At 43.6% G+C, this 123,789-nt stretch overlaps 3 protein-coding genes and 1 long non-coding RNA gene across 5 annotated transcripts; 2 read left to right on the plus strand and 2 right to left on the minus strand.

The window, feature by feature from the left end:
* Positions 1-38,846: 38,846 nt before the first annotated feature.
* Positions 38,847-57,436, minus strand: KIAA1143. The gene is made up of 3 exons (XM_083578369.1): positions 57,296-57,436; positions 51,253-51,400; positions 38,847-41,725 (listed from the first exon to the last, which is right to left on the minus strand). Exons 1-3 carry the CDS (start codon positions 57,401-57,403, stop codon positions 41,520-41,522), a joined length of 462 nt encoding a protein of 153 aa, XP_083434495.1. The 5' UTR covers positions 57,404-57,436; the 3' UTR covers positions 38,847-41,519.
* A 155-nt stretch (positions 57,437-57,591) lies between these two features.
* KIF15 (kinesin family member 15) lies at positions 57,592-97,374 on the plus strand. Its single transcript, XM_083577624.1, has 35 exons — positions 57,592-57,694; positions 60,607-60,631; positions 60,989-61,166; positions 62,419-62,495; positions 62,903-62,940; positions 64,016-64,113; positions 64,891-65,070; positions 65,798-66,007; positions 66,172-66,297; positions 67,522-67,644; positions 68,762-68,885; positions 70,677-70,768; positions 71,079-71,288; positions 72,743-72,920; positions 74,306-74,438; positions 75,144-75,285; positions 75,877-76,071; positions 77,172-77,279; positions 77,578-77,683; positions 78,792-78,957; positions 80,336-80,486; positions 81,547-81,632; positions 83,227-83,302; positions 83,421-83,507; positions 84,067-84,171; positions 84,880-85,002; positions 86,714-86,860; positions 87,841-87,945; positions 88,305-88,460; positions 88,745-88,854; positions 90,554-90,626; positions 92,520-92,557; positions 95,469-95,634; positions 96,175-96,306; positions 96,585-97,374. Exons 1-35 carry the CDS (start codon positions 57,676-57,678, stop codon positions 96,654-96,656), a joined length of 4,155 nt encoding a protein of 1,384 aa, XP_083433750.1. The 5' UTR covers positions 57,592-57,675; the 3' UTR covers positions 96,657-97,374.
* Positions 97,375-99,314: 1,940 nt separating this feature from the next.
* TMEM42 (transmembrane protein 42) lies at positions 99,315-113,582 on the plus strand. Of its 2 annotated transcripts, XM_083578370.1 has the most exons (5): positions 99,315-99,512; positions 105,662-105,808; positions 107,591-107,864; positions 110,360-110,853; positions 113,459-113,582. In XM_083578370.1, the coding sequence occupies exons 1-3, from the start codon at positions 99,354-99,356 to the stop codon at positions 107,726-107,728; spliced, it is 444 nt and encodes a 147-aa protein (XP_083434496.1). In that variant the 5' UTR covers positions 99,315-99,353; the 3' UTR covers positions 107,729-107,864; positions 110,360-110,853; positions 113,459-113,582. The 2 variants fall into 2 exon arrangements, with proteins under 2 accessions (XP_083434496.1, XP_083434497.1); XM_083578371.1 differs by lacking the exon at positions 113,459-113,582 and having other exon boundaries at positions 110,585-110,838.
* On the minus strand, positions 108,034-110,368 carry LOC310745592. The gene is made up of 2 exons (XR_014540198.1): positions 108,736-110,368; positions 108,034-108,491 (listed from the first exon to the last, which is right to left on the minus strand). It is a non-coding gene; the product is annotated as an uncharacterized lncRNA (long non-coding RNA).
* Positions 113,583-123,789: the final 10,207 nt, after the last annotated feature.

Consider the following 123,789-nt stretch of genomic DNA (forward strand, 5'->3'; position numbering starts at 1 on the left):
CTGCACTAAGAAATGCAAACTGACAGAAAGTTTGAAAACTGTGAGTCTTGATGCCTGGGATCTCAGGTGGAGGCTTTCTCCCCATTCTGCTACTTCACAACTTTGAAATAGTAATCATTCCCTAATCCTTGATAGGTCATAATGACTGAGGATTTCCAACTTCCGCATCTACTTTGGTGTCAGTAGTTTTGTTTATTCAGAACAGTACATCACACCCCTGTTCATGAGGTGTTGGGGGGTAGTTCCTCTAGGGGGGGACACATCATGGGGGTAGTTTGTCCACCTTTGGTCCCCATCCTGCACGCAGCTCTCACCTGTGGCTCCTAGAAGCTGTCAGTGTGTGACAGCAGCCACATCCCAGGAAATGGCTTTGACTGGCCAGCTAAACCAGGCGAGGGCAGCTGATGGGTCTCAAACCCTCAGTGAATTAGGGACTTCCCCTGAATGAAAAGACAGGCTCTGGCACATTGAACAGAGGAGACCAATTGCCAGTCCAACAAGAAGTCAACTTCTTCACGTTCTGTAGAGGGAAATGAGGGGCAGATGGGGCTTGTCAACCTGGAAAGGTAGCCCATCTGAGAGAAAGAGAACTCTCATCCTAAACCTCCACTGCCTTGCAGGACATCTTGCAGGAGAAGGAACGGCTAGGGAGGAAACCCTACACAAATCCAGAGTGGAACCCCAAAAATGGTTGGATGGTGTCAGGAGTGCGTGCAGGAGCCGGGCCCTGTGACCAGTAGGGCTTCGCAGGACTGGGGCCTTCCTAAGTTTGTTCTGGAGAGGCAAGGCGCGGCCGCACAGGTGAGGCTGCTTGGTAACTCACTGCACCTGGTGGCTAGAGCCGGAAGGGATATAGGTCATTATTTCCCTTCGGCCCTTTGCCACAGCAACTCGTTTCCTCCCTTGCTGCGTTTGGCTTCTTGCTTCCTGATCCTTGGACCTCGGCTTCTTGACTCCTGGCTTCTTGACCCTCGGACCCTTGACTTCGTGACTCCTTGCTTCTCGACCCTTGGACCCTTGACTTCATGACTCCCTGCTTCCTGACCCTCGGACCCCTGGCTTCTGGACTCTTGTTCCTGCTCCAACCCTGCCATCTTGCCCCCAGTCCCGACATCCTCAGCCAGGACTTTGATTGCCCGTAGACCGGACCGTGACAGATGGTGTTTTGTAAGGGCAACTCCTGCAGCCAAGTTGGCTTGGCTCTGCTTTCTTTTGGACCACATCAGCAAGGCCAGGAAGGGGGTGTCTTGTCATCTGTCAATCTCCATACAAATTGTCTAGGCTGTGCCCCATGGAGGTGCTGCAACTGCCGTGGTTGGACTTCACCCCTGGAGGCGCACTCCATTGTCTCTCGGGGCATACGGATGCCAACAACATTCTGATCTGTTTGCAGAGAGATTATATGACCTAGCCTCAAGTGCTGTACTGTACTTTTCTGGCACGTTCCTTATTATGAAAAGTCCAGGTCTCTTGTGGGAGTGGGAGAAGCAGGTTGCTTGTGCTCTAAATCAATTTCAGTGGTGCAGCCCGAATGCGCTGGTGTGTGATTGAATCCCACCTGAATATAGACACTATCTGGAAATGCCTTGTGGTTGCAGTTGGGGAGGGAAGCATCAATGCAGCAGAGTCATTTTGTTGTTCATCTCTAAATCTGTTATTTGGTGTGTATTTTTATGGGCTTCGACACATTTTATCAAGTGCGTTGCAGGTGGTATAGGTCCACATAAATTAAAGAATGCAGGAGCACAAGTCATGCTATTGAGGTGAGTTTTTAAAAACAAAAATAGGAAGCAATATTTTCACTACTGGAGTACAATTACAATATATATAAATGGAGCCTTCAGCACAACTGCTTTATTACAGTGGTTGTTGTTTAGTCGTTTAGTCGTGTCCGACTCTTCGTGACCCCATGGACCAAAGTACGCCAGGCACTCCTGTCTTCCACTGCCTCCTGTAGTTTGGTCAGACTAAGGGAGGCAGTGGAATTACAGTGGTACCTCGGGTTAAGTACTTAATTCGTTCCGGAGGTCCATTCTTAACCTGAAACTGTTCTTAACCTGAAGCACCACTTTAGCTAATGGGGCCTTCTCACTGCTGCCGCGCCACCAGAGCACAATTTCTGTTCTTATCCTGAAGCAAAGTTCTTAACCTGAAGCACTATTTCTGGGTTAGTGGAGTCTGTAACCTGAAGCGTATGTAACCTGAGGTACCACTGTACACACTACACTAGAATGCAACGCATAACCAAATGAACAACTGCAGCTTTTTCTACCAAATGAACCATTCAAAATCCACATTGAGTTATTGAGAAATGCAATCAACAGGAATTCTGATTCTTCAGAGAAATCTGCATTTTATACAAGCATTCAATATAGCCTTGAATCCTAGGAGGATTAGCTAGAGTCACAGCATTTCCCCTGTTGTACACCTTGGAAACTCTTTCACCAAAAGAAATGGATTCAATAAAAGGTTTCCTCTTACCAATTTTGTATCTTTCCTTCGGCTCTTAAAGGCCAGCAAAGCAATGGGGCTATCTTGACACAACAATGACATGCTAGTTCCTTAACAAAAGGAACATGTAGGAATGGACACTGAGAAATCTCATGTAGCCAGAGGCACATAAAATTGCTTCCGACTGAGTGTAAAGAGCTTAGGAACCAAACCAGAATAATGGGTCCAGTTTGATTTCAACAGGGCACAATTTGAGTTGCAATCCCAGTCCATTAAAGTCAATGGGAGTTTTTGATATTAGTGATTGAGTACCCATTTCCTTGGGAGAATGTTGTGAAAATCCTCTGCTAAAACATGGTGGAGGAACTCAAGGTGTTTGGTTAAAGCTATCGTATCCATCTATATGTCCTATTTCATTTGCACCCAGGCTCTTTAGAAACTGGTCATCTAGAATCATAGAATAGAATCATAGAATCATAGAATCATAGAGTTGGAAGATACCACAAGGGCCATCGAGTCCAACCCCCTGCCAAGCAGGAAACACCATCAGAGCACTCCTGACATATGGTTGTCAAGCCTCTGCTTAAAGACCTCCAAAGAAGGAGACTCCACCACACTCCTTGGCAGCAAATTCCACTGTCGAACAGCTCTTACTGTCAGGAAGTTCTTCCTAATGTTTAGGTGGAATCTTCTTTCTTGTAGTTTGGATCCATTGCTCCGTGTCCGCTTCTCTGGAGCATTGTATAAAAAATTTCGTTTGCCTGGGAGACATCATTCAATAGCAAGGGTCATGCTTTAACATACATTCCTTGTGATCTGCAATGATCTGTGCAGCGTCACAAATTATGCTTGTTTACAACTTCCCTTCAATGCATCCACACCTCCCCCCCCCCAGCACATATCCAGAAAAAGATGATGGGGTGCTTGAGATGAGCAAAAATGCCCCACATCGTCCAGATCCTATATTGCCTTATGACATGTCAACAAATTACGCTGCATTCTGATGAGTAAAAGTGTCATTGAACCTTCACTGGTTTCATGTGTGCAATCAGACAGGAGTGCCAACTTGGCCATGGGTGCCCGGGGCCATGGGTGCCATGCAGTGTGCCTGGCCCTGAAATTTGTGGGTGCCCGGCCCCTTCATGGGTAATTTTGTGGGTGCTCAGGCACCTAGGATCCCAGCGAGTTATCACCTCTGCAATCAGATAAGGCAAAGAGTTGAGGAGGAAGCCCCTCAGTTTGTTTGTTAAGGACACATTCCATCAAGGAATGGATTGGCAATGGGAAAACAGTACAGTGGTACCTCGGGTTAAGTACTTAATTCGTTCCGGAGGTCCGTACTTAACCTGAAACTGTTCTTAACCTGAAGCACCACTTTAGCTAATGGGGCCTCCTGCTGCTGCCGCGCCACCAGAGAACGATTTCTGTTCTCATCCTAAAGCAAAGTTCTTAACCTGAAGCAATATTTCTGGGTTAGCGGAGTCTGTAACCTGAAGCGTATGTAACCCAAGATACCACTGTAGCTAGACGGGGGTGAGATCACTCTCTTTATAATCTATACCCTGCCCATCTGACTAGGTTCCACCAGCCACTCTGGGCAACTTCCAACATATATAAAAGCATAATAACACATTGAACATTTTAAAATTTCCCTTTACAGGGTTGCCTTCAGATGTCATCTAAAGATTGTAGAGTTACTTATCTCCTTGCAGGGGCCGCATAACTCCATACCCCCCAATATTTCTCCAATGAAAATAGGGACGCCCTAAGGAAAAGCGGGACATTCTGGGATCAAATCAGAAACTGGGATGACTTCTGTAAATCTGGGACTGTCCTTGGAAAATAGGGACATTTGGAGGGTCTGATAGCCACCTCAATAGTTTCTATCAAAGTAGGGTACTCAAGAGGCAGTATTCAACTAAGCAGATCTCCTAGCTCAAGGATTTATGTTTGTGCAATGGGAGTTCCCTTCCATCTCCTCTTTCTGTGCATCCCCTACATTTTCCAAAATTGCAGTGGAGGGTCGAATGAACCCCCATAACAGATTTAGAGGGCCATGTGGGAAACATGGAGAGGGAGGAAGGGTAAGTTCTGTCGCTCAACTCAAGGTCTTTTTGTTGGTGGGTTTATTTAGTTCGGTACCACCCAAGGCATCATAAATTGTATCAAATAAACAAAGCAGTTCAGATTATCATTGTATGCTAAAGCTGCAAGCAAAATTTATCATAAAAGTGACCATATCCATCATCCAGAAAGAAAATAATAAATTCCTCCTTCTCTGAATTGTCCTGTACAGCTGTCAACTGCTGAACAGGAGAAGACTCCAATTAGTTAAATTAGCTAAAAAAGCCAATGCAATTCTGGGCTGCATCAGTAGGAGTATAGCATCTAGATCAAGGGAAGTAATAGTGCCACTGTATTCTGCTCTGGTCAGACCTCACCTGGAGTACTGTGTCCAGTTCTGGGCACCACAGTTCAAGAAGGACACTGACAAACTGGAACGTGTCCAGAGGAGGGCAACCAAAATGGTCAAAGGCCTGGAAACGATGCCTTATGAGGAACGGCTAAGGGAGCTGGGCATGTTTAGCCTGGAGAAGAGGAGAAGAGGGGTGATATGATAGCCATGTTCAAATATATAAAAGGATGTCACATAGAGGAGGGAGAAAGGTTGTTTTCTGCTGCTCCAGAGAAGCGGACACGGAGCAATGGTTCCAAACTACAAGAAAGAAGATTCCACCTAAACATTAGGAAGAACTTCCTGACAGTAAGAGCTGTTCGACAGTGGAATTTGCTGCCAAGGAGTGTGGTGGAGTCTCCTTCTTTGGAGGTCTTTAAGCAGAGGCTTGACAACCATATGTCAGGAGTGCTCTGATGGTGTTTCCTGCTTGGCAGGGGGTTGGACACGATGGCCCTTGTGGTCTCTTCCAACTCTATGATTCTATGATTCTAGTTTTTTTCAATGATAGGAAGAAAATCACGTACACATACCTGGTTTCTTCTCCTCCCGCCCCCCGTACACACCAGCAGCATTTAATTTACTAGTAACAGCTGCGATTGTCTGAAGCTACAGCGGGAAAAGCTTAAGAAAATCATTCTGTGCCTTGTACAGACACTGTGAATTCCAGGAATATTAGGGGATTATTTTTTAAGACGTCTCCTTGTTGTAGGTGAGGCTCAAAATGAAAATAAGAAAGCAAACTTAAGAGGATTTTCATGCAGCATATTTGTTATTCGTTTTGTTGTTGCCACAGCATGTGGGATTTGCGTACATTTAAGACATCAACTTAACGGTGTACCCATCACTTTTCCCCCGCCGTCGCCTGTTGATGGTATGCCAAAGTGAAGCTGCGGAATCAAAGATGGTTTAGAGGAAAGTCTGTTTGGAATATAGGCCAGACATCCACAAGCCGAAATGAAGAGGAGAGACTGTCACATGCTGCTTTTAATGGAGGGGGTACCTTCTAACAGGAGAAATCCGCACAGAACTTGAAAATTCACCACATATAACTACAACTCTCTGAATTGTCACTGCATACTTCTGTTAGAGATGGCCCACAGCACTGCTATTGTATGGAATGGATGCACTTTGGGGGCTGGCCATCCCAGAAGCCATCCCAGCTTCTGATTAGATCCTGGGATGTCCTGTTTTGGCTCCCGCTTCATAAAACAGCATATTTGGGGAGGTAATCTATGCTGTGAGGGATGTGGGTGGCGCTGTGGGTTAAACCACAGAGCCTAGGACTTGCCAATCAGAAGGTCGGTGGTTCAAATCCCCGCAACGGGGGACTTCCGGGGTGGCGCCATCGGCAATGGCGGACTCCCACTGAACTGGAGGGACCAGCTCCGCGCGAAACGGGTCGTTTCCGCTACGGCGAAGCGGGGACCCTTTAAAAAATCACAGGCGGATGAAGCCTGTGACCATGGGACTCGGCGGGCACCTTTAGCGCCCCCCCAACCCACAAAGGAACCCATTAACGGGCTCCGAAGCGAAGAGGGGGAAGTGGCGCGGTGCTGTGAGTCTACTGCTTTTTCCATGGAGCGAAGCCGCATAGCCATTGCCAGAGAGCGCTGCCTTTTTCCTGGGACAATTTGGCATCTAAAGAATCACCCGTGAGTACTTAAAACTTGAACAATTGGACTTTAAATAAGGACTGGCCAGTAGAGAGGAATTGGACTTAAAATTTACTTCAATTTGGTACTGAAATGGGAAGGTCTAAACAGGAAGTCAGCCTTCCGTTTCTTTGTAGTCAGAATAAAGCAAAGACAACGTAAACTAGAGCTTAGAAAATTACTTTTAAAGGATTGGCTTTCATCATTTAAAATCGTGGAACCCCCCTTCGGTAGCAGGAGAAGAAGGGGGATCTCTTTTTGGACTGTTTAAACCTGCAGAAGTGAGTTTAAAGTAAAGTAACTTTCCACCGTCCTGATCCTGGAGCGGAGTGTCAGGACTGACGTTTGAAGCTCATTGACCAGAGACAAATGTTTTTGACAGACAGCTAAAAGAAAAGTAACATAGTGACTCCATTGTTTCCTTTCGCATTTCCAAGGAACAAATATTGACTGAATATCTTAAAAAAGAAACTTTGTTGCTATTGTTCTTAAAAGAAAGAATAAACAGAAGTTTTCCCCCTAGAGGGAGACTGTGAAATTGTAACCAACTTCAGGAGCTTGCAGCTGTTACAGATTACAATCGTGGGAAAGGACTTGTGACCTTGTAGGACAATGTTTTCAGAAGCTCTGTTGGGTGCTTTCTGTAAAATAAATGCCCTATTGGATCAGTTAAGCCAGAAGACGGATTTGATGACTAATGCGGCCAGAAATTTTGAACAGGCAGCAGGAAACTACATGGAGCCTACCCAGGAACTAAAGCAGGAGTGTGCTATGACAGCACAGATAAGAGAAGAGGATACTGCTGAATCCTGGGTGCCAGAAATGGAGGGAGTTGCGGCCCTGCAGGATCATGAGCCTTTGGATTTGATAAATGAATTTGGAAAAAACCAGATTTGGAAAGATAAAGTTTGGTTTGGTTTGGAAATGGGGGGTTGGACTGACCCTCCCATGCAGGGATGTTTGGACTTTCTGAGTCTGGTAATGGGCCGTCAGATGTTTGGAGCTGTGGGGGCTCTTAATTTTGGAGGGAATCTGAAACAGGTGTTTAAATATCACATGGAGTTTAGTCTGGACTATGGAAATGGGGCTGATCTGCTGAAAAGGGTTAAAAACATTACTAAGCTGGAGTTCCCACGAGTGAAAGGAAAATATGAAGAAGAGTCGCGGAAGGGACATGGAAGAGACTTGACGGCCTCGGACATAAGGATACCAGGTTAATGCGCTAGATTAATGGGACAAAAAGGACTGACAAAATCCGGGACCAGGAGGAAGGGACGCTGGATGAAGATTGGATTTTTTTACTTTTTTTTCTCTCATCATTAGGACTGTTTTAAAATAATTGATGAATGTTAGGAAAATGTTGAAATGGAACTACTTGGTTCTAGTAAAAATGTTTAAAGAATTAGGTTAATGATATGGATATGAGAAGTTGGTAAAAACAAGATTTAAGTTTTAAGTTTTAAGGTTTGCTATAAGACAAGATGAAAATAGATTAAGATAATGTAAGGACAAAATATTATGAACTATGGAAAGGATTTGCTGTGATAATTATTAACCAGGATACAAGAAAGGGGAGGAGGAGGAGGTCAAAGAAAGAAGGTAATGAAAGTTAAAAATTTGAGAATGATGGATGTATTTTTTCTTTCTATTTTTCTGTTTTGTCTTTTTTTCTGTTTTTTCTATTTTATAATTTTAAAAAATCTTTAATAAATATTATTTTTTTAAAAAACAACAAATCCCCGCAATGGGGTGAACTCCCGTTGCTCGGTCCCTGCTCCTGCCAACCTAGCAGTTCGAAAGCACGTCAAAGTACAAGTAGATAACTAGGCGGGAAGGTAAACAGCGTTTCCATGCGCTGCTCTGGTTCGCCAGAAGCAGCTTAGTCATGCTGGCCACATGACCTGGAAGCTGTACGCCGGCTCCCTTGGCCAATAAAGCAAGATGAGCGCCGCAATCCCAGAGTCGGCCACGACTGGACCTAATGGTCAGGGGTCCCTTTACCTAATCTATGCTGTATGCAGTGGTCTGTGGTCACCTGATTTTGAGTCTGGACTAGGATTTTGAGGCCCGTGTTTTGATTCAATACATGATATCCAATCACATAGCATTTTCAGGGTTAAGGCTACTGGCATTGGCTCTGGGTTACGATTCGCAGCTTGGGGGTTTAGTCAGCTAATCACGATGAGAGTGGGAGTGGCCCAGGCCTTCAGAAATATATATAAGTAGAAACTCACATACACTTCATAATCCCTTGCCACACGACAACTTGGCAGAGTGAGACTCTTGGGCTTGCTGATTGGAAGGTTGGCGGTTCGAATCCGCACAACGGAGTGAGCTCCTGTTGCTCTGCCCCAGCTCCTGCCAACCTAGCTGTTCGAAAGCACCCCAGCGCAAGTAGATAAATAGGTACTGCTGTGGTGGGAAGGTAAACGGTGTTTCTGTGTGCTCTGGTTTCCGTCACAGTGTCCCGTTGTGCCAGAAGCGGTTTGGTCCTGCTGGCCACATGACCCGGAAAGCTGTCTTGGGACAAATGCCGGCTCCCTCGGCCTGAAAGTGAGATGAGTGCCTCAACCCCATAGTTGCCTTAACCGTCCAGGGGTCCTTTACCTTTACCTTTACCTTTTACTTCTCCACAGCAATGCACATGAGCAAAATTCGGAGGGCTTAATGCCTGAAGCCATTCCATATTTGCCATATAATTACTGCCACAAATAAAAGGCTGCCTCGATTTTCTGGCCCTGTTTCAGCCATTACAATTGGCTGAGTGCCTCCTCTTGATGTATGTTCAGGCTGCAAGGTTGTGTCAAGGAATTCTTTTCGGATTCTTCACAGTTATTGACCTTTCCCTGGGGGAGTGACCGAACCCTGAGCGTTTTCTGGAAACATTGACAAATTATCTTCTTTGAGCTGACATATAATTGGCACGATTTGGTGGGTATTATGCGGTGACCTCAATATGTTTTGGTCTACTGTAATCCTTGACCAGGGATGGCCAGGGATGGTGAAAACTATATTTCAAAATATCTGGAGGGCACCGTGTTGAGGAAGGCTGGTATATTTTGTGTGGTTTATTGGGGTGTGAGCATTTTCACTGAACACTTTCATGCCTCATTCAAGGTGTGGCTTTTTGTTTCCGTCTGAATATCACACTGAAAGCAAACATCTTTACAGCATAGGCATTCTTACTCTTTTTACGTGCCAAAATGACTTGTAATCAAGCAGTGTACGAGTTCCTACCCAGCGGGCTTTTGATCAAATGGCAAATAAATATTTCCATTCACCTTTCATTCACAAAATGAAAGCGGGATCAGCAACAAAATATTGCAGTGTGCAGAGTACTACTGTTTAAGATTCCAGCTACATTCCGTTTCCTCTTCCATTTTTTTCTATCCCCCACCCCAGCTGTCAGTCAGCCTTCCATAGCCACTAAGTGTTCTGGAGTTACCCAGGTGGAGCATGTGTGCTTTTGTTGTGTTTGGGTCCCTCCAAGCTTGCTGAAAACTCCCTCTGGTCCATGGGTAGTGCCTATTGAGTGGCGAGCCCCCCCCCCATGCTTTTCAACATCTACATGCAGCCGCTGGGGGAGATCATCAGGGGGTTTGGGCTAGGTGTTCATCAATATGCGGATGATACCCAGCTCTACCTCTCTTTCAAATTGGAACCAGTGAAGGTGGTGAAGGTCCTGTGTGAGTGTCTGGAGGCGGCTGGAGGATGGAAGGCGGTTAACATATTGAGGCTGAATCCTGACAAGACAGAAGTACTGTTTTTGGGGGACAGAAGGCAGGCAGGTGTGGAGGACTCCCTGGTCCTGAATTGGGTAACTGTGCCCCTGAAGGACCAGGTGCGGAGCCTGGGAGTCATTCAAGACTCACAGCTGTTCATGGAGGCACAGGTCAATTCTGTGTCCAGGGCAGCTGTTTATCAGCTCCGTCTGGTACACAGGCTGAGACCCTACCTGCCTGCGGACTGTCTCACCAGAGTGGTACATGCTCTGGTTATCTCTCGCTTGGACTACTGCAATGCGCTCTATGTGGGGCTACCTTTGAAGGTGACCCGGAAACTACAACTAATCCAGAATGCGGCAGCTAGACTGGTGACTGGGAGCGGCCACCGAGAACACCGGTCTTGAAAGACCTACACTGGCTCCCAGTATGTTTCCAAGCACAATTCAAAGTGTTGGTGCTGACCTTTAAAGCCCTAAACAGCCTCGGTCCAGTATACCTGAAGGAGCGTCTCCACCTCCATCATTCTGCCTGGACACTGAGGTCCAGCGCCGAGGGCCTTCTGGCGGTTCCCTCGCTGCGAGAAGCCAAGTTACAGGGAACCAGGCAGAGGGCCTTCTCGGTGGTGACGCCCTCCCTGTGGAACGCCCTCCCACCAGATGTCAAAGAGAACAACAACTACCAGACGCCCTGCTGATATTCTTTTTAAGCAAGTACACCTTGAATCACCAGTGAAATATGCCAGTCTGGGATAGGATCCCCTGAATCCTTTGCTGCTTGGAAAGGTATGACTGGGGAAGGGGAATAAAACTATCTTTAGGGCTTTTTTTTCCAGTCGGAGCTCACCGGACCCCAGTTCTGGCACCCCTCAGGTGAGTGCCATTGCCATTCTAAGAGAACAAAGGAGGTGTTTGTGGTGAGTTCCAGCCCCTCTTTTTCTGGAAAAATAGTACCAACCATCCTTACTTTAAAAAGTCCAGAGTATTTAGGCAGCAGAATGACCCAAGTTTTATTTTTATTTCGCTCAGGAGCGGCGTCAGCAACTGTTAATCCTGGGCAGCTGTCAATGTCTGAGAGCCTCAGCAGAGCCTGGCACTTCAGAAAGTCCTGAGTGGATAGGTCTGGCTGCCATTTAAATTTCCAAAGCCGAGCTCCATCACGGGCACTGTGAGTAATTCAATGAGACGTCACCGGTATGCCTGGTTATGCTTGGAGCTGCTATCATGGCTGGTCACCTCTAAACGGCCTCGGTCCAGTATACCTGAAGGAGCATCTCCACCTCCATCATTCTGCCTGGACACTGAGGTCCAGCGCCAAGGGCCTTCTGGCGGTTCCCTCGCTGCGAGAAGCCAAGTTACAGGGAACCAGGCAGAGGGCCTTCTCGGTAGTGGCACCCGCCCTGTGGAACGCCCTCCCACCAGATGTCAAAGAGAACAACAACTACCAGACTTTTAGAAGACATCTAGGCTTCCAGGTAGGAAAATCAAAATTGGAAACAGAACTGTTAGATCCCAGAACTAAGATACTTTCAAGAATGTATAACTTGCTGTTAAAATGGAATACGCAGGATGAAACGGTTAAATCTGCAATGATTAAATGGGCACAGGATATCGGCCATAACATCATGTTTGCTGACTGGGAACAGTTGTGGACCACAGGTATGAAATTTATGGCATGTAATGCTTAAGAGAGAATATTATGAAAATGATATACAGGTGGTACATGACCCCAGTCAAGCTTGCAAAAATATATCATTTGCCCGATAATAAATGTTGGAAATGTAAAGAAAATGAAGGTACATTCTTTCACCTTTGGTGGACGTGCCCAAGGATTAAGGCTTTCTGGGAAATGATCTATAATGAAATGAAAAAGGTATTTAAATATACCTTCCTGAAGAAACCAGAGGCCTTCCTTCTGGGCATTGTCGGCCAGTTGGTGCCAAAGAAGGACAGAATTTTCTTTATGTATGCAACAACAGCAGCAAGAATACTTATTGCGAAGTATTGGAAGACACAAGATCTACCCACCCTGGAAGAGTGGCAGATGAAGGTGATGGACTATATGGAATTGGCAGAAATGACTGGCAGAATCCGAGACCTGGGAGAAGAGTTGGTGGAGGAAGACTGGAAGAAATTTAAAGACTATCTTCAGAAATATTGTAAAATTAATGAATGTTAAAATTATGTTCGGATTGGCAATAAGTGGTATTTAGCAACAAAAGTTAATAAGAATATGCAAAAATGAATTGATAAATGGATGAAAAGATAGAGTCATAATATGTTAGGATATAGAGCTAAGATAAATGATAGAGGGTAAGGATTTGCTGAATTGATTATGTAAATGGGAATGCAAAAAGGGGAGGTGTGAGGAGGTCAAGGAAACAAGCAAATGAGCTTAAAAACTTTAAAAAAGGGATTTGTTTTTTGTATTTTTCTATTTTTTCTTTTTTATGTATTTTTAAATTTTTCTTTTTCTTGGTTTTTCTTTTATTCTGTAAACCTTTGTTTTTTGTAAAACTCTAATAAATACCTTTTTAAAACTAGAAGACATCTAAAGGCAGCCCAGTTTAGGGAAGCTTTTAATGTTTAATAGATTATTGTATTTTAGTGTTTTGTTGGAAGCCGCCCAGAGTGGCTGGGGAAACCCAGTCAGATGGGTGGGGTATAAATAATAAATTATTATTATTATTATTATTATTATTATTATTATTATTATTCCCTTAGATAATAAACAAATGGACACAAATGTTTAGGTTAATGGGATAAAATAGGCCACATCTTTATTGGTTACAGATGTGAGTGGTTCAGCTTAGGCATTGGGTGAAACTAGACTATATCCTGACTCCTGCCCATCTGCAGGGAGTCCCATAAGGGTAAACCACCGGTAGGGGGAGCCCTATGATATACATCAAATTGTGGCACCCCCAGGGTCCCTGGCGGGGTCTTGGCATGGCCCTAACCCCCAGATCCCTTTAACAGGATACCGTTATCGAGGAGGGGCAGGCAGAGGCTACAACCTCCCCTTCCATAAACAAGGCTTACCCAAGGCTTACAAAGTTGCTACAAGGTAGACGAAAACCAAATGGCTGGTGCCAATTTGCCAAGTGGAAAAATTCCTACCTGGCCCCAACAATATGGCGGCCAACATAGTCCATAGCAAGGCCGCTGCCAAGCAATGCCTAAAAAAGAGGGCAGGTGGGCTGGGAGATCTGGCGAGGAGGCGAAAGGATGTCACCTCCCCCCTGGCCGCGCCGCAGTTTAAATGGCAAACAGCCACGCCCCCGGCTATCCCGATTGGTCAGCTGGGGGTGTGACGCTGCCAGGAGTCCCTATGACGTGGGTGACATCTCTCCACCCACAGTCGGGTCACTGGGAGGTCCCGGGTGCCCTCCCACAATGCCGTGCCCCCCCCCCAGGGAAGGGGGAGTAGCCTTATTATTAGTAGCAGCAGCAGCAGTAGTATTAGCAAAAATTGAGTTCCTCATCTTGACGTGATTTACAGAAGCACAAAGCCCCCTTTGGATGAAACCAATTGTTATCACCATCCATGGAAGTTTACATTGCGATGCAGGCAGGAACAGAAGATCTCGTCTTCATTCTCCTTTCTGATACTGTTGTTGTTGTTTAGTCGTGTCCGACTCTTCGTGTCCCCATGGACCAGAGCACACCAGGCACTTCTGTCTTCCACTGCCTCCCACAGGTTGGTCAGACTCATTCTGGTAGCTTCGAGAACACTGTCCAACCATCTCGTCCTCTGTCATCCCCTTCTCCTTGTGCCCTCTATCTTTCCCAACATCAGGGTCTTTTCCAGGGAGTCTTCTCATCTCATGAGGTGGCCAAAGTATTGGAGCCTCAGATTCAGGATCTGTCCTTCCAGTGAGCACTCAGGGCTGATTTCCTTCAGAATGGATAGCTTTGATCTTCTTGCAGTCCATGGGACTCTCAGGAGTCTCCTCCAGCATCATAATTCAAAAGCATCAACTCTTCGGTCATCAGCCTTCTTTATGGTCCAGCTCTCACTTCCATACATCACTACTGGGAAAACCATGGCTTTACCTATATGGACTTTTGTTGGCAAGGTGATGTCTCTACTTTTTAAGATGCTGTCTAGGTTTCTGATACTAGGATTCCCCAAAGAGATTCAAGAGAAGGGAGAGGCAAAAGTACCAAACAGAACATTTCCAGCCTTTGAAAGTGATAGATTGCTAAATATTTTACTTCTGCCATAGCTCCTCATCATCGAGTCGGCCCAAAAGACACGGGACGATGACTGGGGATGTTTATGGCAGCCTTAGTGTCGGAGTGGGCAATATAATAGATGGCCTCCAACCGCAGCTGAAGGGCATGTCGTGAAGTAAAGTAAAAGTGATGTGCATGCAGGATGTAATTACAGCAGTAATATAATAACATTCCGTGAAACGTTATTAAAGGGGCTGCTTTGCTCTGGACATGCACGCATAGCCCCTATTAACGTTAATCGAAGTTTTGCAAGGGAATCAGCAACAGAACAGACCCCCTGAATTAATTACAACCAAACGACTCTGTCGGGTCACATGGAACGATTTGTTTCTGCGAGACACTGTTGCCTTGAGAAGGAAGCAGCCATGGGGGAAACAGCAGAGAAAGAAAGAAGGTACCAAGTTAAAATCTCGCTCTGAGTAATTAGCTTGTGACAACTGGTTCTGCATGGGAAAATGAGGTGTGTTGGCTCACTCAAGATGGGAGTTCAGCGAGAAATGAGCTAGAAAAGAATTTTGGCTTTCCGTAAAAGCAAATGACACTTTTCATGGGCAAATTCTTCATTAAGCCATTATTTAGGCTGCATGGGATCAGCAGTTGTTCATATAGCCAGCTGGTATTATTTCCGGAAAGAGAGATGGTGAGATCTGTACCTCGTATCTTCTCTTTTCGCATCCCGTTAGCTGAAGACTCGTGAAAAATGATGCAGTTGACAAATGTCTGTGTGTGTTTGTGCATTGTGTGTAACTGGTGTGTATTTGGTGCAAACAAAATCATATCCTGCCTCTCTCCCTGTTGTTGCTGCTGTACTTGTGCATATAGCCACTTCACGTTGCTTACTTTATTGTGCTAGCAAAAGCTCAAAATCTGGCTACCACTCACAGTTCCAGAAGTTGGATACTCCACAGTTCCAGAAACTGGGTGCTTTATTATCCATTTCAATATCTTCCCAACACACACAAATTATTATTATTATTATTATTATTATTATTATTATTATTATTATTACACCACCCACCTGACTGGGTTGCCACTCTGGGCAGGTTCCAACATATATAAAAAGATAATTAAAAAAATAAACATTAAAAAACTTCCCTATACAGAGCTGCCTTCAAATGTCTTCTAAAGGTTGCATAATTATTCTCCTTGGCTCAGGGGTCACATAACTCCATACCCTCTAATATTCCTCTGATGAAAATAGGGACAGCCTAAGGAAAAGTGAATGGGACGCAGGTGGCGCTGTGGGTAAAACCTCAGTGCCTAGGACTTGCTGATCGTATGGTCGGGCGGTTCGAATCCCCGCGGTGGGATGAGCTCCCGTCGTTCGATCCCAGCTCCTGCCCAGCTAGCAGTTCGAAAGCACCCTTAAGTGCAAGTAGATAAATAGGTACCGCTTTATAGCGGGAAGGTAAACGGCATTTCCGTGTGCGGCACTGGTGCTGGCTCACCAGTGCAGCCTCGTTACGCTGGCCACGTGACCCAGAAGTGTCTTCGGACAGCGCCGGCTCCCGGCCTCTTGAGTGAGATGAGCGCACAACCCTAGAGTCGGTCACGACTGGCCCGTATGGGCAGGGGTACCTTTACCTTTACTTTAAGGAAAAGTGAGAGGGACGCGGGTGGCGCTGTGGGTTAAACCACAGAGCCTAGGACTTGCCGATCAGAAGGTCGGCGCTTCGAATCCCTGCAACGGGGTGAGCTCCCGTTGTTCGGTCCTGCCAACCTAGCAGTTCGAAAGCACGTCAAAGTCCAAGTAGATAAATAAGTACCGCTCCGGTGGGAAGGTAAATGGCGTTTCCGTGCGCTGCTCTGGTTCGCCAGAAGCGGCTTAGTCATGCTGGCCACATGATCCGGAAGCTGTACGCCAGCTCCCTCGGCCAATAAAGCGAGATGAGCGCCACAACCCCAGAGTCGGTCATGACTGCACCTAATGGTCAGGGGTCCATTTACCTTTTTAAGTAAAAGTGGGACATTCTGGGATCAAATCAGGAACTTCTGTAAATCTGGGACCGTCCCTGGAAAATCGGGACATTAGGAAGGTCTGCAGCTCTCGCAGTATTATAAAAAAAGAATTAAATTTTGGGAAATGTATCTTTCCCAGTCAATCTTAGGGAACAACATCTCTGGTTACCATTTTGTTACTCCAGCTACAACTCACACTCTACCACACATCCCATATTTAATGTGCAGCCAGCGAATCAAAATTCTGGAGCATGCCTGCACCCCACATTATAATCTCCATCTCACCAGTCCAAAATGGTAAAAATTTTGTCTATCTGATGTGTCTTGCAGGTTTTTCTGTAAGCATGCTAAAGTATGAAAATCAAATATCCTTTTATCAAATGCCTGGTGGTTAGCTATTTAGCTTGGTAATTTTTCAAATATTGATTAATTGATCTGAACTCCGCGGTTCTTTTTGATATATACTATACATCACATTTTATTAGACCTTTGCCTTTTGCAATACTAAGAGCACTCCTGCCAAGGCTTTAAACTCATGTTGATGTTGCTTAATGCTGATCTGTGGTGGGCTCTGTGGTGCTCAGTCATGATAATTAAGGATAGGTCTATACCAGAAACATAACCTGCAAGGTGTGACCAGAAAGTAGGGTGAATCACCCCAGCATGGGATAATGGGAACTGCCGGATTCGCGGAGACACATGGGAGGCGTTCGTCCGTATCTCAGCTCACTTATGCGCATGTGCCTCAGCATTTGTTGACAGGCCTACGTTCATGTGGTAGCGTTGTGATTGAAAATGGAGCAGAGAGTCAATACGAAATTCTGTTTCAAATTGGCTAAATCGGCATTGGAAACCCACAAAATGCCCATAATTGTGTACAGAGACGCAGCTGTAACTCAAAATACAGTGTGTGAGTGGTTTAGGTTTTGCGTGAAGGGCGGCAAACCATCAAAGATGACCCTCAGTCTGGAAGACCGTTGACACAAAATGGTGGCAAACGTCGACAGAGTTCATGAATTACTGATGCGGGATCAGCGTTTATCCGTCCGAATGATGGCAGAAGAATTGCATATTCCACATGAAATCGTTACTGAGGTTACTGAGTTGTCCCACCCTCCATATTCTCCCAATCTGGCCCCACCTGATTTCTTTCTTATTCCAAAACTGAAATCTGCACTGAAAGGGCACAGATTTCCCAACATTTCACACATCTAAGCTGCTGTGATGAGGGAAATGAAAGCAGTACAAAAAGAGGACTTCTCTAGACGTTTCCACCAGTTCTACGGACGTTGTCAACGCTGCATTGTATCAGAGGGGGCCTAATTTGAAGTCCTGTAAGGACGCGGGTGGCGCTGTGGGTTAAACCACAGAGCCTAGGACTTGCCAATCAAAAGGTTGACGGTTCGAATCCCCGCAATGGGGTGAGCTCCCGTTGCTCGGTCCCTGCTCCTGCCAACCTAGCAGTTCGAAAGCACATCAAAGTGCAAGTAGATAAATAGGTACCGCTCCGGAGGGAAGGTAAACGGCGTTTCCGTGCGCTGCTCTGGTTCGCATGGTTAGTCATGCTGGCCACATGACCCGGCTCCCTCGGCCAATAAAGTGAGATGAGCGCTGCAACCCCAGAGTTGGCCACGACTGGACCTAATGGTCAGGGGTCCCTTTACCTTTACCTTTAAGGTATGTAAGTTCGAATATTTCTTGCTGTCCAATTTCTGTGACCATTCACCAAGCTTTCCGGTCATCCCTTGTATATAATAATCAATGGGGTTTACTTTGGATATTTATACTGTTAAGACCTAGACAGGTGCTTTCTAAAGAAGTTCTCCTATGTTTTGGACTTGTACAAAGGCATCATCACTCCCAACAGTGGACTCAGGAAGTGATTGCCAACACTGGACCCAAAGCAGGGTCACTGAGAAACAATGAAGTATCAGTATGCTTGGAGGAAACATACACACGGCAGGAGAGGGGGGGGATTTAAGCAAAACTTCTTTTGAGGTAGTGAGTCTACTCTAGACCCGATGGAGAGTAATAACTATGGAAGAGTCACCAACACCCCTTTCTTGACAAAGATGGTGGAGCGGGTGGTTGAGGTGCAATTGCAAGTATTCCTGGATAAAATTCGTTATCATATAATATCATATAATCATATAATTGTAGAGTTGGAGGGTCCCCAAGAGTTATCTTGTCCAACCCCCTGCAATGCAGGAATCACAGCTAAAGTATCTATCCAACCTCTGTTTAAAAACCTCCAAGGAAGGAGATTTCACCACCACCTTCTAGGGGAGACCGTTCCACTATCAAACAGCTCTTACTGTCAGAAAGTTTTTTCTGATGTTTAGTCGGAATTCTATACAGTGGTATCTTGGTTCTCAAGCTTAATCCGTTCCAGAAGTCTGTTCCAAAACAAAAGCGTTCTAAAAACGAAGTGTGCTTTCCCATAGAAAGTAATGCAAAACGAATTACAGTGGTACCTCGGGTTAAGAACTTAATTCATTCTGGAGGTCCGTTCTTAATCTGAAACTGTTCTTAACCTGAGGTACCACTTTAGCTAATGGGGCCTCCCGCTGCCACACAATTTCTGTTCTCAACCTGAAGCAAAGTTCTTAACCCGAGGTACTATTTCTGGGTTAGTGGAGTCTGTAACCTGAAGCGTCTGTAACCAAAGGTACCACTGTAATCTGTTCAACCCCTAAAACAGCAATTTAACATGAATTTTACTATCTAACAAGACCATTGATCCATAAAATGAAAGCAATAATCAATGTACTGTACTATAAAATAAATAAGACAGTATTGTAGATGATAAAAATTAAAATTATTATTTTTTCTTCCCTGCACTGATGATAGCCATTGTTTGCATGGGGGGCTTTTATCCATTTCCGCAGTCACACAATCAATCAATCAGTAGCTGAACTGGGTTCCACACAGTCACAAAAACAAATTAACCAAAAAGCCTCAAAAACAGAAAAGCAAAAGCACCAAACTTAATCCTTTCTGTAAGTCCATTTGACTTCCGAAATGTTCGAAAACCAAGGCGCAGCTTCTGATTGGTGCAGGTGCCCTGGAAACAATAGCCAACAACTGCATCAGACGTTTGGCTTCCAAAAACTGTTCGAAAACAGTTTGAAAACCAAAGCATTTGAGAACCAAGGCATTTGAGAACCAAGGTAGCATTGTACACTACAATCTGGGTTCAGACACAGTTTGGGCACCAAATCAGCCCTGGGCACCCCAATCTTTATTGTGAGAGAGGGGAGTGCGACCCTTTTTGCTTGACCTCTCAGCGGCTTCTGAGACCATTGACCATGGCATCCTCACCCATGGGATGCGTGTCAGAGGTCCTGTGTTATGGCGGTTCTGTGATTACCTTCAGGGCCATGTTTAGAGAGTGACACTGGGAGAGTGTTCCTCAGCTCCCCAGCAGTTGTCATTTTGAGAAACCATTGCCAAATAATGAAACTTTGTGACATTCTCTTTAAAAGTGATATAAAACGTGTTAACGATATAAGAAAGTGAAAATGGGTCTGTAGGTTGACATTTTCATGGAATTACTCAATTCAGTCTGGAGGTATTTTGAGCAAGCCTGGCATAATTAGGTTTGGTTCCTCACGATGTCTGCGAAGCTGGCACAAAAGCTTCACTCACTCAAGAGCCAACAGAACAAGACATGTACTATTCAGTATGGCTTAATTTTATTCCATATACATTGGGACCAGGAAAGTTCTGGAAAGTCCCAGTGCAATAGACACTCTTGAGGAATTGCTAGCAGAGCCAGTTCCTTACTCCAGATCAGGGTGCCAATTTGAATAAAATATTGGGAGGACCCAGGTAACCCCTGTCCTGCATCACATGACGCAGTGCATTCACACCATTTGAATGGCAATGCCCATCAACTTTGGGGGGCCCAGCTGCCTCAAATATTTTATTGAGGGGACTGAAGACCCCTCGGTGCCTAGGAGTTCAATCCTATGCTCCAGATGTTGTGCTGGAAGATGGGTCCTAGAAGTCAGAAGGGACGCGGGTGGGACTGTGGTCTAAACCACTGAGCCTCTTGGGCTTGCCGATTGGAAGGTTGGTGGTTCGAATCCGCACGACGGAGTGAGCTCCCATTGTTCTGGTCCAGCTCCTGCCAATCTAGCACTTCGAAAGCACGGCAGTACAAGTAGATAAGTAGGTACTACTGTGGCGGGAAAGTAAACAGCATTTCTGTGCGCTCTGGTTTCTGTCCCGGTGTTCCGTTGTGCCAGAAGCAGTTTAGTCATGCTGACCACATATCCCGGAAAGCTGTCTGTTGAAAAACGCTGGCTCATTCGGCCTGAAAGCGAGTTGAGCCCTATAGTCGCCTTTGACTGGACTTAACAGTCCAGGGGTCCTTTATCATTTGTTTACCTTTACCTAGAAATCAGATGTGGTAAATACGACCCTGTGAAACAGAGAAGCTACATTTTGTTCCATAACCTTTGGCTTTCTCATTTCAGAGAGCTTCCATTTTATCTATATATATATTCAACTGAAATTATTTTAAAACATAACATACAGTGGTACCTCGGGTTACATATGCTTCAGGTTACATACGCTTCAGGTTACACACTTCGCTAACCCAGAAATAGTGCTTCAAGTTAAGAACTTTGCTTCCGGATAAGAACAGAAATCGTGCTCTGGCAGCGCGGCAGCAGCAGGAGGTCCCATTAGCTATAGTGGTGCTTCAGGTTAAGAACAGTTTCAGGTTAAGAACAGACCTCCGGAACGAATTAAGTACTTAACCTGAGGTACTATTGTAAAGGCTTTTGGCCCAGCCATTGCTGGCATCCTTACTCTCTGTGTTTAACCTACCACAGGCCCTCAATTATCTGAGGAGCATCAAGCTGTCGAGCTCAGGTCCAGTTATAATATTACGTTCTAATATTACGTGGTGCCTATTCTATGACAGAAAAGCAGAAAGCAGCAGCGTCCAGCTTTTTGGGAAGCTGCCCAATTGTTGGGAGATGACAAAGCACAACACACTTGGTTTCCTTCTCTCACATTCATCTTTGTCTCCTTACAGAGGGAGAACAGATACCTTTAACCCCTCTACACAAGCCACCCATATGGTCCGAAACTTGCTGTAACATATGTCGGCACTGAGAACAATCTGACACGAAGCAAAGGCAGCAGCCATCCTTGGAATGCCTTTTTTTTTTTTGTCGCAACCGAAAAGAGGGAAATAATAATGATATTAATATTAATAATAGTAATCTGCATTAAAAGTGACTTTTTTTATCTCGCCCTCCCCAGCGCTTTGTGCCTTGCGCCTCTCAAATTTAATAAAAACCCAGACGGCAGGTGCAACAATAGATATGTGCCTGGGAGGGCGGAGAGTGGAATTAGGTAGCCTGCAACTCTGAGGCTGGAAAAGCAAATGAAAAACACACTGCGCTTCTAGAAGCTGCTTTCTTGTCAGACCCCCTGCTAAGATGAAAGGTCAGGAAACGAAAGCGAGGGAAGGGGGAGGGAAGGTATTTGACTGGGAAGACAAGCGAAAATTTAATACAAGCCAATACCGGTGCTGATGGTCCGGAGTGATTATATTCTTTGAATGCCAGATGTTAGGCGCTTTCATAAAAGAAGCCCAGATATAATCCATTTAAAAACAAATAGAGCCCAGATAGATTTCCCTCGCTGCAGAGGAGAAGTTTGGGAAGCTCTGCAGTGTGTTCTTTGAGTGGAAATGTGGGGGGGGGGTGCAAGAGGACCCCACGCTCTGATGACGTATTACTGCCCCCTGCAGTTTCTCAGTTTCATAGCAAGAAGGAAGGAGAAAAGGATCTCTGGACAAAGCAGCCGGGGCTCTTAGAATCGTATTGCAAGGGACCGCGAGGGTCATCTAGTCCAACCCCCTGCAAAGCAGGAATCGATGTGGGGCTCGAAACGAAACGACCTTGAGATTAAGAGTCTCGTGCTCTATCATCTTGCCGTGATAGTTTGTTGTTGTCGTTTAGTCGTTTAGTCGTGTCCGACTCTTCGTGACCCCATGGACCAGAGCACGCCAGGCACTCCTGTCTTCCACTGCCTCCCACAGTTTGGTCAAACTCATGTTCGTAGCTTCAAGAACACTGTCCAGCCATCTCGTCCTCTGTCGTCCCCTTCTCCTTGTGCCCTCCATCTTTCCCAACATCAGGGTCTTTTCCAGGGAGTCTTCTCTTCTCATGAGGTGCCCAAAGTATTGGAGCCTCAGCTTCAGGATCTGTCCTTCCAGTGAGCACTCAGGGCTGATTTCCTTCAGAATGGAGAGGTTTGATCTTCTTGCAGTCCACGGGACTCTCAAGAGTCTCCTCCAGCACCACAGTTCAAAAGCATCAATTCTTCAGCGATCAGCCTTCTTTATGGTCCAGCTCTCACTTGTGCTGGAAGATGGGTTCTAGAAGTCAGAAGGGACACAGGTGGCGCTGTGGTCTAAACCACTGAGCCTTTTGGGCTTGCCAGTTGGAAGGTCGATGGTGTTATAAGAAAAAACCTGCTGCTTTTCCCTTATGGGGTACCCAAGAGCCCATATAGAGTCCTCTTTTTAGGTTCTCTATCAGTAGGAGAAAATAACAGAGGCCAAGCAGAGAATAGTGAGAAGCAAGGCAGCTAGTAAGCCTGATCTTTATTACAGCTGTTGGGACAAGGTGCTCCCCACACACATGGGGGGGGGAGAGAGAGAGACCTCAAGCACAGGTGCGCAAGCCCTTATATAGACATTTGAAATTGCCCGTCCTAAAGAACAAGACCACCCCCAGAAGCATCATAAATACAGTACATCACCAAAGGGGTGTAGCCCAGACCATCCCCTTAATACATCAGAGAAGGAGCAGAAATCTGGGTGTGTTGTTTCTTCCTGTCTGGCAGGTTAGCTGATTGGATTAAATGGCATCCTGGCCACACTTTTGTTATGATAACTAATTCTTGAATCTAGGTCACAGGCCACAGGCTCACACCCTGTTCATATCTTGAATGTGCCCTTAAGACAGGATTTGTGAGGACAGGATTTGTGAGGAAAGAGACAATGGGGAGGTTTCCCACTTTGAATTTGCAGAGAAATATTTGAGGTCAATTTGTTCAGGACCTTCTCTGTGGGGTTTCAGACATGTGGTTTATACATACAGTTATGAACATTATTTTTTTTATATATGACCTTAAAATTCTTATAACAGTGGTTTGAATCCCCACGATGGAGTGAGCTTCTGTTACTCTGTCCCAACTCCTGCCAACCTAGCAGTTCGAAAGCACCCTAGTGCAAGTGGATAAATAGGTACTGCTGCAACAGGAAGATAAACGGCGTTTCCATGCGCTCTGGTTTCCGTCATGGTGTTCCATTGCACCAGAAGTGGTTTGGTCATGCTGGCCACATGACCCAGAAAACTGTCTGTGGACAAACACGGGCTCCCTCGGCCTGAAAGCAAGATGAGCACCGCAACCCCCTAGTCGCCTTTGACTGGACTTAACCGTCCAGGGGCAGTGGCGTAGCGAGGGGGTGCGGGGGGCCCGGCCGCACCGGGTGCAACATCTGGGGGGCGCATGCTCGCACTCGCAGCTCTCTGCCCCTACCTGGCTCACTCAGGGTTAGGGGGCGCAAATTACTTGCCTTGCCCCGGGTGCTGACAACCCACGCTACGCCACTGTCCAGGGGTCCTTTACCTTTACCTTTTTTATCAGGTCAAAGCAGCGATCTCCAAATATTTTATTCCAAAGTGCATTTTTAGGGCAATACCTTGGTTTGGCCAACCAAAGCATCACAAAATAGTGCACGAGATTTCGGGAGCAACTACGGGGAGGGTGTGGGGAACAGGACTGGTTCAGGACTGTTAAATACAATTGATGTAATTTGCACAGACCTGAAAAATGTATGTGTTTGAATGAAGGTTTAAAATGGAAAATGGCTAAATGTGCATTACTAATGTTGGGGTTTTCCCCCAGTTGTTTTCTAAAGCACTCTAAGCTCTTTAATGGGTTGATGAATAACTGTTGATATGACAAGCTATGAGGAGAGAAAGCAAATCTAAGATTGGGCTAAAGGAAGGAAGCAGTCAGGTAGGTCTACGCGTCCATTCTGCTTATATTTAAAGGAGAAATAGGAGAATTAGAAGAGTGGGATCAAAATACAATCCTCTCTTTCCAACTCAATTGCACCTCATGCTGGTAATTAGAGTGGAACTGCGATACATTCAGATGCCTAAGTCCTAGCCAAGGCACAAAACAAACCAAATATGGATTTTAGGCTTAAAATCACGCAGAACCCTGATCCTTGTGCGGCAAGCAAAGTGTGAAAATGTGCCTGGCAAAATTACCTTCACTCTGAATGCATTGTGTGTGCGCGCGCTCTCTCTCGCACCATTTTGTTTTTAGGTGATGACATCTGCTAGGCTCTTTTGCATAAAGGCAAACAAGCAATCCAGCCTCTAGTCTAAGCATCTCAGCAGGGGAGCAGGGGAATCCTAGCAGACAGGATGGGAGGATTCCTTTCCTCGCACAGCAGGAGAGTTGCTAAAACACTTTGTGCGATTGCAGCTGTGTGGGGGTCCCTGGCAAACACTCAGGGATGCAGATTGCACAGTGCTGGATGCCTCATCCCCAACTGTGCGTATTTTCCTGCCAATCATGACTGCTGTGCTCCAGACACTCTTCCCTGTGTCTCCCGCTGACTTTAAGGATGATCCGGCAGAATCTGCGACTGGAAAAAACAAGCAGGTATGTTCCTGCGCTCATTTGCAGATACATCTGTGCGACTGGCGCTTACATAATGAGCATGGCTTTAATTATGGAAAGGTGGCATACAATAAAATGATGGTGATGACGGCATGTGAGTTATCACATGCGCAGAAAGAAAAAACATGCAATTCTTATCCCATATGGTGCAAATGTCCTTTTCCCCACTCTGGGTAAGAGCCGAAAAACCAAATCTTGTCAAGTCTTCCAGTGGCTACACAAGTTTATAATGTACTGGGGACGCGGTTGGCGCTGTGGGTTAAACCAGAAGGTCGGCAGTTCGAATCCCCGCGACGGGATGAGCTCCCATGGTTCGGTCCCTGCTCCTGCCAACCTAGCAGTTCGATAGCACGTCAAAGTGCAAGTAGATAAATAGGTACTGCTCCGGTGCGAAGGTAAATGGTGTTTCCGTGTGCTGCTCTGGTTCGCCAGAAGCGGCTTAGTCATGCTGGCCACTTGACCCGGAAGCTGTATGCCGGCTCCCTCGGCCAATAAAGTGAGATGAGCTCTGCAACCCCAGAGTCAGCCACGACTGGACCTAATGGTCAGGGGTCCCTTTACCTTTATAGTGTACTGGGACATCCCTGCACCTTGCTCAGAAGGAAGAAAAAAATTTATAACCACAGAACCAAAGAGACAGATCAAGGGAAGTAATGGTACCTGGATTTCTGTGTCCAATTTTGAGTGACCACAATTTAAGAAGGATGTTGACAACTTGGAATGTGTGTAGAGGAGGGCAACCAAAATGATTAAGGGGCTGGGAACTAAACCTTATGAGGAACGGTCGAAGGAGCTGGGTATGTTTAGCCTGGAAAGGAGAAGACTGAGAGGAGATATGATTGCCATCTTAAAATATCAATCTTTATTACGGTCCAGAGACCCAACAAATTGTTACAAAGCAATGCACAATTCAGACAGCCTACCTCCAGGTTAAACAAGCATTTTGTTCAGACTTAAAAATAGGGACCATTGATTCTTGCAACCACCAATAAAAACTTCGCCACTGCTAATGTTCTAGCGTTTGTCCGGTCTTCCAGTAGGAAGCTGAAATAGTGAGCCTCTGATTTTCCCAGGAAAGGTACCAGCAAGGGTAATATCAGTTCAGCCCTGGCTTGCTCATATTTCGCACAGTGCAGCAAAATATGTTTTATAGAATCGATGTCTTGAGCACACGAGCAAAGTCTGTCCAACGGCTGCCACACGGAAGAGGGAAGAAGCGTGTTTCCTCCTGCTCTGGAGGGTACGACTTGAACCAATGGCTTCAAGTTACAAGGAGGAAGATTCCAGCTAAACATCAGTAAGAATTTTCTGACAGTAAGAGCTGTTTGACAACGGAACAGTCTCCCTCGGGGGATTGTGGACTCTCCTTCCTTGGAAATCTTTAAACAGAGGTTGGGTGGCCATCTGCCATGGATGCTTTAGCTGAGATTCCTGCATTGCAGGGGGTTGGACTAAATAATAATAATAATAATAATAATAATAATAATAATAATAATAATAATAGATGACCCTTGGGATCCCTTCTACAATTCTATGATTCTATGAAATTCCAAAAGCAGATCAGAAAGAACGGGAGCTCTTCTCAGTTTTTGTAAAATAAACCTCTGCCATTGCTTGGCACGATACGCTTTCCTCCTGTGCCCTCATCTCAAAACTTATTCCCCTTCTGTGCCCTTCACATATAAATTACTCTTAATTTACACCTCCTTATGGCGGGATTAAAAAGGTAAAGGACCCCTGACAGTTAAGTCCAGTTGCAAACGACTCTGGGGTTGCGGTGCTCATCGTGCTTTACTGGCCGAGGGAGTTTGTCCGCAGAGTTTTTCTGGGTCATGTGGCCAGCATGACTAAGTCGCTTCTGGCGAACCAGAGCAGCGCACGGAAACGCCGTTTACCTTCCCGCCGGAGCGGTGCCTATTTACCTACTTGCGCTTTGGGGTGTGCTTTCGAACTGCTAGGTTGGCAGGATTAGTGCGGCTTTAATAGGTGTCCTTCATTTGTAGCCGCATACGCACAACCTCTTCTTCGCGGTCGCCCAATCTGTGGCCTTCTCTGTGGCCATTTTAGGCTGATCGTGCCTTGGTGACCACGAGAAATCTTCTTTTATTTTCCCCAGCCGTTCCCTTTGATACGGGCTTCCCGCTGTGCTCCTCTGCTGTTTGCAGCTTACGCAGAAAGCAGCCACACAGTTGCTCGCTGGTCTGGGTGTCTCCCGATCGCATTACCGCCCATCCTGTTGTCCTTTAGTACACTAGCTGCTTTCAGAGCAAGAGGCTCGGATGTAAGAGATCACTGTTTGGGTATTTGGGACCCTCAACAGGGCGGCCTGTATTCAAGGCCTCCTCCTGGAATGGCACAGACGCACTCAGACACCACCTGTTCTCTGGGAATCCGACTGTCCCGCCTGCAGCCAGCAGGTGATCTTTGCTGCAGCGTTCTCCCCCCATCCCACCCCACCCACAAGTGTGCAACTTATTCCCTTCAGATCTCCATCTCGCTTCCGACTTCTTCACCTTTCAACAGCAGCCCTTCCTCTCTGGATGCTTTTACAAGGCTCGCCATCGGGGTGGATTTGATTTGAATCAAATCGAATTAAATCACGATTTAAATCGCCAGTCAGTAAGACTTGATTTCAATCATTTATTTATTTATTTTACAGAAAGACCAGGCGAAGGTTTCATTTTTGGAATAATAAATTTTCAGAGTAGTTTAAAATACATATATATTAAAGTTTTCTTGGTTTACAAAGGTATGCGCAATGTCTCTTTTTTCAAGTTACATTTTTCATAGGTCAGTTTCATTTGTTGAGACACTAGGGTTACGTTAGGTTCAGAGTAGTTTTTGCAGTTATATCCAGTGCTTTCTTTTCTTTTCTTAAAAAGTGCTTAAGGGTACTCTCATTTTGACTCAAGAAAACCACCATTTTATAGTTCAGATTGGGGAAAATAAATACAGCAAATAGACAAAAGTACAAAGGTTCGCAAAATGTTCCCAGAAAAAAGCACTGGTTATATCAAAAATTACTGCTTTGGTTATACCATTAGAAATACATAGACCAATAATTATGAAATTATTGTGAGGTTTAATAAGTTAACTGTTTATATTTGGATAACTTTTCTGCTGTACTTTATTGGAAGAAGAAAAAAGAATCATTTTCTTAATAACAATTTAAACAATTTATTTAACTAAAACAATAACATTATAGCATATGTCTCCATGTTTGTTAACTGATGTAGTTAAACAATAAAAAAAAAACTTAGACTGAGTTTTAGCACACATGAAAAACTTAAAACAAATCCTTATTTCCTGATGAATAGCTTTTGGACTATAATGTAACTTAAATAGAAAACTATCTTTAGTAATATTTTTCCTCCAAAAGAATTTTATTTTAAAAATCCAATTTAAATGAAAAAAATCATATATATATCTATATCTATCTATCTATATAGATATATATAGATATATATATCCGGTTTAAATTTTAAAAATCTGATTTTATTGATTTTTTTAAAAAATTGATTTTTATCCACCTTGGTCGCAATATAGTTTTCTTTCCCCGTGTACATCCCATTGATTTCCTTGGTAACTACCGGTAAGTGCCAGAGAAGGCCCTGCTAAACAGCACTTAAGATTTCCTGACTTCAAAAATAGCTTCAGACCACCTCCCTCTCCATCAGAGGGCGTTAAACACAGGTTTCCCTGGGGGAAAGCAGCAGGGCAAACTGCAGTGTGGATGACCCCTTAGAATAATAATCATAATAATTTTATTATTTATACCCCGCCCATCTGCGCAGAGCAAACTGGAACAACTGTTGAAAATTCTCATGGAGTTGAGACCGAAAAGATGAACCACATGCTATGCATTTCGCAGAATCACAAAATTGTAGATTTGGAAGGGACCGTGTGTCAGGGACTGAACTATGGAGGAATGGTGGGGGAGACAGTATAGATTGACATCAGCGGTTTGCAGAAAGGCACAGTTCAGAGGCTGCAGAGGGGAGAAGCTGGGGAAAATTGGGAGAGGAGCAGGAAGAAGAAGAAGCACCAGGGGAAAGACAGCAGACAGACTCAGTGTCTTTAGAAAGCATTCCAGAACCCCATACATATTTCCACACAGCTGTTGGCAAGGGGAAGACGATGGAGATATGTTAGCAGTTTATAAGAAGTGAGCATTTGTGAAATTAGACTGACGGCTTTATAAGAATGAGCGAGTCATACGTAAAATGAGAAGTCTGCTCTCCCATCTACTGTTTCCTTGGGCTTGGTTGTTTACCACAATAAATCAACCTGATATGTGTAATTGTGCCAGTTGCTGTTGTGTATAACTGATCAATTTTCAATGAGTTAGCTGCAAGCAAACATTCATTCCCGAAATCCAGAAGCTCTTGGCATGCGTGTGACGGAAACACAGAGAAAGCAGTGCTGCCTTTTTGGCTTTGCATTGTCCTGGAAGCTGTAAGGTAAAGGTAAAGGGACCCCTGACCATTAGGTCCAGTCGTGACTGACTCTGGGGTTGCAGCGCTGATCTCGCTTTACTGGCCGAGGGAGCCGGCGTACAGCTTCCGGGTCATGTGGCCAGCATGACTAAGCCGCTTCTGGCAAACCAGAGCAGCGCACAGAAACGCCGTTTACCTTCCTGCCGGAGTGGTACCTATTTATCTACTTGCACTTTGACGTGCTTTCGAACTGCGAGGTTGGCAGGAGCAGGGGCCGAGCAACGGGAGCTCACCCCGTCGCGGGGATTCGAACTGCTGACCTTCTGATTGGCAAGTCCTAGGCTCTGTGGTTTAACCCACAGCGCCACCCGCGTCCCTTGTCCTGGAAGCTGACCAGTGTACAAACAGGAGATGTGCCTCCACACCTAGACGTGAGCTGCACAAATGAGGAAAAACATCATAGCAGAAACAGAGTCAGCCTGACCTCAGCCGTTGGACAAAGAAGAAGTGGCTGAAGAGAGTTTGTTTTCCACGGCATTTTGCATTTAGACTGCAAAAAGGAAACGGAAGCATGTTCTGGAATGTGTGTGTGTGTGTGTTTACCTGTGGTTTGTAAGTGACCTTGGGAATCATTTGACTGAAAGCCAAGATACTGATCTTCTAAATAAATAAATGCATCCACTGAAAGAGTGGAGGCAGCTGTGCGAGATGTTGCTTTTCCCAGCTCACCGTCCCTATCAGCAGGCATTCAGAGAGTATCAGGAAGTGGCTAATAGCTTTCTCCGTGCCAGGACCATTGCAGCTGAGCAGGCTGCCGTCAGATGTCTTCTAAAGCTTGTAGAGTCACTTGCCTCCTTGGCTCAGGGGTGGGGGTCGCATAACTCCATACCCTCCAACATTTCTCCCATGAGAACAAGGATGTCCTAAGGAAAAGCAGGACATTCCAGGATCAAATCAGAAATCAAAACGGCTTCTGTAAATCCAGGACACTTAGAGGGCCTCCTAGTCCATGCAGGATCAAGCTCCTAACCACAGGCCTAGGGATCCGGTATTGTGCTCAGGTTCACCCTTTTCCCCCAGTAAGACAGGATTTTACACAAGAATGGCACAATTCAATCTATACGCATCAATGTATGCTTCCTTTTAGGGACACGGGTGGCGCTGTGGGTTAAACCACAGAGCCTAGGACTTGCCAGTCAGAAAGCCGGCAGTTCGAATCCCCATGACGGGGTGAGCTCCCGTTGCTGGGTCCCTGCTCCTGCCCACCTAGCAGTTCAAAAGCACATCAAAGTGCAAGTAGATAAATAGGTACCACTCCAGCGGGAAGGTCAACGACGTTTCCATGCGCTGCTCTGGTTCGCCAGAAGCAGCTTAGTCATGCTGGCCACATGACCCGGAAGCTGTACGCTGGCTCCCTCGGCCAATAAAGTGTGATGAGCGCCGCAACCCCAGAGTCGGTCACGACTGGACCTAATGGTCAGGGGTCCCTTTACCTTTACCTTTATCCTTCCTTTTAGAGTCATGGGGTTCTCAGTTATGAGCTTTTAGACTATGTTCCTTCACATATCCCACCACTTCCCATTTACCGGTAACTCTCACAAAGCCCGTGTGAGGTAGGTTGAGAAAGAGTGACAGGCTCATGGCCTTTTTGCTTGGTATTATTATTATTATATTGCTTGCTTGCTTGAATTTATATACCGCCCTATACCCAGGAGTTCTCCCCTCAGCCATACACCATTTGTGCCCTCCATGTAGTCATAGGAGACAACTCCTAGGGGCTGAGGTCCCTTCGCCCCCCCCCAATAAAAAAAATGAGCGATCTAGCTCCCCTCCAAGTTGATGGGCACTGTCATTCAAATGGTGTGCCTTGTGATCAATTATGTGGGGTGGGGCTTACCTGACCCCCCCCCAATATTTTATTCAAGTTGGCACCCCGCATGTAATATTTGTAAACAGCCGTCAGGCAGGATCTGTGGGTCTTCTGTTGTTTTTCTTGGCAGCCTACTGATAACCAACCACTTCTCCATTTTTTATAGTCACTAATGCAGTGTCAAAATGAAAAATATGCACCGATTCTTTGTTTTCTATGGAGTTTTGCCAATATAAACTGATGCGCTACTCATTTTAGCATGTTGTTGACAATATGCGGGTTTCTAATTTCACATATCCAAATCTGAATATTGCTTTCCCTTTGGGAAGGGAAGAAGGAAGACTTTGGCAGGAGCTGGGTCATGTGAGTGTTGTCTGACAAGGACATTGGTGTACCTGCTCTAGAATGGAAACCAGGTATGAGATCACAATGCTGTAAATTAGGGTGTGTGGTGGTAGCTTAGAAATGCCCTCACTAAATAATCATATAGAGGGCTGAAAAGCTTTCCTGTGACTTTCCACTCTAGAGAGCGTTATGGTTTAGTGATATATTATAATCTGCTAGCAAATTGTGCTTTTGTCAGTCCAAAATCTCCTGGGTGGAAATGTGGGATAATACGGCATTTTTCTAATGTGGGTGGGTAGGGGACAGCCCAGAACAAAATGTTCTGCTTATGAGCTGTGCGTTGCACATCTCAGCATTTAATGCTTCTTCTCATCCTGACTGGTACCTCCTGAGAGCTATATTTCCAATTTAGATTAGTTTAACTTGCCATAATTAAATTCGTTTAATTCAGACTCATGTAATTCTCCTTGATTTTGTTTGCTCTGACTCTATGGAAATGCAATAAATCAGATTAGGGGAAATAGGTGCCCATATTGCATTCTGCTACATGGGATACAGCAGCTGTGTTCACACAAAACACTAGACCATAGTTTAGTGCACCTTAGTTGCCACTACTTCCTCTGTCCTGGGATAACCTATCGATGGTTGTATTGTATTGTAATTGAAACTTGCCTTCTTGGTTAAATCCCAAAGTCTCAGCTCCATTTTCCCTTCCAGGATTCTTACGAGGAAGTTCCACTATTCAGGCCAAATAACTTATGTTACCTGTGTTGTGCTCCCATTAATTCAGATGATGTGCTAGTTTTGAGAACAGCTCTACTGGGATTATACCAGACTGCCTCTGGCTGAAAGGGCTGTGGGCCGCAAAGGAAGAGGTCCACCTTATACCAGACTAAATTCCCCCTTCTGCTATCATTCACTGATCTTGAAGGGTTTAATCCCTGGACATGGAAACAGGTTGTGTTTAGAGTGGTGGGGTGGTAAAAGCTTTCTGGGAAATGATATATAATGAGTTGAAAAAAATGTTTAAGATAACTTTTGTTAAAAAAAAACCAGAGGCTTTTTTGTTAGGCATTATAGGCGTGGAACTACCAAAAGAAAATAACAGTCTGTTTGCGTATGCAAGGACAGCAGCAAGGATGCTTCTTGCTCAGAGATGGAAAGAAGAAATACTGACCAGAGAAGCAGCAGACCAAGCTGAGGGAATATGTAGAGGTGGCAAGACTGACGGGGAAGATCAGAAATCAGAAACAGTTGCCCCAGCCGCTCTTGGCGGCTTCCAACATATATGAAACATTAAACATTAAAAAAACTTCCCTATACAGGGCTGCCTTCAGATGGCTTCTCAGGGTTGTATAGTTTCTTATCTCCTTAGCTCGGGGGTCGTATAACTCAATACCCTCCAACATTTATTTGATGAAAATAGGGATGTCCTAAGGAAAAGCAGGACATTCCAGAAACTGGGACAGCATCTGTAAATCCAGGGCTGTCCCTGGAAAATAGGGATACAGTGGTACCTCGGGTTAAGTACTTAATTCGTTCCAGAGGTCCGTTCTTAACCTGAAACTGTTCTTAACCTGAAGCACCACTTTAGCTAATGGAGCCTCCTGCTGCTGCCGCTCCGCCGGAGCACGATTTCTATTCTTATCCTGAAGCAAAGTTCTTAACCTGAAGCACTATTTCTGGGTTAGCGGAGTCTGTAACCTGAAGTGTATGTAACCTGAAGCGTATGTAACCCGAGGTAGCACTGTACTTGGAGAATCTTGAGTTGCACTGTTCTGCCATACGCTATAACTGGAAGGAGAGAAGACCTCAACTTGGAAGTGATCAAACTGTTCTTGGGGCCTGGTCTGCAAGAGCAGTGAAAGGGGCTCTCATATTATAATTATTTTGACGACTACTTTATATAACTAAAATGTTTTTTGTCACCAAGCTGGTGCCCTTGGCTACCACACTGTTCACTGCTCAGCTTTGCTTTCGGAGACACAGAATGGATGGTGGGTGTTAAGCCCAAACGCCGTACGCTGTGTGTACCAATAGTGCCTTGAACAGAGAACACCGGTCCCGAGCTGCGATTTTGAACGCTTAAACAGAATGTTTAATGAAAAACATGCTATACCGACGGGGTCTCTTTTAATGGATAATCCTGTTATGATTTGCAGTGAACCAGCGTTGGCAGTTGTTTCGGCTGATTATTTTCCTTGTGTCACAGTGTATTAACAAAGTAATGCTTCACTCAGCTACGTGGGGACAATTTCGCTCTCAAGGACGCGAGGCATGCCTTTGGCACAGCGCAAGAGAGATGATAATGCAGCCTCACTGAGTATTTTGAAATGGAGCCAGTTAATAACTTCAGCGCAGATCGTATTACCTGCTTCTCCCTCCCTTCTCGCAGAAATGTGTAGGCTTCATTGATTCCACACATAGGCCCCAGACACACGTATAATGAAAATGCAGAGCAGTTTTCCTCATGTCATTGGCCTATTCCCAACCCTACAGCAATGGGATATATTTCTGAAGAGTCACTTCGTGGTATAGAATTACCTGCTGTTTCTTGAACCTCTCATACATGCTGTTTCTCAAACCTCATGTAGGCAATCGCAAGAGGGCTCTATTTACTACCAGGACAGATTCTAGTAGCCTTTCTGGTGCACTCTGATGGTTTTGGACTGTATCCCCAACTAGCACAGCCAATGTCAGGGACAATGGGACTCGTAGTCCCAAACATCTGGACGGTGGCAGGGTGAGGAAGGCTGGTCTGTAGCAACAGAGTTATTAACATCTCTAGCATCAGAGGGAACTTCCCTCCCCAGTGGAGATTGAGGACTTTAGATACTGATCTAGGTCAGTGTTTCCCAAACTTGGGTCACCAGCTTTTTTGGACTACAGTTCCCATCATCCCTGACCACTGGTCCTGCTAGCTAGGAATGATGGGAGTTGTGGTTCAAAAACAACTGGAGATCCACGTTGGGGGGAAACTGGTCCAGATGGAATTGCTGTGGAGACTCAACCATGCCAAATAAATTACAGCTGGCTCAGGGTGTCCAGAAAGATAGGTGCCACTTCCTTATTCCGATTTACATGGTGTTATCTCCCACTTGGACTACTGCATGGGGCTACCTTTGAAGGTGACCCAGAAACTACAACTAATCCAGAATGCTGCAGCTGGACTGGTGACAGAGGATGGTTGCCGAGACCATATAACACCAGTCCTGAAAGACCTACACTGGCTCCCAGTACGTTTCCGAGCACATTTCAAAGTGTTGGTGCTGACCTTTCAAGCCCTAAACAGCCTTGACCCAGTATATCTGAAGGAGCATCTCCACCCCCATCGTTCTGCCTGGACATTGAGGTCCTGCTCTGAGGGCCTTCTGGCGGTTCCCTCACTGCAAGAAGCGAAGTTGTAGGGAACCAGGCAGGGGGCCTTCTCAGTAGTGGCGCCCACCTTGTGGAATGCCCTCCCATCATCTGTGAAGAAAATAAACAACTATCTGATTCCTAGAAGACATCTGAAGGCAGCCCTGTTTAGGGAAGTTTTTAATGTCTGATATTTTATTGTGCTTTTAATTCTGCTGGGAGCTGCTCAGAGTGGCTGGGGAAACCTGGCCAGATGGGCGGTGTGTGTGTGTGTGTGTTGTTGTTGTTACTCCTCTCTTGAGACGCAAATCTCTACACCAGTGTTTTTCACCATTGAGTCCATGCCCTCCAACATTTCTCCGATAAAAATAGGGATGTCTTAATCAACAACAGCAACAACAATTTTATTATTTATAACCCGCCCATTTGACTGGGTTGCCCCAACCACTCTGGGCGGCTTCCAACATATATATAAAAATTACAGAACTTCCCTATACCTGGCTGTCTTCTAAAGGCAGTTACAGTGGTACCTCGGGTTACATACACTTCAGGTTACATACCCTTCAGGTTACAGACTCTGCTAACCCAGAAATAGTGCTTCAGGTTAATAACTTTGCTTCAGGATAAGAATAGAAATCGTGCTCCGACAGCGCGGTAGCAGCATGAGGCCCCATTAGCTAAAGTGGTGCTTCAGGTTAAGAACAGTTTCAGGTTAAGAACGGACCTCTGGAACGAATTAAGTACTTAACCCGAGGTACCACTGTATCCCTATTTTCCATGGATAGCCCCGGATTTACAGATGCCACCCCAGTTTCTGGAATGTCCTGCTTTTCCTTAGGACATCCCTATTTTAATCAAATAAATGTTGGAGGGTATGGAGTTATGCGGCCCCCGAACTAAGGAGATAAGAAACTATACAACCTTTAGAAGCCATCTGAAGGGGAGTTTTTTAAATGTTTAATGTTTCATATATGTTGGAAGCCGCCCAGAGTGGCTGGGGCAACTCAGTCAGATAGGCAGGGTATAAATAATAAAATCATCATCATTGAATAGGACAGGGGTCAGTAACCTAAGGCCCATGGGCCAGAAGCAGCCCGCAGAGGTTGTTTGACCGGCCTATGAGCCACCCCTGAACTGAGGCGCTCGCTCACGCGCTGCACTAAAGCGGTGCAGCGCGGTGCAGGGACTCGCTTCTGCGGCACGGAAAACCACATCTGCGCATGCACAGACACCCCAAACTGCGTCTGCACAGACGCCGATGCCAAAATAGTGTCTGCACATGCTCAGACGCCAAAATTTGCGGGTGGGCGCACTCATGTGCACACATGATCTAGCCCACGGAGGGATCTCTGCTGGACCAATCCAGCCCAGGCAAGATAAACCTTGCTGACCCCTGGAATAGGACGTCCCTATTTTCATCGGAGAAATGTTGGAGGGTATGCAGCTCATGCAGGATTTATGGGAGCCAATGGCCTCGGCAGCCACTCCCAGTCACCAATCTAGCTGCTGCATTCTGGATTAATTGTAGTTTCCAGGTAACCTTCAAAGGTAACCCCACGTAGAGGCCATGGCAGTAGTCCAAGCGGGAGATAACCAGAGCATGCACCACTCTGGCGAGACAGTCCACGGGCAGGTAAGGTCTCAGCCTGTGTACCAGATGGAGTTGGTAGACAGCTGCCCTGGACGCAGAATTAACCTGCGCCTCCATGGACAGCTGTGAGTCCAAAATGACTCCCAGGCTGCACACCTGGTCCTTCGGGGGCACAGTTACCCCATTCAGGACCAGGGAGTCCCCCACACCTGCCAGCCCCATCCCCCCAATACAGTACTGAACCAAACCACTGTCACAGCCACTTTTGATCTAACTTCTCCAAGTTGAATAGAATTTCTCTGATGATAGGGCAGTAAGGAGCGAAGGAGGCAAGTGATGAGGTTCTGTGATCAATTCTTTGTTGACAAGGAAGCAGGAGCCATGGGTCTTAATTCTTGGAGACCCTGAAAGGTCTCTGACAGCTTCTTCACTTACAGCCCTTGAGCCTGTTGTCACTCTTTTTAGCATGGAGAGGCATGTTTGCATATGATTTCTGAACCAGGGTTTGCCAGATACACCTGTTTAAGAATCCCGGAAGCTTAGCCCTTTGAGATCCATCACCCTTCTTCCAACAACTGTTATTTCTCCCTGCACCCTGGCCCTTTCCCCCCACTTCCCCATGGTTGATAGCTATGATATTTGTAGATCCAGCCCAACTCACTCACAGGGCTCTAGGTAGGGCTGGGCCATATTTGGTTTTCAATATCACGATATATCACAGCTAAACACTGCCATACAATCATACCTTGGAAGATGAACAGCTTAGTTCCCAAACATTTTGGCTCCCGAATGTCGCAAACCCGGAAGTGACTGTTCCGGTTTGCAAACTATTTTTGGAAGCCGAACGTCCGACGGGGCTTCTGATTGGCTGCAGGAGCTTCCAATCAGAAGCTGTGCTTTGGTTTTCGAACGTTTTGGAAGTTGTTTTGGAACGGACTTCCAGAACAGATTCCATTTGACTTCCAAGGTACGACTGTATATTGATATATCACAATGTCTGAAACAAGGATGGAGCTTTATGTAGAGGCATTGGCTGACTTCATGGTTTTTCCTGAATCGTGATTTTTGCATAGCACATAAACACACAAACGATTCACAATATATTGCCAGGTCAAAAATTATGAAACCGATTATCATGACATGGACTTCAAACCAGTTTGGGACGATATATAGATATATTGCCCAACCCTAGCTCTAGTCAGGTTTTGCTGAAAACTATGCCTGTGGACTGCGACGCGGGTGGCACTGTGGGTTAAACCACAGAGCCTAGGACTTGCCAATCAGAAAGTCGGTGGTTCGAATCCCCGCGACGGGGTGAGCTCCTGTTGCTCGGTCCCTGCTCCTGCCAACCTAGCAGTTCGAAAGCATGTAAAAGTGCAAGTAAATAAATAGGTACCTCTCCGGAAGGAAGGTAAACGGCGTTTCCGTGCGCTCCTCTGGTTTGCCAGAAGCGGCTCAGTCATGCTGGCCACATGACCCGGAAGCTGTACGCCGGCTCCCTCGGCCAATAAAGCGAGATGAGCACTGCAATCCCAGAGTCGGCCACGACTGGACCTAATATTCAGGGGTCCCTTTACCTTTTATGCCTGTGGAGGACAGGTTAGGATTCAGAGTGCTTTTTTTGTCCCTGCTGAACTGTGTGCAGACAGAGGAAAAGCCACCAAGCCAATAATGAACCTGTTGAAGGCAGATTGTACATGGGGCAGCACAGCGAAGAAAACAGTAGGCAAGTGGCCTGCATGCTCTGTTCACTGAACCCTAGTAGCACTCTCAAAAAGGACGGGTCTTAAATACAATTGCTTACTATGCTCCTAACAACTGTTTCTGCCTATGCAGAATCAGCTCGATGGTTTCTCTCTGTCGCCAGCCCCCTTCCTGCTTTCAAGGTCAATTTAATTCTCTTTGATCTTTTGGGCATCATTCACCACCTTGATAAACACAGCGCTGGAATTACCTTTCAGCTAATGTGAGTTGCTTTGCCGACTGTGTGGGAAAAAACGCACAGGGAGCATTTCTGTGTAGAAAACAGAGTCCAGAGGATTTCTGGCACACTTCCAGTTCCTTGGAGAGTACATTTATTCATTGGTTAAGCAGGCAAACAGCTATACACTATGGTGATCAGCATAAACAATATTTAATACAGTCACATCCCAGAAACACAGAATTCTCATTGCCCTTTTTCTTTTTCTGGAAGTGCACATTAGTTTTCCTTTTAGTTTAGCAACAGAAGTCTACAATTATGCATATAACCCACCTGCACAATGTGCATACCTGTTTAGGCTTACTATAGCGGTATGGAATCTATGCATCTTCTTGGAACCCAATTACCATCAGCCCCAGTCAGTATAGCCAATGGTCTGGGATGATGGGAGTTGTAGTTCAGCAACTTCAGTGTGTGCTTTTGTGTTACGGGTGAGTTTCATCCCATTCCAAATAACCCCACCCACTTCTTCAGCCTGAATCTAAACTGTTTTCTCTCTAATAGAACTCCTCCATCCTTAAAGTTCTTCCCTCCTTTCACCATGCCATCTCCCATCTCTCTCAAATCCAGGCCCGGTCTCTTACCACAACCTGCAGGCCAAACCTTCTTTTAGACCAAAGCTTCTGCCCCATCGACTGTCCCTTATTAATGTATCCTTATTACTTTCAACCCTGCTGAAAAGGGGAAATGGCAGTGGAACCAACCAGGAAGTGTGTTTATATGTAAGCTCCATTTTAGCCAAATCCAAGGGCAGTTCATATAAACTATTTATTTATTTGTTTGTTTATTATTTGTCTGCATTAGCAGTTTCTGCAATTGTGGTACAGTGGTACCTCAGGTTCTTGAATGTAATCCTTTCCAGAAGACCGTTCAACTTCTGAAACGTTCGAAAAACCAAGGAGCAAAGGGCTGGCTGCAAGTTCAATTGGGAAAATTGAAAAACATGTGCAACTTCCGAGACGCATTCAAAAATGGAAGCAATTACTTCCAGGTTTCCGGCGTTCAAAAACTGAAACATTCAGCTCCCAAGATGCTCAAAAACCGAGGTACCACTGTATCTTGGGAAAGCTGCATTTCAGAGATATGCATTCCAATACACAAACTGATCTGCAGAAAGATGGAGCTACTCTTTGGTTCATAAACTATCCAAGAAATCAGTCACTCTTTCTGTCCAGAGGACACCCGGGCACAGAAGGTCATCTCTTCACCATACTCTATTGTACCAAGTGTGTGAGAATGTGTCACATTGTCAGGAGGAGGGTTTGCACATGGCGATGTTATGTGTTGCTGTAGCCCTGGGATATCTGGAAGGGAAGTAAAGGCAGTTGCTACCATCAGCCATTCAGCTGCTGCAGTGATGTATCACCACAGTGGCCATGGCTAGATAGGCACCAATGATGATAATTCTGCACCTCCTCTCTTATGAATCTAGGAACCTCCAGCGGTATGTGGTGCTGACTACATGCAGATATATGCACCCACAAATCCCATATGGGAAGATGCCTGCCATAGATATTTTTCTGAATACCATAGTCGACATAAGCCTGCTGAATGTCCTTAACTCTGTAACTGGGTGATGTCCCCTTCTCTGGATTACTGAAATAAATTAAGGAAGACGTTGTGTTGCCTCTCCACATGGGACATTTGCACATGCTGAGTAGCTTCACAGTCTGCTCCAAGGGGAAAGGATGCTATGCTTAACTGCTGTCACTAAGACACATGGGGAAGGAGGAAGTGAAACTCAATGGCATAACCATAGTTTGTATTCTTAGTTATCAGAGATGATGTGAGGTCATAGAAGAAAGAAGTGGGCTGTACCTAAGCATCTGTCCCGAATGCTTTAGAAACAGGATATCCTTTCTTAAGACTCAGAGTGAGACTGGATAATCCATTCATTGGGGTCTTTTTAGTCTCCATATGTTTGGAGCCTCTGTTACCTTCTAGATTAAAGGATAATCATTTATAATTTGGGGGGAAATACTGCTAAGAAAGTTTAAGTTATAGCCTGGGGAGAAACAGTTTTATTCTCTCAAGAACAGTGGGTAAAAACGGAATCACAGAAAATAATTTCACGCAGCCATTTAATCATGGCATTAAAATATCAGCTATACTAAAAACAGCTGTTGCACCCAGCAACATCGGACCAGCTCCTTGATGAAGCTTTACATTGTTAATCCTGCTACATGTTTTGTAGCAACACACAATCCATTCCTGGTTACAGAACACACTGAACTTCCAAATATTTTTCCACTAAAGGACACTCTGCGGCAGGGTTTCTTCTTTTGAAATCAATATGCCCAGTGTGATCAGAATCCCAGCAATTCTTTCGGTCCTTTGAGATACAACAGACAGCTTTGCCAAAGCAACATTATACATTTTTAGTCCACAGTAAACAGACCTTACATTCCTCCGTTTGGGTAATCAGGTGTAATTGAGTAAATATGCACATACAGATGTCATCTTTTGACACTAAATTCTTGTGGAAACAAAATAAGGGGACTGGCTGGCAGATAAATCTCTCTGAAAATTTATATGTGCACCAATAAAGATTATGTGGAATATTATACTTGTACGGATTTCATTTTTTTCCATAGTTTTGTACAAAGATCTTTCATGACTATAGATGAGCATTCAAATAAAATTAAAAGTCCCATTCCGTTTCTGTTTCCATGGTGCGCTCAGCTCAACTTTCTGCCTGTGAGGAAAAACTGTATGTCTATCCGAATCTGCTCCTAATCATCACTCTCGTCTTCATCAAACGAAAGCAAGCTGCTATTTTTTACTTGTTTGGTTGTATTTTGGGAGGTTGGAGAAATCCTCTTTGTCTCTTTTCTCTTCTTACTTGATGTGGCCGTCAAACCGGAGTATTTCTCTTCTGATGAACGCTTGGGAGGTTTCCTAAACATAATCTTTCCATCTCCAGCGTCAGCTTCTTCATCTAGGGTAAGAATGCAAATAGTCCTTTATGTGCACACTCTCACATCTCTACTTTCCCACCTTCTGAGTTTCAAAAAAGTATGATAATCCTAACGGATAGCTCAAGTATCCTGGGAAAAGGCTGCAGTAGTGCATAAGCTTATTCTGCAGTATCTCCAGGCAAAGGCTGAGAGACACCACAATCTGAAACTCTGAGAGCCACTGCAGAAAATATTAAAATGAAGCAATGGTCTAAGACAGCGGTTCTCAAGCTGTGGGTCCCCAGATGTTGTTGGACTACAACTCCCATCATCCCTGAGCTCTGGCCTTGCTAGCTAGGGGTGATGGGAGTTGTAGTCCAACAAGATCTGGGGACCCACAGGTTGAGAAAGGCTGTCTAAGCCATTATAAGGTAGCCTTCCATCTTTCTCAATATTAATTTGTCTAAATATGCCCCCCCCCACTCTGTCTTAGTTACACTATATGTGGTGGAAGTCATAACAAGGTCAGGTTGGCCCAGTGATGTGCTGCCGCTGTAATATGTTGATCTGGTCCACTGCAATGAAATTTCTCAAAATTTCATATATGAAAGCCCAGGATCGCCTGACTTCAAAATGAGCAAGAGTGGAAGAAATCTGATGCAACTATTTGAAGGAAATTGGCAAACGTTACAAAGAATCTTCGTAACTAATGTAGTAGGTAAGCATATAGTTAACTTAAATGGTATTCATAAATGAAAATTAAAAAAATAAAATGACCCTAAACTTGAAAGTTTCCTTATTTTTTCCAGGTACTATCAGTATGGATGGTATCCAACCAAGCTTAACTACTGTAAGAGCAGACCCACTGAAATTAAGGTCTGCCTCTTGCCCGATTTAATAGACTCTGACCCGGAAGGCTAGAGTTCAAATCCCCAAATTAGCCATGAATTTCACCGGGTGACCTTGGGCCAGTCACTGCTTCTCAGCCTAGCCTACCCCACAGGGTGGTTGTGGGGTTAAAAGTGGAGGGGGAGAACAATGTACGCCACCTTGAGCTTGCTGAAGAAAAGGGTGGGGTATAAATGCAATTAATAAATAAAATAATATAGTTACCACAGACCAGGAAGGGAATCTTGAGTATGTAAAGCCACCTCTATTGGTCTGTCTCCCTCCCAACTGTATTACCTGGGTTATGAAGGCACCCTAAAGACGTTAAAGCAAAGATTATGGGATAATGCACACAGTGACTTGCGATCTCGATCACACGCAGTCTGTAGTCCGCTGGCAGTAGGAGTTCAATATGGGTATGTCTTTAAGTTAACATCTTACATTAAAAACCTGACAGTACCAAACTACCGAAGGCTTTTCACCAAAGCCAGACTAAATGTCTTTCCCTCTGCAGTGTTGGATGGCAGGTTGAGAGGAGTTCCCTACCAGGACAGACTTTGCTCGTGTGCTCAAGACATCGATTCCATAAAACATATTTTGTTGCATTGTGCAAAATATGAGCAGGCCAGGGCTGAACTGATACTACCCTTGCTGGTACCTTTCCTGGGAAAATCAGAGGCTCACTATGTCAGGTTCCTATTGGAAGACCGGACAAATGCTAGAACGTTAGCAGTGGCAAAGTTTTTATCAGTGGTTGCAAGAACAAATGAGCCCTATATTCTAAACAAAATGCTTGATTAACCTGGAGGTAGGCTGTATGAATTGTGTATTGATTTGTAATGATTTGTTGGGTCTCTGGACCGTAATAAAGATTGAGTGATTGAGTATGTAAAGGGAGGGAGGCTCGTATAATTTCATTGTACACAGGTTGTACAATGACAATAAAGATATTATTATTATTATTGTTATTATTATTATTGGAAGGACAGAATATAGCCCATTCACAACAGCTAAATCATGGTCTGGTCAACACATTTAAACTATGTCATTGTGCGCATACAAGGTGTATAACCTACCAAACCCCGCAGCACAGCTTAGGTGAAACCCGCAATGAAATAAATGGTGGTTGCATAAGAGGCATTGACTGATGGATTGCAACCACGATGCATAAAGGGCATCATAATGCAGTATGTGAAGGCTAGTAAATGTTGCTTGAGGAAATCGATGAAGACAAACTCTTGAGACTGGTAATGTGCGAGATGAAGATCATCGGCAAGATTGAAGCATCTCAAAACTGTTTTGCTAGGTTATGAAAGCTAGCGCCATGAATCACAAGCAAAGCCTTATGCTGAGATGACTTGCAATTTTGATAATTTATAGGTGGCGGAGCATTGAAAGAAAAATCTAAGCTTCTCCTCGGCAACACATTTTTCTTAACTAAGTAACAGAATGTTTTAAAAATCAATTTTCTAATAGAAACTTGCCAGAAACACTGTGGTTGATTGATCTTCATTTAATAACTTACTCTGTGCCCTTGCAACACCATTATCTTGAGATTTATAATAAGCCACAGCTGTGACGGTACATGGTACCTTTTCCATCAAGGCCGTCATGGAAAGCAGTGCAAAGGTGGATTCAATATGAACAAAGTGGAATATAGAATGCACTCCTGTCGTAACAATTACACTATTTTAAACCAGTTCTGGGATCCAAGCAAACTCAGCTATGTATTCTAAGAGTTTCGCATTCAGACCTCAGCAAAGACAAGAGCTGGTTCTCCATTACTGCTCGACGCAGCTGCCTTTTTGAATAAAATAAGGCAGAACAGGTAGGGCAGGATTGAGCTGGACCGATGTTCTCTCTTTCTCTCTACTATCCCGTACAAGGTCTCGTTTTATGGCTTACTACCCATGGACTGACCGAGACTCCCACTTCGCTACCTGTCTCCATTGAAAGCTGCCAGAACTTCGAACAAAATTAAATGGTACAGCACAGCTACTATGGCCTATCCCAGCAATGGGAGAAAGTGGATGACTCCAAGGGCTGGCAGGAAGAGCAGGTGATGAACAGAAAGTTGACTCAAAAGAAAGCTCATGATCAGGGTGGATTTGATTTAAATCAAATCGATTTAAATCACTAATCAGTAAGACTTGATTTAAATCTTTTTTTCTTTTCTTTTTTACAGAAAGACTCATTCTTGCTGGTATAATCTTAATATTTACAACTAGATGACGGTTTCATTTTTGGAATAATAAATTTTCAGAGTAGTTTTTACAGTTATATCAAAAATTATTGAGTTGGTTATACTATTAGAAATACATAGACAGATAATTATGAAATGATTGTGAGATTTAATAAGTTAACTGTTTATATTTGGACAACTTTTCTGCTGTGCTTTACTGGAAGGAGAAAAAGAATCATTTCCTTAATAACAATTTAAACAATTTGTATAACTAAAACAAGAACATTATAGCATATGTATCCATGTATGTTAACTGATGTGGTTAAACAATTTTTTAAAAAAACTTTGAGTTTTAGCACACATGAAAAACTTAAAACAAATCCTTATTTCCTGATGAATAGCTTTTGGACTATAATGTAACTTAAATAGAAAACTACCTTTAGAAATATTTTTCCTCCAAAAGCATTTTATTTTAAAAATCCATTTTAAATTTTAAAAAATCCATTTTAAATTTTAAAAAAATCCATTTTTAAAATTTTTTTTAAAAAATAACATTGATTTTTATCCACCCTGCTCATGATTGTAGACGATGCAGAGCAGACAGACGTCAATGCCTGAGGGGGCATGCACCATTTTGAGATGGTGGATTTTCTAGATCATATGGTGGTGTGTTAATTAAAGTGGCACTGAGAGAGGGTTGATCTTTCTGATGATGTAGAAATCAGAGGGACTAGTATAAATATGCTGTAACAATGTTTTTAATGAAACACACACACACCTAAAAATCAGACCTTGACTCATAGTTTATCTACAGAAGAAAAGAAAACCTGCCAGCAGAGAGAGATGAGAGAACTAGGATAGGATACGTTGGCTCACAGAGATCAAAGCCTTTCAATCAACAACACCAACCAATTTTGGGAGCCCTTGACTCCGCTCCACATTGTCAGCAGTGGTGAACTGGGGAATAAATCAGCGAGGAATGACTACAGGTAAAGTCTTATGCAAGCAGTTTGCAGGAAGAATGAGAAAGAGGAGATGAAGTCCTAAATCAGCTTGCCTAACATGTTGAAGGAAAGCAACTTTGATTTGTGAGGGCCTGCAAAAAAAGCAAGAAAGAAAGGATACTTTTCCTTTAGCTAGGAACAAAATACATCTCACCCATTCTGAGATACAAGAGTGATGGATTTCTACCGCATCCTACAGTTGGGCCAATGACCTCCAGAAACTGATGAGCTATCTATCTTTGAAAAGTTCAGAGAGGGATTTGTAAAAGAAACAAATGCTGTTAGAAGCCTGACAACAGCCAAACCCAGGAATTTGAGAGGAATTGCTTTTTATCGAAAGTGAGCTGACAGTTGTAGGCCGGTGAATGGTTAGGTTTTACAGAAATGAAGCAGAAGTTAATTTTGACAGAAAGAGAAATAAAACATTAATAACAACATTAAAGCTTTAACAGATCAGCACAGCTAAGACTGCCCAGGAAGAACATATTTGGCACAAACAAGGAAACCAATGTTTTAAAAATAGCTGGCAATGTTACTGGGGACAATGCTAAACAAATGACGTTTAAAATCCTTTAAACAAATATTGTTTGTGTCATTGCTGTGGTCCCGGACCAAGAACCTTCAGAGGCTGAGCTCTCCAGCAGCGCCTCTAAGGAAGGATCTTACTAGTTTCCTGGTCCTTCCCAAATAAAGTCCTCTGCCTCGGATTTTGAACCCTGGCCACGAAAACCTGGAGAAGTTCCAGATGATGGGGAACTAACTTCATATTCCTCCAGTGATTAAGAAAGCCTTGGAGAAAGCTTACTGAGAAATGATATACAATGAAATGAAAAAGATGGTCAAAATAACTTTTGTAAAAAAAAAAACCAGAAGCTTTTCTTTTGGGAATTATAGGGACAGAACTACCTAAATTGTATAGAAACATATTTATGTATGCTACTACAGAAGCAAGAATGCTACTCGCCCAAAAGTAGAAAGAAGCAGAAGTCCCAGCAAAGGAAGAATGGATACAAAAACTTATGAAATATGCAGAAATTGTGGAACTTGCTGGAAAATAAGAAATCAAGATAACAAACTTTTTATAAAAGAATGGAAATGGTTTGTTGAATATTTACAGATAAATTGCAAACAGATAAGAACATTAGCAGGATTGTTGTAATAACCTGCAGTCTGATAAGAGTATATATTTAAAGTAGATAATTAAATGAGCAAATTAAATGAATTTGGATATGCGGAAGAGATTAAAAAATAAATTTAAGGAACTGCAGAAAGAGGGGGAAGGAAGTCAAACGCTGAATGTTAAATTGATTGTAAAACTAATGAAATGTATAAATTTGAAATAAATATAAATAAAAACTTTTTAAAAAAGAAAGCCTTGGAGAAAGTGGTTTGGGGGGGCGGGGTTCCTGTTGGAGCACTTTGAAGGTATGTCATTCAAGGTTGACTCATTAAAGTTCATGGACATGACCAACTGAGGTCCATTGATTTCTATGTGTCTACTCTGAGTACGACTTAGCTAAATAAAACACAGCCATTCCAAAGATATCTTTATTCTCCACTTTGAATCTTATTAAGACAATTTCAAAAGGGAAAAAGAAAAACCTTGTTTTAAAAGAGGTAAATCACAGTTCTATATGCATGCACACACAAATTCAGTTCCCAGAATTGTCATTTCTTTATCTCTGTGGGTTCTTCGCAGAAAGTTGATGGGTTGTTGTTTTATATTATAATATCAAAAAATTACAGTGGTGCCTTGGAAGTCGAACGGAATCTGTTCCGAAAGTCCGTTTGACTTCTAGAACATTCAGAAAGCAAGGCGCAGCTTCCAACTGGCTGCAGGAAGTCACGTTGGACGTTCGGCTTCCAAAGAACATTTGAAAACCGGAACAATCACTTCTGGTTTTCAATCGTTCGGGAGCCAAAACATTCGACTCCCAAGGTGATTGAAAACCAGGGTATGACTGTACTAGGGATCAGATGCAATTATTTCATGTGTCAGGCCACCTTTACATTATATAGCAAGAAATCCTGATGTGACTGAAAATATGCATCTGTTTCACACACACATTGTGCTTTAAAAACTTATATTGTGAAGCCACCCTCTTAACAGTCTATTTCAATAGGGGTACTGTGAGACTGCAAAGGCATCTATACAATCCTCAGTTTCCACAATGCTGTGCAGAACTTAAGAGACACAGCACAGAGCTCAGTTTCTTTCTCCATAATAGAGTCCCATATTAAATGGAGCTTTCTTCCAGGCTTCCTTTGCCTGCCAGCAATTCAAGACAGAAGCGGGAAAGCCATGTAGATCTGTCACCACAGCAGGGCTGAGGGCTCATCAACATGATCTTTACTCACTAAAGGCAGAAGACTGAATAGCTTAACTGCAAACCTTTTGGCTTTCTCCAGCACCAACTGTACATGTTCCTCTAGCCACTTATTCAGAAAGGCTTCGCTCTAATGTTCCCACTGGTATGGTACCTCACAATTCTCAGGCCACCGGCATCATTAAACTAAATATGTCTCTCTTTCTCGCCTGAAAAAAGTGTTGAAATAAAGAGTGATGGAAACCAATCTATTGTCCCGGTGTTGAAAGTCAAGTGGTACACAAGGTTATAGAAATAACAGCAAGTCAGTAAGGCTGCCGATCAGCTACACGTCAGCACAAACTCACAAAGTGCTAAAGCAGCACTTTGGGATGTAGAAAGTGTACTTTGATGCCGAAGCAGATAATGTGTGGCATATGGCTTTAAAAAAAAAAAACCAAACAAGAGAGAGAGAGAGAGAGAGAGAAACCAAGCAAATTGAACAAGACTAGAATAATATTACAGTTTAAATGAGTAAGGACACTCGCTGCCAAGTTTTTGGACTTGTGCATACATTACGATGTCCCAGAGGCCAGATGTACTAGAAAAGGAGCAGAAAAAATCAATTCTAGAGATTATAATGAATACATGAAAAAGGCATTATACACCAATTACCATTTTCTGCTTCTATGAAATTTTATCTCAGAAAAAATTACCTTTGACAGGACAGTAATTCTCTCTAGGATTCAAGTGGAAGGTTTACAGAAAAATGTTGCGCAGAGACAGACTTAAGCTCTTTTCATTTTTAGAAACTAATTTAGCTTCTACCAATAAATTAAGGTTAAGTGAAAATGTTTAGATTGTGGCTAAAAACAATTCTGTTAGGAGAGATCTGCTTTATCCTCTGAAAGAAATGTGGTTGATGGAATCACTGCCAAACTGATGTTTGTGTGTTTCTGTCTATCTCCTTTGTGTGCATTGTGAGATATATATATATATATATATATATATATATATATATATATATATAAAAAAAAAATAAGCAGCTGGGGTGTAAGGGGAGAGGTAGTGCCTCTGGTGGGGGGGGGCACATCATGCTCGTTCTGGGGTAGTTTGTCCACCTTTGGTCCTCACCCTGCACGCAGCTCTCACCTGTGGCTCCTAGAAGCTGTCAGCACGTGACAACAGCCACATCCCAGGAAATGGCTTTAACTGGCCAGCTAAACCAGGTGAGAGTAGCTGAGGAGTCTCAAACCCTCAGTGAGTTAAGGAGTTTCCCTGCATGAAAAGACAGGCTCTGGCGGATTGAGTGGATGAGACCAAGTGCCGGTCCAAATGGTCAAGAAGGCAGTTTCTGTGCATGCTGTAGAGGGAAGTGAGGGGCAGATGGGGTTTGTCAATAGGGCAGGTACACCATCTGAGAGAAGGAAAACTCTGATCGTAAACCTCCACTGCCTTGTGGCTGTACTCAATTGTGAGAAAAGCTTCAGAAGTAAAACCTGAGGGTGGTGTCTTGTACACCTCTTTCCACCAACTCCTGCAGCCAAGCTGGTGCCAAATGTATTGGTCTGCTTTCCTTTGGACCACATCAGTGAAGTGTCTTGTTATCTAGGCCAGTGTTTCCCAATGGGGGAGCATATGGCCCCCTGGGGGCTCCAGGATGTTCCAAGGGGGGGCATAGGTGAAAATTGCATAAATGGGGGGCCACAGCATGAGGCTAGGGGGCCACAGAGGGAAGTGAGAAGGGAGAAATCAATTTTGTTTTTTTTAAAAAATCCTGATAGGCTGGCTATCCGCTTGGCCAATCACAAGTGAGTAAGGGGGCGGCCCACCAGGGCCTAGCGCTCCTTTTTGCCATGTGTGTTTTCTTGGAGCAGTCCTGGTTTGTTTCCGGCAGGAGAGGGCGATCACCGAGACTCCCGTTTTGACAAGTAGAGCCCACGATCCAGAACCCCCAGGTCAGGTAAGTGCGGTGGTGGGACAACAATGGGTAGGGCTGGGCAAGCCCGAGCTGCTTGATAAGATCTTTTTGCACCAGGTCAGTGAAGACCACTTGTTTTTAAAATTTCTCCCATATACAGTGGTACCTCGTGTTACGTACTTAATCCGTTCTGGAGGTAAACCGCTCGTAACATGAGGCACACTTTTGCTAATGGTGCCTTCCCACTGCTGCCGTGCCGCCGGAGCACGACTTCCGCTCGCATCCCAGGGCAAAGGTCGCAACCGGGAGCATCTACTTCCGGGTTAGCGGAGCGCATAACCCAAAGCATTTGTTAGAGGGACGGTACGTAACACGAGGTTCCACTTTATACAGAACTCCCTGTGCACCTTTTGGACTGTATATGTAGGTTTCCCCCTGTGTGTCAAATAACTGTTTACAAACAAAACATTTAAATAGCTACCTTTCTACCAGTAGGACAAGGGGGGGCATGGGCGTAGCCAGGATTTTTGTTGGGGGGCAGGCTTTTGTTAATGGGGCAGAACCTTAGATTTGTATTGTGCCCATGGGGGGCACAGGAAGGAAACAAGTTCAGAAGGGGGCCATGGTTGGAAAAAGGTTGGGAAACACTCATCTAAGCAGCCCATGACCTCCATACACGGTGCCCAGGTTTGCACCTTGGAGAGGCCACTTTGGTGCTGCTAATGCAGCAAAAACAATGCAGGAGGCAGCAGTTACAAGTTATGGGTCTCTGCAGCCAAAGCGAGTGCTGTGACTCTCCAGCTGTTTGACTTCACCCCGGGAGGCGCACTCCATTGTCGCTCGAAACAGATGAACAATAAGCAGTTGCCTTAAACGCGGTTATGTCTTTCTGTCCCTTTGCCGTGGCTGTCACACTTGTGCTGTTAAGTTCCACCCTGCATCTCTAACCATTATCTCTAACTAAAGCTAGGAGGAGAGAGAGAAAGCACACCCAAAGGAGCCCCTAGAGAGATGAAGCAGCTGTAATGCAGAAAGGAGAAAGGCAGCAACTTGCAATGGCAAACCAGGGAAATGGGAATTGGTGGCAGTACTGGAAGATCAACACAGAGAGAGTGCTAGGGAGAGGGGCAATAAGGAATCAAAGTGAGCCGAGCAGGGGGTTGGATAGGCATCGTATCCAAAGTAACTGACAAATTAGAAGGCTGCTTGATAGAAACGCTCCTTCTGCTTAGTAAAGAATGCTGAACTTAGTATTTACAAAACGTACCTGTGGCTTTGGGAGTCTCTTTAACCTCCTTTTTAATCTTCATCACTTCTTCGGCACTCAGGTCCCCTTTTTTCAAAACAATCACCTGTGGCTGTTCATCCTCTTTGTCGCTTCCATCGTCATCGTCATCAGCTGGGAGCTGTTCTCTCTGGAAGAAAGGAAGAAAGCTAAGCTACTCAGACGGTCATTCCCAAAATAATGTTAAGGTAAGAGAAGGAAGATTTGCAGTCATCTACTACCATCTGACCAGTTCTTTTGGGTTAAGGAAAAGACAAAACAATAATCGGAATTGGCAGAACATGAAATTATAAAATGTCAGGAAGAAGGTTGGCTGGAACAGCTTCTCCCTGTTATCTTCTATGTCGGGACTGGAGAACCTCTGGCCCTACAGACATCGTTGGACTGCAACTACCATCACCCCCAACCATCATGGCCAACAATCAGGGTTAAACGGACTTGTGGTTCTGCAACACTTGGAGGGTCAAAGGTTCCTCAGTCTTGTTCTTTCTGAAGGGTCTTCTTTTATATAGTAAAATAATTCTAATAACAACTACATCACCTGAATCCCACACATCATTTAGTTTTATTGTAAGAATGCCACTTTGAGGTAAACCATGCATTTAATTATGTACTATGTCCAGCAAGTAAGAAGCCAATACTTTTCTAATAAAAAGAAAAGGAAAGAAAACAAAACTTTCAGACAGTTAACAGTCAGTGCAGTCTGGTGTTGGTTAAACATGAAGCGGCATTCAGGTCCTACCTCTGCCGTGAAGTTAGCCCGTGGACAAACTACACCTTCACTGCCTCAGTTCATTTTTCAGTTGTCAATTGGGATAAATAGTGACCTGCCGTTCTAGGTTTTGCTGAGATAAAACATAAAGGCCGAATCCTAAACAGGAGTAATTCCAATTGAGCGGGTATTGAGGACTGCTGTTTAAAGGACTTTTGAACACACCATGTCACTCTTGTGCCTAATCCTAGCCATTTTCACTGGAAGGTCTTACAGGAATCAGTGTTTTTTCCCCAGGTCAGTATGCTTAGGATTGCAGCATTAATTGAAAAGTAGTAGGCAAAAGATGTGTGTGGGAAGCGGGTGGCACTGTGGGTTAAACCGCAGAGCCTAGGACTTGCCGATCAGAAGGTCAGCGGTTCGAATCCCCGCGATGGGGTGAGCTCCTGTTGCTCAGTCCCTGCTCCTGCCAACCTAGCAGTTCGAAAGCACGTCAAAGTGCAAGTAGATAAATAGGTACCGCTCCGGCGGGAAGGTAAATGGCGTTTCCGTGTGCTGTTCTGGTTCGCCAGAAGCGGCTTAGTCATGCTGGCCATGTGACCCAGAAGATGTACGCTGGCTTCCTCGGCCAATAAAACGAGATGAGCGCCGCAACCCCTGAGTCGGTCATGACTGGACCTAATGGTCAGGAGTCCCTTTACCTTTTAGGCAAAAGATGTAATGTTCTTGAGCTGGTTTACAGCTACAGATTCCAAAAATCTTACACAAAACTTGCTTCCAGTTATCAGCTAGAATCAACAGGTAGAATCCAACTGGTGCCCTTGCACTTGTACAAGACCTTTGGATCTAGACGGCTCCACTAACACAACAGGACAGGTGATTTTTGTTGATTTTTACCCTCTACACCTACAACCACGAGAGAGGGAGAAAAGCCTTTTCTATCCACTTTCTCCTTGCTATGTATAATTTTATAAAATTCTACCACGTTCACCTCTTAGTCACCCAAAATGCTGCAACCTTTACTCATAGGGGAGTTGCTCCATTCTCTTGATCATTTTGGCGCCCTTTTCTGAATCTTTTCCAGCTCTACAATATCTTTTTTGAAGTGTGGTGACCAGAACTGTACCCTGTGTATCTGAAATGCGGTCACACCACATGTTTATATAGTGGCATTAGGATATCAACAGCTTTCTTTTCCATTTCTTTCTTAGCAATTCATAACATGGAATTTGCCTTTTTCACAGTTGCCACACACGGGGTTGACATTTTCATGGAGCTCTCCACTACAACCCCAAGGTCTCATATTCCTGTCAGCACCAGCTCAGACCCCATGAGTGTATATATGGCCTTCCGGGAGCCCAATGGGAATCCACCAATCTTTCTGGAATCCAGTCTAGATTTGCGAATCTGTGATTTTCAAAGACAGCTTATACCGAAAGCAACTCAAATGCTTTCAGATTTCTGTGAAGTGCAACTAGTCAGTCAGCTTGCATCTAAAATACAAAATGTGACAGCTTTTTATCTACGCAAAGCAACCCAGCTTGAAGGTTTGTACTGCTTCTCATTTCTGCAGCCCCAGAACACTCACCAGCGCAGGCAGAATAGGAAAACAATCAAACCTACGAGACATCAAATGCAGAGCTACAAATTGGTTTCCATCACACTGCATGAAACTGTCAGAGAAGCGTTGTTACTAAGGACAAATGGAAATATTACTTTTCCTCCTCTTTATCATACTCTGCTGCCTTTTCCCCCTTTGACAATTTGTTCATTAAGAAAGGATCTTGCCTGGTTTGTCCAAACTAAACTTTCTGTCTGTCTGTCTGTCTGTCTGTCTATCTATCTATCTATCTATCTATCTATCTATCTATCTATCTATCTATCTATCTTGTATACGGCCCTTCACTTGTAGATTTCAAGGCAGTTCACAACATAATATTACATTATAAAAAACACAAAATACATAATTAAAAATAAGAACAAAACTCTCACACAACACATTCAAAAGGGCATCAAATGTCAATCAGTCACAGGCCTGGTTGAAGAGGAATGTTTTTGCCTGGTATAATGAAGGCGCCAGCATTCCACAAATGGGGAGCCACTGCAGAAAAGGTCCGTCTTGCAAAAGGGCATGGCTGGAAGGCAGGCTGGAACCCTGAACAACCCTGAGCATTCCATACTCCAAAGTCTTGCTGCAAGTTCCATGTGCAAAAAAATACTACCGTATTTGTTAGATTTTTGCCCTGCCAAGGCAGCGTATATAAGGTTCCCAGAAGGTCTGCTCTGCAACTAGACCCAGACCTGATTAACATCAGCAAGACTGCTGCATGGCTTGAGTCTTTTGGACTTTGCTTTTGGATAGAGAGCATAATTGTATGCAAATTCACATAGACATAGAATCATGAAATTGGAAGAGACCCTAATGATCAGACCTACCCCTGGCAAGGCAGAAATATGCAGCTTTCCCTTATGGGGATCGAACCTGCAACCTTGGAATTATCAGCACCACACTCTAACCAAGTGAGTGATCCATGCTCTGTCCACACAGTGTGGGGTGGTGGTGGTGGTATGTAACTATACTTTAAAAGGCCCACAGGGGAGGCAAACCCACCCACCCAATCTTTACTTCCCTGTTCTTTGCTGCTTAAAGCTGCCCCTCCCTGCCTGGCTCCAATACTGGCAAGGGGAAAAAATAAGTAAAGCAGAGAAGCATGGCAGGGTAAGTGTGAGTGGGGGGTGGCCAAGTTTCACTCCCCTCCACCAATATGCTCCTTTTAAGGGTAAAAAGTTAACTCCTACCCCTGCTTTATAGCCAAAGGGGCAGTCAAGTGTTTAATAAACATGCACAAGTCTGGGGTGGCTCCAATATTTATTTATTTGGCTTTAATTTATTTATCAACTGCTTCACAACCAAACCAGCACTGTAGACAATTGTACAATTATTAATTTCTAGAATGACTTCAGTGGAAGCCTTATTCAACAGCCTTATGGAATGCTTCGTGAATTTGTGTGTCACCCTCGTACGGAGCAAGAGAGGCCTACAGAGATTCAATCCAACAAGCTTATTTGCATGCACTCGAGGGCTGGGCACGAGCAGTGGGGCTTTTCATATCTGTTTTGGGACTCGTCCTTCTCACACGAACCACTTTCAAAGCTCAGTCTTCACCCACTTCTTTCGCAAACAGCTGGTGGCGCAAAGCCCAAGGGCTGCTATGTCAAGAGAGACAAAGAGCCTGGCTATGCATGCAAATCTGACATAGGCACTTCTCTGGGTTTAGGACCAATTGTTTGAAGCAGTGATGCTTCTGAATGCCAGTTGCTGGAAAATCCCAAGTGGGGAGAGGGCTGTTGTGCTCAAGTCATGCTTTGGGGGTTCCCACAGGCATCTGGTTGGCTACTGTGGATGATGGATGAGATGCAGTGTTAGAAACTGGGACAGAAAAGGTAGGTGCCAAACGGCTTTGGGGGGTCTGGGTTCTGGGTGCCAAAACAGAACATCTAGTCGCCATGGGGGGGGGGGTCAGCAACACTTTATATTTATTATTTTGATAAGCATGAATTAAGATGCAATTCACATAAGTGACACATTGTTAATATCACATTTTTAGCAGAAATTGTTAATACATGTTTAATTTGGTGTTTACAGTAAAAATATTGGTACCACACTTGTTTTCAAAACTGCTCTTTATTGTTAAACTCCTATATACTTTGAGGCTTCAAAGCACATAAAGGTAAGGGTAAAGGGACCCCTGACCATTAGGTCCAGTTGTGGCCAACTCTGGGGTTGCGGCGCTCATCTCGCTTTATTGGCTGAGGGAGCCGGCGTACAGCTTCCAGGTCATGTAGCCAGCATGACTAAGCCGCTTCTGGAGAACCAGAGCAGCGCACAGAAACGCCGTTTACCTTCCTGCCAGAGCGGTACCTATTTATCTACTTGCACTGGCGTGCTTTCGAACTGCTAGGTTGGCAGGAGCAGGGACCGAGCAACGGGAGCTCACCCCGTCGCCGGGATTTGAACCGCCGACCTTCTGATCGGCAAGTCCTAGGCTCTGTGGTTTAACCCACAGCGCCACCCATGTCCCTTTTCAAAGCACATACATTCCAGTAATCCTTGAGTGTCAGTCAGGTTCAAAAAACGGCACCTAGACTTTTTGAGGTGCTCGCAAATGGAAAATCTTTAGATGCAAAATGCTCCTGGCGCCCTGCTAATTTCGGACCCTGGTGAGATGGCCCATTGGTACGATCCTGCAAGCTCTTCTTATGTTCCTATTTAAATCGTAGGCATTTAGAGTGTGCTTTTTTGTAGGGGAGGGGATCTACCTATAACTTCTGTTATCAAATGAAGCACAGGTTAAGGGTTTGACACCAGATCAAAAGCCAGCAATGCCATTCCATGCATGCTGGTTTGGGATTGTTGGTCAAAGTGGCCATTTATGCTGCAAAGTGCGAGGAGTAAGATTAATTCCGTTTAGCTTGCACTCCCTCTGCTGTTTGTTTCTGCAAAAATAGCACACCAGTCATTGTGATCGGATCCTTCCTTTCTCAAGAAAGCAGGTCTTTTCCTATCCCCATCTCTTTCTTGCACACACTGATGGGATTCACTCTGGCTAAAGAATAAAAATGCACTTGGGAGTGAAAGATTTGGGATCTCATTAGTTAGGATGTTCCCTAAGAGAAGAGAACAGAATGCAGGGGGAGAAAGATACTCCAGGGAAAGAAAGTTATTCAAGGGGGGATTTTTATTCAAATAAAAATATTTATTAATAATAAATAAATAAATAAAAACACTACACCCCGTATTGATAGTTTTGTCCTGTTATTTCAAATCATCTCTCTATCTTTGCCAAGTTAGGAATCCCTAACTTGTTAGGGAGAGGATCCCTAAGCAAGGATCCAAGTTAGGGACCCTCTCCAAACGCATGTGTTTGAAACGGTGTGCAAAAGGCCATGTACTCAAGCTTTGGGTCTGTCCAAATTGTGGCATTTCCAGAGGGGCTATGATGTTAGGCAAAGCTTTGAAGTCACTTCAGCACCAGATCTGGGGGGAAATCGACCCCCCAACCGCCCCGCCTTTTGCCAGAACAGAGGCGGCAACCCTAATTCGAAACCGGGTAGCGCACGAGACCCTTTGTGCTCAAGGTCGTGGGTTCGAATCCCACTCTGGGCAAAAGATCCCTGCGCTGACTACAGACGACCTCCGTGGGCCCTTCCGCTTCTATGAAGCGCGGAAGCCGGGACACCAGGGCGACCCTCTCGCCGCCTTTCCCCGCCTGGCCAGGGAAGGGCCCCGGGGCGGGCGCTCGTCGCCGTTACCTTGGTGTCCACCGTGGGCCCCTCCCGGTAGCCGACTCGCGCCTTGAAGCGGCTCAGGAAGGCGGGCTCGGCCGGCCGCACGTACGAAACCTGGTTCTTTTTGCTCATGGTGCCGCTGAGGTAAACCTAGGCCTGTGTGAACGCCGAGCGACGGCGCCTCACGTCGCGTCACGCCGACGCCCCGCCCACCCCGCTCCCCGCCATCTTCCTTTCCCTTCCCGCCTTCTCTCACGTGACGGAGGCCTTCCCTTTCCCCCGCCCCCCAAAATGGCTGCCCCCGCGGTAGCTTCGTTCGCGCCAAATTTAAACAGGGCGCCATTTTCAGGCTTTTAAGCCCTCAGAGGAGTCGAAGTTGCTGAGGGGGGTTATCGGGGCGGAGAATGGCCCCCGGGTCGAAAGGTAAGGAAAGACGGCGGTGAGGGAGAAATGGGGCTTCGAGGGAGGGAGGTTGGACGGGAGCTGTGAGGAAAAAGCTCTTTCGCCCTGTGCATTTATTTAGCGGCCGCGGGGTTTCCCCCACATTAGCTGCTGTCGGGAGTCGGCGCTGAGGAAGGCAGAGCTGGCTGGGGCTCGAGAACTCTGCGTGCGAGCAGGAGAACTCTTGGCGGGAGGCGGGCGGGGTCCGCGGAACTCCCTGCGACGGGATGGGGTCGGACCCGCACACGCAGCTCAAGCCCTGAAGCCGCGGGGAGGTTCCGAGGCTCCCTCACAAACACCCCCCCCCACGGTTATGTGGGGCGCCTTGTAACTGAAGGAGGCTATTCGCCCCCTTTTTAGAAATATTTAAAAAAAGGAATACTATATGCAGAATTCGTCATGCGAAACGCGGGGCTGGATGAATCCCTAGCCGGAATTAAGATTGCCGGAAGAAATATCAACAACCTCAGATAGGCAGATGACACAGCCTTGATGGCAGAAAGTGAGGAGGAATTTAAGAACCTTTTAATGAGGGTGAAAGAGGAGAGCGCAAAATATGGTTTGAAGCTCAACATGAAAAAAACCGAAGATCTTGGCCACTGGTCCCATCACCTCCTGGCAAATAGAAGGGGAAGAAATGGAGGCAGTCAGAGATATTACTTTCTTGGGCTCCATGATCACTGCAGGTGGTGACAGCAGCCACGAAATTAAAAGACGCCTGCTTCTTGGGAGAAAAGCAATGACAAACCTAGACAGCATCTTCAAAAGCAGAGACATCACCTTGGACGAAGGTCCGTATAATTAAAGCTATGGTTTTCCCAGTAGTGCTGTATGGCAGTGAGAGCTGGACCATAAAGAAGGCTGATCGCCGAAGAATTGATGCCTTTGAATTATGGTGCTGGAGGAGACTCTTGAGAGTCTCATGGACTGCAAGAAGATCAAACCTCTCCATTCTTAAGGAAATCAGCCCTGAGTGCTCACTGGAAGGACAGATCGTGAAGCTGAGACTCCAATACTTTGGCCACCTCATGAGAAGAGAAGACTCCCTGGAAAAGACCCTGATGTTGGGAAAGATGGAGGGCACAAGGAGAAGGGGATGACAGAGGACGAGATGGTTGGACAGTGTTTTTGAAGCTACCAGCATGAGTTTGACCAAACTGCGGGAAGCAGTGGAAGACAGGAGTGTCTGGCATGCTCTGGTCCATGGGGTCACAAAGAGACAGACACGACTAAACAACAACAACAATGCCCTTTCCTAAGTTGTTTATTGGGATCTTCACAGTTGGTAGAGCATGAGGCTTTTCATCTCGGGGTTGTGGGGTTTGAGCCCCATTTTTGGGGGGGGAAGGATCCTGCATGACGGGGGGTTGGTCTAGATGACCCTCATGGTCCCTTTCCAGCTTTTAAGTTATCTAAAGATAAGCCCCACTGAACTCGGTGGGATCTGTTTCTGCTTAAGACGGAGGCGGGGGGGTCAGCAAACTTTTTCTTTATATATATATATATATATATATATATATATATATATATATATATATATTCATTTTTTAACATATCATTTTCAACAATAATTAAACATACTTTTACATCTTATACAGTTTTTTTGACTTGCATCAATCACATCTGAAAATTTTCCAATCTATTCACTGAATATACATTTCTTACTTTCACTTTACATTTAGATCTCATAACTAATATCTCTATTCTTTCTCTACTTCGCAGTGTTTCATATATTTCTCCTTACAAAACGTATTGTACTCCTACTAGCGTAATTTTTGATTACAGTTGCCCTTCAAATAATTTGTATATTTCTTCCAATCTTCTGTGAATCTCTGGCCCCGCAGGTTTCGAATCCTTCCTGTCATTTTATCTAATTCTGCATAGTCCATTAATTTTGTCTGCCATTCTTTCGTCGGAATTTCTTCTTGCTTCCATTTCTGGGCTAACAATACTCTGGCCGCTGTTGTTGCATATAAAAACAATTTAACATCTTGTCTATTAATATCCTCGCCTATAATACCAAGTAAAAATGCTTCTGGCTTTTTTAAAAAAAATGTATATTTCAACATCTTTTTCATCTCATTATATATCATTTCCTAGAAGTTTTTTACTTTCTTACATTCCCACCACATATGAAAAAATGTTCCTTCTTTTTCTTTGGGTCAGCAAACTTTTTCAGCAGGGGGCCGGTCCCTCAGACCTTGTGGGGGGCTGGACTATATTTTGGGGGAAAATAATGAACAAATTCCTATGCCCCACAAATAACGCAGAGATGCATTTTAAATAAAAGCACACATTCCCGGACTGTCCGCAGGCCGGATTTAGAAGGCATTTGGGCCGGATCCAGCCCCCGGGCCTTAGTTTGCCTACCCATGGCTTGAGACATGAATCGGATGGTGCAGTTGGCAAAGAGCATTTTCATGAAAAAGCGATAAGTTAAAAAAATAAATAAATCGTGGTTTCAGAGATTGGATGGACATCTGGTTGCGATTCCCGCATACTCTTTCCAGTTCTATGGTTAGGGAATGGATACAGGGGTTCACATGCAAACACCTCAAGTAAATTGATCAATATGAATGTGCATGCAATAAGTAATGCGTGTCCACTTCGGACAAAAAACTTTCTGGGGAGTTTACACCCCTGGGGTGTTCACACTACACACCTTCCAGGTGTACCAGAGTATGGGTACCAGACCTTTGGCAATACAAGGTGTTTGCATTATGTGTGACATCATAGCTAGCAGCTGTCTGTCATTGCTTCAGTTTTTTTGTTTTGTCGTCCCATTTTCTGTAGCTTGCTTTTGTAGACACTCCATAGAAATGTGAATAATTAGCAGTAGATAGATGTCTTACATACAGTTTTTAAATTATCATGTTCTCACTTTTGTTTTTTAGGTGACACAGCGTTAGCAGCCTCCAGGTAAGAATCCATTAATTATTGTGTGCAAGAATTAAACATCAGATTGGGCAACTTTGTTGTGTGATCAAGAGATTTACAATTTGATCCTAATTTACAATCCTGGCTGTTCCAAAATAAATATTTTTTTAAAAAGGCATGGACGACTGTCAACCTGCAACAAAATCAGATGAATTGATGGTGCAGGTTAAAACAATAACATTTCCACAGCAGTTGCATGCATGGCGTAACGTAAGATAAATATGTTTATCTAGTTGGGTCTGCATATTGTGTCATAAGAACGAGACAAAAATTAAATGACTTTACAAACATGTTACAGCTTGTTACTAGGATACTAATGTAGCTGTTGCTTTGTTTTAGTGCTGAAGGTGATGCTATCAAGGTTTTCGTGAGGGTGCGCCCTCTAGAAGAAGGAACTGTGCTTTCTGACAATGGCTTGTGCTTATCTGTTCTTTCATCAAACACTATTCGCCTGAATTCAAAGCCTGAACCTAAGATTTTTACCTTTGATCATGTGGCAGATGTGGACACAACCCAGGTAATTCAACAGATAAGTTAGTTCCTAAAAGGTTAACTAATTTTTTAAAAAAGAAAGAAAAGAGACTTCTTTGGCCGTGTTCTCATTTGTAGTAGAAAATAGTTTGCATTGAGCCATCTACATTAACATTAAATTTTTAAACTAAAATTGCAGATAGCTGCTTTTATTTAAGGGGCTGGTATAACACAGGTTCTTAAAATTGTTACCCACCTACCTTAGGCTGCAATCCTATACACACTTAATGAGGGGTAAGTTCTGCCTCCCCACTTCTAGCTACTCTCTGGAGAAGAGACCCTTTTAAGAATATTAGGGGGGGTGGGCTGGGGAAGGACTAGATCAGGGGTCAGCAAACCTTTTCATCAGGAAGCCAGTCCACTGTTCCTCAGACCTTGTGGGAGGCCGGACTATATTTTGAAAAATATAATTACCCTGCAAGCTGGTCCCGCAGCTGCCTCCGGACCTGGAGTAGGAATGCACCCTGCACATGCTCAGGAGCACGTTCGGCGCTGCCCGCTCACCGGCGTTGTTGACGAGCAGCAGCTGCTCCATTGGCCCATCCCCACGGAGCTCCCATACAGCGTGCACCACTCTCTGTGGCCCATCGTCCGAGGCCACATTTGCCGACCCCTGAACTAGACCATGAGAAAAATGAACATAATAGTTTGGCTCCCGTTCATTCATTTTCAGCTTTCCATTCTTGTTATAAAAAAGTGTGCCTAGACATTCTGTTGTTGCACCCATAACCTATGGTTTAAGGTGCCATTTAGCTCCTAGCTTTCATTTTCTAACACTGCTCTAAAGTGCCTAAAATAGCTAAGAATTATACATAGATAATATATAGCCCCTTTATGTGAGCTTGCAATCTAAGAATGTTGAGAAGAAAAGGGGAAAGGGAAGAAGATGAAAGTAAGGAAACAATTGCTAGCTGACTGCTGTGTGCTAAGATTTATGATACATTAACAATTTCTCTTTTAGTAATAGCCATATTCATTAGATATATTCTCATAATGGCTCCAACCTATTACTTGGAAGCGAGTCTCATTGATTTCATTATTTCGTGCATAATAATGGTTCTTTAGTATCAGTGGAATTGCTTGTGTTTAATGAAAAGTATTCCTTAATGTCAGGGTATGTGTATTGTTTAATGAATAGTGCACAGTGTGTGGTTATATGTTTGTGAATACTATGAAGTCAAGCTGTTTTTATCATTCTAACATATTAAAACTATTTTTTTTTAATATTTTCTGCCTAGGAATCAGTGTTCTCAAGTGTGGCCAAAAAGATAGTAGAATCATGCATGAATGGCTACAATGGAACCATTTTTGCATAGTAAGCTTTTAACCTTTTTATTTCATGCAAACATTAAAATATCTGATTTGAATTGTATGAACTGCTCTGTTTGAGAAATACATTACCGGGTCAGACCATTCTAAGGACTGTAAATTTTAAAGCATGAATTCATCTAGTCCATTCATCCATGTGTGGCGTTAGCTTTCCAGTGTCTGGGGCCCAGCATCTTCCACATCGCCTGCTACTCAATCCTGTTTAACTTGAGATGCCAGGAGTTGAACCTAGAAATCTCTGCATGCAACACATGTGCTCTGCCACAGTCTGGTCTCTCTACATTTAACCCTCTTAATGGTACAGAATTAACCCTAGCAAATATATGAATAAATGAGTACGTTCTGATTACTGAGATATAAATAAATGTGCGTGCTGCTTCTTTTTCTCTTTAGTGGCCAAACTGGTTCAGGGAAAACTTTTACGATGATGGGTAAGTACAACACATACTGATTTGTGCTTACAGTTGTTCATCTCACTTTCGATTGCAGTGTGGGATCCTCTTTCCCCACCCCTTCGCATTGTGTAATATTAACTTCTAACACAGTATTTCCCAAATCTAGGGCTAGTTTCATATTAGGATATCATTAATTTTGCCATAGTCTATGATCTAACAACATAGACCAAGGAACTGCAGTGTTCCTGACTCTGTTAGAGACAGCCAAAGCCTTCATCAAAGGGACAGGTGAAAAAGATACTTGGAAGAGTCTTGGAAGGGATTAGTTAAACTAATCAGCCATCAGCATCTTGAGGGGGGGAATATTGTACAGTGGTACCTTGGTTCTCAGACGCCTTGGAACCCAAACATTGCAAACCTGGCAGTAAGTGTTGCGGCTTGTGAACTTTTTTCAGAAGCCAAACGTGCTCCGTTTTGAGTGTTACGCTTCTGATTTGAGTTTTACACTGAGGTCTGTCTGTTTTTGCTATTTATTTTGCATTTTTGCGGCTCTTTTTTGTGTGACTGTGGAACCCAGTTCAGCTACTTACTGATTGATTGTGTGACTGCAGAACATTGTTTATTGCTTTCATTTTATGGATCAATGGTCTCATTAGATAATAAAATTTATGTTAAATTGCTGTTTTAAGGGTTGTTTTTAAAAGTCTGGAATGAATTAATCCATTTTGCATTAGTTTTTATGGGAAAGCGTACCTTGGTTTTGGAACGGAGTTCTGGAACTGATTAAGTTTGAGAACCAAGGTACCACTGTATCACTTAACCAGGCTTCCTCAAACTTGGCCCTCCAGATGTTTTTGAGGCTACAGATCCCATCATCCCTGATCACTGGTCTTGCTGGCTAGGGATCATGGGAGTTGTAGGCCAAAAACATCTGGAGGGCCAAGTTTGACGAAGCCTGCTCTTAACCATGGCCTTTATCTATTCAATAAGGCTTCCTTCCTATTTCAGAAACATTGTATGCTACTAATACTAATAATGTAAACCACCTTATTTCTGCTAGATATTTTTAGATTTCTATCCAAGCAATTCTTTCTTTCTTTCTTTTTTCAAGGTCCTCCCGACTCTGATAACTTTACTCATAATCTGAGAGGAGTAATACCACGGAGTTTTGAATATCTCTTTTTTCTAATTGAACGTGAAAAAGAAAAGGTAAATCCTTTTCTTAATGAAGATTGTGGTAAAAGTCCTTGAGGGTTCGTTTTAATTAGTACCAATGGCATCCAGCTCTTGCCCTTCATTCATTTGGAAGAAATAACCTGCATGGTTGGAATGATTGTATAGCTTGGGCTCACACTATTTCATACAGGCAAGCAGCTATGCTAGCTTGCTACTTACGCATGGTGAGTAGCAATTGGCTTCCAAATGGTAAACTTCATTTCTACCCTAGTTGACCCTCCCAGCCATCTGTCCAATTTCAAGAGTAAATTTATCTGCGTATTTCAGAATACTGTGTTGTGCCTTATTGCCTGTGCTGTTTTCTTCCAACCAGAGTTAATTGCTAGGGCTGAGCTGCTACAATATTGCACTGATTAAGCTCTGTTGGCCCTTAAAGGCAAAAAGGATACAGAGCTGTGTCAAAGAGCTGGACAATCCATTCCGTTTGCCCCAGCTTTTAATAGCCAAAATGGGTTCAGTGGGTAAACAGCAGAAGGACAGCTGGTTATGAACAGGACCAAAGGTGGTGTGATGGGGCAGGGAAGTAGGTGGGTAAACTGTTTCTTGAAGGGCTTGAAGTTCGTACAATAAAGGCTCCAAATATGTAAAGTGAAAGTAGGAGTTGGGTGGTAAAATGTGTCTTTTTGTAAACTGTAAGAGATCAATAAAGGCATGCCTTCATAGTTGCTGTGAAAACCTTGTAATGGCGTTAGAGGCCAGATAAAATTAAAACAGCATTTTCTGTAACACAAATGTTAATGTTTCTTATAGGCTGGTACAGAAAAGAGTTTTCTCTGCAAGTGTTCGTTTATTGAAATCTACAATGAGCAGCTATTTGACTTGCTGGATTCTGCCTCAGCTGGACTCTTCCTCAGGGAGCACATCACAAAAGGAGTATTTGTTGTTGGTGCAGTGGAGCAAGTGTTGACTTCAGCTGCTGAAGCGTATAAAGTATGATGTTTTGATAAGTAGAGGTAGACATCCTTGCATGTTGTAATAGAGGCAGCACTCATTGAAGTAGCAATATTATTATTTGAAGAGCTTAACTAAAAGAAATAACTTGAGCTTCTTATGCTTGTTTTGTACCTTTTGCCCTTCAGCTCCCTTATGTTGGGCTATTTATGTTCTGCAATAAATACTCATTCCTGCAGCTCAGCTTCCAGTGCCCGGGATGCAGAAGGCATGTGCAATGTATTATGTGTGCATGAGAACTTTTCACTCTTGCCTTTCTTGCACCAAAATCCACTCCACAATTTGGGATTATCTGGAACAGTATTTCACAAGGTGTGAAAGACTGTCTCTGGAAGGGGAAATCATCAACCTGGCTCATGTGTACATCAATATACACATAGGAACATTATCAAATGACATCTTTTCATTTTAATTTACATTCAAAAGGACAAGTATAAGATTTTTTAAAAATATGATGGGAGACTTGGGAAGCCATGTTATAAATTCCTTTTGAACAGGGATGTGTAAAACATGCATCATTGCCTTCAAGTAAGATGTTAATTTAATACTTCTTGCAGATTAGGATTAGAAATAGAGGGGATCTTTCATTAACACATATAAGATTAGCACTATAATCCCAGTTGCGACTCCAAAATAGCTTAAGATAAAGTTGTTGAGTCTGTTCCATAATATATTGTAAATGCTACTCATATCTTATTCTGACTAGGTGTTAACAACGGGCTGGAGAAATCGTCGCGTAGCGTCTACCTCAATGAACAGAGAGTCCTCAAGGTCTCATGCTGTTTTTACTATCACAGTCGAATCAATGGAGAAAACCAATGACGTTATGAATATTCGATCATCTCTGCTGAATTTGGTAGATTTGGCTGGATCAGAGAGACAAAAAGATACTCACACAGAGGGAGTTAGGTTAAAGGTTAGTGGCGAAACAGTGCATTCTTGGTCAGTGGGAATTGGAGCATGCAGAAAAGGGTTAACTCCTCCTGGAGACAGAGTCCATGCACTTGTATAATGCATGCTCAAGCACACTTCACAGTAACACCAACTTGGCATTCACTTTTATTTTCTTTTTTGTTCTAGGAAGCAGGGAACATAAACCGTTCATTAAGTTGTCTGGGCCAAGTGATTACTGCACTTGTTGATGTGGGCAATGGAAAACAGAGGCACATCTGTTACAGGGACTCCAGGCTCACTTTTCTGCTACGGGTAATGTGTACCATTAATTTTTAGGACATTGGTTTTCAAAAGACAAAATGCTTTTGACTTTTATATTATTCAGATGTCTTACTTGCGGTATGTTGTCCTGGAAAATCAATGATTACTACAATCTGTTGCCGTTGGCCACATGATGCTAAGCCACAAAGTTTTGCTTATTAAGCTATTCTGTACACAAGCTGCATGTAGATTTACACAGCCGAAGAGTGTTTCCCTCACTCCTCCCTCATACAAGCCAGTAAACAAATCACAAACGGGCTACTTTAGTGTTGTGTCTGAATCCAGAGTCATGGATTGTTTCATCATAATAAATCACGTGATAATCCAACAAGCTTTTGTCAAAAGCGGGCTAGCAATTGTGGTTTGTTATGGCGAAACAAGCCATGATTCCAGGTTTGGATATACTGCTTACATAAGTATTCAGGCTGCTTGCACTAGCATGCAGTATGCGTAATAGAGCATCATAAACCAAACGTAGTGGCAATACATATGTATGTGGTCCTCATAATGGGTATTAATCTTGCTTTAGAGCATCCTGTCACAATGTTCTATTGAAAGTGCCCCATCAAAATGTTAAGTCCTGAAGCAACACAGTTGCCTAAAACAATGGTCTTATGAGGAGGGTGGTATCCTCCCCCAAACAAGGATTAGTAGAAGAGGAGGAAATAGTTAGTGTTTCTATAAACACTAGAATTAGTTGAAACTATGTGCTTTTTTTGTCTCCTCCAAATTACTGAAAATCCTATCATTTGCTGTATTAGGAAATGGGTTGCATTCCTTTCTAGAATACGTGAGGTATGTTTCACATTTTTTAGCTATGCAACATACAATTCAGTGATAATTACATGAGATAAAAGTAGTTTCTATTCCCTTTGGACTCTTAAAACAGTATCAGACATTGTGGAACTTGTGTAAAAATGAAGAGAGCCAGTGTGGTGTAGTGGTTAAGAGCAGTAGACTCGTAATCTGGTGAACCGGGTTCGCGTCCCCGCTCCTCCACATGCAGCTGCTGGGTGACCTTGGGCTAGTCACACTTCTTTGAAGTCTCTCAGCCCCGCTCACCTCAGAGTGTTTGTTGTGGGGGAGGAAGAGAAAGGAGAATGTTAGCCGCTTCGAGACTCCTTCGGGTAGTGATAAAGTGGGATATCAAATCCAAACTGCTTTTCTTCTTTTAAAAGTGCTGTATCTCAAAGTAATTTTCATGTCTTCAAACAGGATTCTCTTGGAGGTAATGCCAAAACTTGCATCATAGCAAACATTAATCCAAGTTCCAGATGTTTTGGTGAAACCTTGTCCACCCTTAATTTTGCTCAGAGAGCCAAACTGATAAAAAACAAGGTATTTAATTGGGACAGAATATTACATTAGCTACTCAGTCACCTTTTTTTTCTTCACAAATGTACATAGTTGTAAGCAATTTCTTTGTCTGAAAGGGTTCTTTGGCAGAAAACAAAGTTTGCTAAATCAAAATAAATATTGTATTTCTCATCTGTTTCAACTCTTATAATACTATATTCTTGCTAAGTCTTAATATTCCAGTCATGAAGCTGAATAGACCAACAGAGAGAGGGAGAGACTGCAGTTGCAGACATTTTAACAAATACCTTGTCTACTTCAAATTACTGAAAATTCTATCATTTGCTGTATTAGCAAATGGGTTGCATTCCTTTCTAGAATACGTGAGGTATGTTTCACATACAATTCAATGATAATTGCATGAGATAAAAGTAATTTCTATTCACTTTGGACTTTTAAAACAGTATCAGACATTGTGGAACTTGTGTAAAAATGAAGAAACTGTCTGAAGTTCCCTTCTTGCAGTTCTCACAACCAAGACACATAACTCTCTGTGCTAAACCTTTACAGTGCATCTATTAAGAACTCCCAAGCTAGAAGAATCAAAACCGATAGACAGAGCTATGTGCATCTTATGCAAACACATGATTCACAAATTTATAAATGTGCGTATGTGTACTATTGCTTCTGCCAACATCAACTTTCAAAACTTTCTTGGGTTGCAAAGGGAAATGAGGCCACAAGTTAAGGGGGTGAAGGTAGCGAGAAATGCGGGGGGGGGATGTCAGTAGTATTAGTCATGAGTAGGAGCAGCATGTAGGAAAACAGAAAAAGACTCCCTAAACTCGTTTCTGCACCTTCACAAAGCAAACCTATACATTTTTCACTCCTAACGTGAAGCCTTGCATTAAGAACATGCTTTTCTAAAAGAAAAGAGCTGAGATCAGGGGAAGGCTAAATTCTATAACTGATTTTGTAAATGCATAGAATATATGCTGCCATGCTAGTATCATATAGTCTTCTTTTTCAATATTATTTTCTTTTTAACCTATGATGTTTGAAAGTGAGAACAACGGATTCTAGTTGGCTTTGTCAGTAGGATTTGAATTATCCGATCATCAGGCGCGTGCGTTTCAGTATTTTTAATTTTCTATTTAAGGCTGTGATAAATGAAGACACCCAAGGAAATGTGAAGCAGTTGCAGTCTGAAGTGAAGAAACTGAAAGAGCAGCTTGCTCTGCTTAATTCAGGGCAGTCTCTGCAAGATGCTTCTCTACCTACAGGTAAAGCCTATCCCCTTTCCCCCCTTAAAACTGGTGTTTCAAGATGATTTGTTTAAGCACTCCATTTGTTTTCCATTTAAAAAAACCCCTCAAAGTTTTAAAAAATAAAACATGACTTTTGTACAGGATCAAACTTAATTCATGCCCCCAATATATCGCAGAAGCAGAATGTCGTAATAGAAGACTGGTTCTCTGTATGCCAAAATGGCACCTTCCACAAACACAAGAGCGGAGGTATCAGCAAGAGCAGAGGTATTCAGAGAACCAAAGTTTGCAGAACTACAAATAAATCTTTAGTGGGGGAAACCAAAACAGTCCGTTGAGGACTGAGTGTATTTATATTCTTACCAAACCTTTCTTCTAAATTGCTGGGGGTGTTTTTCAAAGTCTCTCTCTTCCTGAGCTCCCATATTATCCTCATAATAACCCCGTCAGGCAAGTAACCCAGTCACCCAGTGAGCATCATGAATAAGTGAACCTGGATCTGTGCTCAGTAGACACAGAATTCTGGCTGGTGTTGGAGGAAGAGGGGGAAATGAGGTGGATAGAATGGTGTGCTAGAAGAGAATATGACTAGTTGACTAGAATTCTGAACAGAAACATTCAATAGCACAACATGTTATTGCAAGTCCCATTTTCAGATCACGATTTGGTAGAATCCTTTAATAGCTAACCTTTTGTTTTCCCTATGGTTATTAACACAGAATTAATGTGTGTAAACTGTAGATATCTATCACTACAGCTCAGACAATGCAGAAGCTTACAGTGAAATCCTCTGTATATTTGCTAGAGAGTAACAGTCTGATCGGGACGTGGGTGGCGCTGTGGGTTAAACCACAGAGCCTAGGACTTGCCGACCAGAAGGTCGGCGGTTCAAATCCCCGCGACGGGGTGAGCTCCCGTTGCTCGGTCCTGCTCCTGCCAACCTAGCAGTTCGAAAGCACGTCAAAGTGCAAGTAGATAAATAGGTACCGCTCCGGCGGGAGGGTAAACGGCGTTTCCGTGCGCTGCTCTGGTTCACCAGAAGCGGCTTAGTCATCCTGGCCACATGACCCGGAAGCTGTACGCCTGCTCCCTCGGCCAATAAAGCGAGATGAGCGCTGCAACCCGAGTCATCCGCGACTGGACCTAATGGTCAGGGGTCCCTTTACCTTTAACAGTCTGATCTGTGCATGTCACCTTGAAAGTTAGTCTGGATCCAAATTTTTGGGACTAAATTACATCCGCAATTCCCATTCATTTCTGTAGTTACTAAGTAACAAACATAGGCAGCAGTTCTTCACCTGGAAGTAAGGCCTGTTGAATTCGGTGGCATGTACCACAAGGTAGACATGGTTGGAATTATAACCATGATATTGAACCAAGCAACAATGTTTGTGAAACTTATCCTCAACTAAATGTGGGTATGATTGTTGCTTTAATGGCCAATTCTGTGCAAACGCAAGGATCCCAAATTCTGCACAGAATCAAACTGAATCCTTTGGAACTGACTTCTTAGTAAACACATTTAGCATTCTTTTGTATTTCAGTTATGCTTAACTGAAATGTTCAACAAGCTTTTGTATTTAAACATTTTTTAAAAAATATAAAAATCCCAAACCTCTTTATCCTGAATCTCTTTTAAATGCAGTTTTAGATAAGAAAGTTTAGCCATAATTATAAAATGATAATGTCTACTTCAGCTATAACATATTAAAAACCAGCGCTAAATATCTCAGTTGACACACAAAATAGACAAATAAATCTAGGGAAGTGTTAACCTAATGCATTTTGTTCTACATTCTCTCTAAGCTACCCTCACACGTGATGTAGGAAATGCAGATTATCTGAACCATTTTCTTGAAGCAATGCTGTTATTGGAAAAAGGTGAAAGTGAAAGAAAGGTAAGAATAGGAATACTATGGTACAGTGTTAGGAAAGGTCCAATTAACAAAAATATCTTTGCCCTGGAACAATAATTTATCCCTTTCTTGAAAGCTGAACTAATTTATTTATATGGCTCCACACATACACCCCAAATCAGTTAAACACAAATGTTGAGAGTGTGTGAATAGCATATTAACATAAGTTTGTGCCTTCATTTAATGATTTCTGTTGATTACATCCAAGAGAGGGTTGGACAAGTATACTTTTCATTATGTATGTGTCATGATGCTATTGCTTCCTGCTTAATTGGCTGCCTTTATTTTCAAGATGCTGTTAGAAAAAGTTGCCCAACTAGAAGATCTCTGTGTCAAAAAGGAGAAGTTCATTCAGTCCAATAAAATGATAGTTAAATTCAGAGAGGATCATATAACTCGCCTGGAAAAACTACATAAAGAGGCTCATGGCAGCTTTTTGCCCAGTGAACAAGCGAAGCTCTTTGGGGAACTGAAGGAGGAGCTGAAGATTCTCAGAGAACAGGTAGCTGTATTTTTGTTTAATGTATTACCCGGATCAGGCCAAACATCTGTCTACTCCAGCATTCTCTGGCAAGCCAGATGCCCCCAGAAAGCACATTAATTGAGCAACAGTCCTCTTCTGTTCTTGTCTTCCTACATCTGTTATTTGAGAAGTGTACTTCTCTAAACATGGAGGTTAGCTGTTGTGGTTAGTAGCCCTTAAAACTTCTACACACAAATTGCAAGTAGGTTTTTTGGCCAATGTACACAGCTGAACCAAAAAGAGACACACTTTTACGCTATCTCTGGTATTAAACTTGAATGAAAAACTTTTAAGCTGATTTCAGCACTCTTCCGTAACTCATGGATCTTAATTGATTTTGAAGGTTTTGCATTTCTATTTGTGGTTGTTGAGTTGATTTTATAATTTATAATCTATATAATTCTGAAAGCACTTACTGAAAATCAGCTTCTATTTTTATTAACATATGTATTGACTTCAGCTGGATGCAGCAAACAATTTCATCCAAGCTAAGCTGAACTACTTAACCGAGTAGCGGTAGAATGTACTTGTGCAGAAGGATGTACTTGTGCATTTTATATTTGACTTCCTTTAGTAATGTTTTCTTTTGAAATGTTTCAAGGCTGTTTTGTTAACTTTGCTGCATTCAATATGCATTCTGTAGTTGGCCTCCTTTGTGATGTTTTCTTTTGAAATCCTTAAAGACAATATTTAAGGATTGTTACATATATTGTTTTGGATATACACTTTATACAGGGTGAGTCTTTTAAAAGAGGCCCCATGGAACATGTGTACTCTGTATCCACGGAGCCTCTTTTAAAGGACTCACCTTGTATTTGACTTTCTTCTGTAATATTTTGTTGTCGATTGTTTTGTTTGATGCTTTAATGTGGGTTGTAAACTCCTTTGAGATCCTTTTTCTTTTACATATAAAGTGGTATAGAAATGAAATTAATAATTATAATAGGATCAAATAGGACACAAGCCTTTCAGAAATGTCATGTGGGCCATAGTGTAAAAATGTGCAAGGAATGGCATCACTATTTAAAGCAGATATGTGTAAATACAGTGGAACCTTGGTTTTCAAGCATCTCGGAAGCCGAACGTTTCGGAACCCGAACACCGAAAACCCAGATGTAATTGCTTCCATTTTCAAACACGCCTCGGATGTCCAACGGCTTCTAAGGCGCATTTCTCTATTTTTTCAATTGAATTATCCAACCACCCACTGCGCCTCGGTTGTTGAACGTTTCAGAAGTCGAGTGGTCTTCCGGAACAGATTACGTTCGACAACCGAGTTCCACTGTATGTAGTTTTGATGTTCGTTCCCTTTTGTGTGCTAGGAAACTTTTTAAAGAGAGCCTAATAAAAGTAATCAGGATTATTAAAACATACCTGTTTGGGTTTTGAGGATTGTTTATATCATGAATTAACAGAATATGTGTTATGTACAGGTGGAACAGCATCCACGTGTTGCAAAATATGCTATGGAGAACCATGCCCTTCGAGAGGAGAACAAACGACTTCGCTCCCTGCAGTCAGTGAAAAGTGCCCAGGATATTGATGCTCAGGCAATGGCAGAGTTGGAAAAAATATTTTTAGAAGCTTCAGGTAGAGAAAGCAATAACAGAGGTATGAAAAAGCTGAAATAAGTTTTTCATATATGAAGTTATATTTTCTTTAAAGGTTCTCTACTCCGATCTCATACTTAAAGCAATGCTGTTTTAACATTTTTCTCCTCCAAAGCAGTGCCCAATAAATTCACTGGCATTTTGTTTTCAGGTTTGATGGATTTTGTGTCCGTTCCTTTGGAGGACGTTACTAGGCTGAATGAGTCATATACTGATAAACATTGTGATTAGTAACTCTGGCGGCAGTTCTTGTCAAGACAGACTGCTTCAAATGAACATACTGCAGTCGGGCTGATCTCCCTCTGCAATGCTTTCTGCATATTTTAAAAGGCAATTGTCTGCCTGGCATCATGTTGAAGATCTTGTGAATTAATAGGAGCTAGTTGCTGATAGAATAAAATTTTATGCATACAGTGAAGGAAAGTTAGAAACGGCTGCCTGAAATATAGAACTGTAGAGTTGAAAGGGACCCTGAGGATCATCTAGTCCAACCCCCTGCACTGCAGGAATAGGAAGCTGCCCCAATACAGGAATCGAACCTGCAACCTTGGTGTTACTAGCACCATGCTCTGACCAGCTGAGCTATGCAGTTGCATAACCCGGTGTCTGGCATAATATGGCCTAGAACAGGCATAGGCAAACTCGGCCCTCCAGATGTTTTGGGACTACAACTCCCATCATCCCTGACCACTGGTCCTTTTAGCTAGGGGTGATGGGAGTTGTTGTCCCAAAATATCTGGAGGGCTGAGTTTGCCTATGCCTGGCCTAGAACATGGCTGCACAGATGAACTCTGCACTATTAACTCCATCATGGGAAGTATTTCCTTTGGAGATGGATTGTCATCACAACTCCTTGCAGGAACAAAACTGATTCATTTGAACTTCCCGCTGTGAAAAAGCATTACTTAAAATATAAATATCCTAAGTTTTTATTTCACAAAAGTATTACAAGGTTTCAAAGAAATAATAGTAATTTTATTATTTATACCCCATCCATCTATCTGAAGGGAGTGTTTGTACAGGTGTGGGCATAGCCCACCTTACAGTGCCATGTGGTACAACCTGGGCATACTTACCGGCTGTTTCTGAGAACTAGGCTCAAGGCTATCGTATCAAAGTGAAAGCACACGTTGAGCACCTTTTTGACTTAATTAGCCAGTGGTGCAGGACAGCAAAGCTATAGATGTAAAAAAACACGTGACAATTGTTCAATATGCATTCAGAAACAAAATTCAATACATTCTGTAAAGAGAACAATCTTTGATTTTATGCAGGTTTAAACATTAAAAAAATAAAAATCATTGCAGCTTTAATATGCTGCACGGACATGTGAAGGTGTTCACTTTCGCACATCTAAGAAAGCGTTAATTTTTAAATCCCAAACAGGTCAGCAGATGTGTTCTACTGCCTCGTCAACAGAAAGCAGCTCTAGTGAAAAGCTGAAGGAACGCCTCCTCGCTACACAGAGCGAACTGGCAAGTTCCAAACAGGAACATGAAGAATTTAAAGAGCTAACAAAGTAAGATGAATCTGTATCCTAACATTATTCTATGAAATAAAGGTACCCCTGCCCGTACGGGCCAGTCGTGTCCGACTCTAGGGTTGTGCGCCCATCTCACTTAAGAGGCCGGGGGCCAGCGCTGTCCGGAGACACTTCGGGTCACGTGGCCAGCGTGACAAAGCTGCTCTGGTGAGCCAGCACCAGCGCAGCACACGGAAACGCTGTTTACCTTCCCGCTATAAAGCGGTACCTATTTATCTACTTGCACTTGACGTGCTTTCGAACTGCTAGGTGGGCAGGAGCTGGGACCGAAAGACAGGAGCTCACCCCGCCGCGGGGATTCGAACCGCCGACCATGCGATCGGCAAGTCCTAGGCACTGAGGTTTTGCCACCCGCGTCCCTTCATTCCCATTCTATGAAATACCCTTCCCTTAAAATATAAACAGCTGTTTATCAAGGGCAAAATTCTGGTTCCAACCAGAATTTCTAAAACCATATTTCTAAAAGTATGGTTTCCTCTTGAGACAAGTAAAAAGCATCAACAAGCCTTGTATCTAACAAATGCATGGGAGGAGTTTTTTTGGGATGTTTCCAATCTAAGCAGAAGACACCATCTCGAATCTTGCTGTGTTTTTCTTTTTTGATATTTTTTTTTTCTTAATGAGAGTCATTTTAATAAGATAACCATGTTTGATTTTATGATGCATTCGTTTCTTTAACAGGAAAAAACAGATAGAGCTTGAGTCGGAACTTCTGTCTCTGCAGAAGGCAAACCAGCATCTTGAGAAAATTTTAGAGGCAACTAAGGCATGTAAACGCCAGGAAGTCTCCCATCTTAATAAAATACACAGAGAAACTTTAAAGGTATGAGGCTATGATAAGGAAAGCTAATTTAGCTGTTTAAAATATCAGGAATGTTAATGAGCTTTGTGCAAAAATAAAATTCTCATTTAGGGAGTGCAGGTATTAAAATTCATGTTTTATAATAGGGATGCACTGTTTCATAGATGAATGCTGTTTGAGAAAAATAAGGAAAGGAACCTGGAATTCAGATGTCTGAACACTACAAAAGAGCTAAGGAGAGATTCAAGCAAACTGAGAGTGCTTGCACTTGTTTTATTTACATACAATTTTGGGTGATTTCCCCCTCCCTCAGCAACCCCATATGCTCCATCCTACACTGTTCAGGAGGGCTTCCTAACTCACCAGAGAAGCAGGGGGCAGGAATAAGTGGCTGCAAGAGGAGGGAGGGCAGGAAAATTTTCATCTCATGAAGTTCCTTAACTTTACTTACCATATGACGCAAATCCTCTAAATTTACTTCCATGTTATTCTTGTATTTCTACCTATGTAAATTTATTATTATTATTATTATTATTATTATTTTATTATTATTATTATTATGGAAATGTGTTTTGTGTGTGTGTTTTTAAAAAAATATCATTTCTATTACAGAATATCGCTACCCCAACAAAGGCTTATCAGCTAAGATCTCGACTGGTGGCACGATTTACCCCTGAAACCTTGAGCCCGGAGTCTGTTGATATTCAAAGCTCAGGCGATAACGATTATATTTTTAATGAGCCCATGCCTCCTGAGATGAATGAACAAGCCTATGAGGCTGTTGCAGAAGAGCTGAGAGTGACACAGGTGAAGTTTCAGGATGCAAAATGCAGATTTCTAAAATTGTTTCATCAAGATGCTGTGAGCTAGGAGGTATGAATGGGCAGAGTTAAGTCAACAGTCTCAGGCAGATCTACAAACCTGTGGTGAGATTGCACTTGGAATACCGCGTATAGTTCTACTTGCTTCCGCTCAAAAAGAACTGGAAAAGGTTCGGAAAAAGGCAATCAAAATGATCGAGGGCTTGAAGCGACTCCTGTGAGGAAAGTTTACAATATTTTGGTCTTTTTGGTTTAGAACAAAGGTGTGTACAGGAGGGACATGATAGAGGTGCATAAGGTTGGGCATGGTGTAGATAGGAAACAGTTTTCCTCCCTCATAATAGTAAAACCCAGGGCCATCTAATAAAAACAATGTCGGAAGATTCAGGAGAAAAGAAGAAAATGCTTCTCCGCACCAGACATAGTTAAACTATAGAATTTGCTCCTGCAAGAGGTGGCGATGTCCGCCAACTTGGATAACTTCATTTTATTTATTAAATTGCTAGTCTTCCTCTCAAAGAAGCTCGGAGTAGCAAACACCAACATAGTAAAACAATACCATTAAAAATAAATTTTAAAATATTTTAAGCATCTAAGCTAATAATTTCAAGGTTGCCAGGAACTTTTGAGCCATCTAATGCCTGGGTAAACAGTAATTTTTTTAATTTCTTCCTGAAAATTAATAATGGAGACAACGGCTGGCCACTGAGAGCAGGTTGCTGGAATAGATAGACCTTTGATCTGATGCAGCAGGGACTACTTATGCTCAGATTTTACTTGAGTGCTTTAAGAAAATGCATGCAAAGGCTGTTCAAATGAGAGAGCTATCTGACGCTGTTCATCTTTCTATGGAAACTTTTCTCTTTAGCCGTTTAGCTGTATTTGGACATTTGGATTCTGGCTGCATTTACAATACAGTAAAGCTAGGGCTTTAGAACTCTTCCTGTAGATTTACAATGTATTTACATACCCCATAAGTTTGTGCAGGAATATATAAATGCATTAGAAGAAAATATTTAGTAGCGGCAATGCAGTTGCTAGTACGATTATAAATTTGCTTAATTTTCCCTATATATCCTGTTGCAGGAAGAATTAAGCACTCTTCAGATCAAACTAGATGCCGAAGAAAGTAAAACTGTAAAACTCCAGCAGCATATTAATAAATTGGAGCACCATTCTTCACAAGTGCAAGAGGTAAAAGAACTAGTGCAAGGACTCTTGTAGGAGGAAGTAGAAAGCTTAGCTTAATTATTGTTACTATCTGACGTAATACTTCGTTATTTACTTTAACTGCATGCAAAGATTTTTCTTGAAGTGTCCATGGCTGCTTGTACCATTTTAAGACTTAACAGGATCCAAGACTTAACCATCCAATCAGAACAACAGGGCCGGGCAATGTTCCTTTGTAACTTGTACATCCTATGCATTCATGTACATATGCATTCTCATACTCAAACACTCATTATTTGACTTCTTCTTTTTCCAACTGAAGCTCTTTGCCTCGGAAAGAAGCAATTGGCAGACTGAAAAGCAAGGGCTTCTTGAAAAGCTAGACTATCTTGAGAAACAATACCAAGACACTCAGAGCAAGGCGGACAGTAAGTTTGGGTAACAATAGAATTCTGCGTGATTTTTTTACCAAAGATGTATTTTTTTCTAGTGCAGCACAAAACAGTCCCAATTTGTGCACTGTTTTCACTACTTCCGTGTGACCAAAATGTATGGCTGAAAATTGCCTTTTGCTGAGAATGGGGTAGATGGGCCCACTACCTCCATCTTTTCAAAATTATTCAATTTTTCTGTAGATCTATGGGTCACTGTTCTTTGTAGGTATCCCCATGGTGGATCATTTAGTTGTCTTTAGTCTGAAAATTGCAATGGAATGGGAGTCAGTGGGCACAGCCAATAAAATTGGGTGGAGGGAGGAAAATATGTTCCCCTAAATGGTAGAGAGGTAGATGTTGCCTCCATGTATGTGTATGCATTTGTTGGACGCTGCCATGCTGCTTTCTGGGTAGAAAGACAGAAAAGAATTTAAATTAATGAGAGTTATTGGGCTTCACTCAGAATTATTAGTGCATTTGCCAAAGCTCTGAAATCTGCTATACACAGAGTCTGAGGCATTCCATTAATCAGAAAAATCTGAAAAGAGGACGTAGGCACTTCTTTCTCTCAAAGCGTGACATTTTCCCTAGAATATCGCATAGAATAGAAACAACCACATATGGAATGGAATATTGGGTTCTTGAAGATTGGTTGCTTCTCTAAACACTGCTAATAGTGGAGGAACGAATCTCTGCTTGCATAATGAATGTGACTCAGCTAGTATAAAACAATTTTTATGGCAGTAAATGCTTTCTGAAGTATATGCTAAAAAGCACAGCTTAATCCCAAGTCAATACAACTGGACATGAAAAAGGGTTTGGCTTCATTCCTTGAATTCTTTACTTACTGAAGTGCTTTTGTGATCTTCGTAGGGTTTTGCCTTTCATAGCTCCCCCAATTTTATAATTTGACTTTACTACTTACTGAGTATTTTTTGCCTGAAAGATGGCAAGAATGGCTTTAGTTGGAACTTTCACATATTTCTTTAGCTTTCAGGAAAGACTGGAATATTTGGTGTTACATCGGGTGAATATTGGTATCTAATAATGGAATTTTTTACAAGTGCATTTTACAAGGATTTTGTTTGTTTTTTCCAAACAGTGTTAAACACCGAGGTTCGTGACTTACGAATAGTCCTGCAGTCTGCAGACAAGGATCTGTCTGCTGTAAAAATGGAATATGACCATTTCAGAAGAACTCAAGAAAAAGAAATGGGTGAACTCTCTAGCAGACATATGAATGTACAACTGCAACTTGATAACGTAAGGTATGCCATTATTTTAACAAAAGCTTCTTAAATACATGAGAATAAGGGCTATTTCAAACTTGATATATTTCCATATGAATAGCACCTCTGAATAAGAGAAAATGTGCACAAATGTCTCTGTGTCAGCTGCCCCGTGTGGTGACTGCTGAAACATTTACGTATGCCATGATATTCACATGAATTGCTGTCTCCTGCACTGAAGTACCAGCTGTGTAATATTTTCAAGAGGAAGATTTGGTTACGTGCTATTCCTTTTACCGCCACCTTGGTTTGTGGGGGGATTAAAATGCTAACTTCAAGTTCCACAGGCTCAAATTAGAAGAAGATTGCTAAAATAAAATGAACCTTAGGGGGTGTCTACACCGTAATTTATTTCAACAATTGGGCTTATATTCACAAGAAACTATTCCTTTATCAGAAAATAAGCTAAGATGACAGTCTTCATCTGATTTTTCAAGTTGTGTTCTAGGACACCTAGGGGTCCTTTGGCAACTTGTCAGGAGCTTGTCAGTGAGAAGATCTGTAGTGGCAGAAAAACTTCCCTGAAAGTTAAGTTGTCTGCTACTAGTAATCTTCTCTTACAATGCACAGCTACAGGAGAGTGCTGGCTGTGCTTTAGGGCATGTCCTCAATTCACATGAGGCAGTTGTGAGGGTCCTGCCTTGTTTGACAAGGTACCTCCCACAAAATGGCCCAGAATCTGGAAATCAGTATGTGTTGAGGTAGAAAGAGTTCCTGGAAGGACATCGAAAACCACTGATTTTCGACCGCATCATATAGAAAGGCATCCTTTTGGTCTATAGTGGAACCTCGATTTTCGGACGTCTGTTGCCGAACGTTTCAATTTTCGAATGCCAAAAATCCGGAAGTAAATGCTACCATTTTCGAAGGCCCTTCGGAAGTTGAACGGCTTCCCCTGTGTGTATCTGTGTTTTTCACAATTTTCTCTATTGAATTGGCAGACTGCCCTTTGCGCCTCGGTTTTCAAACCTTTTGGCAGTCAAATGGTCTTCTGGAATGGATTATGTTTGAAAACTGAGGTACCATGGTATTGTGTAAAAAAACGGATACCAACAGCCAGTTTAGTCTTCTTAATTAGCTGCATTCTGGAAGTGTTGTTAGTCTTTTTCTGGCCTATAGATATATCGAAAGGATTTCTAGTACTTGAAAGATATAAAATATATCTGTATGATGTGACTTCACCAGTGTGCCTAGGTCTACTTGCTTTGCCCTCTTGCTCTCTGCATTTCTCTCCCCTCCGGCTGTCTTTTGGCCCCACGCTAATCCCTGAGGTAATGTACTAACTTTGTTTTGAAACTCGAAAGGTGCAAGACAAAACCAGAGGCCTTATGAGTAACGTAATATTCTTTCACCGAAGGCTCGAATACGAAAACATACTTGAAAGAAAGACGAGCCTGCAAGATGACTATGACAACCTGCAGGAAATACTGAAATTTGAGACTGACCAGCTAACGCAGCAGCTCACTGATAGCAAGCAAGAAACTGAAGCACTGAAAACTGAGCTTTGGGTAAGTAATGAATGCGAAAAAGATTTCACCTTTAACTGTACATTGTGTAGATCAGCATAATTAAAAGATTCGTGGCAGTGGGAAAGGAGCAAACTATCAATTTGCCCCAATCCCTCCACCTACTGCAAGATCGGATTGGACACATATAAGTGTAAACATTTATGCAACGTGCATTACACAGGTGAAGACGAGGAGGGGGAGCCATGCATTTCCAGGCTTCTACTTGTCTATCGGGACGCGGGTGGCGCTGTGGGTTAAACCACAGAGCCTAGGACTTGCCGATCAGAAGGTCGGCGGTTCGAATTCCCGGCGATGGGGTGAGCTCCCATTGCTCGGTCCCTGCTCCTGCCCATCTAGCAGTTTGAAAGCACAAGTGGATAAATAGGTACCGCTCCGGCGGGAAGGTAAACGGCGTTTCTGTGCGCTGCTCTGGTTTGCCAGAAGCGGCTTAGTCATGCTGGCCACATGACCCGGAAGCTGTACGCCGGCTCCCTCGGCCAATAAAGCAAGATGAGCGCTGCAACCCCAGAGTCGGCCACGACTGGACCTAATGGTCAGGGGTCCCTTTACCTTTACTTGTCTATATGCTTCTAAGGAATACCCTCTTTCTAATGTTAAAACAGCTACTACTGTCACAGGCAGTTAATTCTTTGGTGGAACTGAAGATGAGCCTATGTATTTCTGCAAAAACTCACTTATTCTAAAAGCTTGGCCTTCAAAACAAATTTCCTTCACTGACTTCCTGTCTAAAGCTTTTGGAAGCTCTGTGTTCACCCTGTGTTAGGGTGCAGGGGCTGTATCTCAGCAGCGATTTGGATCCTTATGAAATGCTCAGGGTTTTTATCAACAAATAAACTCCTTAAATGTCCTTGCAATTACTGGCAAAATGAGGGAGCACACGCCAGGACTGGATCACTTTAGTAGCCTTGCGCTGCTGTCTCATTAATGAGGCTTTCCTAAGGTTAATAATATTATATATTTACTGAAGTACTTAGGAACGTTAAAGAACTGAAAATACTGCAACCATTCGCCAAATGTTTGTACATCTCTTATCTTTTAGAATGCATTGGGCCTGTTGGAAAGTGAAAAAGAACATAATCAAAAATTAACAATGCAATTACAAGAAGATAAAGAGCATAATTCCAAGTAAGTCTTAACTATATGAAATCACGGAGTTCAATTTTGGGTTGGTGGTTGCATCCTTTTAACATTTTTGATTAGTATCTATGCATTGAAATATATAAATCCATTTTTTGTGGAGGAAGCAATTGAAATATGCCCGGTACATTAGTTGTTCTACTTTACCAATTCCGAAATGCCCGCTGTTTTTAGTCTTATCCCACCCTTCCCAAGATGGTATAGAGTAGCGGACACCCTATTGTGGGTTAGCTCTTTTAAGATGCTGGACAGCAAAATGAGACAGTGTTTCAAAAGCAGCAGAGTGAGCCCAACTGCTTACGCAGTGGTTCAGTTCTAGGGGTCTACACGCAAAGGCAAAATCACGAACCCCCAGAACTGCCCCCCTACAAGGTAAAGGGCTCTGGAGAGATCTGGGGAAGCTCTTCCCGCAGCAGAAAAACCTTCTGGGTGCTTAGGTGATGAGAAATAAATAAATGGAGAGCAGGGAACTGGGTTTGCCCTCCCTCCCTCTCCATTTATTTCTTTACCCCTCACCTGCATACAGTTGCGATCGTTTAAGTAAAGTGAGCATAAGTTGCAGGTCTGCTGTATTTTTTAAAATACCTTCAGATGAAGCAGGACAGAGCAGCATTAAAACCCTTCTAAATCGAGAAACAGTATCACATGTGCATATCAATCTGACCTGCTGGTCAGCTGAATGCGTTTCTCCGCTATGCACAGCGTATCTCCTGAATTCGAATGGGTTCCTTCCACAGAACAGAGACCTGTGATATAATTCTAATGGTAGGTTTTCTTTGGGGAATAGACAGCATTTGGGATGTGCAGAGAAGTCTGTTTGACTTCCAAAACTTTCGAAAACCAAAGCGCGGCTTCTGCAGCCAATCAAAAGCTGCAGAATCCCTGTCAGATGTTCGGTTTCCAAAAATAGTTTGCAAACCGGAACACTCACTTCTGGGTTTGCAGCGTTCGGGAGCCAAAACATTCGAGAACTAAGCTGTTCAAAAACCAAGGTATGACTGTACTCTGGTTATAATTGGTGACACTGAGCTGCTTGATATTTTATTAGTGAATTATAAAAATGATAGAAGTGAAAGGTTTGATTGTTTAAAAAGCTAACTACTTGATCAAATTTCAATGTACGTATTATTAAGCATTGTCTATAAGTGCTGTCTTGAGATATTAAAGGAGTTTACGTTTTTAAAAGCAATTAAAGCTACTCTATATCGTTAGAAGGAACAGGTTATCTTTATTTATTTTTAGTTCCCTAATAATGAACCTGAATCAAAATAGTTGAAAATTAAATCAACCAAAGTTTTGTTTGTTTGCACTTGCTATTAAACATTGCACCTATACTAGAAATATAAATGTGATTGTTCTCATTATTAAATGGCATTTCTTTGTGGAAGATTTGCCACAAGAAGTAGTGATAGCTAACAGCAATTCCAGTAAGTTTGGGGAAGAGCTTTCTTCTGACAACAATTGTAGTGCTATTTTCATACTATAGAGCATAACTAAATTAAAATTAGCGCAAGACAAAGTTTACTTGGGTTAGTGCCTTTTCTTCTGTCTCTTATAAGTGATTGCATTTATTCTCTGCTAGGGAACACCTGAAAATTAGTGAAATCGTGGAGCTAGAGAAGCAATATTCCGAAATGGTGTCAAGATGTGAGCAGCAGGTACAGCCGTGTGTGCTTACAAATGGAGCATTTTAAAATTAGTTTTTGGATAAATGTAGTTGACTGCTATATTTGCAAATCCAAGGAGAGTTAATTTGAAGCCATTTTTTTTCTCTAGGAAATAAAGTTGCAGAATTTGGAGCAAAATCTAACTGCTTCTGAGGAAGTTATTGTTTCCCTGCAGAAAACAAATGCTGCTGATAAGGTATGGATACAACTTGTGCACAAAATATCCTAAGTGTGTGTGTGAGCAAGAGAGAGAGAGTTGATATTGTTGCTTGGGTAATAATCTATTTGTTCTTCAGGAAAGAAAAGGTTTCCCTTCTGTAGCAGGCATTCTGTATACAGTAAATCAAAGTTTTGCAATCCCAGTTAAAAAAACTTTCATTTACTTAATTTATTTAGATGTGTGGAACCTAACGAGAGATAGAAATGTTTTCTCACAAACTTGACACTTTTTAAAGGTAAAGTTTTGGTTAAAGTGTTGATACATTTGTGGGTGTATGAGAGAGCCATTTACAAACACCATCCTGATGCTGGCCCAAGGAGATTAAAAACAAACTAATAATAATAGTAATAATAGTAATAATAATAATAATAATATATTACTTATACCCCGCCCATCTGGCCGGGTCTCCGCAGCCACTCTGGGCGGCTTCCAACAGAATATTAAAAACACAATAATACCTTGTGACATAGTTGCTATATGGAATTATATGCCTTAACAAATCAAGATTAATACAACATTGTTCTTTTTGTTGTAGGAAGTTGTGTCAGACCTGATGAACCAGATCCAGGACATGAGGAGATCCATTAGCCAGAAGACAGAGTGCATAGAAGGGCTTACAAGTGAGCTGGAGGACATAAAAGTATGTTCCATTCTTTCCCATAGGGAACGCAGAGTGATGTGTCAAAGTGGAGTAACAGATCAACAGCAGGTTGTGCCGAGTGTTTCTGGTTTCTTTGGCTGGGCTGAAAACTGAACTTCGTGTATCACCTCCATAGACTAGAAAAACAGCTTTGAAATGTACATGCTAGAGCAGTAACCTAGATGTTCCAAAAGTCAGAAAAAGAAGTCTAGTGACAGAACATGGAGAAACCGTTAACAGTTAATAGGATATTCTAGCTGATGGTCTTTAACCGAGTATATAACTAATATTGTTAGATGGTCATCCTCTTGGGTGAATTATTTTGTGGTCTTTTTTGAGTCACTCAATTTTTTTATTCCCCCTTAGTCTTCTAATTATGAAGAATTGTGGGGTTTTTTTCCAGTTTTCCAAATTTTATTTATACTTTTCAAGTTTATACATTTCACTACAATCATTTTAACATTTCAAAACTTGACTTCCTTCCCCCTCTTTCTGCGGTTCCTTAAATTTATTTTTAATACCCTCTGCATATCCAAATTAACTCAATTTGCTCATTTATTCACCTGCTTTATACCAATTATGAAGAATTGGTGGACTTTGTGATGTGTATCAGAATGGATGTAGTCAGCAATTATCTTTACTGACCTGTAGAAATATAGATCTAATATATGTTGTTTTCCTGACATATCTACGTTCCTGCTTTCTTAGTGTAAATATAATTCTGCTTTGGCTGCAAAAGAGGAAAGCAGAGCAGTTATAGAAGATCAGGAGAAGCAAATTGAGGAGTTGAGAGAGGCCTTGGAGAGAGCACAAGCTGCTGACAGAATTGAGGTAAAGTCTTTGTTTATGGTGCTATTTCAGATTGTATCCCTGTTTAAAGCTGCCTATAGCATGTATGATATATTTGTACAATCGTTTAGCAAGAATTGGGAATGAACATACTATTTCCTGATGTGAGTGCTGTTGATCGAATCTCAACTGCCACCCTTTAAACCAGGGGTTGTCAACCTGGTCCCTACTGCCCACTTGTGGGTGTTTCAGGATTCTAGGTGAGCAATCACAGGTTCTACGGCACAAGCTGAATCCAGCTTCCATTGAGCACTGGTGGGCGGTAAGGAAATTTTACCATCAAGAAAGATGCATATATAAAAAAAGTTGACTACCCCTGTGTTAAACAATCAAATTTTGAATCCTTGCCGTGTGGAATAATGGTTTCGTCAGTGTGGTGGTTGGAAACCAGTGAAGAGACATTTAGAGACATTACATTGGGACGCAGGTGGTGCTGTGGGTTAAACCACAGAGCCTAGGACTTGCCGATCAGAAGGTCAGCAGTTCGAATCCCCGCGACGGGGTGAGCTCCCGTTGCTCGGTCCATGCTCCTGCCCACCTAGCAGTTTGAAAACACGTTAAAGTGCAAGTAGATAAATAGGTACCGCTCCGGCGGGAAGGTAAATGACATTTCTGTGCGCTCCTCTGGTTCACCAGAAGCGGCTTAGTCATGCTGGCCACATGACCTGGAAGCTGTACGCCAGTTCCCTTGGCCAATAAAGCGAGATGAGTTCCGCAACCCCGGAGTCGTCCACGACTGGACCTAACGGTCAGGGGTCCCTTTACCTTTACCAGAGTTGCCACATTGAAAGTGATGATGTTTAGATTTATGTTCCTGCAGTGGATCCTTGAATTGCCCCTCCCTTATGAATACACAAATCACACACCCTTACCTCACCATGTGGGCAGATAACCCCTTCCTTTTCCCCCTGCCTAGCTTTCTGTGCAGATTCTGGGTGACTTTGTCACCCTCTTACAAGGAGTAGCTTTTTAAAAAATAAATGTATCTGTTTGTACATCCTTTTCTTCTTTCCCAAACTGACTCAGAAGTATCAGTGCTCTCACCACCACATAAATAAATCTGTAGTTTAGATTCATAACTCCATAGTAGGTTAAGGGTTTCATTTTGCACATTTTTTCTGGCTACTGCCTCAATTTAAACTATATTTGAGTTGTGTGGTTAAAAATAGTCCCGGGATGGGGAAGAAATAAGATAGTGATGTACTGCACACATCTACTTTAGAATAAGGTAACTTTTCCTAGAAATGCAATACAATATATAGTCGTACCTTGGTTCCCGAATAGCTTAATTGCCAAACAAATCGACTCCCAAACACTGCAAACCCGGAAGTAAGTGTTCCAGTTTGCGAATGTTTTTTGAAAGCCAAACATCCGACACGGCTTCCGCTTGAGTGCAGGAAGCTCCTGCAGCCAGTCGGAAGTCGCGCCTTGGTTTTCAAACGGTTCCGGGAGTCAACCAGACTCCCGGAACGGATTATGTTCGAGAACCAAGGTACCACTTATCAACCTAGTTTTGTGTTTATAATCCTGTATAACAGACTGCAGTTAGGGAAACTACTGCATTTATTTTTAAAGGGCAGCTGAGGAAAAATAGAGGGGCAGTGAAGGCTATGTATATTACCATGTTCTTTATACCATGGGCCATATAATCACTAGGCTATTTGTTGCTGCTGCTGCTCTTTGCTTTACATAGAAAGAGATTATTTGTGAAGAACTACAACATACTACTGAGCAGCTGAGCAGTTTAACAGAAGCTTCTAAAAAACATGCGGCGCTTCTTCAGTCTGCACAAGAAGACCTAATTAGGAAAGACGCATTGATCCAAGAACTTCAGGAACAGGTAAATATGAACATTACCACCTCTGACAAATGGTGGAAGAGGAACAACAAGCTTATTGACCTGGCCCGACCTATCCTAGCCCAGACTGGTTGCTTTTGTGCTGTTATAAGAACATCTATGTCTAGACATAATGCTCAACTATGACTTAGGACTGGGGTCACTAATATGGGCACAGTGGCACTTTTGAGGTCTTCTACTAGTTCCTGCCAAGACTGAGCTCCCACTTCAAGATCTCATGGATTGCCATTATTTTTACGATGGTGTGGTGTCCTCAAAACAGCCACCAAATCATAGGCCAACTCTCTTGGTAGTTTTGAAATGGTGGCTCCCAGCCTAGGGTCTCCCCCCCCCCTTTTTTTTTTTTAAGATCATGGCAAGCACCAGACGGACTATTTTTTCTGTGCCAGTCCACCAGGGGTGGGTGAGATTGCCAAAGTCATTTTCCCCAGAACCCCACCTATGGTGCTTCTTGCACCCTGGGGTCCAGTAACTGCAGGAGCAACTTTGCAATATGGGGTTTCTCCTCTCACACACCCCCTTTAATTTCTTCTGCCATTGCAACCATAGCCCATCATTGCAGCTTGCACCAGCTATGGCTAGAAACCCAAATGCAGTCCCTTTTGGTATTGGTTCCTTACTAGTGTAAGTAGACTATGAGTATACATCAGTTCAAATGTCACAACAGACTCTTAAGGATACAAAGGAAACCCATTAGCGGCTGGAGATGTGTTATCCAGATTGAAATGCTTCCATGCTACCTCAGTATAAAAGTGTAACCTGTGTTCCCCGAGACCCTTGCAGATGTGTATTGTTTTATAATACATGGTAGACTTAGAAACTAGCAGGATGAAACATTTGGAAATATTCCCGATTCTCAGGAGAAATATCTAGAACCATGTTTGCTGCCTACGTTAGTCAAGATAGGCAACAATTTGTGACCTTTGAATACCGGTATTTTGATCCGTTGCCGTTTTCTACAGCTGGACAAAAGGACAGGAGAAATGGAAAACAGGAGAAGTGAATATGAAGCTAAAGTGCGCCAAATAGACCAGTTTATGGACTCTGCAGTCACAACCCTTCCACAGGTAGGACTGTTCTTAGGAAATCATTTTTTTATTATTATTACCTACAGTTACTTCCATGAAATGTATACCTGCAAGTTTGTCTGTCAAAAGAGAGGTCCTGATCTATAATTAGGCAAAGAGCTGTGCTAGAGGTAAAAGGCTGTTCATTTTTGCCCCTGTTGTGAGTGCCCCTTTTCATTGCCAATCAAATAAAATGGTAATTTGAGCCTTTGGACTAAGTGGCTGCAAAAAACGGTGAGAATTTGTGTTGAGCAATGCCTGTATAAAGGTTTCATAAATTTGTCCCGTAAGCAACTTGTGGTATATTCTAAAAGAGTTTCCTGCTTAACTGTTCAAATGGTTTTGTGTTTCCTTGACAGAGCCCTCGAACTCCTCCCAACAGTCTGGCAAGATTGTTCGAAACACATGAGCAGGAGATAGCAGATAGGACAGCCTCTGCAATTACCCTGGAATGTCTTGTATCCGAATTAAATGAAGAAAGAGATGCTAAAAATAGTGAAATTCTAAGACTAAAGGTAAATGCTCCAAGCACTTTGTACATTGAATCTGATCATTTGTGAACTATTGTAGTGTACATGCTTAAAGTGCTACCATTTTGAAAATATTAATAATCTTGATGGAGCGTATTTTTAAAAGGAGCGGAGAGCAAACATGCCATTGGGCCAACAGAGATTGGAGAGAGTTTAGTGACTTTTTGTTGATGTGAAGCATGCAAATTTGGTACGGACTTCAAGAATACCTGGAACTGTTATGAAATGCTTATTTCAAATCAACGGAATCATATTGTCCTCTTGTTTAGGCTCAGTTATGTGAATTGGAAAACCTCCGTCTGGAAATGCAGGAATTAATGGAAAGCAACAGAAATCTGCAGAGCCAGCTTGAAGAACTGAAGAGAGGAAGAAAGATCAGGTACAAATCAGTGCAAATAATAGGATGGCTTGTGTACATTTATTCAGTAACAACTAAAGGGAACATGTTTTGTTTTGCAAAATTTGAACCAATAGTTTGAAATGTTATTGGACTTTGCCTCCCAACGTACCTATTTTCCCCTGTTCAGGGAGCAAGTCTTTCTGCAGCACAAATGAAAGGCGGGGGCTGTAGATCGCTCAAGCACTTTAATTTGGGGCCTTTCCCCATTGTGGCACTGGTTCTGTTCTGCCAGAGAACAGGCAACTATCAGTCTGGTAGAGCTAGCTCAGAAACCAGCACATGTTTCAAAATATGCAGCAGCATAGCGTGCATAATTATAGGAATGTGGCCTAGGTATCAGTGCCCTTCTAAGATGCCCTGGAGGGCACAAAAGAGACAAAATGAGAGCTTTTCCAGAATTTGAGCTTTTCTTCTGAAAATAAAACAGAGGCAATTTGCAGGTTAACCACTGAAGACTGTCCCAGAAAAAGGACTGGTAGGGACAATAAGGAGGAGGAGGCGGCGTCAGTGTTTGCAGGGCAGGGGGTGAGATTGAACTGGTGGAAGCTGGACAGTTGACCCCTTTCCTTATGCCCTGTCCAAAACACAGAAGTGTGTGGACCATAGAGTTAGGGCAAAAGGAGATGGGAAAAGATTATTCTCAACCACAGCTAGAACCTACTGAGTGCAGGAGTACAGAACAAGCCAGCTAGAGCTAGGAGTTCAGAGTCAGTCAAGTTGCAGTAAGACATCTTCAGGAATCACCTAGAGTTTAAGGGTTAAAGGTTTGAGTTTGGGCACCAAGCTCAAAAGCCAGCCAGACTGAACTGTTCCCAGCAAGGCCACTCCTGGATCTCAGAGTCTTGCTTGAATCTCACACCAAGTTTCAAGGTCTAAGACCAGTTACAGTCTTTGAAAACAATACTAAAGAGTAGATTGGGTCCTGGAATTTCCTGGGGAACAATGGGGGTATGGTTATCTTTGTCTTTCTCCCCTGAACTTACAGAGAAGGAGGTGTGGATTCTATGTGGGCTTACTTGTAAGGACACTTAAAACACCCAGGGTTCTCCATATACAACTGAGAAGCAATACATGTTGCTTTATTTAAATAAGAAAACTGAGGAGACTAAGCAGAGGTGATTCCAAGAGGTCCCAAGCCAATGTATAGACACTCCTATGCCCATCTTGATATAGAATGCTGGCAGGAAACTGCAAAAGCATTTTGTCCTAGCTTGCTAGATTTTGCCAATTTACATATGCAGACTAAATGGAAACTTGAGCCAAGGTGGTCCTGTAGGGACCCAAAATGGAGGTGAGCTGGCAACACTCCTCTGTTTCCACAGATGCTTTGGAGCTGCAGTTGAGACATGGTGTCGTGGGATCACGACCAATTTCCTGGCCTTTTTACATTCCTTTGTCTTTGTGGTATAGCATACCTAATCCATCTGCAATATGGGGAATAGTGATACTGGAAGATCTTGTATTTCACATGCTCCAAATACTTTTTTAAAAACCCGATATTTAAATGGTAATTGATAATTACTTGTTATAATTGTATATACTGTTTTGCATGTTTTAAGTTGCCGTTGATTGTAACGTTGCGATCTGCCCTGGGACCTTGCAAACGGTGGGCAAGAATTCTTATTTATAAAGAAATAAATCAAAATAAACTATTTCTCATCCTTGGGTTTCTTGACAGCGGCACAAAGCATCCAGATATTAAAGACCGAAGGGAAAGAGATAAGGAAATTGCGGAAGGAAAACTAGCAAAGGTACTTGCATCTTTTGGTTTCATTATGGCTGTCTTGTTTTGAATTTGGTTATTGCTCATGTCCTTGACTTGAACTATTGGTTTAACTTTGACTATTTTGATTATGTTATTTCAGTCAAGTTTATTATACAGAAAAAGTAAAAAAAGAAATTAGTTAATTCGGATGGATTGCTCTGGATTCAGCTCCCTGCTTGCTCCCCCACGACTTTGCGGGCGGGGAGGGGGGGAGTTGTCTTAACCACAATCCCTGGTAGATGCATATATCACAGTCATATGTTAAAAAAGCAATGTTGTTACTATGGAAACTTATCTTTACAATGTACTTTCCATCAACATCAAGTCTTTTAACAGTTGCAGAGCTAACAGCAAGCACTGAAATGGAGATAAATTGCATTTTTCTTCAAGAATATAACAAGGTTCTATAGGTGACTATAGTTACAGATACAGGCAACCCCCCATTTACTGTTGGTTATTTGCAGTTTAGTAGCGCTGCAGAGAGCTTGCTGGGGAGACCATGCATTAAAAAGGGACTCAAAAATAACTTAAACAAGGTTTTAATAACAAAAACAAAAACTCCTTATACACTAAATACACCAACAAACCAGACCCAACCACCAACCCATCCCCCCGGGTAATGAGGGAGCTAGGTGCTGCTCCTTATATACTATACCAGGGGTCTGCAACCCGCGGCTCCGGAGCCGCATGTGGCTCTTTTACACCTTTGCTCCGGGGCGGATACTAGCGAGGGGAGGAGGCGCATTGTGCGCCCCGACACTCCCCACTGCGGCGGGCGCTGTACTGGCTGTGATGTCGCATGGGGGTGGTGCGTGTGTTAGTCACGCACCGTCCCAACGTCACCTTCCCGCCCGCTGTCAGATCGGACATTAAGGTAAGAAACAATATATGCAGTGTTATATTTGTTTTAAATGTCGCAATGGTTTTGCGGCTCCCAGTTTTTTTTCCTTCGGAAACGGGTCCAAGTGGCTCTTTTTGTCTTAAAGGTTGCAGACCCCTGTACTATACCCAATTGCTGACACAGCTTGATTAACACAACTCAGCAGCACCTGCTGTGTTTCACAGCTGTAAGACTGGGTCTCGTTATCTGCCTTGGCCCTGGCCCTTAAAGACATATACAACTTGTGAAGCAACAATGAACCTTCACATTTTAAAGTGACCATTCAACATTTACATGGGAGTTACGTTCCAAGACGCAGTGTTTTTAAGTGAAATCACATACAGTGGTACCTCAGGTTAAGTACTTGATTCGTTCCGGGGGTCTGTTCTTAACTTGAAACTGTTCTTAACCTGAAGCACCACTTTAGCTAATGGGACCTCCTGCTGCCACCGCGCCGCCGGAGCACAATTTCTGTTCTCATCCTGAAGCAAAGTTCATAACCCAAGGTACTATTTTTGGGTTAGCAGAGTCTGTAACCTGAAGCGTCTGTAACCTGAAGCGTATGTAACCTGAGGTACCACTGTACATTTGAAACACCATTGGAAAAAGCCTGCGAACGCCATCTAAACCTCTGGAAACCCTTGAGAAACCCTTTAAAAAACCAGCAGCACTTACCAGAAGCCAAACTCCTCCACAATTGCTCCCTCTAAACCTCCTTGCTCTCCACAGGCCTCAACGGTTGGTGCAAGGGCTCCTGGGATTGCATTTGCAAAGGATTGTGGGATTGCTAACCACTGTTCTCGTGCCCCTTTTGCCCTTTCTGGGCTCATTTAGGGCCATTTTAAAAGTCACATGTATTTTGTGCATAGACTTGCATAAATTGGTCATTGCCAATTTCAGATTACTTGACTGTTGCTGAATAATGTATCATTGCTGCTATAACTTTTAAATACTGCAGTTAAGCACAGTTCTATTTTATTTCTTTTCTTTTTTTTCCAGAGTAAAGCGCTGGAAGAAACACTGAAAGTTACATCAGAGTAAGCTGACAGTTTCTGAATTGATTAAAAACATTAACCATTTGCACAGATATTAACCATTCACTTACACAGCTAAGCTAAGTATGCATAGCATGAAATACTCACTTTTTTAAGATTAAGAAAACAAGGGTTCCAAATGGAGTGACTTGGCTTTCTGAAACATCAATTTCTTCCTTGCTTTTAGCCAGCAGATGGCAGCAGAAAACTTGCATATTTGCCACAAGACTGCTTTCTAATTAAGTACTTTTTACAAATTTAAATCACATGAAGCTGGTTTGGAACCAAAGATTATGTGCAAGTTAAACCTGAGTACTGTAGAACCAGATTACAAGGAAGGAAATGCATTTTAAACTGATTGATTTATAATGTTTATATCCTGCATTATAGCTCTCAAAGCAGCTTTCAAAAGGTTCTCACAATAAATGATGGAGGCAAGTCTTTCTGGCAGTTAGCAGACATTGTTATAATTCATACCTTAATGCTTATGTTGAAAATTCCCTGGATTACAACACTATAAATGATAGCCTACGTGGCAAAAACAGTATACTTATTGGTCAGTTGCAATTATTAGGGTTTTATGCATAAGAAGTCTCAAATCAGTTTCATAACTGATATGAGAAACTGACAAAAAAATCCTGGAGCTGTTAGCTATTTCCAGAAATTATTTCTGGCAAACAAAGGAATTTATGGCATCAGTTTTGAGATGGAGGGGCAGGTAGAATAATTGGAGTACCATTGTTAAGAAAAGTTGAAGTGAAAATAACATAGCTGTAAAGTAATGCAATAGTAGATCATCACAACAGGCAATTATCAAGATGCCTGCATTATTTTCTGTCGGTGCAGTCTTCTCTATTTGAGGGCCCGATTCTGATTTCAAACATTTTTCTTGGACATGGAACATGCTGTTCTACCCCTTTCCTCTTTCCAGCATTGTCAACATCAACAGCAAAGGAAGCTTCTAATTAAAACTTAAATCAACGTGTGTTGCAATTTTTTTAGTCTAGTCAATCAATGTTTAATGAAAGCCATACAGAGGTACAAATAATGTGCTTCTACAAATCATCTGCCTATTGACCTAAGCACCTTGGTGTTCTCCAAAGTTTAAATATTGTTATACTTGCATTAGTTTATAAAACCTATGTGGTTTCTTCTCCCAGCAGAATATGGGGGACATGCAATCCAATTCTACACATGTTTATTCAGAAATAAGTCTCCCTGAGCTCAGTGGGACTTGCCTGAAACTAAGATAGGACAGGATTGTAATCTCAGTGAAAGTTGCTACTAAGTATGCAACTAAACATCATTGTCTGATTTAGGACACAGCGCAAAACCCTATCGAAGGTACTGACTTTTTTCTGTCTCTGGTGTAAGTTCCAATCAAAGTGAAAGTTTCTAATGCGCCTGGGGTGACCAGTGAAATAATGACACTGGGTTTTTTTGCTGTCCTAATTTTAAGAACACAATCACTCGCAGGGATCGGCGGTGTGTAAAATAACCCTGGCTGGATTGTGTCCTTATTCCGCGATTGGTAATGATAATTCTGCTACACCTTTTGTCATACGAATTGAGATTTTATCTTGCATAGCTTGCCAATCTTTTTCGTTTTCTTAGAACACCTTCGCATAGCACTGCTCTTGCTTCTTTGAGCAGGAAGAAAAAATGCTGAAACTATAACGCCAGTTTGGCCTAAATAAATCATAAGCTGTATTCCCTCTTGTTTTTTTATTATTTATAATTTGTTTTCCAAAAATGTTCTGTACAACTTATGACAGCAATAAAATGACTGTAAAAAAGCAGTGCATTATTTATACATACATTAAGGGTGATAACCCAGCATTAATCTTGGAGCAGACCCAGTGAAATTGAGTATCGTCCAAAGCTCTCACAAGAGGGTTTTGGGGTTTTTTAAAGCAACATCTTAAACCTGGGTGGGAAACATTTTTTTTTTTCCTATCAGGGCCCCGTGACTCTCACTCTCTCTCTCTCTCTCTCTCTCTCTCTCTCTCTCTCACACACACACACACACACACACACACACACACACAGTACCTGCGGAAAGCTTTGAAAGTGCTGACTGCTTTTCAATGGCATTCCTCCTCACCTGAAGTGAGCTTTGAAGGTACAGATCAGGTCAGCTGACGTAACACCTGATCCACACTTTTCAAGGGTATCTGAGGCTGGATAAAATGAAGCAATGGTCCAGTTTGACCCCCTTGGCCGTTGATTCTCCAGCCCTGTCGGAAATGTTCCAGTGATCACACAGATCTTTTCCCTAAAGAGCAGAGAAGTGATTCAGAATAATTGAGAATCTACATGCTTCCGTGATATTACTTTGAAAGAGGAGAAAATCCACCCTTTTACTTTTATCTATTGTGTGAACAAATGTGTGGTAAAACTCATCCTTGGTCTGTAAAGCTACAGTGTGATGTGGTAGAATTACCTTAGTGATCATGAGGACAGATGAAGGGATTAGAATCATAGACTTGTAGAGTGGGAAGGGAACCTAAGGATCATCTAGTCCAACCCCCCGCAATGCAGGAAAATGCATGGATTGAACCTGCAACCTTGGCGTTACCACATTCTAACCAATTGAGCTAATAGTGTGTCAGTTCACCAAATTATTCTCAAATAAAAGAGTTGTGCTTTCCTCCCCGCACTCCCATGACCCAAACGAGGGTGAGAGTTCAGGATATGAAGTAAAACATCTAAGGTTTACTTCCAAGTAGCAAATACTGGAAGATCAGGCAATTAAGTTCTAGCTAGTGATAAATTTCCACTATATTTTAAAAGTGTAAAATTCCGCATTTGGAAAAAGAAAAGTTGGAAACTCCTGCTGCAGAATAGTGGTGAATAAACTTCTTAAGAGTGGCAGTCAGATTCACAATGTCTCTGTGTAAATCACTTTTGACAGGTTAGAAGAAGCCAGGAGGGAGCTTAGAAACAAGGAGGCTGCTTTTCAGGGAATGCTTCAAGAGGTGGAACGGACAAGAGCTTTGGAGTTTAAGGCCTTCACTGAGAAAGAAGAAATGAGATCAAAACTGGAGGAAACCTACGAAGAGAGGGCAAAAACTGAAAAGGTTTGTTTGCTGTGAGTTGGGTTGTGAGTTTGAACAAAAATAGAGGAATTCTGTACCACGTGTGAGAGATTTTCAAGTAGGCTTAAATGCGGGGGTTGTCTAAGTCCATGACCCCTGGAATCGTGATCAAATGGTCAGGGGATGATGAGATTTGCAGTCCAGCAAAATCTGGAGAAGGACCACAATATAGCTATCCTTGCTTTCAAGAAAGCATTAAAGATATAGCTCATGGGTAGGCAAACTAAGGCCTGGGGGCCGGATCTGGCCCAATCGCCTTCTAAATCTGGCCTGCGGACGGTCCAGGAATCAGCGTGTTTTTACATGAGTAGAATGTGTCCTTTTATTTAAAATGCATCTCTGGGTTATTTGTGGGACATAGGAATTTGTTCGTTTTTTCCCCTCCAAAATATAGTCCAGCCCCCCACAAGCTCTGATGGACAGTGAACCAGCCCCAGCTGAAAAAGTTTTCTGACCCCTGGGTTGTATTCTTTGCCTTTAAGCTACATTCACTATTGCTCTGGTGCTTCTCTTGAAATACAGGAGATGTGCTCGCTAAGGAAGCAGATTGAGTATCTTGCAGAAGAGAACGGGAAGTTGGTTGGTCACCAGAATTTAAATCAGAAGATCCAGTACCTTGTGAAGTTGAAGAAAGATAATGCTAAACTGATGGAGGTAAAATGAGATGAGAATCAATTTAGCTTCCGATGGGAGCTGGAACAAATACTTGATGAAGAAAATACTTTTGTACACTTAATAGATCTAATTTTCGGCCTTTCCAAACAACATTCTCTGGGGTTCATACTTTGAGATAGGAGCTCTTCCTTCTAGTTTCTTGAGCCCAGACTCAAGTAGCTTGGTTCACAGATCCGAGTTTCTAAATATGTAAGCATGCCTGGGTGTCTGCATTTAACACTTGCAATTCTCGTTGGGTGTTGTTCTCTCTTTTGCAGACAGTTCAAGCGCTTCGTGTTGAAAACGCTTTTTTGAAAAGAAAGAGTGAATTTGATCAAGATCCATCCTGAAACGGCACCAAGAGTTTTAATTCTATTCACAAAGACATGCGACTGGGCTTCATCCTTCCTAGCGAAACGTCTCAATCAGGGTTGCTGCGAATTATGTTGCAAATTCTGAGTAAAGCCTTCTTGCTGCAGGTAGATCTTCTGCCTCAGTGAAATTCTCCTTTCTTACCAAGCCATGGTGCTAATTCAGTCTTGTGTTGTAGGTGCTGGGATTATCACCATGACTCCTTATTGATGTACTGTATTCGTATGAATTTTTAAGTTCCTTACCTTTCCTAGATGAATCCCTTTAGCACTTCTTTCAGAATGTGTATATACTGAATGTGAGGAAAATTAGATGAATTGTTTAATTGTTATTTTTTCTACTAGTAGGTTTTTCTTTCTTCAGTAAAACAAAACTAAGTTTATATTTGATACTATAGGCAGTGTGAACTGCTTTTTTATTTGTAATTAATGGTCATTTTTAGCCAAACACCCTATAATATAAAAACATTCCTGTAAACGGTCCAAGACCAATATTAAACATAATTGCCAGCATTGCCATCTAACTAGCAGTGGTTGTATGTGTCAACTGTACCCAGCTCATCCTAGAAGATCACAACAAACATTATTAATCAGACGGAATAAAATTCATGGATGCCTATTACAGAAGACTGGGAACGTTAGAATTTAAAACTGGTGCACGGGCACCAGAGGCAATAAACGAAAATATGTTGTGAAATTAAGTTGGCTCTGCAGAAATTGACCTGGATAATAACTTGTTTCTTTTTCTTTTCTTTTCTTTTTGTATTTAATTTTTACTAGTTTTCCAAATTTTAACAAATAAATCCAAATTAATTAAACATTTTTAAAAATGATTAGGTTTTCCGCTCCTGTTGCATACATGTTATAAGAAAAAAAACCTCTTTTTCCCTTATGGGGTACCCAAGAGCCCATATAGAGTCCTCTATTTAAGTTCTCTATCGGTAGGAGAAAATAACAGAGGCCAACCAGAGAATATTGAGAAGCAAGGCAGCTAGTAAGCCTGATATTTATTAAAGCTGTTGCAACAGGGTATTCCCCACACAAGGGGGGGGGGGGAAGAGACCTCGAGCACAGGCGCACAAGCCCTTATATATACATTTAAAATTGCTTGCCCTGGAGTCCAAGACCACCCCCAGAAACGTCATACCTACATCACAGAAAAGGCGGAGAACAACAGAAATCTGAGTGCATTGTTTATCTCCTGTCTGGCAAGTTACCTGATTGCATTATCTGGGTTTTGGCCACTCTTTTGTTATTAAAGGTAAAGGGACTCCTGACCGTTAAGTCCAGTCGCGGACGATTCTGGGGTTGTGGCGCTCATCTCGCTTTATTGGCCGAGGGAGCCAGCGTACAGCTTCCGGGTCATGTGGCCAGTATGACTAAGCCGCTTCTGGCGAACCAGAGCAGCTCACGGAAACACTGTTTACCTTCCCGCCAGAGCGGTACCTATTTATCGGCTTGCACTTTGATGTGCTTTCGAACTGCTAGGTTGGCAGGAGCAGGGACCGAGCAACGGGAGCTCACCCCTTCATGGGGATTCGAACTGCCAACCAAGCCTTAGGCTCTGGTTTAACCCACAGCGACACCAGCATCCCCTTTTGTCATTATAACTACTTAATTCCTGAATCTAAGTCAGGCTCACACCCTGTTCATATCTTGTGAAATATACTCAGAGTCGCAAAGTGATTTCATGCTCTTTATTCAGCTCATAGTGGTGAGGAGGAGTGAATGAATGTCCCCTCAAAGTATCTGCTTTATATACATTATTTACACAATGGGCTGCACATGATTGGCTAATTCCGGAATTCTACTGTAAGCCAATCAGGTTGTGGATTCACTTCTATCTGGAGCATGATTGGGTGGTTCCTGCCAACCAATCATACTGCTGCATTGTTCTAGGACCAATCAGACTGCTGCATTCTGAATCCTATTGTTCTAGGACCAATCAGACTGCTGCCTTTTGGATCCTATTGTTCTTGGACCAATCAGACTGCTGCCTTTTGGATCCTATTGTTCTAGGACCAATCAGACTGCTGCAGTTTGGATCCTATTCAACTCAGTACATAACATCTTGAATGTGCCCTTAAGACAGGATTTGTGAGGAAAGAGACAATGGGGAGGTTTCCCACTTTGACCTTAAAATTCTTATACACATGTCCAAATCTTCCTGATGTAGCTGCTTCATGGCTCTTTTTCAATCCTCTTCTCATCCCTCTGTTATTTTTAAGCCATTTGCATAGCTATCCGCTCTTATAACTTGTTTCTAAAATAATGAATTCCCCCCTCTTTTCAACTTCCTTACTACTAGTTGGTAGCTAGTACTGTTCCTGCTTAGTGGGTGGAGTTTTTTACCTGGGCACCTTTTCCATTATTATTTTTTGGGCGTGTGTTCTCTGCCCTCCCCCTTGTTTCTCCTCAGTATATATATATATCTTCCACCTTCTCCCTCCCTCTGCGCATGTTGGGCATTTTTTAAAGGGATTTTTTTCCCCCTTAAAAATAAAGTGGTACAGAAATATAATAAAACTAAATACACTCTGTCTACGATCGCTGCCACTTTTTAAAAGAGGGCGGAGCAGGGCTGTCACGTGAGCTGACCCTACCCGGAAGAGCGTGTTTGGGAGCCACGTGGTGGGCGTCCCCTTGCGCACGTGTGTTTGGCGCGTCGGAGTCGCCATGCCAGCCGGCTGGGGGGCTGCCTTCGCCGCTGGGGCCGGTCTGTTGGGGGCGCTGGCCGCCTGCTCCGCAAAGCTGGCCCTGGGGGCGGATTACCTGCGGGGAGCCTGCGCCGCGGTCGTCGGAGGCGAGGAGGCGGCCTCTGGCGCCTGCTCCTGGGTAAGACGCGGCCTCTGCTCCTTCCCGAGGGCAGGATCGGGCGCAGCAGCGCTACGTTTGGGCAGGTGGGGAGGGATTTGTGACCCGTTTGTCCCGGGGGGGAAATTAATGGATGCAGCGACGCGCGCAAAAACAGCTGGGAAGCCTCTCCAAGCGACCCTCCGAAAGCGCATCAGTTTTCATCCGTGCGTCTCATCCTACGCTGTGCTTTTAGTGTCTCTGGGCTTGATCCGTATCCTGGATCAAGGATATATATATACACACACACACGGTTTTACATAGGGGAAAGCAGAGATTTAAAAGAAACTCGGCAAGCGCCCCGATGGTCCCTGTTTGTGCAAAGTTTTGGAGACGTCTTTATAAACACGTTGCTTTGCGCGCGCCAGAATTGCCAGTCTTGTCTGGGGTTTGGGGTGTCTTAGGAATTAAATTTCCGGCCGGGAGGCAATTTTCTAAGGCAGAGGGGAGTCATGGCTTTTCAGTGAAACAACAAAAGCATCACATTGGAGATTCAGAGAATGAGCTGTGCGTTGGGAAATCTCATGTGCGAATCTCCCTTTTGCCATGAGGTGGCTCTCGAGTTCTCGCTCTCCAACTGCAATATGGTGAATAATCGTAATACTGAGGTTCTTGTAGGATTGCAATTTGATCAGAGATGGGGAACCTTGCTGTAAAGTCAGCCCCGAATTTAGGGAGCTGTGGGTGGTTCCCCCGCATAGGGCACCTTTCTGACAGGGCACAGAATAATAATAATAATATCGAGAAGATCCATTTAAAAAGGAACTGTTACCAAAAGGAACTATTGTGAAAATAAGAAATATCTAGGGGGAGTGGCGAAGGTCTTTGCTCAGGGCACCATATTACCAAAGTCTGCCACTGGTCAAGTCATCTCCAGCTTTCAGAAATAAGAACCGTAGTGTCTTCTGCTTTGTTGTTGTTTAGTCGTTTAGTCATGTCCGACTTTTCGTGATCCCATGGACCAGAGCACCCCAGGCACTCCTGTCTTCCACTGCCTCCCGTAGTTTGGTCAAACTCATGCTGCTGGCTTCAAGAACACTGTCCAACCTTCTCATCCTCTGTCGTCCCCTTCTCCTTGTGCCCTCCATCTTTCCCAACATCAGGGTCTTTTCCAGGGAGTCTTCTCTTCTCATGAGGTGGCCAAAGTAATGGAGCCTCCGCTTCAGGATCTGTCCTTCCAGTGAGCACTCAGGGCTGATTTCCTTAAGAATGGATAGGTTTGATCTTCTTGCAGTCCATGGGACTCTCAAGAGTCTCCTCCAGCACCATAATTCAAAAGCATCCATTCTTTGGCGATCAGCCTTCTTTATGGTCCAGCTCTCACTTCCATACATCACTACTGGGAAAACCATAGCTTTTACTATACGGACCTTCTGCTAAGTCTTCTGCTAAGGGCGTCCAAATACAGAGTGCACAAGTGCTGCAGCTTGTGGGACATGGTATTCCCCCTTTTTTTTGCAGATGTCATAAGAAACCTGAGGATTGTGAGGCCCCCATTCTGTGGCTTCTCCCCAGCCAGCCAGCCAGCTTTCTGATGGTTGTGGTGCTGGAGGAGCTACAGTTTGGGCTGCATTACCCTGAGCTTTTCACGGGACTCTAGCTCCCACAGTGCAGCTTACCTGCAAAGGTAAATTTAAGGATCAAAGTAAAGTTGGGTGGATCTCCTGATCTTTTCTTTAAAAAGTAAATAGATGAAATGCAGCCACCGTGGGCCACCAACTTCTTCATTCTTTCCTTCCGGCACAGAATTGCCCTCCTCTTCAGTATGTTTGCCCTGTAGTTGGAGGACAAGGAAGCATCAATCTGCTTTCAGCTTCTCAGAGGGTATAAATGCTGTTCTTAAAAAAATCATAGCTAAAATTATGGGGCAAACAGTAAGTGTGGAGGAGGGCAAATCAGAAAATCAATACAGTGGTTCCTCGGGTTACAGACGCTTCTGGTTATGCGATTTTGGGTTGCGCGCTGCACCAAACCCGGAAGTACCGGAACAGGTTACTTTCAGGTTTCGGCGCATGCGCAGAAGCACTAAATTGCGCTTTGTGCATGCGCAGAAGCACCAAATTATGACCCACGCGTGCGCAGATGCGGCGGGTTGCGAACGTGCCTCCCGCACGGATCACGTTCACAACCAGGGGTTCCACTGTACGTGGGAGAGCGTGAAATACCCCAGGACTACAGTTTTGTAGCCTGCATTTCCTTAGAAATGCACCCATTGGGAGACCCAGCCAGAGATCTCCTGTGTAACATGTAGTTTGTCCTTAGATCCTCCTGGAAGATGCTTTTTCCCTCCTCTCTTGGCACACAGTGGGAAATAGATTGCTTCCCCATTCATCTTTAAGGTACAACACAAAAGCCTGCCTGGGTGGCCACCAGGTAACTGAAGGCACCCAAAGGTGTGGCAGAGTCCAGTTAATCCCCACGGTGAAGCAACGCCTTTCTCTTCTCTGTTTATTCAAAGGACCATTTCTTTGTGCCCATTCCGTGCTTGATTCTCCCACCCGCACCCATTTCTTTTCCTTCTGGTATTCTGTCAGGTCCGCCTTATGTAAGCCTCTTGCTGTGTAGGGCAGACCCACAAAGGCAGGATTTGCACTAACAACAGAAACCACATGTGCCTGTACATATTCACAGAGATTTTCAGGGTCATTTGCCCGTGGAGTTTCATCCTTGACAGACACACTTGGGACCCAAAGATGCAGTGGGAAATGCCTGAAGCAGGGTTTGGGTCAAGCTACAAGTCCATAATAATTATAAATCATAATAATTTATTGACTTTTAGAAGACATCTGACGGCAGCCCTGTTTAGGGAAGTTTTTAATGTTTGAAGTTTTATACTGTTTAATATTTTGTTGGGAGCCACCCAGAGTGGCTGGGGAAACCCAGCCAGATGGGTGAGCTATAAATAAATTATTATTATTATTATTATTATTATTATTATTATTATTATTTTATTTATTTTTCCCAGCCACTCTGGGTGGCTCGCAACAGAATAATAATAATAATAATAATAATAATAATAATAATAAAGTGATAAAACATCCAACATTAAAAACTTCCCTAAACAGGGCCACCTTCACATTACCATTCAAGAAGGGGAAATGAGGCTATCTTTTAGACCGTCCATGAAGGTGGACATACAATCGTATTCCCCTGTGTGTTTGCATTTATATTACGGTGGCCAGAGTAGGGATCCTGCACCTTAAAATAGCAGTGTGGAAGAGGGAATTGCATGACAAGCTACCACTCTTCCTCACACCCATTAAAGCTGCAGAGCCCTGTCCTCCTTTGTCTTGGGCCAGCCTAAGATGCTGTGTAGTCATGAACTGGCAGGATGCTGACAGTGAGCACACCAGAGAGAGGGGGGCAGTGGTCTGTGGGGAACTGTACCAGCTGGGAGACAAGAGTCAGAGACAGGAGAAGCTTCAGAGCTGGAGGGAGAGGCAGGCCGGACAAACGGAAGTGTTTCCCCACCCTCTTCTGCACCACTGTTTCCTAGAACCAGAAGGGGGCTGAAAAGGGATGAGCAGAGGACGTTGCCACACAGGCACAGTCTCTGGCTGCTTGCATGCAGCCCAACAGGGGAAGGTACATAAACTGGTGGAGGGAGAGTGGTCCCCTGTTGCTGCAATTGGTCCACAGAGTGCAGATCTGGGAACAGCTGCCTAGTCGCTAGATTGGTGTGTAGCTGTAGAAGCGACTGTGTTATCTTTGTCAATAAAGAGTTGACAAAGAGTTGCATTGCCTGGAAAGTGCCTTTGACATGTGTCCAGTGCTTCCTCGGGCCTGCGTGAGGGTGTAAGCTGCTTTGCCTCTGTGTGTGGTTCTGTTTAAATCAATTTGCTCTGTGTGTGTATGGCATGCGTATGGATATCTCTGTCCCCCGCAACAGGGCAATAAGCATGCAAATCTCACCTGAAGTTGAAAAAGTTATTTGCTAATAAGAAATATTATTTGCCAAGCGCAATCGGACTTCGCTCAGAGCAAATATTTCGGAACTTGCCAATCAGAGTTTGTTTGAAGAAGGGTTCCTTGGAATGCTAAATTTAGTTGAGAAATGCTTAGTCAGTTTTTTCTCAATTGCGCAAGCTGTTTCCTGAACACTGGAAGAAAGATCCTGCTCAAGAATGCAGGATCCTCTCCTCACATTTAAAACTCTTGACAGGCTCATCCATAATCTTTTAGTATTCCGCTCTGAGTTGTTTATATCGGCGGCGTCTGAACCAGAGTGAATCTAGATCAGAACTTGGCTTTAGCTCACTAAATATGGGGCACATAGGTAATTATATATAATACACCAACAAAGATCTAAACTGGGACCAGAGTGGTCTTGTTTCTACTGACCCATTTTGCTTTCTTTACACTTATGCGTAAAAAGCAGCTGATTCTCCCCCTGCCCGAGCAAGCCTGTTTCCGTAGCTGTTGCAGAAGAAGTGAAGCCATTTCCTCCACAGGACAGAAGCCGATGGAGCTAGCAAGGCAGAGCACTTTGTCCCTGCTCGGCCAGCTCAATCACTTATCTGGAGGGAATTCCTGGTCGCCAGTGGTGACCAAATGAGCGGTTAAAAACAAGGCTCCATCAGATGCATCATAACCATCTGAATAAAGTTGACCAGTGTCTGATTGTACTTCTGAAATTTATGCCATCACACACAGCTATGAGTTTGTTCTTCCAGAAGGATAGACTATAGAAGTTGACTGTAGCTCTGGCTCCTAGAGACCATAAGGATATGCCTTCTTTTCCTCCAAACTCCAGCCATCGCATCTGTGATCCTAAATTGTATGGAGGAAGACATGTTGTTGTTGTTGTTTAGTCATTTAGTCATGTCCAACTCTTCGTGACTCCATGGACCAGAGCACGCCAGGCACTTCTGTCTTCCACTGCCTCCCGCAGTTTGGTCAGACTCATGCTGGTAGCTTCGAGAACACTGTCCAACCATCTTGTCCTCCGTCGTCCCCTTCTCCTTGTGCCCTCCATCTTTCCCAACATCAGGGTCTTTTCCAGGGAGTCTTCTCTTCTCATGAGGTGTCCAAAGTATTGGAGCCTCCACTTCAGGATCTGTCCTTCTAGTGAGCACTCAGGGCTGAGTTCCTTCAGAATGGATAGTAGTATGAAGAATGGAGTAGTATGAAGACATACTACTACTATTTTCTTGGCCTCTTCTGCAGTTCTCCTTCCTTCCTTCCTTCCTTCATTTCTCTCGTTCTCTGTATAAAGACTTGAGGGATGAGATTATCACCCCTCTTTTATTGTCCATTCTGGGTCACCCAACCACTGCCACAGTGTCTTTTCTCCTGGCAGATCAAGAGGAGCAGGTGACAGCAAAGTTTGCAAGGTTTTTAGCTGGGGCAATCAGAATAAGGTCCACTATTTGCCTAGTGATTCAAAACCCTAAAATGTATTTTATATAATTGACTTTTTATTTCTATTCTTTGTATATAGTATTGTTGTTTTTTTGCTATAGCTGATGGCTGATGCAAATAAAGATTCATTCATTCATTCATTCCTCCCCTGAAAAAACAACAAAAAAAATTTCCTTCCAGTAGCACCTTAAAGACCAACTAAGTTAGTTCTTGGTATGAGCTTTCGTGTGCATGCACACTTCTTCAGATACACTTCTGCTACTGGAAGGAAAAAATTTTTTTTGTTTTGACTATGGCAGACCAACACGGCTACCTATCCTCCCCTGAAGAACTTCATACAAACCGAATAATTGACCTGTGCCACAAACTAGATTTAATGCATACTCATATCAGAGTGCGCTGTAAAGTGATACCTGTAGTCTTTTATATACTAAACTTTTATGCTCTTCCACATCTGTTTAATGCTCCTAAACCTTCTTTTAGTTTCTTTTAGTGTTTTTTATATACCTTCTGTTTTAATACTTTTTAGCTTTCCAAAATGACTGTACCCCACCCTACTCATGCTGGTCTATGACCGTAATAAAGGTTTGATTGATTGAAAACGAAGAATGGAAATTGCTCTGTTGCCATTGGCACAGCAGATCCAGAACATGTTTTCTGCCTCCGCAGAGCTCCCTGTTTTAACAATGCAATTCCCTCAGATCTCGCATCTCATGAAATGGGTGGGAAATGCAGTGCGGTTAAAATGTCCCTCCCCAATTGTTCCACAGTTGCCCATGATGCTTCGCGTTGGATGCGGTGGCCTTGTGCTTGCATGCAACGCAGTCATGTGGACTTTCTTTGCCAAAGCCTTAAGATACTCCTCCTCCTCGGCTACAGCAACTTTGACCTCAACAGCATCTAACTTCATCTCTTCCGTAAGTACAAGTGATGTCCAAACGTAAATGCAACGTAAAATTTTGGGATTAAAGCGCCTATTTCCCCCCGATTTCAACGTGCAGTGATACCTTGGTTCTCAAACACCTTGCTTCCAAACAACTTGGAACCCAGACACTGCAAACTCTTTCAGTTTGTGAACATTTTTCAGAAGCCAAACGTGTTGCGCTTCCGATTTGAATGCCACGCTTCTTTTATGAGCGTTACTCAGAGGTCTGTCTGTTTTGGGCATTTATTTTGCTTTTTTGTGGTTCTTTTTTTGTTGTTTTTGTGACTGTGTGGAACCCAGTTCAGCTACAGATTGATTGATTGAGTGAGTGAGTGACCTGCAGTACATTGTTTATTGCTTTCGTTTTATGGATCAATGGTCTCGTAGTAAAATTCACGTTAAATTGCTGTTTTAAGGGTTATTTTTAAAAGTATGGAACAGATTCATCCATTTTGCATGACTTTCTACGGGAAAGCTTGCCTTGGTTTTGGAACGCTTTGCTTTTGGAACGGACTTCCGGAACGGATTAAGTTTGAGACCCAAGGTACCACTGTATTCAGCTGCCCAGACCCCAGGGATGGGGAACATCCAGGTAATGGGCCAAGTATGTTGCTATTATTACTATGTCTATCTGCTGCTCTTCCTTCTGAAGGAGTCCAGGGCGGCAGTTGATTCAGCGGAAGTCTCCCTCTTCTCTTTCCTTTTCAGGCTTTTCTTTTTTTTTTTTAAAGATATTTATTAAAGTTTTAAAAGTTTATATAAAATAGAAAAAACAAAAAACAGAAACAGTAAAAATACATACAAAACACATACAACAACAAGTATAATTTCAATCCCTTATTGTCAGGGGCTCGGGAGCAGGAGCACAGGGGAGAGGGGAATTGGAGAGCGAAGGGGAAGAATCCGAGGGAAGCGTAGGGGAGTATGACAGTGACCCGAGAGATTCCATGAGCTTCTCCAGCGAATCAGAAGATTCCCAGAAGGGGGCGCCAATGGTCAGGGCAAGGGGGTGCCAGGGGGGACGCACCAGAAACAAGGAGCCAGTGGGGAACCCCAAAGCAGCAGCGGGGGATCAGGACCAGTTTCCCCACCAGAGCGTAGTGGGGGGGAGGAGTCACATGTGTCAGGACCAGCGTCTCCTCCAGCGGGGAGAGAAGATGAGTCAGGGCTGACCACGCCTCCATCGGAGAGTGGGGGAACGGAGGGGAGGTCAGTTGCAGCTAGCCCCCCTGAAGGGGGAAGCAGTGACAGCAGCAGTGAAACGGTCAGGAGGAAAGTTGCTGGCTGGGCGCGCGCACCAAGTTCAAATGTACAGGCGCGGGGGACAGCAGGAGACCCGGATTGGGGACCAGCTCCTAAAGCCCGCCGGAGGGAGGGGGAAGGCTCAGGGGACTCAGCGTCAGAAGAGGCTAGAAAGGTCGAGACCCCGACGGACGGGCGGAACCAGAGGAGGAAAGAACAGAGGAAGAGGTGGAGCAAGGCTAGAGTCTTAAACTGGTGTCTGGGGGGAGGAGATTCAGACGGAGCATCAGCGGTCTAGACTTTGAGACGTAGAGCTGCACGCTGTGGCTGTGGAAGTGAAACTGAACTTCAATAAAGACTTTCGTACTTAACAACGAAGCGGCGTTGGTCCTTTGTGAGCTGGGACCTCGGGCAGCTCTGACACTTATATTCATAAAACTTACTTTCCCGACCTCCTTATACCTCCCCTTTCTGTATTCCAATCTCTAATTAATTCAATTCAGCAAATCCTTCCCCTAATTTCTATTTTCAGGCTTTTCTTGGCAAGTTGCTTTTTGGAGAGACTCATGCCCTGTTGTGGTGGATAGGAATATCCTTAACCCTTCTCGGACTTTTGCTGCTCCACACGACACCACCCTTAGCAGAAGAAAAGAAGGAAAAGAAGAGATGAAAACTCACCTGTGGGTTAAAACAACCATCACCCAGGCCTCCCGGCTTGCTTTACCTAGCCTGTTACCTCTCACCTTTCTTCGTTGGGATGGATTTTGAGCCAATGTCGTCGTCGTACTGCAAAGACTACGGCATGGGTAGGCAAACTAAGGCCCAGGGGCCGGATGCGGCCCAATCGCCTTCTAAATCTGGCCCGTGGACGGTCCGGGAATCAGCATGATTTTACATGGGTAGAATGTGTCCTTTTATTTAAAATGCATCTCTGGGTTATTTGTGGGGCATAGGAATTCGTTCATTTCCACCACCCCCCAAAATATAGTCTGGCCCCCCACAAGGTCTGAGGGACAGTGGACCGGCCCCCTGCTGAAAAAGTTTGCTGATCCCTGGACTATGGTGACATGGTGTCAGTGCAATGTAGCATGAAGGAGGAGGGCCTTTGAGGAGAGACATTGGCGTCTCCCTGGCCTCTGAGGTAACACTTCGGGGCATTTGGTAAATGACAGTTAACCACAGAGCTAGACGTCAAATGTGGCCAGAGCTACCAAGACTTCTTGAAGGAAATGTTCTTTCACAGTTTCTAAAGGGGATGCCATTGGTCTCTTTGGCTAGGCTGCCAAGTCAATGCACGTGTCTGGACCAACATGCGTGTCGAGCACTCACATGTATTCATACATGCACTACCCACAGGCTTAGGCTCTTCGGCTAGCAGTGCCATTTTTCTAGAAAAAGAGGTGCCGGAGCTCACCATGAACACCTCTTTTGTTCTCTTAGAATAAGAGTTTGGATTTGATATCTCGCTTTATCACTACTCAAAGGAGTCTCAAAGCGGCTAACATTCTCCTTTCCCTTCCTCCCCCACAACAAACACTCTGTGAGATGAGTGGGGCTGAGAGACTTCAAAGAAGTGTGACTAGCCCAAAGTCACCCAGCAGCTGCATGTGGAGGAGCGGAGACGCGAACCCAGTTCCCCAGATTATGAGTCCACCGCTCTTAACCACTACACCACACTGGCTCTAATGGCAATGGCGCCCACCTGAGAGGTGCCGGAACTGAGTTCCGGCTCAAGAAAAGCCCTGACTGCTAGCATTATATCATGTGTTTGTTACAAATGTGTGTTTACTTGTAATCTTATGCCCATGAGAAGTTATCACACAGAAATAAAGCAGGCGTGTCCAAAGTCCGTTTTGGGGGCCTAATCCGGGCCCTGTGGCAGTTTATTTCCTAGGGGTAAAATCCTAAAAACCCTCAACAACTTCAATCCTAAAAAAAGGTTAACAATTTTGGTCGGCCCTCACGGCCCTTCCCTTCATCAAATCTGGCCCTCTTTGAAAAAAGTTTGGGCACCTCTGAAATAGAGAAAGACTGGTTTATTAGATGAAATAAAGTGACAGAATATACAAACACTGCTTCAGACAGCAAAATTGCAGTTTAAGCAAACAGCAAATCCTGCACACCTTGGTCTAAAGAGCAAGGGGATCCCTCACTATTCCCAGAAGCCGACAGAAAGTGAGGGCACGATTTTGCCACAGAAGCCCACTAGCGGGAAGGGAAGGGCTTTTTTCAGCCAGAACTTGTCAGAACTCAATTCCGGCCCTAGAGAACAAGGGAGGTGTTCATGTTGAGTTCCAGCACCTCTTTTTCTAGAAAAATAGCACTGAGGAAGGGTATACGTGGTCTGTAGTGAAGCACACAATCTGGCTGGTCCTTGTGAAAAATGGTCAGTGTTGGAGCTTTGAGAGCTAATATGCCATTGAAAATCCAGGGTTGAAATACTGTTCTGAACCAGTGCATTCTAATGGCGAAGGAAGTGGGGCTTTTAGATGAGCAATTCTTCTAATTTCAATATTTCTATCGCTCTGTTGTCTCCTCCTAGAGTTTCCTGCCTGTTTCCCGTTTTGCTTATTCTGCTTAATTAAAAGTTGAAAGAATATAATCCTAGTGAGCTAAATGACTAAACTGGTTATCCTTGTTTGTTTACTGTCTTAAACTTATCTTGCTATTTATCTAGGTGGGAACCATTCTTTTACAGGAGGTGTTGATTAAATTTGGCTGGTAACTAGATTGTATGTGCTGAACTTGACACAAAAGTGTTAGGAGCTCAATATGTCTCCTTGATGCCTTCCAGGACAGGTTTGAGATAGGACCAGGTTCAAGAAAAGTTCATAATGGGGATCTTTACTCATATTAAGTTATGCCAGCCTTTACTCATGTCATGATCTACGGTAATAAACAATAGAAAAAGTTCAGATGGACACACGCCTGTTCACACTAATTCTACATTTGCTTGCCTCTCCCACTTCACAGATTGTGTGTGTATTTTACACCTAATCTTTCTTTTATCTATTCCAGTTTAACTGTACGTAATAGACTTTAAATGACAGAGCCAGACTTGAAAACACATGGATTGATTCTTCTGGGAACATTGCTTGGTATAATCCCATAGCAACTGTTAGCCCACCTTTTCTGTCTTCTCAGCCCCAAACCTTCACTTGTTCAAATGTAATCAGACCCTGATAAGGCTGAATTTGAACCCAAATTCAGCCAGAGTCACTGAGCTAACCACCAACCGTAATGCCCATTTGCCCATCTGTGAAATGGAAAGAGTATGTGACAACCTTAGGGTTTGTGGTAGACCAGGTGTGGGAAACATGGTCTTCATTTCATGCAAATGGTGAAGAACAAACACAACAAGGAAGTGTGGTTTAGGCCAGAATCTTAAGGAATCTAAAAGGAAAGCACACGTATCGCAAAGCAAAAAGATCTCAAAGCACAGGGAACTCAAAAGCACCTAATTTTCTGTGACACCACTGTTTGCCTGTTCATAAGACTTTCTTGTTTCTGTTCTGTTCTTCCATAGAACACACCACATCAGGGTCTGTCGCACCTTTGTCAGGAAAAAAAAATAATTACCCAGCGCACCCCTGCAAATCTCTCTTCTTTAAGCGAACAAAGATGCAGTGACAAATTGGCATTCTTTTTATGTATCTATATTTCTACCTACATCCTACAACATAGGAAGGAAAGATGCTGTCGACGGACTTGACCACAGATCGGTTATAACTTGCATTTTGTGTGTTTGTTTGGAAAATAAAGTAATCGCTGCGACTTCAACTCTGTGTTACATTGGTAAGCGTCATTACACAACAGGTGAAATGCTGTGAATCTTCAAAAAATTCTTCTTTATGCTTCCATACACACCCCTTATTTTTACTTAACACCCCCCAATTGTACCCAAGGCTACTACCACCCCCCAGGATCATTCCAGAGTCCCCCAGGGGGTGGTATCGCCCACTTTGGGAAACACTGGTTTACAGAAAAGGAAAATACAAAAATAATTGTGGCTCACTCGAGGAAGGAGCGGCTGGTCTGATCTCTGATGTGTTTTAAGTCCCATCACTGTAGATCACCAACAGGTTGGGATCAAAAGTACCAATTCACCAGGGTCTGGTAGCACAAGAGGCCAATAACTGACTATGCTGCTTAGCCCCTCAGGTTGACCAAATTGTAACTTAAAAAGGGTAAAGGACCCCAGTTAAAAGGCGACTATGGGGTTGCGGCGCTCATTTTGCTTTCAGGCCGAGGGAGCTGGCGTTTGTCCACAGACAGCTCTCTGGGTCATGTGACCAGTATGACTAAATTGCTTCTGGCACAATGGAACACCGTGATGGAAACCAGAGCTCACGGAAATGCTGTTTACCTTCCCACCACAGTGGTACCTATTTATCTACTTGCACTGGTGTGCTTTCGAACTTCTAGGTTGGAAGCAGCTGGGACAGAGCAGCAGGAGCTCACTCCGTCGCAGGGATTCGAACTGCCAACCTTCTGATCGGCAAGCCCAAGAGGCTCAGTGGTTTAGACCACAGCGCCACCCACACCACATCAGTCTTTCCTGCTAACTAGCTTGACAGCCTGGCACCCTGACTTGTTCTCAATTGAGCTATGGCCTGTTTGCTACTTGTCTGCTTCCTCTTTTCTTTTTCTGCTTGCAAATTGATCAAAAAGTAAATTCCGCTGAAACCGGTGGAGCTTCCTTTCAAATAAATGTGTTTGAGCTGCGAATGTAAGAATATAAGAAAGGTTAAGTAACACAGTTGCTTAAGTGATTTTGGAGAAGAGTCTCTGTTGCTCTATCACTCCAATCGAGCCATTTACAGCTTGGCAGCCCCTCTGTTATTTGACATTTTAAATACGTTTGGGCAATCTCAGCAAATTGGAACATCGTTTTTCAACCAAGTTCCTTTCTGTGCCAGTCCCACAGCTAGAAGCCTTACCAGTAAGAGCTCCCGGGCTTGTTGCGGTTGGCAAGACTCCTCCATCTCTGACAAAAGCTTAAAGGTGACCTACAAAAAGCAAAGTAGGGAGTTGGACTTGTGTCATTTGTCACCTTCCTTGGGTGACAAAGAGACCTCCTTTTCAGTTCCTGATTCTCTCACAAAGCTAGTCAGGCTTTTGCTTGTCTTGGAAGAATATAGATGATGAAAGAATTGTTGGCAAGATTTTGACAGCATGGAGAGAGAGAGATAAATGAAGAGACACATATTTTTATTTGGCCTGCTAACTCTGTGGGAAGAAAAACACAAATGTATTGTTTGAAAATACAACGCTGCTGCTGGTTTTTTGTTTTCTAAAACATCATGGGGGGTAATTAATGTATTAGTTTGAAGACTTTTCCATTACAGGAGAGAGCAGAATACATTGTCAAACATCACATTGTACCCATTGCAAGTGTAACCATCAAATATTCTCTCTTCAGAGTCACTAGAGATCAAATTTGTTGAAAGTGTAACAGGTTGTGCATGAAAAATCACACAGGAGACAGCTTAACAGGGCATCGTCGTTTTAGAGTCAGCATATATCGGCCATTAGAACCATTTCTTCCTGAAATATTTCCATAGATATTTTGGCCATTATAAGCAATTCTCATACGTTGCCAAACCACTGATACTTATATTGTTAAAAGCCTTGGGCATTTATTTGATGGGAAAGTGAAACAGAGATTTGCTGAGATAAAATAAATGAATAAAATTTGCTGTTTAGGAATGCCAGCATTTTAATGGAAAAGGAGAAGATACTATAAGGCTGCATTTAGCTTGTAAACTACCCAAAAATCCATTTTGATAAAGGATAGTATTGACAATTTATTTGAATCAGTGTTGGTGATCTGTTCAGGGTTTTGTGGCTTTCTGATATTTTCACCCTCCACCATGATACTGTTTTATGTGTCGCTGGTTTATAAATTGTCTTATAAATTAAAAAATTAAATTATTTCTCTGAATGCATCCTTAGCCTGCCAGCCCTTGGGAGGCGAAAGGCAGGAAGCGTGCAGCCAGTTATTCTCTCCGCAGTCTTTACAACCCTTGACAGCATTGTTTCTTCCCTGACCGTGCAGCTCCCAAACCACACACAGAGACCATAAGTTAATAAATCCTCAACAGTGCAATGGTAAAATGCCACCAACAGGTCCTTTGAGAGATTGTTTTTCCGGAGGATTCTCAGAAAATATAACCTCTGCTGTGCTCTCTTCATCAGGTCTTTACTGTTTACTCCCCAGGTTAGGTCTATGGAGAACCGGTCTCTTGAAAAACGGCATTTGTGTTGACAAAGCCTTAATCCTTTGGCTGCCACAAACACCTAGCATTGCCTTTTGACTTGCACTCATGCAGTCGATGGAGACACTGGCACCTTTTTCTCCGCTGAGACCCAAAATCACCCCTCTCTCTTTTTCTGGCAGTGTATTCTTGCGTGAAAGATAAACCAGAAAGTCCAGCTGATGATGCATTCTTCTAGGCATGGCAGACCATAGTCTCTGCAGGTTCCCAAATATGAGTTCCCTCCAAGTGAAGCCATGACTTACAGGACTTGCAAAAATAAACCTTTGTACAGTAGTGGCATCCTCACAATTGCTACCCAGTGAAATTCCCATTGTTTTAGGATGACCTGAAATTCACAGCCTGTTGTGATGGCCTGGGACTCGGGCTTGGACTCTGAACCAGAGGAGTCTCAGTCTGCACCGGATCCTTTGCCTCAGGCGTCACCTGAACCAAGTCTGGGACCTGATCCTGAAGAGTTCCAGTCTGCACAGGTCCCCCTGCAACAAACACCAGCTGGGCTGAGTCAGGGGCCTGAGCCTGCCCTGGCTCCAGATGCGGGGATTACCTCGTTGCCTCCAGCTGGGCCATCACTTACAGCTGCTCCACTACCAGTTGGGTCAGGGGAGGCTGAGGCAGCCCCTGGGTCTGGTAACCCACCGACGTCTCCTGAGCTGCAGAGACTAAGGTCTGAGAGAAGGAGAGACCCGAGTACTTGCAGGAGGAGTGCTCACCTTCGGGCAAAACAGGGAAGTGAGTCGCCGGGGGATCAGGACCGGCCGTTACCCCAACAAAGATAAAAGGCTGTTGGACCCTGCCCCAGGTTGCAGGAGCAACATTGCTGTATGCCAGATCCTGCCCCTGTCCTTGCCTTGCCTGGTATCCTGCCTCGTGTCCTGCCTTGGCTCTGTCAGACTGACTCCTAGCGGAACCTTCAGATTCTGGACCAGTCCTGGACTGCGTTTCACGGGTTACCCCCGGGCCCAGCACACCTGAGAGCCAGTGTGGTGTAGTGGTTAAGAGCGGTAGTCTCATAATCTGGGGAACCGGGTTCGCTTCCCCGCTCCTCCACATGCAGCTGCTGGGTGACCTTGGGCCAGTGGCATAGCATGGGTTGTCAGCACCCGGGGCAAGGCAAGTAATTTGCGCCCCCTAAAGCCTAACCTGCCGCCACTGCCAGCTTCTTCTTGCTGCTGCCTGGTCTGGTCTGGTGTGGTTCTCTCCCGCGCTCAGCGCTGCGCTGGGCGGCCGCTGCACTGTCCCTCCCCCAGATAGTCCCTCGCTCTCTCTCCGCACTGCACGCGTGGCACCCACCCCCTCCACAGTGGGTGACGACCCGGTGGCTCCGATTAGATTCGCACAGCCAGCACTGCAGTGAGAGAGTGAGTGAGCCAGGTAGGGGCAGAGAGCTGCGAGTGCGAGCGCCCCCCCCCAGATGTGCCCGGTGCGGCCGGCCCCCCCTGCACCCCCCACGCTACGCCACTGCCTTGGGCTAGTCACACTTCTCTGAAGTCTCTCAGCCCCACTCACCTCACAGAGTGTTTGTTGTGGGGGAGGAAGGGAAAGGAGAATGTTAGCCGCTTTGAGACTCCTGAAGGGGAGTGAAAGGCGGGATATCAAAATCCAAACTCTTCTTACCTGTTGTACTTGGAAAGAGAATTACATGAAAATGATGTACCTGGTGGTATTTGACTCCTACCAAGCTGGCAAAAATGTATAGGACAAGTACAAATACCTGCTGGAAATGTAAAGAAAAAGAAGATACTTTTTATCATACATGGTGGACCTGTAAGGTGGTAAAAGCTTTCTGGGAGATGATATATAATGAATTGAAAAAAATGTTTAAAACAACTTTTGTTAAAAAAACAGAAACTTGTTATTAGGAATTACAGGTACCGATATACCAAAGGAGCAGGAAAGACTCTTTATGTATGGAACAACAGCCGCTCAGATGTTATTAGCCCAGAGTTGGAAAGAAGATGAAGTCCCTACCAGAGAAGAATGGCAAACCAAGCTGAAGGACTATGCTGAAATGGCAAAGCTGACTGGAAAACGCAGGAACCAAGAGGACAAAAGCTTTACAAAAGAATGGGGAAAATGTACAAGTTATTTAAGAGACCACTGTAAGCAGATGGGAACATTGGCAGGGTTTTGATTTCACTCGTCGTGTAACAATTACCATGGGAAATATGGATTGGCATAATAGCTAGAGTTTGGAAGAAGATGCTGTTTTAAATGTTTAAAATGGGGCTCCAGGAATGGGATGGGGGAAGTCCTGAGATTCAGAGGAATCTCTGTATATGGATATGTATTTGAATTTTTTTATAATTTTGTATTGGAAAATCAAAAATGTTTTTTTAAAAAAAAATAAAAAAGATGGCCCATTTCAAGTTTGGTTCAGGTTTTAAAAAAAGAAACCAGAATTTTAAAACAGGCATTGGGGAGGAGGGCTATGCTACACCCTAAAGACTAGGGATGGATAAATCTTACATTTTTGCTTTCTGTCTTTTTCTATTTTGCCTATCTTCAATTTAGCTCTTGTCATTTCTGCATCAGTTTTTAATATTTAGAAACTGTCTGCATAAAAATTCTTATACCTCTTCATACACATTTCTTCCAGTATACCCCATTTTATTCCCAGTTTTGCCTAATATGCATGTATTTGCAAACAGTCCGCCATTTTAGAAAGCAATTTTGTATGTTATCTTCACTGACATCTGTGGGGGGTTTTTTGCCTGGGCTTTTGGCCCTTACTTTGAAGGGTTTCAGGTACTTGTGGTCTCCCTTAATGGGGCAGGTTCTATAAGGATCTGCGTTTTATTCTATCATATGTAGTGGACGTGTCCTAAAGTGAAAGACTTCTGGGAAAAGATATATAACGAGTTGAAAAAAATGTTGAAAAATACATTTATTAAAAAACCAGAAGCCTTTCTACTTGGAATAATAGGGTTGGAATTGCCCAAAAAAGATGTTAGACTGTTTTGTATGCAACTACAGCAGCGAGACTTTTATTAGCCAAAAATTGGAATTCGCAAGAGAAGAATGGCAGATGAGAATGATGGACTTTTTGGAGCTGGCCGACCTGACTGGAAAAATCTGTGACCAGAAAGAAGAGGAGACCAGAAGAAGAGCAAATTGGAAGAATTTTAAAGAATACTTGGCTAAATATTGTAATATAAGATAAAGAGAAATTTCTTGGAAGTAATAATTAGGCTTAGGGGTAGAATATGAATATGTTATTAATAAATATTAAGGATTAGAATATCAATAAAGGAGAAGAAGTTAGTAAATGAAAGAAGTTAATACTATTAGAAATATGAATTTGGAGAGCTGCTAAATAGGTGATATATTGAAATTCAGTTAGAGGGGATTTGAGGAAGTCAGTTATCAATGTAATGAAATTAGGATTTGGAAGTTAAAATTCATTTTTATGTGTGTGTTTTTTGTTTTTTTGTGTATTGTAATGTTTTTCTGTTTTTCTGTTTTTCTTTTTTTTATGTGATAAGTGTGAAAACCAATAAAAACTTTTGGGGGGGGCAGTACCTGCCTTTTATTTGTATAGATGTTTTGTTTTGTTGTGATTGGTTTTAGGGTTAATATTGTGTTATAAGTCACTTTGGGTCACTTTTGTGAGGAAAGTGATGTCATAATAGTAATAGAAATGGTAGCAGCAGCTCACATTCATTTTTGAAGTGTCAATTAGGCAGGTTTGTATTAAAGTGTGAACTGAACAAATCTCTTGCCCATCCCTACTAGAGACTAGATCTTTTTGAATGATGGAAGTGTTCAACAGCCATAGTCCATATTTTATTTTATTTTTAAATCAATTATGAAGCATAGTACCTTGCCCTCGCAAAAGGCTTGAGCATTTAGGAGGTAGTTCAGAGCTCTAGCCTGGATTCTACACATAAAATAATGCCTATTTAGAAGTACCAGATATGCTAAACTGACTGCAAAGGTGAGGCGCTATATAATACATACAGCTTTTCCCACTGGCAGAATGGAAGGAATACTGAGCATGTAAACAGCAGGGCCTTAGCGTAATATATCTAAAACAAATAAATCCTTAAGTGCATCTATTCCAGGAATGCCAAAGCCAACTTGGCTATGCCTCGAGATGAATATTGAAATCACATTTGCGCAAGGAAACAAAGTGCATAGCCTCATAAATTTCTACAGCTGATGATGATAAAAAGAGGTGATCAGCGCTCCTCTTTTTATATTCAGCCTTCAATTTTCATACCACTTCTTTTGCAGAAGTTGACTTCCGACAAAACTCCTTTACTCTGAAGTAAGTTCTACAGTGGTACCTCAGGTTACATACGCTTCAGGTTGCAGACTCCGCTAACCCAGAAATAGTGCTTCAGGTTAAGAACTTTGCTTCAGGATGAGAACAGAAATCGTGCTCCGGTGGCAGCAGGAGGCCCCATTAGCTAAGGTGGTGCTTCAGGTTAAGAACAGTTTCAGGTTAAGTACGGACCTCCGGAACGAATGTACTTAACCCGAGGTACCACTGTACTTAGTCTGAGGTAGCTCATTGCCAAACGAGCATATAGAAAATGGCAGCTTTCCAACGACAGTACCCTAAGCCTGGGGGGGGGCGTTTAGAAATTGCAGCGTGGCCTCTATTCCTTGCGCAGAAATAGGTTTTCCTGGGTGACTTTCCTCCACTAAGGCTTAGAAAAAACTATTAGGATTCCCAGTTTTCTTATACTGTCTGTCCCATAATGCAGCAATTGTGAGAGGGAGCACATCTCTCATATTCCCAATTCTTACAATACAAACCTGTGGTGAAAGGAGGCTGGGAATTTTAACTTTTCTCCCAGAAAAAGGGAGACACAACTTAGTTGTTAGGTTTCAACTTTCATCACCACCAGCCTGCTGAAGGGCCACAGGTTATCCATGCTTGCCCCTAGGATGTTCAAATTAAAAGCATTAATACCACTAACTGCTTGGCAGATGTAGTTACCCAAACTAGCAACCCCAGTCAACATTTGTAGCTAATTGTACCTAAGGAACGCAGGTGGCGCTGTTGTCTAAACCACTGAGCCTCTTGGGCTTGCTGATCAGAAGGTCGTCGGTTTGAATCCCTACAATGGAGTGAGCTCCCATTGCTCTGTCCCAGCTCCTGCCAACCTAGCCGTTCGAAAGCATGCCAGTGCAAGTTGATAAATACCGTATTTTTCGCACCATAGGGCGCACCGGACCATAGGGCACACCCAGTTTTTAGGGGGGGAAATCAAGGGAAAAAAATATTTTCTCCCCCCAGACCCAAAGAGCAGCGTACAGGCTGCACACAACCTCTCCCTGCCAGAGGGGTTGCGCGCAGCTATGGAAGAAGGCAAGGCAGCGAGCGGGATGGATCCCGCTCGCTGTTTTGGCTTCCCCTTTAGCCCTGTGCAGCCTCTCCTTGCCGGGAGACGCTGCGCAGGGCTAAAGAAGCCATAGCCCCGTGCAGCCTCTCCTTGCCGGAGAGGTTGCACGCAGCTATGGAAGAAGGCAAGGCAGCGAGCGGGATGGATCCCGCTCGCTGTTTTGGCTTCCCCTTTAGCCCCGTGCAGCCTCTCCCTGCCGGAGGGGTTGCGTGCGGCTATGGCACAAGCCTGCATTCGCTCCATAGGACGCACACACATTTCCCCTCAATTTTTGGAGGGGAAAAACTGCGTCCAATAGAGCGAAAAATACAGTAGGTACTGCTCCGGCGGGAAGGTAAACGATGTTTCCATGCGCTCTAGTTTCCATCACAGTGCCCTGTTGCGCCAATAGTGGTTTAGCCATGCTGACCACATGACCCGGAAAGCTGTCCGTGGACAAACACCGGCTCCCTTGGCCTGAAAGCGAGATGAGCGCTGCAACTCCATAGTCACCTTTGACTGGACTCACCATCAAGGGTCCTTTACCTTCCCCCCTCCCTTTTTTTTTACTAATTACCACTTTTAACTGTGTGTGATGGTGGGGGAAGCTGTGTTAGAACCAGCTCTCTATACCAACTTGTATCACAGAAAATGTGCTACCTATATGCTATGTCTATATGCCTTAAATTAAACCTATATACCAGCAGTGGGAACATAATTGTTTCCGAAGAGCTGGCCTTGGAAATCCTAGCCTAGAGGCTTCACAAACCAGCCACTTTGTAGAGTCATATACCAAAGGTGGAGAGGTGTTAGGTCAATAATTTTTCTTCTTCTCTTGGACAATTATGGGTTTTAGATATGTTTACTCCCAATCAATATTTGCTGTACTCAGCAGTCCACAACTTATGACTGCTGAAACATTATTATTTGCTTTAGGTGTTGACTGGTTCAGAAAAAAGGTGGTGTCTGTTTCTGCAATCTCTGCAGTGTAAAGAAACAGGTAACTAACTTTATATAATAAATGGGCAATAAAACACTTTTTCAGCAATGGCCCTTTGAAAGTCAGGACTGAAATTAGCATCCTTCAACCTAACAGTTATTTTTCTTCTTCTTTACGCTTTTAAAGATCATGAATGGCAAGTGCTGTGAACGAATGCTTCCTTTTTACCAAACACTTTTTTTAAAATAGAGAGCATTAACATAGAGCACATTGGAGTAGTCTGAGCGGGAGATAACCAGCGCATGTACCACTCTGGAAAGAAGGGTCTCAGCTGGTGTTATATGGTTTCGGCGGCCACTCCCAGTCACCAGTCTCACTGCTGCATTCTGGATTAGTTGTAGTTTCCGGGTCACCTTCAAAGGTAGCCCCATGTAGAGCGCATTGCAGTAGTCCAAGCGGGAGATAACCAGAGCATGCACCACTCTGGTGAGACAGTCCACAGGCTGGTAGGGTCTCAGCCTGCGTACCAGATGGAGCTGGTAAACAGCTGCCCTGGACACAGAATTGACTTGCGCCTCCATGGACAGCTGTGAGTCCAAAATGACTCCCAGCCTGCGCACCTGGTCCTTCAGGGGCAAGGTTACCCCATTCAGGACCAGGGAGTCCTCCACACCAGCCCGCCCTCTGTCCCCCAAAAACAGGACTTCTGTCTTGACAGGATTCAACTTCAATCTGTTAGCCGCCATCCATCCTCCATCCATCTCCAGACACTCACGCATTTGAATTTGTGTGTCCTTAAAATATCAGCTGCATTAAGGCTCAAGCAGGAAGCAGAATTTCAGTGCTTGTGCAAAGGCAATTAACCCTTTCTCTTTGTGTTGCTATGCTGCTGAAAATGGTTTCAGATGACGTACTTGTAAAAGGCTAAAAAAATATTGGGAAATAATTTATAATGAATTGAAAAAAAAAATGTTTTAAAGTACTTTCCCCCCAAAAAACAAAGTCCTTTTTGTTGGGTATAATTCAGATAATTCAGATGGAAATATCCAGGTCTCAAAAAAGGCTATTTATGTATGCCACTACTGTGGACCTTGTTTTGTTAGTCCAAAAATGGAAAATGAGTGAGGTCCCAGCTAAAGAAGAATGACAACTGATTGAACACACGCAGCTGGCAGACTTAACTTATAGAATAAGAGAACAAGAAGAATATACATTTAAGGAAGATTGGAAAATGTTTAATGTATTTGGGTGAAGATTATGCACATTTGAAAACGTTGGCAGCATTAAGAAAAATTTAAGAGTGTAAATAAGTTTTGATGGATGTAAAAATGGAATACTGAATGGCTTAGTTCAGGCACAGGCAAACTCCGGCTCTCCAGATGTTTGGGACTATAATTCCCATCATCCCTAGCTAACAGGACCAGTGGTCAGGGATGATGGGAATTGTAGTCCCAAACATCTGGAGGGCTGGAGTTTGCCTATGCCTGGCTTAGTTTATGTAAAATATGCATAGATCTATGGCATGCAAATTGAACCATGGAAGGAGAAGAAGGGAAGTCATTTCTATTTTAAGGTTGTTCAAATGAATATTCAAAAATGTAAAATAGAAAAAAATTAATAAAAATTATACAAAAAAAGAAAGAAAAATGGTTTCATATGAGCTGCTTAAAGTTGGTCAATCTGGCTGGCAAGGCTTCAGCCAGGCACATCCTCCTGTTGTAAGGGGAATGACAAATTGTTATGTACTGAGTTGAATAGGATCCAAACTGCAGCAGTCTGATTGGTCCTAGAACAATAGGATTCAAAAGGCAGCAGTCTGATTGGTCCTAGAACAATAGGATTCAGAATGCAGCAGTCTGATTGGTCCTAGAACAATGCAGCAGTATGATTGGTTGGCAGGAACCACCCAATCATGCTCCAGATAGAAGTGAATCCACAACCTGGTTGGCTTACAGTAGAATTCCGGAATTAGCCAATCATGTGCAGCCCATTGTGTAAATAATGTATATAAAGCAGATACTTTGAGGGGACTTTCATTCATTCCTCCTCACCACTATGAGCTGAATAAAGAGCCTGAAATCACTTTGCGACTCTGAGTATATTTCACTGGCGACGAAGGTGGGATCCCGCTGAGCTGACTGCCACACACAGCACCGCAGCACCGCCACCTGCCGCACCGCTGCCTCGCACCGTGTATCCAGGCTTCAGCTCCGGGACACAAGGAACTCAGAATGGCAACCGACAGCAGCTTCTCGCCATTCAACCCAGCATCTGGAGACTGGGAAGCATACGCCTCCCGTTTCACCTTCCTCCTAGAAGCCAAAGGGGTCACCGATGAAGAAGATGCCAAGAAGAGGGCAATATTCTTCAGCGTCTGCGGAGAGGAGACGTTTGAAATCGCCCGGGCTCTCCTTGCGCCTGAAGACGTTGCTACTGTTCCATACAAAACAATAATGGAACAGCTGAAGGGGCACTTTTCGCCACAGCCCTCAGTGGTGGCTTGTCGAAATGCCTTCTACGCAAAGCGGCAAGCCCCTGGGGAAACCATAACTGGGTTTGTGACCTCTCTCCGCCAAGCTGCCCGGTTCTGCAGCTTCTCAGAGCTGGAGAACATGCTTCGTGACCGCCTCGTCGGTGGCCTGAAGGATGAGAAGCTGCAACGACGCCTCTACGCTAAGAAGGACCTAACGTTCCAGGTCGCTCTGGAGGAGGCCCTGGCAACGGAAGCTGCCGAGAGGTCGACGCAAGAGGCACGGCCGAGCCAGCCGTCCCAACTGAGGGTCCACCACAAAGACCTCACCGACGACTCAGGATCTGACAAGGAGGAGGTGCACCGAGTACAGCAGCGCACTCAAGCAGCCCACATACCACAGCTGCCTCGACGAGAAGGAGGGAACTGCGCAAGCTGCGGGGAAAGTCACGAGAGGAGGACCTGCCGTTTCCGCAACGCAGAGTGCAGACAGTGCAGAAAATTGGGACACATCGCCCGGGTGTGTCGAGCTCGGCCCACCCGACGCCAGGCATCAGATGACCAATCCAAGAGCCCCAGGTCCCGGGGCCCAACACACCAAGGCAACTCGACGGAGCTCACGGACTTCCAGGTATACCAGTTGCCCCACCCCAACGTAGAGAAAATTTATGTAGAGGTACAGATAGAGGGGGCCCCATGCCGCATGGAGCTTGACACGGGTTCAACTCTATCCATAATCTCGGCAAGGACCTTAAGGAAACTGTGTCCTACTGGGGGTCCCAAACTCAGGCCGGCCCCATTCACCCTCCGGGACTTCCAGAAACGTAAGGTCCCCACAATGGGGGTGGGGACCTTCAGGGTGCAATACCGAGGGCGGACGCGGCAACTGGACTTGCTTGTGGTCAAGGGCCCCTACATTAGCTTACTGGGATTGGCATGGTTTGGACCACTGGGGCTAGCCGTCACCGGGGTGAACCACACAAGCTTACAAGTGGACGTGGACGCCATATGCAAGGAATTTCCGGGGGTTTTCGATGGGAAATTGGGACAGTATACGGGCCCCCCCATTGCTCTACAGCTTGACCCCACAGTACGACCAGTCAGGCTCAAGGCCCGCCGGGTCCCATTCGCTCTGAAACCCCGTATAGACGAGGAATTGGACCGACTCGTGGAGCAAGGAGTGCTGGAGCCGGTGCCTAATGCCCCCTGGGAAACCCCAATCGTCACACCCGTCAAGCCTAATGGTTCGGTCCGCATCTGCGCAGACTACAAATGTACCATAAACAAGGCCCTCACGGCCCATGCATACCCAGTGCCAGTGGTCAGCCATGTCCTTGCCACCCTGGCTGGGTCGAAAATTTTTGGCAAGCTGGACTTGGCCCAAGCATATCAACAGCTGCCAGTAGATGAGGCCACAGCAGAGGCACAGACGATTGTGACGCACAGAGGAGCGTTCAGGGTAAAGCGGCTGCAATTCGGTGTCAGCGTGGCACCAGGCATATTCCAGAATCTAATGGACTCTCTCCTTAAAGGGATTCCTGGTGTCACCCCCTTCTTCGATGATGTGTTGATTGCCGGGCCCACACCAGAGGAGTTTGAGGACCGCCTCCGCACCGTTCTGCACCGTTTCCAGACGGCGGGTCTCAAGGTGAAGCGTGAAAAATGTCTACTAGGAGTGCCTCAGGTGGACTTTCTGGGATTTATGGTGGA

This window comes from Podarcis filfolensis (genome assembly GCF_964270895.1).
Source record: "Podarcis filfolensis genome assembly, chromosome: 12".
Lineage (NCBI taxonomy): Eukaryota > Metazoa > Chordata > Lepidosauria > Squamata > Lacertidae > Podarcis > Podarcis filfolensis.

Bases quoted from the DNA above. Each gene is read 5' to 3' on its own strand.
- TMEM42 (XM_083578370.1), top strand. From the start codon at position 99,354: ATGCCAGCCGGCTGGGGGGCTGCCTTCGCCGCTGGGGCCGGTCTGTTG. The intron at 99,513-105,661 runs GTAAGACGCGGC...ATTGTTCCACAG, and splicing joins CCTCTGGCGCCTGCTCCTGG to TTGCCCATGATGCTTCGCGT. The intron at 105,809-107,590 runs GTAAGTACAAGT...TTCTATTTTCAG, and splicing joins CATCTAACTTCATCTCTTCC to GCTTTTCTTGGCAAGTTGCT.
- KIF15 (XM_083577624.1), top strand. The intron at 61,167-62,418 runs GTAATTCAACAG...TTTTCTGCCTAG, and splicing joins CAGATGTGGACACAACCCAG to GAATCAGTGTTCTCAAGTGT. The intron at 83,303-83,420 runs GTACAGCCGTGT...TTTTTTCTCTAG, and splicing joins TGTCAAGATGTGAGCAGCAG to GAAATAAAGTTGCAGAATTT.
- KIAA1143 (XM_083578369.1), bottom strand. From the start codon at position 57,403: ATGAGCAAAAAGAACCAGGTTTCGTACGTGCGGCCGGCCGAGCCCGCC. The intron at 51,401-57,295 runs GTAACGGCGACG...CCTTTCTTCCAG, and splicing joins GGCCCACGGTGGACACCAAG to AGAGAACAGCTCCCAGCTGA. The intron at 41,726-51,252 runs GTACGTTTTGTA...TTCTTACCCTAG, and splicing joins AGAGACTCCCAAAGCCACAG to ATGAAGAAGCTGACGCTGGA.